At 40.4% G+C, this 124,339-nt stretch overlaps 6 protein-coding genes across 12 annotated transcripts; 3 read left to right on the forward strand and 3 right to left on the reverse strand.

The window, feature by feature from the left end:
- The first annotated feature begins 2,599 nt into the window (after positions 1-2,599).
- On the forward strand, positions 2,600-20,311 carry pip4p2 (phosphatidylinositol-4,5-bisphosphate 4-phosphatase 2). Its single transcript, XM_066673473.1, has 7 exons — positions 2,600-2,849; positions 10,062-10,210; positions 13,716-13,822; positions 14,479-14,602; positions 15,541-15,593; positions 17,301-17,391; positions 18,859-20,311. The coding sequence occupies exons 1-7, from the start codon at positions 2,741-2,743 to the stop codon at positions 19,000-19,002; spliced, it is 777 nt and encodes a 258-aa protein (XP_066529570.1). The 5' UTR covers positions 2,600-2,740; the 3' UTR covers positions 19,003-20,311.
- A 3,388-nt stretch (positions 20,312-23,699) lies between these two features.
- On the reverse strand, positions 23,700-75,942 carry necab1 (N-terminal EF-hand calcium binding protein 1). 2 transcript variants are annotated; one of them, XM_066674918.1, is made up of 13 exons: positions 75,572-75,940; positions 73,050-73,074; positions 70,027-70,135; positions 65,072-65,097; positions 64,635-64,732; positions 53,802-53,938; positions 40,540-40,661; positions 39,015-39,091; positions 37,687-37,740; positions 33,365-33,477; positions 27,884-27,961; positions 25,395-25,486; positions 23,700-24,200 (listed from the first exon to the last, which is right to left on the reverse strand). In XM_066674918.1, exons 1-13 carry the CDS (start codon positions 75,656-75,658, stop codon positions 24,172-24,174), a joined length of 1,047 nt encoding a protein of 348 aa, XP_066531015.1. In that variant the 5' UTR covers positions 75,659-75,940; the 3' UTR covers positions 23,700-24,171. The 2 variants fall into 2 exon arrangements, with proteins under 2 accessions (XP_066531015.1, XP_066531016.1); XM_066674919.1 differs by lacking the exon at positions 37,687-37,740 and having other exon boundaries at positions 75,572-75,942.
- Positions 75,943-81,022: 5,080 nt separating this feature from the next.
- On the forward strand, positions 81,023-92,935 carry tmem64 (transmembrane protein 64). Its single transcript, XM_066675459.1, has 4 exons — positions 81,023-81,515; positions 83,678-84,580; positions 88,710-88,865; positions 89,451-92,935. Exons 2-4 carry the CDS (start codon positions 83,891-83,893, stop codon positions 89,634-89,636), a joined length of 1,032 nt encoding a protein of 343 aa, XP_066531556.1. The 5' UTR covers positions 81,023-81,515; positions 83,678-83,890; the 3' UTR covers positions 89,637-92,935.
- A 2,072-nt stretch (positions 92,936-95,007) lies between these two features.
- Positions 95,008-100,855, reverse strand: tdp2b (tyrosyl-DNA phosphodiesterase 2b). The gene is made up of 7 exons (XM_066675591.1): positions 100,271-100,855; positions 97,521-97,690; positions 97,013-97,186; positions 96,821-96,912; positions 96,627-96,745; positions 96,314-96,484; positions 95,008-95,651 (listed from the first exon to the last, which is right to left on the reverse strand). The coding sequence occupies exons 1-7, from the start codon at positions 100,400-100,402 to the stop codon at positions 95,376-95,378; spliced, it is 1,134 nt and encodes a 377-aa protein (XP_066531688.1). The 5' UTR covers positions 100,403-100,855; the 3' UTR covers positions 95,008-95,375.
- On the forward strand, positions 100,803-114,122 carry bag6l (BCL2 associated athanogene 6, like). 6 transcript variants are annotated; one of them, XM_066675584.1, is made up of 25 exons: positions 100,803-100,941; positions 101,667-101,754; positions 102,528-102,645; positions 103,085-103,320; positions 103,634-103,705; positions 103,847-103,969; positions 104,081-104,247; positions 104,460-104,589; positions 104,718-104,921; positions 105,637-105,862; positions 106,110-106,169; positions 106,431-106,741; positions 106,895-106,973; positions 107,213-107,529; positions 107,646-107,925; positions 108,099-108,268; positions 108,574-108,627; positions 108,716-108,818; positions 108,910-109,034; positions 109,218-109,352; positions 109,465-109,533; positions 110,376-110,588; positions 110,704-110,811; positions 110,920-111,066; positions 111,548-112,443. In XM_066675584.1, the coding sequence occupies exons 2-25, from the start codon at positions 101,677-101,679 to the stop codon at positions 111,680-111,682; spliced, it is 3,660 nt and encodes a 1,219-aa protein (XP_066531681.1). In that variant the 5' UTR covers positions 100,803-100,941; positions 101,667-101,676; the 3' UTR covers positions 111,683-112,443. The 6 variants fall into 6 exon arrangements, with proteins under 6 accessions (XP_066531681.1, XP_066531683.1, XP_066531685.1 ...); XM_066675586.1 differs by lacking the exon at positions 111,548-112,443 and adding an exon at positions 113,218-114,120 and having other exon boundaries at positions 100,902-101,034; XM_066675588.1 differs by having other exon boundaries at positions 100,902-101,034; positions 107,312-107,529; positions 111,548-112,444.
- Positions 114,123-114,188: 66 nt separating this feature from the next.
- c6h6orf136 (chromosome 6 C6orf136 homolog) lies at positions 114,189-121,203 on the reverse strand. Its single transcript, XM_066675590.1, has 7 exons — positions 121,021-121,203; positions 119,287-119,525; positions 118,211-118,894; positions 118,036-118,124; positions 117,206-117,406; positions 116,944-117,013; positions 114,189-116,688 (listed from the first exon to the last, which is right to left on the reverse strand). The coding sequence occupies exons 2-7, from the start codon at positions 119,383-119,385 to the stop codon at positions 116,545-116,547; spliced, it is 1,287 nt and encodes a 428-aa protein (XP_066531687.1). The 5' UTR covers positions 119,386-119,525; positions 121,021-121,203; the 3' UTR covers positions 114,189-116,544.
- Positions 121,204-124,339: the final 3,136 nt, after the last annotated feature.

The following is a 124,339-nucleotide window of genomic DNA, read 5'->3' on the forward strand; positions in this document are numbered from 1 at the left end:
GGTTGGTCCACTGAGGTCAAAGTTGGAAATCCACTGGCGTTTTGGCGTTTTCTGGGAGGACCACCAGTGACTAAACAGAATTCTAGACAAAATGCCATATTTGATCACTTTTCCATGCACAGTCTAATTTACAAATTTTGCATTCATTAATTCTTTTGTTATTCTTTATAAATCATTATTTGTAAGTCATTTTAATCCAGCAAAGTGTCAACATGCTGAGCACATGAATCTTATATCGGAAATACTCCTTATTATATTTCTCATGGTTATTTGTATTAGTTTCTTTTCCAGAACAAAAGTCTCTGTGAATTTAAAATCTGTTTGAGGAGATTAAAATTTAGTTATATCCTGTACACAAGACAGTAATCTGAGTGGTCTGATGATAGACCAGCTGTGGTCTACAATCAGTGGTGTGCCAGCCTTTATACGCCAGTGGACCGATATATGCTCGCTGTCTGAGTTGTGTTTTTACATGGTGAAAGTATAAATCAAGCCCAAAAAAGAATTATTCTCAAATAACCATGTTATCTTTGTCCTGCTTGATCAATAAAGCTAGATTGTGGGGTAACAGCCAATCACAGGTAGAACCCTGCTCGATAGGTGTGGCTTTGCCTTTGAAAAGTGTTGAAACTGCAATATTCTACTCTGAAATACACAAAAATAAAAACACAAAAGTAATTACTTAATTTGGAAAACAGGATTATATTATGATGTAGTATTACGAACTTTCAACCTTACTAAATGTGCTGTTATTTTGCAGTAATATTGCAGTAATAAAAATTTCCTCAGCTTCATGGATTTCCATTCACAAATACTCAACAAAACAGCAACAAACATTATCCTTCATTCATTATCTGTAACCCTTATCCAGTTCAGGGTCGCGGTGGGTCCAGAGCCTACCTGGAATAATTGAGCACAAGGCGGGAGTACACCCTGGAGGGGGCGCCAGTCCTTCACAGGGCAACACAGACACACACACATTCACTCACACACTCACACCTACGGACACTTTTGAGTCACCAATCCACCTGCGTTTTTGGACTGTGGGAGGAAACCCACAGACACAGGGAGAACACACCAAACTCCTCACAGACAGTCACCTGGAGCAGGAATCGAACCCACAACCTCCAGACCCCTAGAGCTGTGTGACTGCGACACTACCTGCTGCGCCACCGTGCCGCCCTATTTTGCAGTAATATTTGTTTTTATAATTATGTCTATTATTTATTTATTACACTTCATGTGTCGTATTCGGCCATAGTTTATATTTTGAGGGATGAAAATTGTGATATTAAAAATATAGATTTTGTCAGCACTCAGGGCTTAACTGATGTGAGCAGCGCATGTGTCTATTTTGCTCTTGCATATGGGTATTGTCCCCTTTTTTGAGGTGAAAGCAGGTCTACTTATTTGAAAAGTGGTTATTACAAATTCTGAGTTCTTTGTAAATTTAATAGCACAAAATCAAACAATTTTTAATAGAACAGTAGGTAATCAGGAAAACATATGTAACATGCTGTTTATAAGCATCCATTCAGTCTGCCACAATCAATATGGAAAAATGACACCACTCAATGGCCAGGACTGTCATTTAAAAACATATACAGTTATGCTATTTAATCATCAAGTAATAGGAACTTTGGGGTTCTGGCCATGCAGAGTACAGTAGTTCCAAACATGTCCTGTGTGTCAAGAACAAAACTGTGTTTTTGTTTGTTTGTTTGCTTGCTTGTTTTTATTTTTTGTATTGTGTTTTAAGTTACATATTTACATATTTAGTTACATTATTTAGTAATACATCTTTGTCTTCAGGGTCAAAGACAAGGGGAACTATACAGACTTTTATCAGTGAAAGGGGCAAAAGCCAAAATTTGGCATGGCATGCGTTACCCTGGCATGTGTGACTTGCATCTGTGTGAAATGCATAAATGTAAATAAATGTAAATGTGTGAAGAAACCATTGACGTGGATATAGTGTGATTTTACATATTTTAAGGGACGGGCTCTGAATGTGCTACATCATTATGACTAAGTTATTGTGTGTGCTAGAAACGTCCCTGCCCTCCAGACCTGTCTTGTATTACAGTGTGTATCACATTTTGAAGCAATGAATATGATAATTTACAGTTTTGCAGCTGACTACTTCTATATTACAAAAACATGGCAAGAGAGAATCAGTTATCTTCAGTTCTCAACCAATTCTTATCAAATTTTGGAATTTGCTGCCAACACGAAATCTGCAATGACTAATAATTCATTCATTCTGGAAGTGCCTTATACTGGACAGTGTTGTGGTGGGCCCAGAACATACCTCGAGTCATTGGGCTTAAGGCAGGAACACACTCTGCAAAGCACCAGTCCATCACAGGGCATCACACAATCACACCAGTGGACAATTTCACACAGATAATCTAACTACCGGCCTGTGTTACTAAACGGTGGGAGGAAACCAGACCACCAGGTGGAAACCCACACAGATACAGGGATACAATATCTTCTTTTTATTTTCATTCGAACCCACATATATAAGTAAACAGTACCGTGTTTGTTGGCGAGGGTCTGTAGGGGGCTTAGGGCTTATCCCTCCCACTGACGTCACTGACCCCGCCCCCTCCCACTGGTGTCGCTGTAGCGGCGCTGCCCGGTTTACTCGGCGGTGAAGCTCAGCGGCTGAGGGCGTGGGGTGAGCGGGTGTGTGTTTGTTGTTTTTTGGTTCTCCTCAGTTGTGACCGTTGCTGTAATGGCCACCGACGGCACCGACGAGCGGTCGCCGCTGCTAGCGGCTCAGAGCCCGGGCAGCGTTACTCCCACCGCGCCACCGTACCTGCAGCAGGGCGGCAGCCCCAGAGGTGAGACCCCTAAACCGCAGCGCTGCACAGGGCGTAGCGAGGGTAACGTTACCGAGCTCCGGTTAGCGTTCCACCTTAAATGGACACATCAATGACATTATATCTTCGTTTATGCCAGTTTATTGTTGCAGTTTTCCTGTCCACCTTAAATAGAACAGCAGTTGCATTCTGGCGTATTCCCGATTGACATTACAGATTTCCTTTCCACTTTCTGAAATACAGCAGTTAAATTCCAACTTCTCATTCGCCGGGTTGTTATCCAATGATTCTTTCCACCTTAAACAGAACAGCAGTTGCCGCATGGTATATTCTCTGGTTACACACCAGCTTCGTTATAACGCCTGAATGTTCTGGTTCGAATGAATCATTTCCACCTTAAATGGTGCAGCGCAACTCATTTTGCAGAAGAAAATGATCGATATTTGATTATGATTCATTAATTGTATACAGCCCGCCGTTATTTCGAGAATGTAAGTAGCTAAATAAATCTATATTTAAAACGAATAAATTGAACTTTAGGACTATTTAAGGTGGAAAGGAAATTGCAGCGATATCCCGGAGAATAAGAAGCTACAGGGTAGGTCTTGCTCTGTTTAAGGTGGAAAGGATCATTGCAGTAAGAAACCAGAATGCAATTGTTCTTTTTTTAATGTGGAAGAGGATATTGCAGAAAGAAGTCCGAATGCGATTGTTTTTCCATTTTACGTGGACAATAAAGCCAATCTCTGCTGTGTGCTCCATCAGCCGAGGCCAGAGAGAGGAGCTTGGGAGGATAAAGTGAGGCAAGGAGAGAGAGAGAAAATCTGAGATGCCAGGCCTCTTCATAAATATCACTGCTGCAGATTTCTGATTGAAGTGGGAAAGAGGCTGTTGCTGGCTCATCGTGGGCTAATAATGCATGTTCTGTACCCAAGACAGGGTATAAACCCTTACTGAGTCGTCATCATGATGCCTGAGTGCTGCTGAGGGCTAACACCATTCCAGAGACATGATGATGAAGGAGGGATGGTCTTTCCTTGGTGGTCATTGTTATTGTGTGGCTAAATAATCTTGGGCAATCCTTGTCTCAGTTCTTCAAACCACTGTTACAGTTGCAATTCTACAGAGCCCTGATGAGTCATGGTAAAAATAAAGATATTCAGAGACTTAAAAAAACAACAGCTATCCATTAAATATATCAGATAATCAATGGATTCCCTCAGATTATGTATTGTTTCCCTACATTTATTAATTTGATCTCTCAATTAGTCAAATGATTTGATAAATAATGTATTTTTAAATTGAATGACCCATTTTTTACACAGAGAGAACAAAAATAAATTGAGGGAATGTTTCTAGAAGAAGCTGTTTCCATTTAAGCCTGACTGAGTATTTCAGTCACCATGGTTTAGCTAAAAAAGCAGGCCAAGCTAGTTTTAATCACACCAGGATAGCTTACGGAACGAGCTTAGTGAGTTTTCACTAATAGTCTGTCGCATTGCACTTCATTCAGTTGTTTAGGACATGTGTGAAATAACACTTAAAAATAAAGGTGAATACTTGAATACCTAAAAAAAAATTTCAACCAGTCTAAAGTAAATAAAAAGAGTGCACAGATACACTTTGTTTCAAGTAATTACTGGGTTTGCTGTCAGGTTAAATGCTTTGTCTTTGTAGTGGTATACTTATTGTAAGTGTTTTTTTACAGAAGAATAGAATGAAATAAGAACAGATGTTCTCACAAGTTAAAGAACCTCTTTAGTGCTGTGCTTTTTTCACTTTCTAGTTAACACTGTAGATGTAGATCTAGTAACGCATAGAAATTCAACTTTATCTTTGACAAAACTGAGGATAGACCAATGTGGCTGATACTCGGTGTTTTTCAAGCACAAGCCAAAGCTAATACTAATGCAACATTCATAAAATGCGGAAATTGTCTCAATATCAGTGATTATTAAAATTTGCAAGTAGTGGTATGACTACAGTATAATCATTTGTCTGATTTGTAATAATAAAATATATTATTAAGATTGTTTCAGTTCTGTTTTGTTATATAAAAATACATATTCAGAAGGACGTTGGATAACCTGGACCAGCCAAGACCTGCATACAGAGGGATGTGCTTGTAGTGAGCATCAGGATTTATCTTTGTGTTTAAAGGTCTATGTAATATTCTGAAATGTACTTGTGAACCCTTCTGAGGGGTGGGGCTCTTCTCTGCCTTTCTCAAAACTCCCCTCATTTTCAAAAGACATATTGAGGGTTTGCAAAAGCAAGGAAATGGAGGTTGAGAAATGCTACCTTTGAACCTTATGCTGGGACTTTATCTCCTGCCCTGGTATTTTCTAACACCAGGATTAGAGCTAATTCTGTTTCTTTCTGACTATAAACGTTCACTCTCGTTGGATGTATGAAAGGGATTAGCTACGGCTGCTGAGGAAATAGCTGCTGAGTTGGACCCTGCTCAGCATTGAACAGTGTAATCCACTGTGTTAAGATGGCTGTGCAGTTAATAAACACATATATTTGGACAGTGCATGCATCCAAGATCAGAACACTTAGTATGATACGTTTAGCCCAAGTCCTTAACACTGAAATAACTAATTCTTATTCTAATGTCGTGCTTTCTCAGAAGTGAATTCTGTTGCTTTGGTGGTTAGCAGATTCGCCTCTCAGCCCTGGGATAGTGGGATCTTTACATATTCTTCCTGTGACAGCATAGTTTTCTGCCCACATTCCAAAACATAAAGATCATATCAATTGGCTACTCTAAACCGTCCTGGTATGAGTGAATGTCTGTATGTGATTGGCGCTCTGTCCTGTGTCCAGTTTTCCAGGTGGATGGTCGTTCCTGGTTGAGAGTACTCTGCAGGCATTTAGCTGCCACTTCTCACCAGTCTGCGTGTTAATTGAGTGTTGAATGGAATGGCGTTCTATGCAGTGCTGATCGTAAGATGTCCTTGAGTGTCTAGAAAGGTGTTTATATATGTAACTATAAATCAATCAAAAAATAGAAGCTAACATAGGAAAGCCTTCCCTGACAGAATTATTCACAGAGGTGGTTATGGGATCCAGACCCTTATAATTCTTTTAAAAGCTTGCTTACAGAAAGTTGTTATATGCTGCCCAATCTCTGGGATATTGAGACACGAGGAAGTGTGGCTCAAAAAATAAATTCAGGGCATAGAGGTACATTGGCATTGACTTCAACATTACATAAATGTCAACTCAAAAGACACTGCAACCTATGGGTTTCTATCACGACTATTACTCTGCATGATTTTTATTTTCAATCTCAAAGACAATTATTTAGCAATTTAGAAAATCTCTGTAAAATTCTTTTTAATATTTCAGCTCGGGCTACATGTGGTAATCTAGTTTTTAGCTACTGCTACTACAACAGTAGTGCAGTATTATTAATGTATGTGTTGTAGTAGAAGCGTACAGCTAGTTCCAAAACTACTTTAGTAAAAGATAAATTCACTTGAAAAGGATTTAACCAGAAATAATTAGGACAACTTAAGATCTGAATGTTCAAACAGTTTGTATACTACTGGAGTCTGATTAAATAACTGATACTGCATGTTTTCTTTTGGTCAGTCCTAAGGAGACTATGGAACATTTTCAGAGTTGCCTGCTTTTAGTTTTTGGTTACAACAGGTTAGGAGACCAATCAGAGACCTCAGTTAATCTAATGTGAAATTTGATCCCCCAAGTAGATAAACAGCACTACAAGAGGTCAAAACGTGGCTTTGCTGATCAAGTAAAAACTTTTGCACATAAAAGGTACTCGTTTGATGAGTTTGTACCTCTGAGTCTCTGACTGTATGTATATATAAAAATATATAATATTGCTATTTTATGATCAGTTAATTACAGAAATAATTCATATAAAAGTAGGTTTTGGAGTATATTCCATAAGTTAGTATAGTGGATAGAGCACCACTAAGAGTAGGTGGTGCATAGGTAGTGTATAGCTGAAATTCATGCACACATTCAAAGGCCCAGTATGTTTATTGTATGAGTTCTGCCATGGCCAGATTTGAGACTGGACAGCAGCTGGGTCCAGTATTCAATGCTCTGTATTGGGAATAGGCCTCTCATTTTACATGCAATGGAAGGTGGTGTTGGAGAAACTAAATCCCGACTTCCCAGATGCTATATTGGTATGTAAGACATAAAAGACATGACTTCAAGTTCTGTTACATCAATGAGGAGCTCTTAGTTGAAATGCACAGCACAATGTTAAAATGACATTTTGAGGGAAACAATTTAAAAACTCCATTGTTTAGCATTGGAGCATTGTGAAACCATCTGCTTTACCAAACTGACCATGCAAAAATCATAGCAAGGGTTAATAGTAGTGCATATGGTACCTCCTCGCTGAGAGTGGGTGTTTCTCGGTAGTGCTCTCTCCTGTGGAAACCTTCAAACTAAATATGTATGATGTATAATTGGAGGAGATATATCAGTGTGGAAGAAAAGAGAGGCTTCTAAGGATTTGTCCAGAGACTTTGCATTAGGTTTGAGTTACTGCAGCATAATCCCGTATGACATTAAGGACAGAAAGACAGAGGAACCATTTAAGCTTTCTGATGGTTAACTGCTTAATTTCTATGGACTTCAGACACTGCCAGAAGCTAACATTACATATTGTAACATTACAAATGTTTCATTAAATTGAGCTCATATTTTGTACTTCTTAGATTTAGTGCAGCTTTGTTTTTTTGCTAAATAACTACTCACCAAAGCATTTTTTATCAACTATGTATATTAGCTGCTGAGGGGAAGAACCCATTTAAAGTTTTTTATGGAGCTGTATGTCCAGGTCAAGAACTATTTGGGAACCTTTGTCTCTTATGTGATTAGAGCCATGTTTTGAACTACAGAGGGGTTCAACCAGATGCTATTGTGAGAACATTTCCTCTAATAAACTAATTTTAGATTATCAAATGTGTTCTATAGAATTAGGCTTTGTTTATTTGGTTATTCCCTGCCTTGGGTGTGGTCGGGGGGACTGTGAAACTTGAAGGAATTAACATTTGGACACCATTTGCAGTAATGGTCTAAGCAGGGTATGATTAACATAGGCCTTTCCCTTTTCACTAGTCTAGTGATTTAGAAATCTGTAGAGAGATTGTTGCTTACTGAGAGTTGCATCGAAGGCAAGGCCTTTGTTCCTGAAAGAGGTCATGAGGCAGGGAGTCAGACAAATCTGCTCAAGAGTCCACTCCTTTATTACCATAGCTGCTTCAGATGGGCAAATGCTGTTTTCCTGTTCCTGAATTGAGTATTGTATTACAGTTAGCATTTAGAACACCTACATGTAGAAAATGTTCTCCTCACAATATGATTAATAGAATGGGTGACTGATACAGGAAAAAAACTATATTGCGTAACCTGAAGAACTTTTCGCAATATGCGTCATGAAACATAGCATTTATTTATGTATTTATTTATTTTTCTAATGGGCTGAATGGATTTGTATTTTCTAACAGGTAGCAGTTGCTGAAACCTGATGTTTCTGTTAAGTATTATATAAAATATAATTAGCTGCCCTTGTTTCTGTCTATTTAACCACAAAGAACTGACGTGGTGCTACATAGAAAAGAGTACACTTTACAGACTTTATGACAACCTGGAACTCTACATTCAGCACTCAGAACTATAGCCAGATCTTTGGCAGATGTTTTCTCCTAATCATTCAGCCCTAGCTGCTCATTCCCACTAAACTCAACTTGCATCTGTGTTAAAGTTTAAATATTCAGTCATTCACATGCTGAGCTGACCTCTATAAGGGAATTAGTAATGCTGTAATGATCCTGTGTCTAGACTTTGAAGAGAGTATGTTCTGCAGTAGTTTTCCAGTCTCAACTTGGTACTATGTTCACTTATTAGCAGATCCACGCCAATAATGTGGGATTACAGTGTTGATTTTTAATATAGCATGTTTACTAAAATAATACTTTGCAAAATATACATCTTTATTTTAAACAGCAACAATGTGGTGCTCCTGGATGATTTGCACTAAAGTTGGGAAAGTGGGTTTAGTTGATTTCCTCTGTTTGTTTCTTTATACCCATGGATCTCATAGACAAAACTCCAGAACATACAGTTAGTAACCTGATAGAATTAATGGTCAATTACCTTATCACGTTGATTTTTTGAATTTGATAATTGTACAGAATTTGAGCAAGATTAATTTTCTTTACATATGCAGTATTCACATTTATACTAAAAAGCTAAGCTTTGAGATCTTACAATTTTTTGAATCAGTTCAAGTGGTGTCAGTTCAGCTGTAACTTATTAACTTGTAATTAACAAATCTTGAGGAGAGTTGTAACAGTCACTAATTATCTTGCAAATTCATTCATTGTCTGTAACCGCTAATTCAGTTCATGTTTAGGGTTGGGTCTGGCGCCAATCCAGAATCACAGGTGGGAACACAGTGTGCTATTTTGCAAATTTTTATAAATAAATGTAATATTCTGAGAGTAAAATAAAGTGTATTAGGAAACAATAAATAAAAAAAAAAAACTATTCTGAATATTGTTGCTATTTGGTTTCTTGTTTTTGTTACAAGGCTTGGTTAAAATATATTTCCTTTCTTCAAGGTCAAGGTTGGGTGGCACGGTGGTGCAGCAGGTAGTGTCTCAGTCACACAGCTCCAGGGACCTGGAGGTTGTGGGTTCAATTCCCGCTCCGGGTGACTGTCTGTGAGGAGTTTGGTGTGTTCTCCCTGTGTCCGCTTGGGTTTCCTCCGGGTGCTCCGGTTTCCTCCCACAGTCCAAAAACACTGGTGGTAGGTGGATTGGAGACTCAAAAGTGTCCGCAGGTGTGAGTGAATGTGAGTGTGTGTGTTGCCCTGTGAAGGACTGGCGCCCCCTCCAGGGTGTGTTCCTGCCTTACGCCCAATGATTCCAGGTAGGCTCTGGACCCACCGCGACCCTGAACTGGATAAGCGCTTACGGATGATGAATGAATGAATATCAAGGTTATTTACGTGATTTGAAGGTGATGATAAATTTTAGGTTGGTTATTAAGAGAGTCTCCAGTTGCTTTGAAATTTCACAGATGTTATTTGCAAACAAAAATGAGTCTATATTACATTTAACCTAACATTAGGTTCTTCCCCAATCTCCTCTGGGTGTATGTGGATGGAGTCTATTGTAGTCATTGTATGTTGCTGCAGATTGACCAGTGTATTCTGTTTGTGTGTTGCTCTCTGTTTAGCTGAGCTTCCTCCTCCATACACAGCAATTGCAAGTCCAGATGCAGGAGGTGTGCCAGTCATTAACTGCCGAGTGTGCCAGTCTCTTATAAACCTGGATGGCAAGCTCCATCAGCACGTGGTGAAGTGCACTGTCTGCAATGAGGCCACGGTAAGGAAGCCTCTTATCATCTACCGCTAATGCTTAGTCATCCGCAACTACAGTGACCCCCCCCCCCCCACCACCACCACTCACTCTCTCGTGGTCTCACTCTCTACTGCGGCCATTTGTTCCTTTTTTTCTGCTTTCTGTGGATCTCCCTCTGGGTTTCAGAAACTACACGGTCCTGAATATTATCTTGAAATATGGCTATCTTGAGCAGGAATATAAAAATGCTTTTGGCCTTTTTTAACACTCGCACTCTGTACACTCTTCCTCGTCCATGCTGTGTCTGTATTTTCATTTCTGAGTACATATTGTAGTTTTATTCCTGCAGCTTATGTTTTGAACAGTATACTTTATTCACATCATGAACCGTACTAGTCCTTTTGAAGTGAAAGCCTAAGACAGAGCAGGCCACTGTTATAATCTGAGATCTGAAAACTGTTGGCAGCCAATGAGAGTTGGGATTGCCATACACATCTGATCTTATCTGAGTGTGCCTGGCATAGAACATAAAGACTCAAGCTCTTGCATTTGAATTTCCCAGTTGCTTTACTTAAAGGCGAAGTTCACTATTGTAATCAAAAACATTAAAAAAGAAAAAAAATCAGATGATGTTTCCTCACCATTTGCTGCTCTCCAGTCTGTTTACACACTTGAAAATGGTCTAATGTCTGTATGAAGCCGCAGTGTCCATAATTGAGTGTAAAAAAAAAAGCTAACTGTCCCAGTATCCTGGGCTTTCTTCTCTCTGTTCATGTCAGAGGCATCTGTAGTTTTTTAGACCACAGGGAAATATCCAAACATTGAAAAGCACAAACCGAAATGTGGTTTCCTCTATTCCTGCTCGATAGCTGGGTTATATTTACTTATTTTAGCTGTTTCAGATCACTTAAGTTGTCTCCAAACTCAGGAGACGGCTGACTGCATTACAGATTAATGAGTTTGGTGGTAGTTAAAGCAGTAAATAAAAACTTAGACAAGTTCAGTTTTAGCCACATAAAAACAACAGTCGTTATTTTCCCTCAAACAAACCGTTCCACCTTAAAAGTTGTGGAGCTTGAAACTGCATTTCCCCGCAATCGTAGACGTTCCCTACTTAGGGATTCCACTAGTTCAGTTTAATGGAGCTCTTAACATACATATAAAGACACTTTTGAATGGCGAATGGTCACATTTATATGAAATGCTGTTTTATTGAAAGACCTGCATTAGTTAAGATTATTATTTCCATACATTTATTTGAAATTATCCTCAAAGTATAGGCCTAGTTTTTCAGATTAATTCCTTTCACTTTCTTTTCAGATTTAATACCTTATTGATATCAGTGTTACACCCACAAACACAAATGTAGACATGTATACGTTTTCTAAATGGTTTTTGATGACTAATTTCATCACTGCTGTAAAGAAATCAGACTTTTCACATTTTACATGGGCTCAGAGACCTTCACTGTGTTTCTACATGTAATTAATTGATTAATTTCTTCTTACATAATGAAGTTTAGTTTGCATTGCATGATGTATTTTGGACTTACAGTTTAGACAACAGTTTTCTGAAGTACTCCTGAGTCTATGAGCCCAGAGTTAGAGATTTCCATGCAGTGCCTTTTGATGTCTCACAGGTTACACATATTTTACAGTGGGTTCCCAGCCATCTTCTACGCAGACTGAGATTTCTCTGGATTGTTTTACAGCTTTATGTACATTAGGTGGGAGATCTTGCTCTGAGAAATGTGGCTATTTCTTTGACGATGTAACCAGGTATAATTTTGTATTGGAGTGCATTGATGCCAATATGAAATTTGTTTGATTTGTTTAACCAGTGTAAAAAGGAAAGTGATATGTATCTGAACTGGGTTAATGACTCCCAATTTATAGCTCACAAAGGAAAACTGGTATTTTTCTTTGTCACTAAGCAATAGAGCAGCCAATCAGTTTGTCTGCTTAGTCATGTAGACTTGGCAGTGCAGTCAAGCAAATTGTGATGCTTAACAGAGCTTCAGGGCTGAGAGTTCAGTAAGATGCAGTGGCAGGTTTCACACGATTTAGAGGAAGGTGTGTCTAATCCTTTATCCTTCAAGCTCTGAGTCTCTATTTGTGTGACATTGAGATTGCCACAGGAGGGAGAATTGGCTAAGGATGAGGTTGCAAAAGAAAACAATAATTCTTAAATCTTATTAATATTAAATGAGATTAATTTTTTACAGAACATTTTCAACATACAGTTTAGAAAGGACTGTGGGGTAAATATTTGTGTTTTCTTAACGTCATAATTGTACAATATTTCCTTGATTCGTAGTCTTAAATGTGTCATGATCTTAATGAGATGTTGTTGGTGTTACATGGAAGTGAACTGAAGTAATATTGTATGAAATATGCTAAGTGAGATTTTCGCACACAAATACACAAAACTCATTTTCCATTTTCCCTTTTTTACTCTAATCTGTGTTAAACCTTATGAGTCAAATGAATTAAGAACTTTTTTCTTAGTCTTTCTCCCTGCTTTTCCAGGTAAATCTCAGCTAAGCTAGATCAAACACTGTCATTTGGGTGCTGAAGTGAACTCATTAGGGGTTATTGGTAACAGAATGGTGCTCTGATTCAGATGTGAGAGTTCTGTGTTTGATTAAGCTCCTGAGGAATGATTCAGCACAATATTCTTTAATTATCCTCGCTGAGGCTTTAGTACAGCGTCTGGATATTTTCTATAATAATGGGAATTATTATATAGTGCAGCTAGGGTGGAGCGTGCTTACAGATCATATTTCTGTAGTTTGGCCGAATGATCTAGACCTCTTGTGATGTAAAACTTGGTTTTAAAGTGTCTAGCAAAGGCTCTTAATGAGATTTTAGGCTCAGACATTGCGGAATGAAATTCCAAAAGATGAGACGAAGCATAATCTTTTGTTTTGCAACACATGCATGTTTTTGTGAACTTTGTCTGTTGGCTACATAATGTATTGTTTGTTAATTGTAATTTCAGTACTGGAAATATAGAATTGTAACTTTCAGTACTTATATTATGGGATATTATCCAGCAACTGTTAATAACAGTGTAGAATCTAACCACGTCACATCAAGTGTTAGGCTCTATTTCAGGAAGTAACAGTGGGGGGGAAGGGGTATGATCATTTATATTTTCTCTTTGATAAATTACATCATATTATTCACATTATTGTGTTTTCCCTGTGTTTGTGTTGGTTTCTTCCAGCAATTGAAAAACACATTGATAAATGGACTGGTGATTCAAAAGTGGCCATTGATATATATATATATATATATATATATATATATATATTATAAGTGTGTGTGTGTGTGTGTGTGAGAGAGAGAATTAATCACAATATGCTTTACCTTAGCATGTTTATTTACAAATAGTTGAACAAATCTCATCAAAAGTGCATTGGTGATATATACTTTTAAAAAGAAATGTTCTGCTAATAACATCATGATGTTTTTTGTCGTTCACCCTCAAAAAATGTCACCATACAACGGTTATTTCTCTTTTTTAGCCCATCAAAAACCCACCAACAGGAAAAAAGTATGTTAGATGTCCCTGCAACTGCCTCCTAATCTGTAAAGACACATCTCGAAGGATAGGATGCCCCCGGCCCAACTGGTAAGTGTTAGAAAGGCCATCCTGATTACAGTACAACAACATGACTGTGAATTGTCAATAAAGAGACAGAGAAAGCAGGCCTTTGGGATCCACTAGTTCCTCTGTCCAGTGATCACAAAGTGCTGACCCGTAAATCAGAGGCACTCAGCTCTGTGAAGCACAACTAAATGGATGGAGAATGGAGGTTGGGATATTTTTATGAAGGCAGAGAGAGAGTACTCTCAGAAAAAATTACAGTAGAGATGCATTATTTTCACTAAAGGTGCAAAAGTGGTTTAAAATCTACAGTTGTGTCCCTAAAAGTTACATTACATCCTGTACTCCCTTGAGGGTACCACCACAGTTACAACAAAGGTACCACCACAGTGACAAATTTACTGACAGTGTGCAGTAAAACTCTCTGGAACCTGGAACCCTGGCGTTCTGAATTGACCTGTTTCACACTGTCTTTGAAACACTGCGGTTTAAAGCAGAAACGCTCAGACATGGAACTGACTGCTTATTTCACTCATACTACATCTTTAGACAAGTAAACAACACATTCACAGGACTTTTTTTGCAACACCACCATCTGAACTGCTGGTCCGTTTTGTGCCTTAGAGGATGGTGTTGCAAAAGTCCTGTGAATTTAACATTACTGTTTTATTGAACCCCAGCAGACGCATCATCAACCTGAGCCCTGTGATGGTGATCCCGGAGGAGCAGCCAGCTCAGCCTGCTCTTCCCGTTCAGCCAGAAGGAATGCGTGTGGTGTGTGGACACTGTGGAAACACATTCCTTGTACGTAGGGCATGTTTCTCCTCATAATCTTCATTGATATTTTAAAAGAGAATTCTTACTATTATAGCCTTCCATGCAAAGATGACTAATAATTCAATCTGTTTTGTAGATTTTGAGGATTTGAACCCTTTATAAAAGTTATCTATTATTCATTTTATGTTTGAACTTTAATGTATTGGTCTCTATATCACAACAACGATTCCTGATGAATGTTCCTTCAAGTAGGAATTAATATAGATTTGCATGGAATGCACTGGTTATGCTGCCATATGTAATAGGAGACCAGAATCCCTCATTGCATTAGACAGTGTTTTCAATGCTCCTGTTATGCCTGTGGCCTCTAGGGCAGTGACGCTGCGTCCCAGCCTTCCTCTGGCGTGCCTATTGATGGTGCCTCTGCTCCCTTCAAGGTCCTAATGCTCAGAATGCTCAGCCCCACTGGCTTCTTATAGAAGGACTTAATAGTGATCCAACTAGTGGTCGTATAAAAACGGCCAACAACTGAAATCACCATACAACTAATCTGCCTCACAAAAGCAAGATGCAGCAGCTGCTTAAATAAGGCATTTTCAATCGTTATAAAGCAAATTTGAATAAAGTATTTTTATATTGTTGTGCTTAAAATACCTTTTCCAGAAGACTTAGGATTTAAGGTGCCTGTTTGCACCATGTCAGCCGTGCATGTGCTGTTACTGCATTTTGCCTTTGACACGCATTAAATCTGTTCATTTTCCCCATTTAAATTACATATCAATGACCCATAGAGGCTACCATCTTAGAAAGTGATTTAGACGAATGAGAGTTAGTCTTTCTAACTCATTTTAGCTCTCTAGACTCGAATCAAGTCCATTTTACCCAATAATAGATTAATAGAATGAGTGGGTTTTGTTATTCTTTTTACATTGATGTTTGGTTTATTTTCTGTGTTCTCCCCACAGTGGATGGAGCTCCGATTTAATACACTGGCCAAGTGTCCACACTGCAAAAAAATGTGAGTTACGTTTATTTTTATCACGTACGTGTGGGCAGTATGACTTTATTTTATCGTTATCGTGGTCAAATACACTTTTTCAATCCACTTTTACAGAATACTGGCACCCTCTCTGTCCTAAATAACTTGTATTTCATGTTATTTTTTTTTATATTTTTATTGTACATTTTGTTCAAACTTTATGGCAAAAGGCATGGCAGATCAGCCCAAAGGAAATAGTTCAGTCTTATCACATAAACGTCCACTGGAGGGTTATCTGTTTTCCTTCTCTGTAAAATTATTTGGAGATTCAATGTTGGCAGTGTATTTAACCAGTGTTATTTTTGCTGCAAGTCAACTGAAAGATAATGTTGATATACACAATTTCCACACAAATCTCTGCTGTATTTGAATCCTATGTATGCCACGCATTAATGTTTACAGGAGTGGCTGTGCCTGTATTCCCCTGAGTTCATGACGGCATATGATTTGCAATTCTCAGGACACAGATCGTAAATCTAAATTTGTGAGGCTCATTACTGGCACAAGGTCAGGCCTTAGTTCCACAGGGTATTGCAGAGGGAGAGAGAGAGAGAGAGAGAAAATAAACTCAGGGTTTATTTTACTGGGTTTGTGGTGCCAGTAATGTGATGCCACGGAGCCAGTGCCCAGCCAGTGCCAGGCTCTCCTGAGTGGAGTTAGAGCAGATTCATGCTGAAGTTTGGTAACTCCAACAACGCTCACAGTGATGACATTGCGCCACACAGCCACCGCTGACGCGCCTCATGTTACCAGTGATTTAAATAGGAAGATACCAGTAAAATTTACTTGTCATGAGAAGATGTGAGAGGAAGGAAAGAGGCAAGAAAAAGGAACTTGAGCACTCTAAGCCTTCGGATTTATTGTGATTTCAAAAGAATGTTTCAGAACCCAGTCACATGAGAGGCATGTGAAGGGTCCTGCTGAGTCTTAACAGGACCCAGAAGGGCCAGGAGGGTGCCATGTGACTGCTGACGAAATACTCAGCTGATTACAAGCATTTGTAAAACAGCCAGTTGGCATCTTCCTTCTCACCAGTTCACTGGATATGGCTCACGGAGTTATAGGTTAAGGCAGTTTATACAGCAGATGTGTAAAGAATTGCTTATCCAGTCACACCTCATGAAGGAGTAAAAGTTTAAATATACCCAATCAAATGTCAAATAGATTGTATACTTTGCTTAGTAAATAACCCATGGCAGTTTTCTGGATTATATCTGAAAGCAGATATTATTGTGTAGTGTTAGATAGAAGTAAATGGGGTCAGTATACTTCTGACAGACACATTATTTTTATTAGTTTACTATATTTGGTTAGTTTGCATGTTTTCAACCATTTAAGCGGTGTAGATCAAACCGTCTTTAAACCTATTAATATATACACAAAGTGAAGCATACATAGGGCACTTCAGCCCTGGAATAACATAAAAAAAACAAAAAGTAAAAATCTAAAATATAGATTTCTTATGGCCTTTCTGTTATTCTGAATTTCATTTAAATGCTTTAATGCCATAACATTCAGTCTAAAACAGCCACGTAGAAATATAGAAATTGGCCCATTGGTAGAGGTGTCTAAACTTTTGAGTGGCTTATAACGGTATAATATTAATACTGGTTTTAGACTTGTTTCTTTGTGATAATTGAGATTGTAGGTCCTCAGTCTAACTCTGTTTACTCTGCTTGCTCTCAGCTCCTCTGTTGGAAGTGCCTTGCCAAGGAGGCGCTGTTGTGCCTACATTACTGTAGGAATGATCTGCATTTTTATTGGAATTGGATTAACAGTGAGTACTGATCCCAACTACAACACAGCCTTTGTTTTCTTTTATTCCACCCCCTACACACACACACACACACACTCATTCCTACACTCGAAATTTCATTGTATTACACAAGATATTTCCATAAACCGTACATGCATTAGCAAACAGCATTGTGTAGTCAAATCATGAAACACATGAGACTGCATCTTCTTTTTCATTGGATAAGCATCATTTAAGAGTTTTTAATCATTCCCACATTTCAGAGCAATTGCTGTGGAAACTATAAATGTAGCACAATGCATCCAGGTCAAGAGTTAATCCTTAAGATTTATGAAACCAGTGTAGAAAAATCTGTTTAGCGTTTCTAAGAAAGGACCATTGCCCGGACACTACACAGCTATAATTCTATACGAAATTAAGCTCAGATAAAGGAATGCTTTAAATGAATGAGCTCTTTTTAAATGACTTTAGATTAACAATGAGAACTATTCATAATCTAAGCATATTTTGCACCCAGTTTAAAATAAGCTACTTTGTAGAGACCTGCTCATAAATGGGTCAAAGCAAACACTGTAAAAGTACACTGCTGTTTGAATGTTTTTAGTGTTATGTTTTCAAAGATGAAGCCAGTTTGGTTAAAGATGACAGAGTGTTACAGAGTGATGAACAGAGATTGGCTATTAATGTAAAATTGAGAACACATTAAAATAAAATTCATAATTCAGATACAATGGAACCTCTACCTATGAAATTGATCCGTTCCGTGACCCGGATCGTAAGTGGAAATGTTTGTTTCTCGAGTCAATTTTCCTCATTTAAAATAATGGAAAAGCAATTAATGCGTTCCAACCCCCACCCCGAAAGTCACCCTTTTTGCACTGATATGTGTTTACAACACTCTCAAATTAGTAAAACAATACATGTAGCGTTACTAAAAATAAAAGAGAAATACAGTGGTAACAGTAATGAAAAAAGAAATAAAGTTTTAAGTGGTTACACATCGCTACCTTGAAGACGTGACGACTGGCTGGAGGAGTAACACAGGCACTGGCTGTATGACGGGAGGTGGGGGGTGGGTGAAGGTGGGGCGACGAAGCGTAGATACGGCTTAACTTAGCACGAATTTTGATGTCTGCTATTTACACTAATGCTAAGTTGCTAAAGCTACAAAGTGCTAATCTTAAAAGCTCACTCAAGTCTGGGCGCTGGGAGACTCGCCTATTGGGGTCAGTGGACATTTCCAGCCGCCGGCTCTGATTCGTTTCTAGAGTCATGGTTCGTTGGTGGAGGCAAACAATATTCAAATTCCCGGTTTGTATCTTGGAAAGTTCGTTAGTAGAGGTTCCACTGTATTTGAAACATGGAATAAAAAAAACTAACTAAACTAACAGTTTGGTTTTACTATAAAATATAAAAATGTACATTATTGTATATAAAACAAGATAAACTCAGTTTGCCATTGTAATTGTGTCTGTCTCCTTTCGTCAGGTGGGCACTCAAGACTTTGCTAGCCGTTACCATGCTACCTACGTGTCCTGGGCCTTTGCGTATCTGCTGGGTCTGATCTGTCTGGTGCGGGCCTGCTACTGGGGAGCGATTAAAGTCAGCTATCCAGAGAACACCTTTGCATAGACCGTGTCTTTCATCCAACCAGTCCTTTTAGTATTTCATTTTATTCCTGATTTTACCAGGTGTACATTTTGAATGGTCGTTCTAAGTAGGAGAACTAAAATCCAGTCTGGGGTTTTGGAGGTGACTGCGAATGTTGAACTATAACTTGTTGAACTTGATTGGCTCTGATGTGTATCTTTGCTGGATTAAGCTTCGTAAATGGTTTTGATGAGTTAGATTTCTGAATAAGCTGAAATCAGTATTGCTGGCGATTAATGAAACACTGATCAGATGGAATCATTGAAGTCTGCTTGGTAGGCCTGGTGGCTTTGGCCGGCTCAGAGTAACTGTGACCCCTACTGGATGGACAGTGTGTACATGTTACTGCATTTTGTTACTGACTTGACCAAAAGAGGTGATCTTTTATGAACAACTTGCCCATTGCACTACACCTTTTATGCAATTCTTCTGTTCTTTTGCTGCTAGCTGTCGCGTCTGTAAAAAGCCGAGAGTTATATATTAAAGAAAAAACTGCCCACACTCAACAAGGTACTGTGTCGCATCAAAATATTCAGATGTGTGTAACTTTCTTTTACAGTCCGTGCCAATGTTCCTGTTTACGTGTCTCTTAGGGGTTGTCCCTCGGAGAAGATCTATCAGTACTCTCAATTCACTTCTGATTCGGCTGCTGTAACCCACTGTGAGCAATAATCTTTTTTTTTTGTGGCTTTCGGACTAAGAAAAACAGCATGCTCACACACACACCGCACCAGTTCATTCGACTTATCAGTCAGCAGCCAAATGTACGTGTATTGAATGGGGAAAAAATCACATGCATGATTTTCATTTGATTCTTTTGTACCGCAGAGCAGTGTTCTACGTCTCTGTCACTGAAAGGGCAGCGTTGAAGTGTTAGGCCCTAAATCTAGTGCTATTCCCTGTAAGTAGAATGGACATGCCTCTGCTATCTGCCTGATTCCGACACTGGTTCAATCCTTGCTAGCATCGCAGTAGTTCCCTAACCTAGTCAGGACAAAATGGGCACAACTGTAGTTACTAATCTTGTTCTGAATGTGACGAGAAATTTATTTTGTACATAGTTTGTTCGGTACACCGAGACTGTAGCTTGAGTTGGAAAATGGCTTGGGTCTTTTTAAAACTGATAATTTATCAATAAAATTGTGGAAAAAAAGCTCTTGCTCACATGCTTTGTTTTTGTAAGACTGCATTGTGTTTTCAGCTGTTTGTTTAAGAGAGATACCAAGCAAGGAATCATGTCAGTGGTTTAGTTTTTGTAGTTTTTTTTTTTTAACTTTTGGGGTTCTAAGTGTCATCCAAGTTGTGAATAATTCATTCAACATCAAATAAGTGAACACAATAAAACAACGACACAAAATAAACATGGAGCAGCTTATATTGTGACTTTTTAATTATTATTTTTTTTATTACACAAACTGCAGCAACAGATGCGCTACTGTCTCAGACTTTATATCTACAAGCTGGACCAACAAGACAGCAGTGTCTACTAAAAACTCCAGTAGCACTGCTGTGTCTAATCCACTCCTATCAGCACAACACACACTAACACACCACCACCACCATCACCACGTCAGTGTCACTGCAGCATGATCCACCGCCTGAATCATTCCTGCACTGTGGCTCCTGACCATTAACGAGCAGGTGAAAGGAGGCAAACAAAGTATGCTGCGCAACAGATGGAATACAGTGTGTAATTGTAGCGCTGCAAAGTGCTCTTTTTCGTCAGTGGACATAAAAATGATTAAGTGGCCCTTGAATGTAAGTCACTTTTGTGGATCACACCGTTAAACCAATGTAATGGAATAACACTGACACACACAGACAGAATAAAGGTCGTGTCACTGCGGCTGAGTTCTTCAGGAGGGGACACTCACTACCCACCCCAGCCCACCCTGTACCCCAGTCAACCAAATACCTAATGCTAATACACTATATAAGGACCAGGGAGGTAATTAAAATGTATTCAACTTTCATTCTGCTTTATTCCACTGCAGTTATCCATCACTGACTACAAAAAACCCTGCTGCTTGTGTATCTATCTATAGACGTATAATAGATATACAAGAATACAAATGTGGACCTATTCCTGTGTCAGTGATTGTAACTAACACAGTTAAATGAAGAATGAGCTGTGCCCCAGTGTTTTTTTTTTTTTGTTTGTTTGTTTTTTGTGCATCCGCTGCTTTAATGCCTAAACCCAAGTTTTCACCCTTCAACCACATCAAGAACTGATGGATTTCAAAGAGAACCTTATGCCTTAGAACAAGTATTGGAATATGGCATCAGTCTTAGTACAATTTCTCTGAACATCCACAGGGTGGCAGTACTGTCCTGTAATATAAACACTACATGGCTCTGGGTTTGGTGGGACATAACAGCCGTACGACACACAGCCGCAGTGAATGTTTTAGACACAGTATATATGTATATATATAAATGGTATATTTTATTGACCAGAAGGGTTATTTTGACATAAGCTTATGCTTGAAGGCTAAGCACCAGCTCTATGAAAGAGTCAAACAAATAAATACAGTGCAATTTGAGTTCCTAACTTGTGTTTATTGATAGTCAGAAAACATGTTATTTCTTACTAATTCAAGGAATAAGGTTTAAAAGACCCCCTAAAAGGTGGTGGCAGCACGGTGGCGCAGCAGGTAGCGTTACACAGCTCCAGGGACATGGAGGTTGTGGAATCGATTCCCGCTCCGGGTGTGAGGAGTTGGTGTGTTCACCCCGTGTCCGCGTGGGTTTCCTCTGGGTGCTCCGGTTTCCTCCCAAAAACACACGTTGGTAGTTGGATTGGATGTTGGATTGGTGACTCAAAAGTGTCCGTAGTATGAGTGTGTGTGTGTGTGTGTGTGTGTGTGTCTGTCTGTGGAGGACTGGCGCCCCCTCCAGGGTGTATTCCCGCCCTGCCTTGCGCCCAATGATTCCAGGAAGGGACCCACCGCGACCCTGAACTGGATAAGGGTTACAGATAATGAATGAACGACGAAAAGGTGTGTTGTTTTTGGCTGCAATAATTCAATGTACAGTGGGACATCTGTGCACAAATGGCCCAAAGATCCCAAAATATCCAGAAAATGGACTAAATTTGTCAACTTTAAACGGGCACTTTGGAAAGGATCATCCGCTCACTCCGTTATCTGTAGCTCATTTCATTGGCGCTTTTCCAACAATATGGGCATGTAAGGACACCAACGAAAGGTGTTCAAGAGCCTCTGTAACATGGAGGTAAACAGGGTAAGGACACTCACTTCGCCTGTTTTAGTTGGTGTTAGTTAACGTTAGCTTGACTCGCTAAACTCGGTGCTCAGATTATACTCGGCTACGTAGCTGCATTACGGAGGTTTATAGTGTCGGAGGAATTCGAGTTCGACTTCGATCACATTTACAAGAATAACGGTACCTCTACATTTGAGTTTAGCTTATTGCTAGGCCATTGTCATGAATAATGTTGGTTATTTAGCTATCGCTAGCTAGATACTGTCATAACAGTCAGTCATAACGGTGTTTTACCGCGGCGTTGTTCAGCTGTTGTCCACCAGTGACGTCACGGTTGCGTTCAAGAATTTCCGTAGCGAGCTCGGGTTTTTCCGTCAATTTAATAAAATTGTCAGTTTTAAAGCAAATTAAGCTGCTATTTTCATTTTAATTCATACTTATATATGTCAGTAACTAAAATAAAGTGAGATATTCATGGAGGTCCATTAAGTGGTGCTTAACCTTTAAATGCCCTACAGTAATGGATTATGTGTCACAACATTTCAAAGTTTAGAATAGATCCTCAGTAAATTGTTTGGTTCTTCGTCCTATTTTAAAGCTCAGTGAACTGGATTCAGTTAGAAGAGAAACACTGCTCCCCACCAGGAACTGAGCTTGATACTTGTATATTGTGTATACTGAGCTTAATACTGGTGCATTCATTTATTAATTAATTCATCTTCTGCCATGCTTGATCCTGTTTTTGTAGTCATGGTGGGTCCATAGCCTATCGTCTTAACAGTAAATGTGCTACAAAAAGATTATTTGAGCAATGCCATAGAAGAACCACACTTTTATGTGAGTAAAGAACCCTAAGATCGATTAATACATGTTTAAACCTTTAAAATGTTTCTCACACGTCTCTTAAACAAAAATTGTTCTTTAAGGAACCAAAAGTGGTTCTTCAATGGCGTCACCCAAAGAACCTTTTGAGTATCTTTATTTTTAAGAGCACACTCAAAATTACTGGCCACAAGGCAAGAACACACCCAAAAACCAACATGTGTTTTTGGACTGTGGGAGGAAATCTGAGCACCCAGACACTCACCCCAGAGGTGGGGAATGAACTAAGGACCCAGAGGCCCTGGAGGTGTGTGACAACAACACATCTTCAGCACCGCCGTGCCTCTCCCTACACACATTTATTTATGAATTAATATGCGTTATTTACTACTAGATTTCTGTGATGAGTTTAGATCGACTAACTCTTTTGGACCGTAAACAAAAAGGCTGTATTTTTGGTTGTAGACATCACAACCCCTGGTTCCTATTACCATCACTGTAAAGAAAACAGATTCTCCATTTAAAACAACTGCACATCTTTAAACAACTTCAAATGAGGTTTAGATAACAGTGGTTGAATTATACACAACCATGAAACAATGCCACACAAGTGATTACAGTCATTTATTTAGAGCTTACAAACTACATAAAATCCTGCAACATAATTGAATACCTTTATACAGAAACAGATTCAATAGCATGTGGTTTATCAGGGTGGATCAGCTGGAAGTACTGCTACATAAGGATGGAGGCCTTGACGGCTGACAATTACACACTAGTTACAACGGCAGGGGACACCGCAGGTCGCACTCGGAGTCACAGATTAACAAAGTGCTAATCCTGGAGAAACACCAACACAGTGATGATGTCACTGAGCGCCATCATCAGAACGATGAGGTCATTGCTTTAAAGATCACATCTAGGAATGTACTCCGCTTTAAGATCTAATGATGAACGTAGATGTCTGACGGTTTTCACCATGACGTCACAGCTGGCGTAAACACAAGGGGGCACTCCCACACGATTAAGAAATAGCAATGGCAATCTGGCTTCCCTTTTGATCCTTTTAACCTCTTGTGTCCAAACATCTGGAATCAAACAGCTTTAATTGTTGTTTAGGACCCACCACGATGCTGTAGGTAGAAACACAATTAAATTTGGACATAAATAATGTTCAAAGTCAGAGGTCACATTTTGTTAAGCTCCAGGCAGAATGATCAATAAAACTTGAGCAGGTGATTTGTATTAAAACTATTTTGTATATAATCATGTGTGACTTATAAAGCTGTATGTGCATTCATGTTTTAAAGGAGTGGCTCTGGAATGAGGGTTGAACGTAGGGGGTAGAATAAAAAAAGGCTTTCACATTCTAAAGCTTCAAGTTTTAGAATTTGAATTATTGAAGTGGAGTTCAATAAATTATTAACAGATGTTAAAAAAAGGGGACTCCTAAAAACCATGCAAGACCACCACAGCTGTCCCCATTAGATATATACAGGGGTTAGACAATGAAGCTGAAACACCTGTCATTGTAGTGTGGGAGGTTTCATGGCTAAATTGGAGCAGCCTGGTGGGCACCAGTAAGACCATGTGCATCCAATGGTTCAAACATTGTGTCCTGAAGGTGGTGCCGTGTATCAGGACGACAATACACCAATGCACCAATACACACCAATACACACAACGCACCAATACACACAGCGAGACTGGTGAAAGATTGGTTTGATGAACATGAAAGTGAAGTTGAACATCTCCCATGGCCTGCACAGTCACCAGATCTAAATATTATTGAGCCACTTTGGGGTGTTTTGGAGGAGCGAGTCAGGAAACGTTTTCCTCCACCAGCATCACGTAGTGACCTCGCCACTATCCTGCAAGAAGAATGGCTTAAAATCCCTCTGACCACTGTGCAGGACGTGTATATGTCATTCCCAAGACGAACTGACGCTGTATTGGCCGCAAAAGGAGGCCCTACACCGTACTAATAAATTATTGTGGTCTAAAACCAGGTGTTTTACTTTCATTGTCCAACCCCTGTATATATAGCTTTCGTTTTTGAAAGACAAAAGAAAATCAGTCTGTTTTCTTAATGGTTTCCTACCCTCTTCCTCATATTAACGTAGTGCAGATGAGTAGAATTGTGATGAGTAGCAATGAAAGAGGATCTATTCACCTTATTACAAGCCAGTGGCGCATCACAATTATGTTTGAAGCTGTTATTTTAATGTAAAAATACTACGTAGTGTTCCCTAAATGGTCATTTTAGTGGAAAGTAAATGAAAGGATTGTCTCAGCTAGAATAATGCAAGGCTCTGCTCTGGCCCTACCTGGTACCAGCATAGTTGTTGTGATCTCTGGTGTCTCTAGGAAGTCCACATTGCCTCTCTGGAACGTTTTACTGTAGTTTGTCTGCAGATGACTACACATAGAAAAGACTTTAAACACATAATACTAGAGATGCATGAATACCAATACTGGTACTCGGATATTTACCCAATACCGTGTTCATTTACTCTGTCTAGTAATCACAGACAAGGCTCCAATACCAAAACTCAATACATTGTGCCTAGGTATGGAGTCAAAAAGATTTTGAGCTTGTAAAACAATACTCACAGGTGTAACTGCGTTTGAGGAACTACAAACACGTCACATTCAAATCCAAACATGTATTGGAATGCTCAAATTTTAAACAACAATAATAATAATTTAAATTCACAAATGTGGAATAAATATTTGTAATGTATAGAAATCATTTTTAAATGTAAAAAAAGACAGCCAATTGATGGACCAATAGGAACGCTTTAGCTGGACCAATCAGATTGTGAGGTGTGTTTAACCAATCAGAACAATGGTTTGTTGCCATCGCTCAACTTTTGCACGCTGTTGGTAAACACCTCCAATTCTCCGTCATGGTGATTCCATCCAGAGATACAATGGAGAGTCGGGTAAGTAACAATGCTAGTTCATGTTTCTTTTTGAACTAGCATTGTTACTTACATGACTCTCCAGTGTATCTCTGTATCTCACTTTCCACCAACAAGGAACCAGAACGGTTCCAGTTCGCAAACTGAATTTGGAACAGTTGGCACGTTTCCACCGACATAAACTGCTTCGCGAAACCACAAAAGTTTGTTCCCAGCTGGAACCAAAGGAGAGCTGGAGGAACGGGCTCAGAGCTTCAAATACTGTTTTATCGCCCAGTGGAGCTTGACGGGGTCATTTACAAAATTTAATATAAGTAAATAATAGAAAATAAAAAAGAAACATGCCCCGTTTTTGTGTTTCTGGTCCTGTTAGCACCAAGAACCAAGGTTCAAAAAATCAGGAACAGAACCTGTTCAAGAACCAGAGTTCTTTTTGAAAAGCCCTATGGTTGACAGCAACAAATTAGGGTTAAACACACCTCGCGATCTGATTGGTCTAGCTAAAGCTTTCCTATTGGTCCATCAATTGGCTGTCAAAACAGGGTCTTAAATCTACAACTGCAAAAAGAGATTCACACAAGCCACAGAGAAGGTGAATGTGTGGATTTTTTTCCACCACATTCAAAAACTCCCACTGTCACATTTGGTAGGGTGACCAGACGTCCTCTTTTACCCGGACATGTCCTCTTTTTTAGACTTAAAAAAATGTCCGGGTGGAATTTCACAAACGTCTGGGATTTTGTTTTTCTAGAGCTTACATAGAACTTCAAGAAGCGGTTCGTTCACAAACTAGTCCCGCCCTCCCCTACTCCGATTGGTTCGCTTGAGTGAGAAGGGGGCGTGGTGAAGTAGCCCAAAATCTTTGGATTGGACGGTCTGACTGAGCTACCGTTATTGGTCGATAACCTTCTCTGTACACATTTAATTGGTCAGTCTGCACGTCAGTAGTCGTCGACCCCTCCCCGGAGACGTGTCCTCTTTCTCACCGTCTCAGATCTGGTCACCCTACAGTGAGTATGCTGCACTGTTTTGACTGTCCTCGAACAAGGTGGGTTTTTCTTCACTCAAAGTTTTTTTCCTCCCGGGAAATGTTTTCCAGATTGAGAGAGACGTGTTTTTTTTCTCAAACAAAATCATTTTCTCTACTTGCGAATTTTGAATAGCTTCCAACACCATAGAGCAGGCTGCTAGTCTTAAATAAACACAGCCAATAAATAAACACTTCCAAGTGGAGAACTTCCCAGCCTTTATTGTATAACGGAAACTGTCTTACCAAAGATGCATAACACTGTGCAAATGCATATCAAGAGCTTGTTGCTCATGTTACTGATTTATAGATAGATAGATACTTTATTGATCCCAGAGGGACAGTCAAATTTTTGCTGGTGGGAAAATACTAAATAAATAATGGACAGTTCCAGAAATGAACAATAAAGTTTTTGTTTAAACAGAAGTGTTTTCATTAATAACACAATACTCCTGATTGTTTAATTCTAAGTAAGTATCGTTATCTGTATCGGCAAATATAAAGAATACTTGGAAAAAAATGGTATTTATGCATCCCTATGTGATACATACTAATACTTTCTAATACTAGAGTATAATTTAACTCTTAACTAGAACCCGAGGATGCTAACAGCTCTCTAGATTGTGTAATAATCGAGTTTATCCCTCTGTACCCTGTCCATGTTCTGTTCACACAAGTGATGAATATTTCAAAATATAGAGCCGTTTTAAATCTGCTTAGACCCAGAGTATCAAATTTTGCCGTACAGCATGATGTCAGAGATCTATAGCTAACATCTTCTGTATCTAATTTCATGAACAAGACACTGAAGAAGACACAAAGGTCATGTGTACACAATAAGGACTAAGATGAAATTATGGCTTACTTCTTCCACACGCTGCTGTGTTCCCAGAACTCATACAGTATGAAGCGAGATTCATCAGCAATCCTCTGAACCGCAACACTGCCAACAGAATACAAAGACAAACTAATAAAACATCATTTGGTTTGTTTTTCAGTTGTTAAAATGACACTGGAATGAATGCATGTTGTTGCAATTAATGAATGCTCACAAGCTAGTGGAAAGTGACCCAGAGAGTGTACTGCTTGTTCTAATGCAGTGGTTCCAGTCAGAAGGTTTTCATTCATATTAGGATTTTGGTGACGTGTGCAGGGGGTCAGAACAAACTACAGCACTCAGTAACTAAGACCTGCAGTATATTAAATGTGTAACTGTAGTTCTTACATTAGATGGATGGGTGGGTGGGTTGGGGGGCACAAACGGGCACTAACTAGGCTGCAGAAAATTTCTGCAACATTTCAGAAAACTTGTTTTTAAGATCTGGATTTGGGAAAACTGATTAACCAGTGACAGGACTTTCCACACAGAACACAAGTCACACTGAACTGTGAGACTACTAGCACCAACTCTCTGGACCGCTGTTGAAATAGGCCAGTCGCTGTGAAGAGGGTAAATATTTATTCCATCCATCCATGATTTAATCCATCCATCCATCCATCCATTATCCACTGCTTATCCAGGTCCGGGTCGTGGGGGAAGCAGTCGGAGCAAAGAAACCCAGACCCAAATCTTGGTCTGCCCTGGGGCCTCCTCCCCGTTGGACATGCCCGGAACACCTCACCAGGAAGGCGTCCAGGAGGCATCAGAACCAGATGCCCGAACCACCTCAACTAATAATAATAATAATAAATGGAATTTTTAAAGCGCTTTTCAGTAACCCAAAGACGCTGTTACAATCAGATGAACACATAAAGACAATCACATCCATAACACTACATAACATACAATGATACAAAACAGGAACAAGGTTTAAAAAAAAAAAAAAAAAAAGAAAAAAAAACAAGGGCTAATCAGAAACAGAGGGATTAAATGCAGCCGCAAACAGGTGTGTTTTAAGTTTGGATTAAAATAGTGATAGAGATGTTGACTGTTATATTTCTGGAGGAAGGGAGTTCCAGAGGCGGGGGGCATGTCTGGAGAAGGCTCGATCTCCAAGACTACGCAGCTTAGAAGGGGGAATGGTGAGTAAACCGGCTGAGGAAGATCTGAGAATGCGATTAGGTGTGTATGGTTGAAGAAGGTCCGATAAGTAAGAGGGAGCTTGGTTATTGAGAGCTTTGTAGGTGAGAAGGAGGATTTTGAACTGAATACGATATTTAACAGGAAGCCAGTGGAGGTTGTGGAGAACTGGGGTGATGTGGTGGTGGGACCGGGTGTGGGTGAGGAGACGGGCAGCAGAGTTCTGGACCATTTGGAGAAAGAAGAGAGTTACAATAGTCAAGACGGCTGGAGATAAATGCATGGATGAGGCGTTCAGAGGCAGACTGGGAAAGAGAAGGACGGATTTTAGCAATGTTGCGAAGGTGGAAGAATGAGGTTTTTATGACGGAACTAACATGGGAATGAAACGTGAGCGTAGAGTCGAGGGTGACGCCAAGATTTCGGACCACAGTGGAGGGGGACAGGGTGACATCATCAATTGAGAGTGTGAGGGAGCCAGTTTTATTTAGAGTAGATTTGGAGCCAATGAGGATTAGGTCAGTTTTATTACTATTAAGCGTTAGGGAATTTTGTGTCATCCAGTGCCTGATTTTTGAGAGACAAAGTTCCAATTTGGAGAGTGGTGGGTTGTTGAAAGAATTGGTCCGGAGGTAAATCTGTGTGTCATCAGCATAACAGTGAAAATCAAGATTGAAATGACGGATAATATGGCCGAGGGGAAGTACATAGACAATAAACAGTAATGGGCCAAGGACAGAGCCTTGTGGGACCCCTTGTGAGATGGATGAGATGGTTGAACTATGTCCAGAAAGTGTGACAAATTGTTTTTGATCTGTTAGGTAAGATCTAAACCAGTCAAGGGCAGAACCAGTGACACCCAGCTCACGCAGTCTTGAGAGGAGGATGGCATGATTTACTGTGTCAAAGGCAGAACTTAAGTCAAGGAGGACCAGAATACTTAGAGCTCCCGTATCTGCAGCCACCAGCAGATCATTGATAACTTTGACCAAGGCAGTTTCGGTACTATGGTGAGGACGAAAACCAGACTGAAATGAGTCGAGGAGGTTATTGGATTCTAGATATGTTGTCAGCTGGGTGGCTACGACACGCTCAAGGATTTTAGAAAAAAATGGAAGATTTGAAATCGGACGGAAATTATTTAGATTTGCTGGGTCAAGCCCAGGTTTTTTAAGGATAGGTGTAACTGCAGCTAATTTGTAAACTGAGGGGACATAGCCAGAAAACAGTGAATGGTTAATAATAGAGGTTAGATGAGGGACCAAAGCAGTCATGCAGGCTTTCGTTAGTGAGGTAGGGAGGGGATCAAGAGAGCAGGTGGTACTTTTAGAATGGGTAATGATATCACTGATAAGAGAAGGAGTAACCGGGCTGAAATCAGAAAAACAGTGCGTGGATATAGAACAGACTGAGGGCTGTGGAGACAGTGAGGAAGGAAAGGTGGATTTAGATGAGATAATCGTAAGAGAGTTATTAATATTGGAAATTTTATCTTCAAAGAAGTGTAAGAAGGAGTTGCAGAGTTCAGAGGAGGGTGTCATGTTGCTGCCAGGGGCTTTGAAAAGTTTAGAGATTGTTGTAAAGAGATTACGGGGGTTAGCATTAGGCCTATTAATAAGACCTGAGAGATACCTAGACTTGGTGGTGTGTAAGGAATCTCTGTATTTGCGCATGTGTTGCAGATAAGCATCAGCATGCACCGTTAATTTGGTTTTTTTGTACAGCCTTTCAAGCTGACGTCCGGCTTGTTTCATAGCGCGCAGCTCAGTGGTGAACCAGGGAGCAGAAGTGGTGAAAGAGACCAATTTGGTTTTCGCAGGAGCAGAAGCGTTGAGGGACGCGGAAAGAGCAGAGTTAAGCATTGTGGCATGTACCTCAGGAGAGGATGGAGCAGTGAGAACAGGAAAGCTCATATTGATGGACTGAGCGAAGGAACAGGGATCAACAGATTTAATATTACGGAAAGAGATAAGTCTTTTAACAGATTGGTGAGCTACATTCATAGGGACAGAGAATAGAAGGAGCTTATGGTCAGAGAGTGGAAACAGGAGAGGATGAAGGTTGTGAACCAGGACAGAAGAAGAACAGACTAGGTCAAGTGTGTGACCTTTGTCATGAGTAGGAAAATCTACATGTTGAGTGAAGGAAAAGCAGTCAAGGAGAGCTAAAAAATCAGTCACTAACTTGTTGTCAGGAGTGTTAACATGTATATTGAAGTCACCAAGTAGCAACAGTCGAGAAGAAGAAGAGTTAGCGAGAGTGAGTAGCTCAGATAGTTCAGAGAAAAAGGATGAAATGGATTTGGGGGGGCGATAGATGAGGAGTACGGTAATAGAGCCAGGTGTTTTGACTGCAAGATACTCAAAAGATGATGGTGATGAGAAAACAAGTTCAGTAATTCTGAGATTGTTTTTAAAGATCACTGCCAGACCACCCCCATGACCTGAGGAACGTGGTTTTTGCACATAATTAAAGTTGGGTGGGGTTGCTTGGTTGAGAGAATAGTAATCACCTGGTTGTTGCCATGTTTCTGTTAGGAAAAGGAGATCAAGTGAATTGTCCAATATTAATTCTTGCAACAGATAAGATTTGTTAGTGAGTGAGCGGACATTAAGGAGGGCAAACGAGGAACTAGGGGCAACAGGGGTAAGAGGGCGTAAATTAGACAGATTAGAAAAACGTTTTGTAGAATGAGAAGGTGAGCGAGACAGTGTCCAGAAAGAGCAAATGTTACTACCATTGGTATAGTGTACAGATTTATTGCGATTTAGCCTTGAGCCACGGTGAAGATAGCGTCGCCGGTTGAGTATACCAGTTCTGCAGGCAGCAACAGCAGAATGTTTGGAAAGGCAGTGAGAATACCTATGTTTACGTAGTTCATCAGCCGTATAACTAACAAACAGTGAGTTGAACAGGGGGTCTGGGTTCATGTGGGGGCAATCAAGGATGGGAAAAAGTGGAATAGCCAGTAATAGAGTCATAGCAGGTGCATTGTCAATGGGTTGGAGCAAAGTAATTGCATAGCCGCAGTGCTAGCAGACACTGTAGGCAGGAACCATAGATTTGGGGCAGGGCAGTAACGAAGCTAAGCGGGACAGTAGCCGGGATCCGAAAAGTTGGAGCAGGACAACAGCGAAGCCAGCCGGAACAGCAGCCGGGATCCGCGAAGTTGGAGCAGGACAGCGGCGAGGCCCGCTGGAACAGCAGCCGAAAACCGCAGATTAGGGCAGGACAGCAGCAAAGCTAACCGGCCGGGAATCCACAGAGCTAGGGCAGGACAGCCTCGGTGCAAGCCGGCCTGAATCCGCAGTGTTGGGGAAGACAGTCGAATAACCGCGAAGATTACAACCGGGAATCCACAAAGTCAGCAGGAACGGGGAACAAACAAAACAAAACATACGGGGAGAAGCGGCAGTCAACAGAGCGACGCCAGCGTACTCTAGCCCGAGAAGGAGACAGGAGACGAGTGACGTGTTACAACTGGCTCCTCTCGACGTGGAGGAGCAGTGGCTCCACTCCGAGTCTCTCCCGGATGTCTGAGTTCCTAACCCTGTATTTATTCAATCACTTAATTTAACTTATATTTTTATTTTACTGGTATTACTTACTTACTTTAATAAAGAGTACATTCTTATAAAAAAAAGCCAAAGTATATTAGCCATCATTCCATTAATAAAAGCAATTACAAGTCAAATATCTAAGGGGTTTAGTACTTTTCACAAGCACCGTAACCACGGTTCATTACTTTAAATTAGATGTATTTATTGTACATGACAAAGAAGAAAAAAGCATAATGCGATAAAATTCTATGAGCTGTGTGCCAGCGTCAGTGTAAGCCGAGTCACCAAAGCCTTGAGCTCTCTTGCACCAGCTCCTTCTGCTAATGGGAAGGAGCCAATTAATGTCAAACTTGGGGGAGCATGAGGAATGCGGATGAGAATGGCTCCTATACCCCTCGTCACTGAGGGATTTTAATGATGAGACTTAACAGGCTGTCTGTCACTTTCGTCACACCCCAGTTTTAAAAGTCAAACCTGTTTCCAGGGCTTGTAAACAAACGTCATCACCGTGCTCTGTAACTGAGATGTGAACCTGGGTAACCTCTCTGGAGAATCGTGAGGCGGCACATGCGTTTTCTATTGCTTCCCAGCAAATGATAAATCTTGAGTATTCCTCAGCCAAAAAAATGAGGGGTTTTTTTTTATCTGACTTTTTGACACTTGTGTGATATTTCTGTGGATGCAGGCTGTATGCCACTAAAATGGCATGGTGGCAGAGCTGAAGGGGAGAGTGTGTGTGTGTGTGTGTGTGTGTACGTGTACTCACTGCAGACAGCCTGTTTGGGCGCTGGCACAGTCAACGTACTGACGGAGAGCCAGGCGGAACTCCTCCAGCTCATCCTCTAGCACCGGCAGCTGCCTCTGCACAATCAGAATGTGCTAAAAAAAAAAAGAGCGAGAGAAACACAGGACCGAGCTGAGTCACAAAGGAGCCTTCACACATTAAACAAGCTTCTCAACGAAGCTCAGCTCAGGAGAACTGACACTGGGGCAGCTCTGCTCTGCTGGACATTTTCTAAGGGCTTATATTCAACACTTGTGTGTGTTTTATTTTTGTCAGTGACTTTCCCATACCTTTGCTGTGGTTGGATGTTTTTAGAATAAGAATTAATTTTATAAGACCATATTCCAGTCCATTTAGCACAAAGAATTATTATTATTATTATTATTGACTGTCCCTTTAAGATTACAATAATTCACATCAATCAACAATAACATTACAAACACCTCCTTGTTTCTACACCCACAGTTCATTCTCTCAGCTCCACTGACCAGATAGGTGTATTTATTTTGTTCCCTTTCACCCTGTTCTTCAATTGTCAGGACCCCCAAATGACCTCCACACATCAGGAATGATTCAGGTGGTGGATCTTTCTCAGTGCCGCAGTGACACTGATGTGGCGGTGGTGTGTTACTGTGTGTTGTGCTGGTACGAGTGGATCAGACACAGCAGTGCTGCTTGAGTTTTTAAACCCCTCTGTGTCACTGCTGGACTGAGAATAGCCGACAGCGCCCCGTCTCACTGATGAAGGACTAGAGGACGACCAACACACACTGTGCAGCAACAGATGAGCTACTGCCTCTGATTTACATCTACAAGGTGGACCAACAAGTTAGGTGTGGACAGTGGGTAGACACAGTATTTAAAAACTGAGCAGCACTGCACAACACACACTAATAGACCACCAGTGCTGGGAATGTTCCACCACCCAAATCATGCTTGTTCTGTGGGGGTCCTTTCTTAATTATTTTATTAATTTATAGTCACAATTATATAGTGCCTTTGTAGGCACACAAGGACACTTTACAGACCCCCATTCCACTCAACGCTCAATCAACACACACTGGTGAGAAGCAGTACAACCTACATTCATTGACATTGGATTCATGATCATTAACACCATGGACAACTATCAATATATAAGCAAACGTGTTCTGAGCTGCTTCTTCCAGATCATTGATGAAAGACTGGGGTCAGAGCACCTACAGAGAGGATGAAGACATGCAGGGTAGTGACAGCAGCTGTGAGACAGAGAGAGAATGAGGTCTAAGGGGTAAGAGCAAAGAACGAGGTTGGGGAGATATGACAAAGCAACTCAAATTAGAATATAGACAGGAGGAGGTTTGGAAGCAAAATGGTGATGGAGGGAACGAGCCAGAAGCCAGGACAGTGCTAAACCAGTCTGGCACAATTACAGAGGCGAAATGTGGCTAATGTGTCCAAAGCGCCCTGTCATTCACTCATTACTGGAGCCATGTCACTCTGACTCAGAACAACTAGTGCAGAAGGAAGCGGAGGGAAAGGCCCTGAGGTCACAGCGGCAGGTAAAGCTATAAATCAGAGAGGAATAATGGCTGGGCTTTGAAGGCAGTGCTGTAGGTGGCCTGCCTATGGCCAGATGGGGGCAGAAACTGAAGGTAAATGGAAGTGATAGATTTCTCCCTGAGGTCAGTGCTGACCTCTCCATAGGCACTGCACTGGTGCCATCTCCCATAAACTCTACCTTTGTGCACCATCTCATTCTCATACACACACAGACATCCTGCTAATACACACACAACTCTATCCAGAATCTTTTTATATTACATGACATATAATCCCCATATATCTAGCTGGTAGTAATTCATTCATTGCCACGTCCTTTACATGGAAATAATATCTTGTCTTTCATATTTTCATCTATATTTTACAGTCAATTATTCATGATTCATTTGATTTTTGCACTTTATAAGTTGTCTGTCATCTCCATTTCACAGTTTACTAAGTTTTATGCCTTTTTTTCTGTGTTTGGTTTAATTTTGAAGCACTTGGGAAATCTGTTATTAAACATAGCTATATATATATATATATATATAATAAATCATAACTGTGGAGGAAATGAGAGCACATAGCAGAAAGGATCCACAAACGAAGAGGGGAAGAACAGGCAGTCATTCGTCTTTTAGCATTGTGACAAATATATTTCAGAAATGTACAGCCTCTAAATATCAACACAAAACTAGAAGTGAAATTCAGACTTATTGGTTAAGCTATTAATGTAATTTTTTTCTTAACTGTTTACTTATCTATGAAATATTTTTCCTGCTTGTATCTGGCACTGAAACATGAGGAACCTCGTATGATTGTCAGAGTGATCTCTGAATATTCGATTATTTCACACATTAAAGTATGCAGTTATGTAGTAGATGATCATCTATAATAAAATTCACACTCTGGCGAGACAGGAATAGTAATGCTTCTCTTTTGGTACCATGCTTGCGCACTTGCGGTTTACTTTAAGGCTACGTTAACACCTCACACCTCCACAAGAGATACATTTATGACAAAGAGCAATTAAGCTTCACCCATAGAGGAGAATTTCATGCGCATTCATCACAAAGTGTGCAACTAAGTCTCACCCAGAGAAAATTTTTTTCATGAAGCATAAGTGATTAATGTTTTTGTGTTCCACTGCCAAGTGTACACATATGCGCACACACTCATGAAACAGATCCATTTTAGAGAACCTTTAAGTCCGAATAGTTCACAGTGGTGGTGTAAGGGACTAGGCGTCTGAAACTTATGACACAATGAAATATACAGGGTGGGCCATTTATATGCACCTGAGACAACGGATACTGGAAGCCTGTGCTAGCATTTCTCCTGTGGTGTTGCTTTCATTGTGTGAAGAGTGGGAGAAGAGAGTTGCATTGATAATCCAACACAATGGGCAGCACTTAGAACACATTTTATAAGTGGTCAGAAACGTGTAAATAACTCATGAAAGAATAAAGTTACATTAAAACCAAGCATACCATTGTTTTTCTTGTGAAATTCCCAATACGTTTGATGTGCCACATGACCCTCTTCCCATAAAAAAAAAAAACTTGGATCTAAAATGGCCGACTTCAAAATGGCCGCCATGGTCACCACCCATCTTGAAATCTTATCCCCCCTCCCATATACTAATGTGCCACAAACAGGAAGTTAATATCACCAACCATTCCCATTTTATTAAGGTGTATCCATAAAAAATGACCCACCCTGTAATGTGATAGCTTTGAAATAAGGCAGCTTGGTCAAGATATATATTCCTGGCTTTTTGAGAAAAGAACATTTACAAACTTAGACTAATCTAGAGCAATTTACAAAAGATCTTCATCATCTTGTTCAGAGAATACATCCTTACCATTAATGCCATTGAAATAAGACACCTCTAGACACAGGAGTCAAACTGAACCCTACAGACAAATACACAATAAATATAAGTGCATTACAAAGCCACTATCAGTTTCGCTGCCTGGGAGAGTGAAATACTGGGGCATTTCACGGGTGGATTTGAAAATACAAATTTGAGTTCTAGACATGGTGACTTCTGGTTCTTATCACAACCATAGTGAAGATATCAGACTTGGTAAGTATCTCTACAATCAAACACTTCACATCAGACCACTCTGAACTGTTTACATCTCCACCACTGAGTCATGCAGATTATTTTTTTAAAATGGTGGAAATGACATTTAATCTTAGCGTCAGACTAGAGCTGCCATTGGGAACCTTCATTGAAAACTGGGTTTTTTTTCTAACTTAATAATAGTGTCTGGAGACTGACCTTTAATATATGTATAGAAGAACAGAGGCTGAGTTGTGTTCCTGAGGTGTAGGTGTGTGTATGATTGCTCCTAAGCATGTGTGTTTGTGTATGTGTGCTTCCTCATACTATCTGATTTTATGTTTTTAGATGAACAACAAGATCTCCTGCTGCTTATCACACATTCCTGTGCTCACTGCCAATCACCACAGGGAACCACAGCTCTGCTCTTGGCTATTTTTTTTTATTCTCTCTCTCTCTCTCACTGCACACAAAGAAAACAGTGTTCAGTCTCTCAATTTCACCGTTTGAGACCAATAAGAAAACAAAAAAGTACTTTGTGAAAAGATGGAAGAGCCAAATGACAGCGAGAGAGGGATAGACCATGATGAAAAAGAGAACAACTCGGGAGCCGCACCGTTTCCTAGACAACAGCATCCAGAGTGAGCCGTAATGAGTTGGAATGCAGAGGGAGCAAACAGAGAGATGGAGAGAGGGGCAGACGTAAATTAGTTACTGATTTGGTGGTGCCTTCGGAGACCTCCTCTTCTAGTGGCTCCAGGCGCAACTCCTAACCAAAAGAAACAAACAGCACGGTCACAAACAGACAAATAACTCTGTTGTAATTAACCTACACCATGACTCAACAGACAAAAACAGAGAGTGAAAGTCAAAAGTGACAAAGCGTTATAGAAGATAGAAGATAGAAAATGAGAGAGAGGGAGAGAGGAACAGAGCAATATACACAGAACTAATGCCAGCATGAATCATAAGCCACTGCGTAATTACACAAACGACAATGCAACAGGAGCTATACACAGGAAACCACATATTCCATAATAAATAACCAAGCCCTTGCATCGAATTACCATATTTGTAACCATCCCTTAAGCCTGAAATGACATTGTTTGTTGCCCACTACTTAAAACACAGCAGTCTTTCTATTGAGAAATGTGCTTGTTTATCTCCACTTGTTAACCATAAAAGAAAGCAGTGCTACTAAAAATGATATGAAAAATTCATTGCAAGGGCTAAATCAATAATCAGGAGTCATAGTTTGAATACAGAAATCACTATTAGGGGATGTGTAACTACAACTGTGTGTAGAAAATAAAGCTGCCCACAACTAACGCTTATATCTGATGCTGCATGTTAACCTTTGATTAAACATTAGATGTACAATATTTCAATGGACTATCTCCCTTTATTTCTGTTGTCAAAAACATGGTGTTGAGAGGTGTTCATTTGTATTCATTTCTGTGTACCCAGATTCACCCTCTTGGTCTCCCATAACATTACTGTACACAGAAAAACATGTATCTCCAAAACAGTAACTTCACAAGAGAATGAAAAATTCTGAAGCATTTCTATTGGTCCATTCATCTTGATATTTTCACACAAGCTGCTGTGTTCAAATGATGAATTGTGTAGATAACAATCCACAAAAATGGAGATAGATCCTTATCTTTGGACAACAATGATATGTAGTCTAGCGTGTTGTTTTCTGAACCAGAAAGCTCCACTTCTTCTTTTCAAATTGCTGTTCAAACAGTTCAGCACTCTTGGAGGAGAACACTAACCCATTCCCTTAAGTCAGGCACTAGATGTCCACAAGCATTTGAATGAAAGATGAAAGGAGAGACTCTCAGCCACAGATGGCTGTAGAATCGCTGGGGACCACCTCGCAATTTCCCACCAACTGAGCCAGCTCTACGATGGCTGTGCAAGGAAGGAGCCCAGGCAACAATAACTGAGTTATTATGGTATTACTGAGTAGGGGTTTAGTTTACTCTAGTGCACACCTCCACTAAATAAATCCAGGCCACTTCATGTGTGAGACATTACCTTCTTTTCAAGGCGATCTATCAGCTTCTGCAGTCTGTTGATCTGGGTCATCCACTGGTTGTCCTCCTCATACAGACCTGCAGAAGAAGACTTTATCAGACTTCTTTCAGCACAGAACCTGACCTTGCCTCTGTACAAACCTATTTCTCTCTGAATGAGCTTAAACCAAAGGGAATGGTGCTGGGGTCTGCTAGTGTATAACAGCTTTTCAGGGTCAACAGACAAAGAATTCAGAGCCAGCTAAGGCTTTCCTTTCTCTCTTAAGATGACTAAACTGTATCTCCAGGCAAAGCACATCCCTTGATGGAAACTGCAGCAAATGGAAAATCACAACAGTGCATTAAAAGAAGGAAACACAACCAGATTCAAAGGCATGAATCATAGAGCTTGTTCTGTTGAGTGCTTGTGTACTGGTGAATCATGCCATACCTTGGGCTACGATGTTGAGATAATGTGCAGTCTCTCACTAAAGATTCTGTCAGCAATTTTGTAATGTATTGATCTAAAGATGGCCATTACATATGCATTGATTTTGGAGTGGAAGGATAGATTTGAATAAATATTTAATAATGTGTGTAATCTTTTTGTCCAAAATTAATTTCTCATATTACTTTTAAAAATAAAATTTTCCTCTTTCTCGTAACTATAGTGTTTGTCTTCCAATTAAAATGATTTCTGATGTAATTTGGGACTGAATTATGCATTAAAATAAATCCCAATTCAATTAAATTGTTAAAAAGTCAGAGATTGATTTCCTAACATAAACATCCATCCATCTATCCATCCATTCTCTCTAAGTGCTTATCCAGTTCAGGGTCACGGTGGGTCCAGAGCCTACCTGGAATCATTGGGCGCAAGGCGGGAATACACCCTGGAGGGGGGCGCTAGTCCTTCACAGGGCAACACACACACACACACACATATTCACTCACACCTACGGACACTTTTGAGTCGCCAATCCACCTACCAACATGTGTTTTTGGACTGTTGGAGGAAACCGGAGCACCCGGAGGAAACCCACGCAGACACAGGGAGAAAACACCAACTCCTCACAGACAGTCACAAGGAGCGGGACTCAAACCCACAACCTCCAGGTCCCTGAAACTGTGTGACTGCGACACTACCTGCTGGACCACCGTGCCCCTAACATAAACATCTCTATGTAAATATTGGTTACTTAAGTGGCATATCTGATTTTTTTACAATGCATTTATTGTATTAATTAAGAGTGCAAAAAGATTTGTAGAAGAATGAAATATCTGCCTATTGTGCTCACTAATTTTCACTTCAGCAATAAATCAACACGCTGTTACATTAGAAAAGGGGCATCCCGAGGTTCCCGCATCACTTTATATAGTAGGCTCTTAAAAAGAAGCAAAAATCCAGCAGACCAATTCTGCAGCTTTGAAAACAAAAGCTCTGTTGCTAGAGTGACAGAGGTGAGTGACACTGCCCCCAGACACTCCCACAGCCCCATGTGGGCGAGCAACATTTCCTTCAGGGCTCCCAAGCTAAGAATAAACACCTGAATTGACAAGGCTGAGAAGTGGGTTGTTTGGAGACAAGCTGTTATTCCTTTGAAGCCTTCGATTGGATCGCCTTCCTGACCACTGAATCGACAGCACCTCGGGCTTCACTGGACCCTGCCTGTGAAAGAGAGCACAGAGACATCAGCATGCACACACACACACACACACACACACATACACAAAGGCAACCCAGGTAGTGCACTGCCCTAAGCACTAGGGGCAAAATCATCAACAGCCTGCTGTTCCAGATACAGCCGGTTCTGAACCTGTTTCTGTCTCCTCTGGAAAATAACCACAAATCAATAACCCATTACATCAATTCTGTGCCTAACAATACAGCCTGAAAAGACTAGCATCATTTAGGTTATACTTACCAGACAAACACAAACAATAGGGGCTACGGTGTGTACACATTCCAAAATGTCTTCTAACGTTAATTTTATTAATTACGAATTGACCACCCTTCTTTGCTTCAGTGTTGCAATTCTGCAGACCAGGGCTTAATTTGTAAATAATGTTGTAAGGGAACACAGAGAGTGGAGTGATTCCCGCAAGAGTGTACGGAGTGTAAAGGATCCAGAAGCGTTGACTGAAAGCGTGCTATAGATGGATGTGGTGAGGGGTGTTTTAGGAGACACATTCTTTTAATATAAAAACACAGAGGTGCCAGATTCACCTAAACAGGTTCCAGAATGTGTGCGCTCCAAATATGAGGCTTGTGATCTTGTTCCAGCAAGATCCTGCTCAAATTAAGCACTGCTCCACACCCCAAAACTGTTTTGTACACCCCTGTTTCTGAATAATTGTTATTTGGATATTGAAAAAGTGCATAAAACCTTCTCCTGTCCTGCTTTAGTGTAAAATGAAGATTTCCTGGTCTCAATGTATTTATAAAACAGTTATATAACCTGATGCTCACTCAGTTCCATGGTGGAGTGAGGAAGCAATTAATACACCAAAAGAATATGGTCACTGACCGGATTAAAACTAGCTTTAAAATTGTAAATATTTATTGTAATATTTTTCTGATTAAATCAAATTTTATGGGCATTTTCTTACCTGTTAAGTCTTTTTATCAGCAATCAAAGCCATGGCTGAACAAAGATGTTAGAGAGGAAAAGAAGGCTCGTAATGCTGCATATAAATTAGAGCTTAACCTTTAAAAGATGGCTAGGTATGATCTATTAGATGAAGCCATTAGAAATGCAAATAGATGCTGTAAGTTAAAGCTAGAGAGAAAGTTTAGTGGTAATGATTCTATGAAGCTCTGGCAGGGTCTTGGGTTCTTAACCTCACATAAGCCGTGTCAGCAGGGTCAGTCAGGTAGTGCTGGTGTGGATAAATCAATAGCAGAGGATTTAAATAACTGTTTTGTATACTTTAATGATGTTGTGGATTACACTCTACTCAAGGTATCAGAGGCAGAGGTTTGCTATAAAGTATACAGATATTGTAAGGCTCCCACCAAATGTCAGTGTGGTAGACAGGTTGCAGGTGCTTTTACAGATATTAGTAATATTATTAGTCATTCCTTCCCTGAATATTTTGACCCATAGCAGTTATTCTACTGGAGGTGCAGTTTCTTTGTCCCTGCATCAGGTTGAAAGCATAAACTCTTACGTTAGAATGCTTTTTTTTAGCTCTGCATTTACTACAACTCTGCTCTCATTTGTAAAGTAAACAGTTAGAAGTGGGAGATTCTCTTTGTGTGGACTCTGTACATTTTCTGTGGCAGACCTCAGTGGGTGAGTCTTAAAAAGCTGATGTACAGTACAGGAGTAGGGTCAGCACAAGTCTGTGCTCTTCTAATGCTGCTGCTCTGTTTTCTTTGTACACATGATACACTGTGAATGTCTGGGGGTGTGAATTACTACAGGCAAGAGACAGAGAGGTTGGTTCAAAAGAGTAAAAGCACAAACATCTTAGTTTTTAATACCAATAAAGGAATGTAGGACGGCACGGTGGCGCAGTAGGTAGTGTCGCAGTCACACAGCTCCAGGGGCCTGGAGGTTGTGGGTTCGTTTCCCGCTCCGGGTGACTGTCTGTGAGGAGATGGTGTGTTCTCCCCGTGTCCGCGTGGGTTTCCTCCGGGTGCTCCACTTTCCTCCCACAGTCCAAAAACACACGTTGGTAGGTGGATTGGTGACTCAAAAGTGTCCGTAGGTGTGAGTGAATATGTGTGTGTTGCCCTGTGAAGGACTGGCGCCCCCTCCAGGGTGTATTCCCGCCTTGCGCCCAATGATTCCAGGTAGACTCTGGACCCACTGCGACCCTGAACTGGATAAGGGTTACAGACAATGAATGAATGAATAAAGGGAATGTATGTGGAAACATTTGATTGTTTTAGGCTTTGGGGTGTTGGGATATAACCTGACCTGTCATAACTGGAGAATATTCATTCACTGATAATTCCAGAGAGCACTGTTCCACTGCTCTACAGCCCAGTGGTGGGGAGCCTTTTAACCCTCCATTTTGGATTATATCTTAAGGTCCACTTAATCATGAAAGGAATCATTCATTCATTGTCTGTAACGTTTATCCAGTTCAGGGTCGCGGTGGGTCTGGAGGCAGCCCGGAATCACTTGAGACAACGCGGGAACAAACAATAATAACATAAGTCAACAAAGAAATATAAATGCAAAAAAAATGTACTGTATCATTGCGGTTTATATCTAAAGTTCTAATACAATCAAAACCTTATGTTCAGTATACACAGTATATTAAGTCCTTCTCACTGCTGGTTCTAGAGGAAACCAAGCCCCTGATAGCCTTCCTTTTCCCCAATCACAGCCCATTGTAGAAGAGGACTATCAGCTGAAATACACCACATGATAGAGTTGGGGGGCAGAGTCATTCTCGCAAAGTGCTCACACTGGCAGTGAGAGCTCACTATTAAATCTGAACGGCTCAGCCGTATTGCAGCTGGAATTGTTCTAGCAGTCATACTGAGGAAGTCATACTCAGATAGTGGAGCACGAAGTTCATCCTAGATGACAGTAAGGAATCACACGATCATTAAATTATCAAACATTCACACAGGAGTTTAGTGTGTGTAGAGTGTGTGAATCATTTCTGGGATCTAAAAAATACATGTTGAATTTCTGAGGTTATTTTTTTCAAATATAATCATCATGGAGGTTGTATTTTACCTGGACAGGAATAAAAGAGTCAAGGTTTAGGAACAGTGCTCCAGTGCATAGTGGGGCGTCACACACTCAACCCATCACGCTCACACACACAGTCAATCCACGTACCAACACATGCTTATGAACTGTGGGAGTAAAACGAATCACCTGGAGGAAACCTACAGAGACACGGGGAGAACACATAAACCTCTCCACAGACTGTGAAGTATCTTATCCTTATCCAGGACCTAGAGACCGGGAAGTAGTGTGTAATCCCAACCCAATACACTGTGTATTACATGGAAAAATGTAAAATATTTTGGAATTAACAACAAAATAATGGTTTTATTTCCAATAGATGGGAAAAATTGGCAAGAACATATTTCCCATTAGAAACAGAGGTCAGCTATTTCAGGGGATGTCTGGACTCATTTGGAAATGCAGTGAATTAATGTGAGTTTATTCCTTACAAAATGCCCCAGCTGGCAATTTTAGAGTGTGTCTTAAAAAAGAAAGAAAAAAAGTGCATGTGATTCCTCAGCTATAATCTGACTTGGTCTATTTTGGGACTTTTCTTATTAGTACACGGGCCTACTGCAGCACCCACTGCTTTATGGAAACAAATGGAGAAGCGCAGGTGTCAGGATTATGCCTCAGCTGCGCCCTCATTATCCTCTAAGACACTGTTACACAACGTTGGTCCTGAGGGGAGCTGCTCCTCCACTGTTAAAGATGCCTGATTTCTGCAGCAGCTACAGAATAATCAGCAGCAGATGAGTCAGGCCCCTCGCTGGTCCACACTAGTGATTAAGAGTCAGATACGCGCACCTGCACAAACCCCCGAAACCTCACACAGCTGAGACATGTTTAGATTTTCCTGCAGACTATCTGCCAATGCATTAATATTCAAACATCGCAACAGCCTGTAATATCAAGTCATGACCCAAACGTGATGGATGTTTTAATGCACTCGCAATGAAAACAGAGAGAGGCTCTCTTCTCGGTTCCTGAGGAATGACACACTGACGAGAAAAAGGCCACATTCAAAAAGAAATGAGGGGAGATAAATAATTCACATATTGCACACCCATTTGATATGATGTTCAACAACTTGTAGGCAGTTTGTATGCTAATGTGTATCCAATTAATACACTGTATTGTATCAAATTTCCAATATGATACAATATATACTGTGAATACTGAATCACCGTTTAATACACTGCATGCATGAACATGCCATTTTCTTAGAAGAAACATAAAGGTCAAATTGTTTCCTATTTTATGTTATTCTCTTTCATATGGCAGCCTTTAGGTGCAAAAAATAAAAATAAAAATGTCAACACATTTGGAGGTTAAAACTAACAACCAATTCTGTTAGCACATCTGATAACACATGCTTATTTTATTCTGATGAATGGGGAAAGTGTGGGGTGCTTCTACCCCCTGAGATAGGAAGGTCAATTAGATTTATGCCCTGGTCACACGGATCCTTTTATTTTAAAAAATGTTTTTGTCTGTGGGTGGCACGGTGGCAGGGACCTGTAGGTTGTGGGTTCGATTCCCGCTCCGGGTGTCTGTGAGGAGTTTGGTGTGTTCTCCCTGTGTCTACATAGGTTTCCTCCGGGTGACTGTATGTGAGGAGTGTGGTGTGTTCTCCCTGTGTCTACGTGGGTTTTCTCCGGGTGACTGTCTGTGAGGAGTGTGGTGTGTTCTCCCTGTGTCTACGTGGGTTTCCTCCGGGTGACTGTCTGTGAGGAGTGTGGTGTGTTCTCCCTGTGTCTACGTGGGTTTTCTCCGGATGTCTGTCTATGAGGAGTTGGTGTGTTCTCCCCGTTTCCTCCCACAGTCCAAAATCACACGTTGGTAGGTGGATTGGATCAAAAGTGTCCGTAGGTGTGATTGAATGTGTGAGTGTGTGTGTTGCCCTGTGAAGGACTGGTGCCCCCTCCAGGGTGTATACCCGCCTTGCGCCCAGTGATTCCAGGTAGGATCTGGACCCACCGTAACCCTCAATTGGATAAGTGGTTACAGATAATGGATGAATAAATGGCTGTTTTTGTCTGTGTTAAATAAATATAAACTACGCTATATTAGAAATATATACTACACTATTAAAACCTAGATTCAGTAAATTCCTGGCTTGCGTAGTGCATTACATAAGGAGTATGGAGTGATTTAAGATGAAACCTGTATCTCTCATGCTTCGTGGTGTTTTGATGTCTCTCTTAAAAAGGTACTATGGTCCCCTACTGGACTGCTGTAATAATGCAGCTGTTTTCAAACAGAGTGCCAGTCCATCAAACCGCATCACATTCCACTCACACCTGTGAACATTTCGTGCGTAGCCAATCAACCTACCAACATGTGTTTGTGGGTTGTGAGAGGAAACTGATGCACCTGGAGTAAACCCATGTAAACTCAGGGAGAACACACCAGACATTTCACAGACTGAAGAGGGGATTAAACCCATAACCCCATGACCCTGCATCTGTGTGAGGGAAACTACCTGTTGTGCCACTGTGCCGCCACATTGGAACTATCTGTACTATAATATGTAATGATATTTCATGAATATCTCCTAAGAGCAGTGCATTTTAAATAACTGGAATAATTAGGAACCAAAGCCATGTCAGAGTACATGCGCTAATTAACATTACAATGTGACTGCAGCGTTGTTGGTCTTAATATTAAACAAGCCTCTGAAAGCCTTCCCTCTCCTAAACACAGTACTTTGACAGTAGCACACTATGAGCAGCATTACTGACTCCTAATGGCCCTAATGGAGGCAGTGTGTGTGTGGCCCAGATGAAAGCTCTAAAGTGAATGGGCTGGAGCTCAGAAGAGGGGCTGCAGTAAAGCTGGAGCTCTGGCTGCAGCTCTCCTCCTGCGTTTCATCCTGCTGCGCAGACTCTGCCTAAACACTTCACACAGAATAGAGAAGTGCCTGTGTCATTCAATTTGCTTTGGCTACTGGCCACTTTAAACACAGCATAGACACAGGTGGAGTCAAAAACATACTGTCAACCAGCAACCAGGACACAGTGCCTATACCCACTGACCATTTTATTTTTATTTTTTCTGTAACATCGTAAAACTGGCAAAAAAACTTAAACTGCATATTTTAAATGTAAAGAAAGTCAATCAGACTGGTTTCACGTATAAATAAAAAAAAAATCTCTTTTCTTTACAGTGGTGGTGATAAGAACCAGATGTTTGCAATATCTACAAATATCTACATAGCAAATCTATTTACCAATATCTATCAAACCAATCATGGAACGTTATGAGTTTTATTTGCCCTGTTTGATATGACTCAAAAATTCTGACTCAGTGCAGTGCATTCCACATCATTTCACAAATTCCCCCAGGGTCCACACAAATCTATGGTGACAATCTAGGTCCTGGTTCAAAAAGCAGGCTGAGGACCGACCCCGGGACCTGCAGGAATGAAAGGGAGTGGAGAGAGTGAAGAAACAGTGATTTCTCTTCCCTCAACATCCATAAGTGCCATGATCTGAACAAGGCACCTTATCCTCATCATCACTAGTGTGTGTGTGTGTGTGTTCACTGCCATGAATGGGTTAATTCCATTTTGTTGTATTGCTGTCCAATGATGATATAAGCACATTTCAGATTGTTGGAATTTTTTTTTTTTTTTTGAAAATGAATGCAATTCCCCTTTCAGCAGGTAACTGAATCAAAGAGGGTATTAAGCACCAATACTACTTTGTTTGCTTTACAGAAAGTAACCAGAGAAAACCCTGTACTGTTCGTGTTATTGGACTGAAAAAATGAATAAACGCAGAGTAAAGCTGAGTGAGGCAGACAGGAGCAGAGTGAATTTAAGAGTGTCTGAAAAACACCCAGAGGAGATTTCCAAAAGCGGTTTCTTGGTGTGATATTTAGGAATCTCTCCCTCTCTCTCTCCCTCTCTCCCAGCCTGAGAAATAGATGAAAACATCTTTGCAGCAGCGACCCTATCATTGCCCTCTTAACATGCCTGTTAACATGAGAGGCACGGCTGTGTGTGAAAAGGACATTCAGTCTCAAACTGCAGCTACGTTTAATTCCCCCTTGTGCCACAGAGTGTAATGGAAAGTGCAGAGGATACTCGGCACGACTGCTTTAGAAATGTCTGGAGGGAGTTTGGTTACCCAAGCAGTATGTGCACATAACAAAGCAAACTCAAAAAATATACATCTCTTTAATATCTCTGTAGATTCTCCTTAACAATAATGAGACCAGAAGGAAGGTCAAAGGAGACCAGCTGAGTTGTCCTGAGAAAAATCTAAATATAAATAAAACTATTAACTCATTCAAGACCAAGAACTTCCTCAGTTTTGATACTGCAAACATTAGCATTTTTATTTGGATCAGATCTCTCCTTTTTATCTAATGCTACACACCAAACTCCTCACAGACAGTCACCCGGAGGAAACCCACGCAGACACAGGGAAAACACACCACACTCCTCACAGACAGTCACCCGGAGGAAACCCACGCAGACACAGGGAGAACACACCACACTCCTCACAGACAGTCACCCGGAGGAAACCCACGCAGACACAGGGAGAACACACCACACTCCTCACAGACAGTCACCCGGAGGAAACCCACCCAGACACAGGGAGAACACACCAAACTCCTCACAGACAGTCACCCAGAGGAAACCCACGCAGACACGGGGAGAATACACCACACTCCTCACAGACAGTCACCCGGAGGAAACCCACGCAGACACAGGGAGAACACACCACAGTCCTCACAGACAGTCACCCGGAGGAAACCCAAGCAGACACAGGGAGAACACACCACACTCCTCACAGACAGTCACCTGGAGGAAACCCACGCAGACACAGGGAGAACACACCACACTCCTCACAGACAGTCACCCGGAGGAAACCCACGCAGACACAGGGAGAACACACCACACTCCTCACAGACAGTCACCTGGAGGAAACCCACCCAGACACAGGGAGAACACACCAAACTCCTCACAGACAGTCACCCAGAGGAAACCCACGCAGACACAGGGAGAATACACCACACTCCTCACAGACAGTCACCCGGAGGAAACCCACGCAGACACAGGGAGAACACACCACACTCCTCACAGTCATCCAGAGGAAACCCACGCAGACACAGGGAGAACACACCACAGTCCTCACAGACAGTCACCCGGAGGAAACCCACGCAGACACAGGGAGAACACACCACACTCCTCACAGACAGTCACCCAGAGGAAACCCACGCAGACACAGGGAGAACACACCACACTCCTCACAGACAGTCACCCGGAGGAAACCCACGCAGACACAGGGAGAACACACCACACTCCTCACAGACAGTCACCTGGAGGAAACCCACCCAGACACAGGGAGAACACACCAGACTCCTCACAGACAGTCACCCAGAGGAAACCCACGCAGACACAGGGAGAATACACCACACTCCTCACAGACAGTCACCCGGAGGAAACCCACGCAGACACAGGGAGAACACACCACACTCCTCACAGTCATCCGGAGGAAACCCACGCAGACACAGGGAGAACACACCACAGTCCTCACAGACAGTCACCCGGAGGAAACCCACGCAGACACAGGGAGAACACACCACACTCCTCACAGACAGTCACCCAGAGGAAACCCACGCAGACACAGGGAGAACACACCACACTCCTCACAGACAGTCACCCGGAGGAAACCCATGCAGACACAGGGAGAACACACCACACTCCTCACAGACAGTCACCCGGAGGAAACCCACGCAGTCACAGGGAGAACACACCACACTCCTCACAGACAGTCACCCGGAGCAGGACTTGAACTCACAACCTCCAGGTCCCTGGAGCTATGTGAATGCGACACTACCTGCTGCACCACCGCGCCGACCCCAAACTTACAGTAGAAGTATTAAAATTTTTAATATTAACAATCTACGGAGCAGGAATAGAGCGATAACCTCATCTCAGTTTGTACTTTTTAATGTCTGGAGTTCTCTCCGTTGCTGTTTTTTTTTACTGCTGCCAGCAGAGAGAGAAAGTCTACCATACCAGACCCAGACACTTTGTTTTCTAAGCCATTTACTGATACCAGGGCTCTGTAAATACATTTGCCTTTAAGCCTTTGAGTCGTCTATGAGCAACTTCTGTGTAATGAAATGCTTGTGATACAAGGAAAGAAACTGCATTAAGACAACAGCTGATTTCACTAATCATGATTCTGCTGAAACCGAAACTGAAACACTCCCTTTGAGAAACTGAAAGAGACCGCATTCACCTCACAATCAAGCAATAGCTTTCATCAGCAATATCCATCACTTCTGCAGACCAGCTGCTTAGCACTGGTGCTCTGGTAGGGCACAGCACCACAGCTGGAGCAGGTGGGAGGATAAAGAGGAAGTGGGAGGTAGCTTTTCTTTCAGACACATACACACACACACACAAACAAACGCACCATTCTGAGCTTCGCAATCACCCAGGTGCTGGCCTGAAACTGCTCGTTTTGCATTCTAAACTGGGCTCTAAAGGTAGCCACTCCCCACGGCGTCTGCAGCCCTCCCTCTCCCCCCGGCTGTGAGTCAGTGACATGAGCTCTGCCTTAGGCTCCTGTGGAACATAACAGTGCGCCATTAAACCCCTACACAGCCTTCACATTAACAGGTGATATCAGTGGAGGCCACAGCACCAGATGAACATATCTAAAAATAGGCAAGTTCCTACATAATTACAATTAATATACGCAGAGTGAATGAACGTGGGTCTGAATCATACAGGAACTGGAGAACCTTAACCTAACACTAATAAAGAAAAGGTTCCAAAAGTATTTTACTTAAGCAACTCACCAAAGCCCCATCTGCTTCCCATTTATTGGAATGGATTACTCTTGTGTGTGTGTGTGTGTGTGTGTGTGTGTGTGTGTAGTCCAGATTATTTTGTACTGTTGTGCAATGATTATTAAAGCACATTTTACCCTTCACTATGTATACGATGCTGGTAAATGGTAACAGTGTAAAGTAAATATTAGCTATAAAATATTAACATCATTGTATCAAATCTGTACCAATTTTACACATTTAAGAGAAATGACATACTTCCTGTTGGCCCATCAAAGTTCTGTGTAATTGGTCTGAGACCAACTGTTAATTAACCTTCGTAATCTTTAAGTCTATTCTCATGTGTCCAGTTGTTTTGTGGCTTGGCTTTTCCTGGACCACTGAAGAACTTTTAAAGAATTATCCTTTAGTGCTTGTCCTTGAAATGTCCCCACCACCATGTCTCAATACAGGGACTACCATTCAGGTCAAAGTGTTCAATTTTGTCTCATCAGAGCAGAGAATGTTTTCCTCTTGCTCTCAGAGTGCTTTAAGTGCAGTCTGACAAACCCCAGGTGGGATGTCATGTGTCCTTTTCTCTGAAGTGTCTTCTGTCTACCCACTCTGCCACACAATATGATTGATGGAGCACTGCAGAGCTGCAATGCGCTGTCCTTCTGAAAGGATCTTTCACTTCTGCGTGAGATCACTCAAACAGTGTTACAGAGGGTTTGGTTGAGCAGTCAGACCTACAAATGTTCCGGTGCTTCTAAACTTTTCTTGTTTCATAATGAAGTTCTTAGAAGCTTCCAGTGCTTCCAAAGTATTCACGTTACAAAAAAAGTGTTCACATTACATAAAAAAAAAAAAAGGATTCTTCTCCAGCAGTGGCGGATGCTGGTCTTTCAAGGAGGGGAAGCTCAATTTCGGCCTACATCATAAAATGTGTCGGTTTATTTATACGTAAATTCTACCCTCCATTCCTTTTTAAGAAAGTGATCTGTGACCCTGTCGTACCAACAAGGCGTCTTTTCCAGGGACTTGACTAGTGTCCTCTCAATGGTCAGCAGAGCTAGGCTGCTTAAACGACCTTGGCCCATGTGAAGTGTGTCCGCCTGTGAGTGCTTTGTGACGGTGGAGGGGCTCAGCAGCACCCGCTGGACAGAAACTGAGATAGAAGTCAGAAAGAGTGATAGAAGTCAGTCTCCAAACACAAGCAGCTACAAAAACCCCACCAGAAATAGAAGCTCGATTTGTCGCTAGTCGTTTTTAACAAAGAAAATGCCGCTAAGAGGTTTCGGAAAGTCTCCGGTTCAACTCAGAATGAAAATTTAATGCTCCCACGGATCTCTACACCAAAGGATCGCTGATTCGCTCATTTTGCTGTCAATCAAAAAGGGATTCAGCCTCAGACAGATCAGAGGCTGATCGCTGCACTTCGCTGCTTCGCTATTGAACTCTGTGGACGCTCAGCGTCTAAACTGTTTAAAGCACTGTGAGGCTGCGGGAATGATTGAGAGGAAAGCCAGTGATAAGTGTGCTGATTCTGAACAAATGTTGAGCGCGTTGTAGTGCATATTTATTCAATGACATGTACACACAACAGTATATATTTGATCACTTATTTTTTGACAGTTTAGAGGAAGCTGAGCTTCCCTTGCAGTCTTAGAGCAATCGCCTCCGTTCTCTAGATATGACCGCGTAAAGAATTTTGTGACCTGTCATTCACCTTTCTAAGGAAGTGTCATTAAGTGCATTTGTCACACATCTACTAATCAAATGCAAATGAGCTCAATCTCAAAGCAAAAGGACCTAATTCATATGCAAATAAGATGTTTTAAAGTATATTTCAAAGAAATTCCAAAAAACTAACCTGATATTATGGGGATTACTGAGTAGATTGAGTAATCTTAATCTTAATTACTTAATGAATGTATTACATGTGTGTTTGTATAAAGTTGGTTGTTGAGTGTGCAATGCCCTCTGATGGACTGATACCTTGTCCAGAGTGTGTTAATGAATAAATGAATGAATGAATGAACCAAGTAATTTATTTTTTAATTAAGTGTTAGGTGCAGGCACCTTTCTGTTGTCAGACACCCATGGCAACGTCTCTGCTTATCAGCAACGATGTATCTGTTTGACCGCAAGCTGCTCGCCCGAGGTCAGCTGCTCCCTCTTCTTACCCCTCCCTTTTTCTCTCTCTTCTGATCTCTCTCTGCGCAAGGGAGCAGCCCATGGCCTGGTCATGCGAGAACATCCCATCTTTACTAACCTTGCTGCTCTAATACCCTTAGATTAATTCATAGAACATACCTCACCTTTATCAATCCATACCCCTACTCTTTCCCTCCCCATCCTGTAGATTTAGATAGTAGATATAGAACGCATATATACTCTGTGCTTTCTGCAATAAAGTGGAACTCTCTTGATTCACCACCCTGGTGTCAGTGTCAGTTGACTCCCCCGGACTGGTGCGGCTACAGAGGACAGAGGGCTGAGGGTAACTTAGAGGAGATCGAACCTAAAAGCCTTGGTCAGCGTGGACCACTTTTTAACAGCCTGGTGTCTAGAGGGGTATACTGCGCTGGTAAGTGACACCCGAATTAATGTGTCTTCTCTGCTCAGTATCTCCGTGCTTAAAGATTGAAATTAGTCAGGTTACAAGTTTAGGAGCATTTTTTGTCTCTGAAAAGGTGGAAGAAGCCTCATCTATTGCCATGAGCGGAATTTTTGTGTACACAGTGAGTTTTAGAGTGCTTAGCGCTATGTTGATATAGTTTTAGTGCTAAATGTACTTGATACCCTGCCTGAGACTTAACACTGGTTTTTGTTTAGTGGTCAACCCTCCCTGCTCTGTGCTTATTTGAGTGCTCTCTGTAAAATTGTACACTTGTTGGGGTCTGGTGTTATTTATACAAAACCAAAAAAGGGGCAAACCCCAACGAGTTGGAAGTTCCAGTGTGGTTTAAAGGAGAGTTTATGAAAGTGAATTCCTAAGCAATTATAGATTGACTGCTGTGATCAACAATTTACTAAAGGGCAAAGTTCATAAGACTTCAAGACTCCTTAAGCATTTCACAATAACTGACCTATGTAGACATTTATAGAGGCCTATTCCAACAAGCATCAGTTCTGTCAAGACTGACAGAAGTAAAATGATATAACCATGCTTAAATAGTCATTATGACAATTAAGAATTGAAGAAAGTCATAAGGTTACGTGCGTCTTAATTAAAGGCTTATGTCATGGGGTCAGGTAGCTGTAAAATGCTGTCCTGTGTGAGTGTCACCCTGTGTGTGTATGCAGGAGCTTGCCTCTCTTGGCGTGTTTGCTCAGCCGTGGTTTCCATGGCACATTCCAGCGAGCTCTGGAGAGACTGCAGCTGACTGGTTGTCTCCTTCAGCAGAAAACGAGTCACAAACTGCTCGAGGTGTGTGGCCTCTTGGTACTCCTGCACATCAGAGAAGAGGAGTTTATAAAGCATTAGATAGCACAATCTCTCTCTCCCTCTCTCTTTATGTTCCCTCCCTGTATCTCTTCCTCTTTGGGCAGTCTTTCTGTTACTGACGATAACAAGCATCAAGCGGCTTGAGAACAGCTTTGATCACAAATCTTATTAAAGCAGTTATGGCTTATGTCAGAATCATTTGAGGGCAGTGGTTCATCATTATTCCCTGAGAACCAGGTGATGATGAAAAGAAATTAGCCACTTCTTGTGCAAAATCAAGACTTTCCAGATCGCAACAGACCATAAAAATCAGCCTCAATATCTTGCCATAGTCACATGTATTTTGATCCTCTGGTGAAGCTCAGACTGCAAAAACTATGATATTTTAATACATTTCCAAAAAGATACTGATTCTGAATTTAACACGACTACAAGGCCCATGAGCCTACTCATTAAATAAAGGAAGAAACCAACCGTAATGTATCAAGGATCAAATTAGTGAAAGCACCTGGTGCCACATAACTGAGCCCCTTGTGGATGTTTTTTAATCAGCCGTGTGAGTAGAGAAGGATGGTATCTGCTCACTGAGGTCATGCATCAGGACTTTCAATTAAAAAGATGTGCCGGACCAAAACCATGTCAAGTGAAAGTGAACACTTGAACAATAGTGAGCTGACTCTTAATCACGTTTGAATGGAATTCGCCTCACACTCTAAAGCAGTGCTCAAGGCTAAGTGTTATTTGCAGCCTGTGTGATGGTTATTAGAGGCTGGCATGTGTCAGTTCATATAATCACTGTCCTGTTTTGAGCAGCAGCTCAACAAACCAGACAGGACACCTGCAAGAGCTAGAAAAAAATGAAGCATAAGGCCATATACCCAAAGACATTTTTGATTTGATGAAGAAATGCACTTCTGGGGGCTGCGGAGGGGTGTGACTGTCCATGTATTAGCCTTATCATTAGGAAATCACAGATTTGATGACTCCAAGACCTGATGATGACTCCAAGGATCCAAGAGGGAGACTTACTGGTCCCATGTTTCCTAATGGCTAGGTTGAGCCTCTGTCTCTCCCATTAGGTCACATGATGCTGATGAATGCATGTAATAACATTAGCCGATAGCATTCTCCTCCAAGCAAGCTGAGCTGTCCAATTAAATTAAATTAACTGCAGTTTTAATAAAAAGCTGCTTTCTTCACCTCTCTCCATTCAGAGGTGGTAGCATCAGTCCTAGATTGTGGGTAGAACTGTTAGGGGCTACAAAATTGTGTGTGGGGGGGGGGATTACCAGAATTTTAAACATGAAATACCCATTGATGGAATACCAATGGCAAGCGCAGGAGAGTGACTGACAGAGTGATGCTCTGTTATTGATTTAAAAAGTTTGCCAGAGCTTAACTTTTGACAGAATGTTCTCCTGTGTTTGTCTCAGGACACAGTGTGGGGTGCAGCTTCAGTATTTTGATTTTAAAGTAGAGGAAAACTTTAGTCACTGGAGTCAACTCAGATTTAGAGCTTATCTCCAGTTAATTATAGTAGATTAGTGACTTGATTAGTGGCATGATTTTTTATGCACTATCTTTGGCAGTTTGGGCATTTTAATAATTTCCTCAGCTTCATGGATTTCCATTCACAAATACTCAACAAAACAGCAACAAACATTATCCTTCATTCATTCATTATCTGTAAGCGCTTATCCAGTTCAGGGTCGCAGTGGGTCCAGAGCCTACTTGGAATCATTGGGCGCAAGGCAGGAATACACCCTGGAGGGGGCGTCAGTCCTTCACAGGGAAACACACACACACACACACACACACACATTCACTCACACCTATGGACACTTTTGAGTCGCCAATCCACCTACCAACACGTGTTTTTGGACTGCAGGAGGAAACCGGAACACCCGGAGGAAACCCACGCAGACACAGGGAGAACACACCACACTCCTCACAGACAGTCACCCGGAGGAAACCCACGCAGACACAGGGAGAACACACCAAACTCCTCACAGTCACCCGGAGGAAACCCACAGAGACACAGGGAGAACACACCACACTCCTCACAGACAGTCACCCGGAGGAAACCCACGCAGACACAGGGAGAACACACCACACTCCTCACAGACAGTCACCCGGAAGAAACACACGCAGACACAGGGAGAACACACCATACTCCTCACAGTCACCCGGAGGAAACCCACAGAGACACAGGGAGAACACACCAAAATCCTCACAGTCACCCAGAGGAAACCCACAGAGACACAGGGAGAACACACCAGACTCCTCACAGACAGTCACCCGGAGGAAACCCACGCAGACACAGGGAGAACACACCACACTCCTCACAGACAGTCACCCGGAAGAAACACATGCAGACACAGGGAGAACACACCATACTCCTCACAGTCACCCGGAGGAAACCCACACAGACACAGGGAGAACACACCACACTCCTCACAGACAGTCACCCAGAGGAAACCCACGCAAACACAGGGAGAACACACCAAAATCCTCACAGACAGTCACGGAACAGGACTCGAACCCACAACCTCCAGATCCCTGGAGCTGTGTGACTGCAACACTACCTGCTGCACCACCGTGCTGCCCGCAACAAACATTAGTGTATTTTTAATGTCGTTTGAATACATCCTAAGCCTGAATTTTTTGCTCAAACTTTTATGGAGTCATATGTGTCAGCACCCACATAAGTAAATGTATTAATTAGTGCTGTTTAGAAATTTTCTTCAGTGCAAATCTAAAGAAACACTAAGTGTGTATTTGGGTATAGAGAAGATTGCCTTAGTTTGATTTCTTTGGGAAATCCCCTATAAATGGTGTGTCCCCTCCAAGGTGTGTTCCTGCCTTGTGCCCAGTGATTCAGAGTAGGCTCTGGACCCACCATGGCCCTGAACTGGATAAGCGGTTATAGACAATGAATGAATATTCTACTCATTTTCCACAAGTGAGCATACTTCTGGCGTCTTAATGAATCTGTCTGTGACAAGGTTTGATCAAAACAACACAAGGATCAAACACCACAGCAGCGTTCTTCCCCTGTCTAAACAGCCTTGTTCAGAACAAAGGATTTCAGTGCTTATTCCTTTAAGTGAGCATGAGAGCCCAGGAGTGAGGGGTGAGAAGCAGCAGCTCTGGTTTCTAGCTATTTTCACTTCTCTGTCTTCTTTCTTTGTTTGTGTTTACACCATGGTTAATCAGCACTCTTATTTCTCCATGCTCGTCGTGTCTGTTAAATACTGATTACCCTGTGTTTATGTCAGAGTGCAAAGACACTGTGATTGGAGAGATTCAGATGAGGGAGAGGTCCAATTTTAAAGCCTCAACACTCTGCTCTTGCTTCACAGTTTGTGGCTTGGTAAATGAATCTGCAAATGCACTGAAAAAGTGATCTTTGCCTTATATGGCCCTTTCTGCCCTCACATTTCAGCAGGATTGTATCTAGTATTGTGGCCCTCTCACACATCTGGAGTGCAGAAATCAAAGCAGATTGAGCAGCGCTGGTAGAAAGAGAGATGACCTTTAAAAACTCAGTGAGTCACAACAGCTCAGACCTCCATCACCTGCAGCCATTTTAACCAACACAAAACATGCCATCTCTGCCACGGTCCTGTTTTAAACATTTAAACAAAGCAGTTCCACAGAAAAAGCACAACATGGAACATGCATAGCACTGAACTGTGAAATGTAGAATATGTTGGTGTCAAGTAAAAAGGAACTCAGAAGTACAAGTACAGCCAGTAATTACAACAGTAATCCAGTGGTCCTTATTTATCTAGCAGCGAATCTAATGCATATGTTTTAACTACAAAGAACTACACCTTTATGCCAAAAAGAGTCCTTGGGCAACCCTCCTAATGTAATGTGCTTAGTTTTGTGTTCTGTTTTTGTTCCTTGTTTGTGCTCCCCTAGTCATGTGACTGTTTCCCCCTGTCTTGTGTCTGCTTCCTGCTTGTTCCCTGGTCATGTGATACCCTTACCTCGTGTTTCTAGTGTCATGTGTGTTAATTAGTAACCAGGTGTTTCTGGTTGGTGTTGTCTTTATATAGTCCTTGTCAGAGTTTCTTGTTTGTGGGTCATTGTATGTATGTTTAGTTGAAGTCTCTGGGCCTTAGCAGTGCTCTGTGTTGATCCCCTTAGTTCTGTTTAGTCCTTGTTTAATGTTTCGATTCCTTATTTAGTGTTAAGCCTTGTTTAATGCTTAGCCGTGTTTAGTGTTTAGCTTTTAGTGTTTAGCTTTGTTCAATGGTTAGTGTTTAGCTTTGTTTAATGCTTAGCGGTGTTTAGCTTTGTTTAATGCTTAGCAGTGTTTAGCTTTGTTTAGTGTTTAGTAATGTATAGTGTTTAGCCCTTGTGTTTAGTGTCCCTCTGTCTAGTTTCCTTTTAAGTTAATGTAATAAAACCTCCTGCAGATACCTCCATCCCTTGAACACTCCTATATGCACCCCCCACCATTACATGTGAACAAGAGCATTACACATAAACATGTAAATGTTTTAAATATTTGATTTGTTCTCCACAGTTTTGTGGTTCATAAACTTGTTCAACACCACATCTATACATGAAGCTTTCTAACACAAGAACTCAACACACTGGGAGGAGAATGAGTGATGTGGTGATGGAGGAAGAGGGAAGAGAATCCTACCCACCCAGAGAGAACAGGACCATTATAATCTATTGGACTCCAATCCAAAATGACTGTGGGATCTCCAGGGATCAAACTCACAAGCATATGGCCAATGACTTGATGGTGGTTCCAAATGAGAAACAAATAAAGTAGCTTAATGATGTGTGCATATATAAAAGGCTATTTCCTATTAATATTAAAACGTATTAATTAATGGCTACTGATATCAGAAATACCCTATCAGTATTTTCCTATTCAATGAATGTGGACCATAACCACCTTTGGGAATGACATTGTAAAGCAGACACAGTATTTACTGCTCAGATCACTGTGACAAGGTGATGACACCACAGGTTTTACTGCATGGTCATTCACTAGTAAAGGTGTCAAATAAACTAGTTCCCATCAGATGCCCTATTAAATTTTAGATGGATAATGTCCTTACATGTATGCTTAAAAAGCACTTTTGTAAGGCTATTATTGTCACTCCAAACTAAAATCTCTTCATCACCACTGCTCTCTGATACATTTCTTGAAAAACGCATTATAAAATACACATTCTCAGCAGCTGGCTCTCCTACACAGGCACAACAACGTCAACAACATATTTCAATGATTTCCCAAACATCTTATGACTAACGGCAGGTAAGCGTAACCCTGACACTCTCAAAAAAAAAAGATAAAAATAACTACCACACATTATTTCTTTATATTTTTCTCCCCGCAATCAGCTCAATATTAGATTTGACAAATTTGATAGCCACTAAAAATGTAATAACTCATCACAAAGCCCGTATGACAGGGGAAAATGGCTTTGCTGCTTAGAGGTTCATCTTTGAAAGAACCACCGTCAATATTGCTAGTCCCCATGCCTCTCTACATCTCGTCTGTGATTGAATAGTAGATATTACGATCGTCTTTTGTCACTCTGCTCACTGCCCTTTTTAGTGTTCAGCAGATGTTTCTCTGCTTTAGCGTCTGAGCTGGATTTTTCACAACATGCCCTCAAAATGTCACACTTCTGCCGAAAATATGTAAGACAACGTGCAAACACAGTCTTAAAATACTATTCTAATCTCCCATTTCCGTCCCTTTAACACTGAAGCAGAGAAACAGTTATTTCTGCCCTTTAATCTTCATATCTGCTTTAATAATGTGAATTCTCATTCACTGTGATATTTAAAAAACTAAACCTAACATAGAAGAACGTATCTAGACTTCTTCTGTCATTATAAGAATACACATACAAATAGGATTACTTTACTTCTCTCTTCAGTCTGTTTTACTGCTTCTCTCATAGAACCAATCGTTAATAAGACCACGTTATATTCGTTCTAAATTTGGACAGTTACACAACATTTTTAACAGTGTAACAATAATAAAAACATCCTTTTCGTGTGTGACAGATAAAATGATCCAATTCCATGCTCCAGTCCATTTTACTAGTACTGATATTGCCAAAGTCATTAAATCAATAACACAGAGTTTCCACTACTTTTGGTTTCACTAAAACATTTAGCATCATTCTGTTCATTTCACACAACAGTTTGTCCAAGTGGTACAATCTCATTGGGTGAAAGAGATTCTGTTCAAGCTATTTCTGACAACAGTTATACACTGTGTTAAAACTACTCAGATTGCGTTCTGGTCCATGCATGTGTTACTGAAAGAGATCCGCGTGCGTAAATAGAGCTTTAGCTGTATTCATTCATTATCTGTAACCGCTTATCCAGTTCAGGGTCGCTGTGGGTCCAGAGCCTACCTGGAATCATTGGGCGCAAGGCGGGAACACACCCTGGAGGGGGCGCCAGTCCTTCACAGGGCAACACACACACTCACACACTTTTTGAGTCACCAATCCACCTACCAACATGTGTTTTTGGACTGTGGGAGGAAACCGGAGCACCTGGAGGAAACCCACACGGACACAGGGAGAACACACCAATTCCTCACAGACAGTCACCCGGAGCGGGAATCGAACCCACAACCTCCAGGTCCCTGGAGGTGTGTGACTGCGACACTACCTGCTGCACCACCGTGCCGCCAGCTTTATATTCAGATGAAGTTAATATTTAATAGAGGAGTGCACACATACATTCTGCTGTGGAAACGTTAATGATTGGTTTTGTTAATCAATATGGTTTGCTTGTTTAAAAGGGATTAGTTGTTAAGGCTGTTAGAACATGTTCTTTCATCTCACAATAATGTGACAGCAACAGTAAGGCATCATCTTCTTAGAGCAGCCAGGACTGCTTTCTTGTGTAGGTATTAAAGACTTAAGAGTTACGTTTTTCAAGAGAAAGTCAAACACTGTTAAGCACACTGTGGTTCTAATTTAAAAGCCACTGCCCTTTCACACTTCAAAATGTCTACATGACATGCATTAAGTGGCATCTCAGCAGAGCCAACAGTCAGTGCCTCAGCATTTTGTTATCAGAGGAAAGCAGTAACCTGCCTGAGCTAAGTGTCTCTGTGGGGTCTGAAGCATATATTTGGTACCTGGGCGCTCCAGTAACAATCAGTCTGGCCTTTCATTTTCAGCCGTGGGAGATAAGAGCTTTTTCTCAGATCTGACACTGAGTAATGAGCATGCATATATCAGCATGACTGAGAATAATAAGCATAATAACAGCAAGGCAAGATCAAAGCTAAAAGATCACTTCATAGATAGCAGAAGTAGTCTTCTTTTAGGAGTGACAGAAGGTTGGCTGATCTTTTGAACTGTCGTGTTAACACAGACATGTCATTAGGTGTACTATGATGCTGTCTTTTCTGCTGCTATAAAACTGTGTTACAGTTTCCATTCTTCAAATTATGGCAGATCCATATTTAGCTGAATCTGAATCATTGGACTACACACTGCGTCCAGTTACTGCCACAATTTTCTGGTAAGCTGCACTGTATAATAACGGTAATGAAAACCCTCATCAAAACAGATCCTCAGTCTCAGACATGGAATGAATATCAGAAATTATTTCCAGCATAATTTAGTTTGTGAAATAAATTCTAAATCAGTAGGAAATACATTGCCTGCAGGTATAATTTCAAATTAACTGCTAATTGATCTGAAAACAGCTGTACAAATGCAAAATATTAATTTGAAGGAGCAGTGTGACATTTGTACCACCAAAACAGCCACAAATTATGTTTATGAATGTAAGGATTTATTATTTTTATGTGTTTCTATAACCCCTGAGATGAAGCATCAGATAGCTTCATTGTCTCTGAATGAACAAGTTTTTGCTGTTTCTCTCAAGTCGTGTCAGAAATATCATATTTAGGAGATGATGCACATGAAGTCCACCACAATATCATATTTAATGGGAAGGAGATTTTCAATGAGCCCTGATTTTTGAGTTGGTGACATGTCAATAACAAAATTCCATAGCAGCTGGCGGTATGGATGCTGCTCCTATAGTAAAGAAGAGGGTTGCATTGACAATCCAACACAATGGGCAGCACTTTGAACACATTTTATAAGTGGTCAGAAACTTGTAAATAAAAAAAGCACCATTGCTTTTCTTGTGAAATTCCCAGTAAGTTTGATGTGTCACATGACCCTCTTCCCATTGAAAAAGGGAAGTTAGATCTAAAATAGCCCACTTCAAAAAGGCCGCCATGGTCACCACCCATCTTGAAAAGTTTCCCCCCTCCCATATACTAATGTGCCACAAACAGAAAGTTAATATCACCAACTATTCCCATTTTATTAAGGTGTATCATATAAATGGCCCACCCTGTATATATTTTGTGCATAACTTGCATTTACAATAATTAGAAACAGTAACAAATCTACTAAAACAATCTGATTTACAGCTATTGATTATTAGAGACACGTTTGTGTTGTTCATGTTTATTTATCCATCAGTTTTAATACATTCAGTTTATTAAGAAGCTGCATCACATACATTTCTGGCTCTTACCATATGCTTTGTTTGCTTCTCTGTATGTTTTTTGCTCATATTTTAGTGTTTAGGTGTTATATCAGCCTTATGGATACTCTGCCCTGTATCTGGATTAGGCTTTGAAAGTCCATCTCAACCCCAACAAAACCAACTTGAGTTTTCTCATGGTGTCCATTTTCCACTGACCAAAACCACTTGAAGGTATACCGTGTCATATTTATGATCTCCAAACTCATATGCGGGAATAATAAAATAATACTGTTTTATTCTAGAAAACAAGACACAAATTGAACACATGGACACAAATTGCACGGAAAATTAATGACATGTTCCCTTTAAAAAATACCAGAAATTCAGTTATGAATATCAGCATCGCAGTCTGTGGCTGTGAAAAGCAGGTGTGGGGTTTTATAGGCTGGAGCTGGGGTGATTCATAGAGAAAGGCAGTAATATCAAATGTTAAATTACACATCTACCACTGTGTGCAAGATTCAGAGGGCATGCTGGCTGAGGCCGTAAATTGCAGGTAGTCCTAACAAAAACAGGCAAAGAATATCTATGATTTCCTACAGCTAACAAAATCAATACCTGTCATTTCTGTTTCTTGAAAGGTGAAACAAGATGTAAAAAAAAAAAAAACAAGCAAGTATCCATGTACTTTATTATTATACTTATTATACATTTTACTTACATAACCAGCCATATGAAAACTGTTCATTTCAAATTCATCAATATTTGGACTGTCAAACAGAACAAAATATTTACATACACTGTATGTCCACAAGTTTGCATACACAGTGAGTTAAGCTCATTTTGGTTGGTGAGATTAACTTCCTGTTTGTGGCTCATTAGTACACGGGAGGGGGGGGGAACTTTTCAAGATGGGTGGTGACCATGGCGGCCATTTTGGATCCAACTTTTGGTTTTTCAATGGAAAGAGGGTCATGTGACACATCAAACTTATTGGGAATTTCACAAGAAAAAACAATGGTTTTAAAGTAACTTTATGATGACTTTACATGATGATGTGTTTTCCTCTTTAAGCACTGAAGCTGGCACGTCCCCTGAGTTTTTCCAGCAAGATGGTGCACCACCACATTATGGGTGTCAAGTCCAAGCATTCCTAGATGAACAGTTTCAGAACTTATTCCCAATAAGTTTGATGTGTCACATGACCCTCTTCCCATTGAAAAAACAAAAGTTGGATCCAAAATGGCCAACTTCAAAATGGCCACCATGGTCACCACCCATCTTGAAAAGTTTTCCCCCTCCCATATACTAATGTGCCACAAACAGGTTAATATCACCAACCATTCTCATTTTATTAAGGTGTATCCATATAAATGGCCCACCCTGTATGTATATATATACATATATATACATTCCCATTTTATTAAAGTGTATCCATATAAATGGCCCACACTGTATATATATATATAGCCCCCTCCAGTACTGGCCTTATATAACCCCCTCCAGTACTGGCCTTATATAGCCCCCTCCAGTACATTTGGCCATATAGTGTTTTTTTGAGTGTTGAGCCTATGGCACTTTAGTTGTATTCACAATTACAAGAAGATCCTTACGTTTATTTGGGCACAGAACAATCAGGAATTTAGGATATGTTGAAGTCTTAGAAGTCTTAGAGAAGCTATATGGCTGTGAAATCATAGACAATTTCTAAAGCACTGGGACAATACGTTCACAAGAGATTTGACAGTAAAATTATAAAGGCTCTGTCAGAAAACACAAACCTCTCATCAGTATTAAGCGTCTAAAAGCACAAACAAGAGCATGGAACAAAGCCAAGTTATATGGACAGGCATGATGAAGTTACGCCTCCATCAGCATGAAGGAAACACTGAAGTTTGGGGAAACACCAAACTTCAGACAATGCAAAGTACAACAACCCATTTGAGAACTACGGTGGAATTTGTCCTACTGAGTGCACAACAAATGAAAGTGCTATTTTCAGGAAGTGGCTTTATGTATGCATTTAATCCTCAGAACAAACAAGAGGCAACAAAAAAGGTGTGTTTCAGGTATAACCCTGCTGGTAACCACTGTATGTGGCTAAATACACACCTAACAACCAACATAAAAGTTCCTGTGAAAGTGTGCTACAACTCAGAAAACCAACAGGAAATGCACTCACCTTTTTGGTTTTGTCCATAGCTTTTAATATAGAGACATTTAAGTCTTCCAAAGCAGCAAGAACATTTTCATATTCTCCAAGATGTTGTGAGAAGTATTCTAAGAAGGATAAAGAACAGCCACAAAAACAACATAAGGACGGGATTAAATTTTTAGCAACTTGCAATTTCAGTCATGTCAAATTGAAAGACTAATGCAATGTTTGGTGTCTTGCCCAAGGACTCTTATTAGTATAGCGTGGTGGTCCTGTCTAAGCACAGAACTAAATCCCAGGGTGCTGTGTTTATGGCAGTAATCCAGTAGACTATAACACTAACACGTGTGAAATACAAACTAAGTGTTCAAAGGGTTTACAATCATGATTTAATTAAGTTCAGCGTCCATGCGGTCAAATAATACATGTTTTTTTTAGTACCGAGGCAATAAAAATGTCCTTACCACACAGCTCATCTGTGTCCACATTGCTGGAAAAGAGAACCACATATAGTTATTTCAGTAAATATAATAAATGATTTTAGGACCTAATGAAACATTTCATTTCATTCAACATTTCTATACTGTAAATGGTTAAATAATTAAAGGGGAATAAATGTAAATCTAGGGTACAAGCTCCTGTCTGTAGCAAAGCATGTAGCACTTCAAAAGTCTTAGAAACAATACAGCGTGGGATGTCTTCTGTCAAATAATGACATGATGTAAAGGGAATTTGTTGCTCCATTACAGTTGCTTCCTGTCCATTATAGCTTCATACTAAAGCTCTTGACAGTCTTCCTCTACTTTTATTAATCTACTCAATGCATATGCAGCCCCTACATATTTGAGATTGCATGATCTGCATGATGGGTTTTGTTCCTCCAACTCCCCTACCGAGATAAGGCATGCATTCATTATGTCATAGTATATAACCCTTATACATATATATATATATATACCCGTTTAACCTTTTCAACTGAAAACATGGTGCATAGCTGGAGTTGAATTATTATATTATTGTGTTATGTTAATTTTCCCCTCCCAGTGGTGTATAGTGACATACCCCAAAGCCAGAAGATGCTTTAGTAGTTAAGAAATTTCACTGAGGAAACAAGAGTTTTGTCTTTAACTGATATTATATAAAGATTTATAAAGTAACAGGTGAACAATTCTAATTTAATTTCTGGGTAATTTTAATAGCGCTATGATAATAACGCACATGCTACCTTATTCTTCGGCAAGTTTAGCTTTGATTTCAACCTAGCAGCTTGTTTTACACCTGTTTTTGGAGGTACATTTAACTTGTCACCTATCCAGCTTTGAGAGTTTTGTTTCTTATGGTTCACTGATCCATCCCTGTATCTGTCTTATCATCTGCTGTTTTGTCCCGGATATGGATGGGTTACAGTCGTTGTAATCCTCCTCTCAACACTGAGAACTGTCAGATCTGTGATGTCTGACAGAGATCTAGTGGCAATGTCTATGTTCACTGCCACCCTGAAGGCAGCTCATGCTCAAGTCATAGAGAAACAGGGATGTGATGAGAAACAGACAGCTGGCTGATGGTTGACTCGACCTAACAACAGGAGGCACAGCCTTCAATTAACATACTGATCGAACCAAAAAACCTCAGATGCCACCTGGGGTCATTCACCGGAAAGCTAGATATCACCTAATTTTCCAGTAAATCAAAGAAGAAAAGCCTCACAACGACACAGTGAACAGTGACAATATCAGCAGAGTCAAGATTTGGAAACGGAGACCAAGGAAATGGAGGTTCAAACACAGGGAAGACACTAAACACGAGAGAAGAGACATTCACAATGAGGGATAAGACAGAGCTAAACACACTGAAAATTTTACTTGCAACACAAGGATCTGCACCTGTGAGTTATCACTGTCATGTGACCGGCTCACAGGTGCAGATCCTTGTGTTGCAGGTTATATTTTCAGTGTGCAGGGCAAGGCCAATGTAACGCAAGCACACAGGACTGGGGTAAAAACTAAGCAAAACACAGAACAAATCCTAAACAAATACAGATCTGATAAGCAGGATGACATATTACAGCTGTTTATAGAGCTAAATGAAATGTTCTGAATAGTAATTCATGATAACACAGTCTGGAGAGGGTCTGATTTAGATTTCATTGACATATACGACATTAGACATAGACATAAGATTTTCTTCATTACTTCAATAACAGAAAAAAATTACACAATTTTATATTGATACAGGACCATGTTTTCTCACTACACAAGATTTCTCTTGATGATCCATGATGGACAGATGGATATAACAACAATTATCAACAACCAAAGACAATGTTGCCGACTTTTTTTAGCATTATTACAGCTTGACTACTGTGTGATCAAACCGTACAAAAACAATCCTAATGTCTAAGTGTCAAGAGTTATTTACACACACCGAACCTCAGGCTTTCAGGCCTAGACACTGGATGCTTTTTTGCATTCTCACAATCTGTGTGATCCCTAACACATTCTTTGATGTTGACAGGTATCTAATAAGCACCCACGTAGCAATGAATGTTTGGTCCAAATACAACCCACATCTGTAGGTCTATCATGGGTCACATTTGACTTTAAAAGACAGTGCTGACTCAGGATGAGTCCGGCTGCTTCCGTTCAGCCACATGTCCACTTTAAAGGGCCAGATGTCAGGTGTGTTGTGGACCAAATTTGGCCAATACAACATATGCCATAACTAGGGTGACTAGACGTCCTCTTTTACCCGGACATGTCCTCTTTTTTAGACTTAAAAAAATGTCCGGGATGGAATTTCACAAACGTCCGGGATTTTGTTTTTCTAGCGCTTACATAGAACTTCGAGAAGCGTTTCGCGAGTCCCGCCCTCCTCTACTCTGTTTGGTTCGCTTGAGTGAGAAGAGGGCATGGTGAAGTAGCCTAAAATCTTCTGATTGGACGGTCTGACTGTAGAGCTACCGTTATTGGTCGATAACCTTCTCTGTAAACATTTAATTGGTCAGTCTGCACGTCAGTAGTTGGTACTGATAGTTGGTCCACATCCGGCCCATGCAACACTTACTAGTGTTGTAACTGAGTTGTAAGCACTAAAAGAAGCATAGATTAAGCTCAAATATGTCTGCTATCTGGGCAGCCTCTTTGTTTCTTTTAAATTCCTGTCACAGCCCCATAGACCTACGTAGCTGAGTTGTATTCTCACAGTGAATAAATGAACAGTAACATTTCGGGTTTATGAGGTCTGTCTCTGGACTAGATCTAGTAGGCTCAGGACACACCGTGACCCTGAACTGGATAAGCGGTTACAGGCAATGAATGAATGAATGAATGAGTCCCTATGTAGTGCATTTTTAACTTCTCATGGTTTAAAATACCTAAAACAAATATTCTTTGGCCTGTCTTTGTTTCAGTCCGCTGCAGCCAAATACTGGACCACACTGCAAAAACTATTAAGATTAATATTAAAGGTTAATTTATTTATTTTTTCTTTACGGCATCATTTCTCAGCTTCTCCAGCTAAAAACATGCTTTGTATAAACTTGTAGGCCTGTATGAGTCGACAAAAGAGCAGTCACCTCCGTTAAACTGCACTTATTATTATTATCATTATTATTATTTCTCGCAGACCCTCCTCTTTAATTTCAGGCTGTTATCACACCATAAAAGATTTTCCCCACCATTCAATGTATTAAAAAAGTAAACAGATGTCTCATTCCCATCAATCACTCCCACAGAGGGCCTGCAAATCAGCCGGTGGACCTGCTGCTATGGAAACCAAGATTTCTTAAGTGATGAAGAATTCAGACATGTAAGGATCACAAATTTTCACCTTATCACACTGTGAGCGCTCTCTGTGACTCAGACGAGAGGAGAATAAGCTGACCCCAAACATGAGAAGAATTGAATGAGTACAATACGGGTCAACGTTTTTTTAAATAAAAATGCGTGAATCTGTCTTTATATTAATTCTGTGGTGCACCTTGAATAGCCGTCTGTGAGCGATAAATAACCTTAACACCTTCGCATTTCTATTTTGCATCAATGTTAAATTTTTTTTGGTAAAGATGGCACAAAAGAAAAGAAATTATATATTTATCTTTCTCTCTTTGTTAACCCTAACAACCCAAGAGTCTTGAGTCTGAGAATTTGGACAGATATTTTAATTTAATTTTGTTTAAAGGACTTAAACCACGTGTGTTCATGTTATGTGTTCTACTCTGTTTTCTATCACTGTTTAAAAGATGCACAAAGCTTACTTTGTTTGCTGCACTGTGACTGTTTTTCCAGAGTGAGGGTCCAACCTCATTCATTGTGCAGTTCAGTTTGATAACAGCCTTCCATCCATTATTCAGCAATTATTTTGGAACAAATTTCATCTTACTATTTCTCAGGGTCCTTGTCTATTAAGCAGTTAACTAAGATTAAGATGAATGTAGCTCACCAGAAATGGAGGTACATACATCCTGTCTATTATAATTAGAAGACACACTTATGTCAGGATAAGTTTAGGGTATCTCATAAAATAATCCTCTTCACCTGGCACACAACACACCCAGTGTTCTATTGCTCCCGGTTACAGGACTGTTGTAGAAGCAGGAGCTAGGAACATACAAGATTCAGTAGCCTTCATCAGCCAGCACAAAACGGGCCCATGCCACTGAGGTTCATTTTCTGCCTCCTGCTCTGTCAACAAAGATCAAAGCATTTGGGCAAGCAGAGCCATTCCTCCCCACGCTATGTCATGCAGGTTCTCTTATAGATTGTGCAGTATTTGCTATGAACATATAACAATACCAACATAGATTTGATACTAAACCCACTGAATGAAATCTGGTTAGAGGACACAGGGTGTATGTGCTCGGTTCAGGATAGTTTATTAGATACAACTTGTAAATAAACATTGTCCATTGTTATTTTTGTTTCTTTTGGTCTGGTTATAATTAAGATTATCCTTGTAGTTTTACAATTACATCATATAGACCGGATGTTTCTCTTCACAATTTGGCAGACATCAATTTAATAGTGGACCCCACCAGACCAACAGAGCAGGTATTATTTGGAAGTGATGCATGCCTGTGAGTGAGTAATTGAGTGTGTGTGTGTGTGTGTGTGTGTGCCTGCCTGTGCTGCACAAAGTGAATCACATCACAGAGCTGCTTGAATTTTCATGGAACTCAGTGTTACTGTTGGACAGAGAACTGTCACCTACCAAAAAATTAGACAATAATTAGAAGTCACCCTCCCACCCTTTAATGCAGCAGCCTTTAATCTTCTGTGTGTGAACACTGCTGTGAGACGTACTGCATTCAACCACATTAGTGTACATCGGTAAAAATAACTTGTGTAAGTGCTGAAGTTACACAGAGGTATGGTACGTTCAAACAGTGGATATGTGGGACACTCATTGCTTAAATACTTACTCTGTATTATGAGTATCAATCGTGTGGAAGAGCTTTTTCAGTTCATCTCCTGACAGGACTCCATCGGAGAAATAAGCCTTAAACTCCTCAAAGGATAACTTTCCGTCATCTAAATAATAATAATAATTAAAAATAAAAATAAAAAAACAATTAAGCATTCAAAGTTAGGGCACTGAGCAAAGGTTTTCAGTTCCAGGTCTGGAGTCCAGCACAGGGTTTAGAGGTGGACAATTTGGCAGTATGTTATTATCATGATGAAATGTATTACTGGGATAAACAACCACATCAGTAACATTGACCAACTAGCTACATGTCTCATCATGAAAAAGCATAAGTAGTTCTGTAAGGTTAGACTTATGCCATATAAGACTTTGAACCAGACTGTGTATCTCTATGTCTTTAAATTTTGTGATTGTTACTGAACTATTTGTGAGAAACAGCTATATGTGATTTTTATGATCAAAAGTTAAAGTGATTAAAAACTGATTAAAAGTGGTGGGTGCAGCAGGTTAGTGTGGCGGTCACACAGCTCCAGGAACCTGGAGGTTGTGGGTTCGATTCCCGCTCCGGATGACTGTCTTTGAGGAGTGTGGTGTGTTCTCCCTGTGTCTGCGTGGGTTTCCTCCGGGTGACTGTCTGTGAGGAGTGTGGTGTGTTCTCCCTGTGTCTGCGCGGGTTTCCTCCGGGTGACTGTCTGTGAGGAGTGTGGTGTGTTCTGCCTGTGTCTGCGTGGGTTTCCTCCGGGTGACTGTCTGTGAGGAGTGTGGTGTGTTCTCCCTGTGTCTGCGTGGGTTTCCTCCGGGTGACTGTCTGTGAGGAGTGTGGTGTGTTCTCCCTGTGTCTGCGCGGGTTTCCTCCGGGTGACTGTCTGTGAGGAGTGTGGTGTGTTCTGCCTGTGTCTGCGTGGGTTTCCTCCGGGTGACTGTCTGTGAGGAGTGTGGTGTGTTCTCCCTGTGTCTGCGTGGGTTTCCTCCGGGTGACTGTCTGTGAGGAGTGTGGTGTGTTTTCCCTGTGTCTGCGTGGGTTTCCTCCGGGTGACTGTCTGTGAGGAGTGTGGTGTGTTCTCCCTGTGTCTGCGTGGGTTTCCTCCGGGTGACTGTCTGTGAGGAGTGTGGTGTGTTCTCCCTGTGTCTGCGTGGGTTTCCTCCGGGTGACTGTCTGTGAGGAGTGTGGTGTGTTCTCCCTGTGTCTGCGTGGGTTTCCTCCAGGTGACTGTCTGTGAGGAGTGTGGTGTGTTCTCCCTGTGTCTGCGTGGGTTTTCTCCGGGGGCTCCGGTTTCCTTCCACGGTCCAAAAACACACGTTGGTAGGTGGATTGGCGACTCAAAAGGGTCCACAGGTGTCACCCTGAGAACGACTGGCACCCCCTCCAGGGTGTGTTTCTGTATTGCGCCCAATGAGTCCCGGTAGGCTCTGGACCCACTACGACTCTGAACTGGATAAGCGCTTACAGATAATGAATGAATGAAAGAATGAATATTAAAAGTGGTGTTTAAATTGCTATTATTTTATGTATATCCATGCACACATATCCAGGTCTGTTTGTTTAGTCAAGCAGACCACAAAATTACTTTTTTGTGGCTTTCCACACTTGCATCAGTAATGTTCAATTCAAAACTGTGGCTCTTGCCATTTAAAATTTATGACTTTTTAAATTGAAATTTCAGTATAACATCTTTTAGTCTAGTCATAATACAATATATCTGACATATCACTAAGTCTAAACTTCAACACACCACATAAACCTCATAATTTATTGATAATTTGAATCAGGGTGAATCTGTGGAAGGAAATCACTAAAACGTGCCAGACACCAGGTCTGGGATCAGACTGTCCTAGGGTCAGTTGTAGAAAATATATATATATGGAGCTTTATGAGTTGTTATTGAGGGTGAGCACAGTACAACAGAGATGCATCTCTATAATGTAAGCGTGAGGGCAGTACGCTTGCGTTAGACTCTGAGCCTGTGCCCTCAGGTTGGTCTGTAAATGGTGACAAACGCAAGACCTGAGGTGACTCATGGCAGCAAGCACTCAAAATAGCACAAAGCACGACACCAGGCTATACACAATACAGCACTAATTCTCTTTTCAAAGAACCTAGATGCGTGGTGGGAGCATTAAAGGAAAATGAATAAGGGAGCAATGTGTGAACAATGTGAGAGTGTGAATTTTAGTTTCCTTAATGTTGTGTAATTGAAGACACTCTGTCAGAGTGACAGAAGACTATGTTTGAACTGGACAGAATATGTTTTTGAATAATGCATTGAAACGAAAAACAGAAGATGACTGAGGTAAATACAAATACCCCTCTTAGTGTTCAGCTTGGAAAGCCTCCGATGTCTACAAAGCAATATCTCTCTAAACTAACACATAATCGCTGATGTATAAATCATTTGTATTATGCCGCTGTTCAATTCTATTTAATGTGATACTCCCTGTCTTAGCTTTGATTTTCATTATCTAATTAAAAAGTCATCCTTTTTTCAAGCAGTAATTACTTTTTGATTACAATAATACAAATGTTCTTTTGCGTGGTCTAACTACACATATATTAGAGGCAAAAAAATGACGACTGCTTTAACTTTAAACTAATAGAAGTAATAAATAAATAAATAAATAAAGACAATATAGACAACAGTGTAATAACCAGCCATGACTAACTCAGTAAAGTGATTGGCTGTAGTTTCCCTCTGCCTTTAATATTTATCAGGAGTTTAATCAACAAGATAAAATCTGAATCCTCTCCTACAAGAACAGCATCAGTCAAAGGTGACCCCATGAATGCACTCACAATGACATTTGTTTAGTGCCCGGTTCCCAGTGTAAAAGTGCTAAAATATTGACTGACATTAAAAGAGGTACGGACGGTCAAGTGTTTCCATGACAACAGAGCAACAGCATTGGAGTGAGAGGGACAGTCGCATGGAGAAACTAAACCTGCTCTGGCACGGACATCATGCATGCAACGTATATATTATGCATGCATAAACTCTGTGAACATTGAAAAACAAAGGTTCTTACCATTTTTATCAGCTCTTCTCAAGATCTGAAAAAGAAGAGAAGGTGTACACATTATTATTGGACTTAGCAGAGCTGTGGCATGTTAATTACACGGTGACCTGTTCTTGCAATATATCACAGTGTTAACTTCATCTCGTCCATTCAAGAGAGTTATTGCAGTGGTGTTAAGTGCTGGGTGATATTGTCTACACTGGAATTCTGTTAGCATCACACAGGAATTCTGACTTTTAGTTGTAGTGATACTGATGAAATGTCTTTAGACCCTTCAGATTATGTTCAAAGACAAGCTCAAAATATATACAAACTATAAGCAGTATATTACTGTCCTTTCCTTTCCTGGAATCAAATCTAAACAGACTAGATATAAGATCTTAAACACAATGGGAAAACGTCAGCAGCCAAAACTGGAGATCACAAAATGGCTGAAAGCTACAGAGAACGTAAGGAACTAAAATGTAGCTTCAGATGTGAAAAGATGGCACTGGTGGTTGTGTCCACTGTGAGAAAACAACACAGATCTGTGGGTCTGAAAGACTGTCAATAAGCCTTTCACGAAGACCTTAGTTAGTTAAACCTTACTAAATGTAGAAGTCCATAATGTTCTAAAGAAAACAGAGCGACTGTTTCAGACCCCAGTGTTTGGATTTGGACTCTGATCATAGGAAGAGAAAATGTAACTAACTGCTACAACTGAACTTCAGAAATGTGGAATAACATCACTGTATATTCCTCTGCAATACTTTAAGTCTCTGACCTTTATACAGTAATATAAATACGATAAGTGGGAAACATTTATTTGGAAATTACTGGGATGGCTCCCCCAGCACTAGTGGTGTTCAGGTTAAAACTATTTTTATGACTTGACACTCTTGGGAACAAGGAGAGTAAAGTCAGTGAAGAATGGAAGAGAAAATTCAATCCCCAAGCTCAGTAGGATTCTATTAATTAAGATCTTATTTCACAGCGAGTATATTTACACTCTCTGATTTATAGCGTGGTGGGCAGTCCAAGAACGTGCTGCATTTACCATCCTCCTGAGAGTAATACTGCATACGTACGCCCCCACTTTATTATTGAATGATGCTTTTATTAGCTTAGATTTTCTATAGCAATTCTTTAATATTCAGATTTTATTACTGAATATTACTTCACATCAAACGTTCACGTTAATCTAGTTAATTAATCAAGATCTAGTTCTCTAGATCATAAACTCTTCATCTTTGTGCTGGTGAACTCAATAATTCCTCCTTTAAGTCACATCATGTACTGTGTTCTGCAACAAGATAAAGCCCACTGGACCATGAACAACTGCAATAACCCTCAGACACACTACACAGAACTGCAGTGCTCTATCTTCTCAACTCACATCACCTAATCTTCCCTAGATCCTCAAAATCTTGCTTTAGAAATGTGTTTCAAATTCAGTTTCATTAAAGTCCAGCCCCGTAGCGTAGAATCAAAATTAAAGCAGTGTTTTAAAAATGTCTTCTGGTTCTTTAGAGATCCTGAGTTTTGATTTTCAAAATCTTTCAAACTTCTGTCAATAAGAAGTGGACAAACCGAGCCAGAATGTTTTGATGTGAAATACTCAGGGTTCAAAGGTTGTATTTGTTCAGTGACGGTGATAGGAACCAGACACCTTAAGATTTTAATGGCTCTAATCTACCTTACAGAAAATAACTATATTAAATGGTTCCAGATTTATCGCCTGACCACTGAGACATTGATTTGCCCATGCTTTTCCATAAGGTTTGCTCTAAAACATTTTTTTAAATCAATTTGTGGCTGAGATATACATTCAGGGTGTAATTTGACAAAGTAGGAGTCAAACAATCTGCTGAAAATAAAAGTAAAAATACTCTCACTGGACATTTTAGATTTGATTGTGTGTGCATTGTACTCCAGAGAGTATGTTTTGTTATGCATAAGATTTTGCCAAATGATCTTATATAACTGCAGTTGTAACACAGAGAAATAGTCAATATTGCAATATTTAAGTAGAGAGTTTGTCGACAGAAATTTACAATGAAAAATATTGTATTTTGTATATCTGCTCACATTTCCCTAATAAATTCATCCCTAAATATTTTATCTCAAATACAAACCCCGTGTCCCGAGAATATGTCTGTAAACGTCTGTACGATTACCACTTCACATCAAACTGAATAAAAGAAATACTTTTTTCTGGTGGAATTCTTACACAGGTGATGAACACAGTTGCATGTGCCTTTCAAATCCTCATTCTAATAATTGCTCCATAAACAATAACAGTAGATATATAATCAATTTATTATTAAAATAATAGTTTCCTTAAACATAAAGGAGAGTGTCATGTCATTTGACATAAAATCCTAAAATCTGTATTCATACAACTCACAAATAAATTAAATGACTCTGTCAAAGTGGAATAAACACTAAAAAACAACATTTATTATTAGCCTACCAATAAGTCATTCTTATAAATGACTGTTGGAGTAACTCAGCTCTGTTATCACAGGAAACCGTTAAGTGAATCTACTCACGTCCAGAAATATTGACATCCCCTTCTTTAACTCCACGGGAGTGCTGGCCTCGTCCGAAGGAGACTGCACCTCTTCAGAACAATCCATCTTTCATTCACTGCTGAACAGAGTGGAGCACGTTTTCCACACTCGGAGTCTTTTCAGAGAGAAACCCACTCTTCACACACAGCCAGAGACACAACTCGTGCGCGTTCCCGCCTCGATGCGCGTGACACGGTATCTACAGGTTTCGTGCGCGCTCCCGCCTCACAGGACTCGAGCTACGGTTGTGTGCGCGTCCTCGGGTCAAAGCGCCAAATTGTAACCCTTCCGTGCGCGTTCACGCTCCAAAGCACCAGTTTTGTGTGCGCGTTCACGCTACCTGTAAAGACAACACACACTATTCCGATTCTTCCGCACGTGTCACAAAAGCGATGTGATCGATAATGGAAACCCACTTCAGGATCGATGTTTAAGTCAATACTCTCTGGCCACTTTGACCACTTTTATCTCTACTTCGGTGAGGCTGTTGCTAGCATATGTTAGCCTTGGCCACGCCCCCTGAGAAGAGATTCAACGGTCCAGCCGAGTACCTGTGGCTATCTGCCAGTCTCTAAATGGACAATATGGCACTGGCCTTTAGCTGATATTGTAAATGTAGGGACTGCTTTGGGTTCCCTAGGGTTTAGCCTGTCGCTGTATTCTGGGAAACAGGTTTATAGTTCACTCAAAACTACTGGAAATGAAATAAATGAATGACATAAACACTTACATCACATTTAACTATGCTGCGTTCACACAAAAGCTGCTACCTAGCCAGCTAATAATAAACATGCCCAGTAGCCATTTTGGACATGTAATATTATTGTACTTGCCCATTACTATCACATAATGCTACCAAGCAGTGAGGGTAAAATAAACTTTCTCCGTGACACATGAGCCTCCATCACATATTTCCAAACCTGGCAGAATACGAAGAGAAAAGCTAACTGTAACATTGTGTCAATCAGCTACAGAGTTGTAGGGACAGTGGAGGTATCAACTTTTATTAATTATGGTCTCTTGAACTGCATCAGGCATGGTCTACAGCCGAGGCAAGGGGTGTAATGGTTTATGCAGTCCTCTCAGGAGAGTCCTTTGTAGGCAACAGGTCCTAGAAGTGTGTGGTGACAGCACCTGAAAAGTGTAGTTGTGACAGCAGCTTAAAATAAAAAAGACTTAGAGTACAAAAGTCCCATTCCATCACAGAAATGAAGGAGCTGTTACATAGGAAACACATTCATGAAAATCTTGAAATGTAATTATTAAATGACCTTTGTTTCACCGCTGAGTTTAAGGTGTTGTTTTTTTTCCCTTTACATGCTTAGAGAGGTTGGGTATAAGTATGCTGTGGAGGATGTAGGTTGTATTTGAAGGCCACTTCTGAATGAAAAAGCCCTCTCTGACGTAGAGACTAGGATTTACAATGCAGTTTTGAACTTGTGGGTAGTAGCTTCAATGTTTTACAACACAGGTGCACCGACTGATATATAGTACATGTTCTAGGCTTTCCCTGATCACTACAAGTCACAAATTCAGTCATTTGTCATTTCTGTAAAGATTTTGTTTGAATATTGCTTTTAAAAAATGCACTTCATTTTTAGGACCAAACAAACAGATTTAAATTGGTTGTGTTTATTTTCATGCTTTATCGAGGTCAGATATTTATGTAGGGGGATTAGTTCTGGGTCACAAAAGCCATCCTACCTCATCCATAAAGTTGTGAATAGAGCTCCATTACAGCACATGGTGACCTCAGGCTCATGCTACTGCACAAGTGTTAGTAAATGTTTAAGTAGCGGAAGGAACAGCTACAAACTCTTGGAACTCTACCACACCTCTTCCACAAGGCTGCATGTGTCTGTATTAATTATATGAAGTGTATACAAAGCCATTTTATTGAAGGTTACACAATATTTAATAATATGATATTAAAAATGGGTTGCATTGAAACAAACCCCTCCTCACGTATTCAGACCTGAAACATGACCAACATTATCTAACCATTGAAAAATATATATAACCGCAGCGACACCTTGTGGCAAAGCAAAGAAATGTAAATCATCCAACGCCAAATGTCCCATTATTTACGTCACTGCTGATATTACTTTTCAATGAAGCAAAATGACTTACAAAATCATAAAAATTTATGAAAATATATCAGAGAAATCAAAACAATACAAAATTAACACTAACATTAGCAGGCTTTCTCAGAGGATCTATTTTTAATAAGTTGTAGTCAGATTTGCCGTAGTCATTAGCCACACTCTGCTTTACAAACACCAAACAGTTCAAAACTAATTCCATCCCTTTACCTTTTTCCGAGTAAACACCCGCCCACCTGTCCGTCTGGACACTGATGGATGACTGTTGAGCTCCTGCTCCACGCTTCAGACCAGCTGCCCACGCTCCAGCAACCACCAATTGCCTTGGAGCTGCCCCCACACTGAAGTTTTCACTGACTCCTAACTATTATCACCAGTAGACTGACCAGAGGAGGATAGGTCACCCCGTGTGAGCCTTGGTTCCTCCCTAGGTTTCTTCCTCAGCTCAGTTTTTCCTTGCCACTGTTGCTCTTGGCCTCACTCACCTTGGGGGTTTTACATCTTTACATTCTTTACATTTTTACATTTCATGTCAAAACTTTGTTTTACTGGAATTCTGTGAAGCTGCTTTGTGACATCATCAATTGTAAAAAGCACTATACAAATAAATTTGATCTGATTCATTCATTATCCGTGAGCGCTAATCAGGTTCAGGGTCGCGGTGAGTCCAGAGCCTACCTGGAGTCACTGGGCACAAGGCAATTGGGATTTCATCCACATGTGAAAACAATCTCTTCATCTGTGCATTAATAAAGGTGTAGGGCTAAGTGATCCACCCACAGAAGGCTAACCTAGCCATGGTTGAGTGGGACCAGACTGAACAATCTGCTCCTCCTTTTGTCTACTTTTTGAGTTTCCACTTGTGTTTACTGTGTGACACACCCTTGTGTGTTTAAATAACTACTGACTGTTAACTGAACACTAAAATTGAAGGTGACCCAGGACAATGAGGAAACCCACTTCCTTTGGGTGTCAGTGGATTCTAATCAGTCAAGTATAAGTGAGATTAACAGAAGGACTGAGCTCAAACAGAGTAAAGATCTCTTGAGATGAGGTGGTAGTAAGCATTAAAGTCTGACTTATCGTTCTAATAATTGTTAATCGTCACACTCAGAAAAAAACATGTACCTCCATTATTTAAGTTGTTATTTATTTATTTATTATTTTTATTTTTAATATATCATATGAACATTGCAGTTGTCCATCACTTTTTGGAATAATTTTATAATAAATGGACCAATAGAAATGCTCCAACATCTGTTTGCAATGACGCACATTAAAAGTTAAGATTTTTTTCATGTCCTATAAATGTTACTGTTTTGAAGAAACGTTTTTTTCTTCTTTATTTTGAACAGGAAGGACATACAAAATGATTAATAAAAATGAAGTATGGAAGGCCAAAGAATGCTGTAAAATAGGTCGCAATTCAATGCTTGGACACTTAAACCTGTCCAGTTCAGGGTCGCAGTGAGTCTGGAGCCTTCCCGGAATCACTGAGCGAAAGGCAAGGAACACACCTTGTCCTTCAAATGGCAACACACACTCACACACGTTCACACCTATGGACACTTGCCAATGTGTGTTTTGGGGCCATGGGAGGAATCCAGAGCACCCACGCAGACATGGGAAGAACACACCAAACTTCTCACAGTCACCAGGAGCAGGGCTCGACCCCACAACCTCCAGGACCCTGGAGCTGTGTGGCAGCGACACTGTGTGTAGATAAAAATGGCATCAGGAGCTTCAAACAGAGGTTTTAATGGTTTATGCAGCTGCCACCCTTGAAGTCTTCCCAAGCCAACCACCACAACAACCGTGACCTCAGAATGACTATGTTTTAGCTTTTTCAAAACTCCTACCGTGCCATGCACTCTTTGTATTGCAGAGACGTTATGTACATATTTCTGCTTTGCACACGGTAAACTGCGGTTCAGCTTGAACACAACCTGCTGTTCCACAGACTGTCATTAAAAAATGCATTCCTGACTGTTGTCGTATGCTAAATTTAGAGTGTTTTGGTTTTTTTTAGTAGTAAAACTACAATGCTGTCAAAAAACAGCACTAAAATATGAATCAGATTTTCTGCAAATGCAAATGTGTTCTAAAAACAACTAACAGGATCTTCCCTTTGTGCTCTTGCCTGTTTGGCCACCCACATCTAAAATCCTCTTCATGTCACGGCCATGTTACAGACAGACATATTTGTTTGAAGGGTGGAGTACATATTCCTCACTCAAAAAAGAGGTCCAGCAGGTCTGATGAGCACAATCAAAGGCTGCAGGGGAAAAAACAAGCTGCAGAAGGTAATGTAATTTTCAAAGTATTTATAAGATATCTGCAGGAATGTATACTATGTGTGTGCACCTGGTTTCATCGTTGTTTCGTAGTAAAGAACTGTGAACAGTGTTGTGAGTCACCCTGACAAATCCCTTGCTTAAAGCGCTACATTTACAAAATGTTATTACTGGATAATTCTTAATGTTAAGGAGGGGGGGTGATGAGCTCCGGCCCCTCGCTGCCGTTGTATGCTTAGCTAGGTACATGAGCTGTGCCTGACGTAAACAAGGACTACTGACGTGCAGACTGACCAATTACATGTTTACAGAGAAGGTTATCAACCAATAACGGTAGCTCTACAGTCAGACCGTCCAATCAGAAGATTTTGGGCTACTTCACCACGCCCCCTTCTCACTCAAGCGAACCAATCGGAGTAGGGGAGGGCGGGACTAGTTTGTGAACGAAACGCTTCTCGAAGTTCTATGTTAAACTCTAGAAAAACAAAATCCCGGACGTTTGTGAAATTCCGGCCGGACATTTTTTAAGTCTAAAAAAGAGGACATGTCCGGGTAAAAGAGGATGTCTGGTCACCCTACTATTACTATTTATTGTTGAGATTAAATAAGGCCACGAAATGAGTTTCTCGGTAAAGTCTCCACAATGCTGTTGTGTGTGTGTGCGAGAGAGAGAGAGAGAGAGAGAGAGAGAGAGGAGCGTTTAAGATTAAGTTGAATTCTCCAAAAACAAACGAAAGGCTGTGTAATGTCCCCACAATTCACAGATACAGGATTGTGTGGGTGCTTGCGTGTTTATATATTTGGTTATTCTCACAACTTCATATAGTTTTAATTTGAAAACTAAAATGATTAAATGGTTTACTCCTAGTTAATGAGGTCATGGTTAGGTGTAGGTGCAGTGTTAAGCTACAGTAATTATTATTTCTATTGAATGTCCTCACAAGTTAAGAAAAACCAACATGTGTGTTTCCATGACGCCCCACCTCCTCTCGCGATACAGTGAAGAAGGTCACGTGTGCCCCGCGGAGAGACGCGGACGCGTGGCATTGTGGGAAACAAACAGTAGCGCTTTTGGAGTCGGGTGCGCGTTAGGAGCGCGCGTTGCGTCCCCTGCGTTGACGGCGCGTGGAGGCTGCGGGGTCGGAGCCCGGGGGTCGTGTCTGTCTGCAGTGTTAGAGAGCAGAGAGAGTGGGACAAGACGCGGGTCTAAGACGGATCTTCCCGGGGCTCTGTCCCGGAGACTGTACCTGAAGTTGTGGAGTGCTTTGGGCTCTAAGCTGATTTGGGACCGAGCCCGATTTGATTTATTCTCTGAGTCCGGGGAGAGGTGGCGAGCCCGGACCGCTGGGGTCTTGTTTTGGTGTGACTGGTGTTTGTTTTTCTGTGAAAATGGTGGACGTTGGGAGCCCTGAGGAGGGAGGAGGGTTTGTTCTGGCATTTATTTACGGTTCTGGGGCAGAGTTCGAGTCCCTGGAGCGGCAGGACTCTGGTCTGGAGCTGAAGCGCTGCTGGAGGGGCGAAATAGAGGTAAACAACAGCCTTTCTCAATATTAAATCAACAAGCATTCTGCGTTTTCTGGGCAGCTGGGAGGGTGGGTGAGCTCGGCCCATTATTTACAGCACATTAATGCAGCAGAAGAGGAAAAACATAGGGCCATTAAAAGTTTCTGAAGGATCCTGAATGTGTCCAGGAGTCAGTACGAGGGTCGTGTGCTTAACAGTAAGAGATTAACCGACGACCCATCACTGATCCTGGAATTTACTAGAATTAAAGGGACCCCCTCTGGATAGGTTTAGGTTTTAAATCTTGTTATCATGTCTGTGAGGTGTTGTTTATACGCTAGATGTTTTGCGAGGGGGAAAAAATCAATAAAACCACGCATAAGCTTTGTGTCTTTGAAGCAAAGACAGCTCAAATGAGCAAGTTCAGACAGCCAGTTATGTTTTTAATGTCATTAATCTAAAGCACCAATCACATCCACTTTGGGGACAGGGCTTTCAAACGATAGTGGGAGTGGTGCAGAGAAATTGCAGTTAGTTCCTACATCGTTCAGAGACCTGCGTGTGTACTGAATGAAGACAAATGTGTGGTGTGAAATCCAAACCACTTTAAAGGTATTTGGAATTTTTTATTTTCTTGAAAGTAGCTTGTTAAGAAGCGAAAAACATAAATCTATTCTCCTTAGTCATCAGCAGATTATTTTAAAAATATTTTTAATATGCTAATATCACATTGGGAGTAATAAAGTGTTATCTCATTTTATAATGATACAGCACTATACAAAACTTATAGTTCAGTTAGTCTTGGCTAAATGAAGCAAAGTTATTTTGTTATTATATTCTCATAGTCCCGTTTCAACAGGGAATACTCTGATCGGGGGCTGACATCCTGCAGAAGTTAAAACGGAGTGTTTCTCAGCACTAAACCCAAAAATCTGCTTTTTTTAACTGGATGTGTTGGCACAGTTCAGTGTGGATCCAACCAAATCGTTTCTGTTGGCTCCTGATGTAGTTCAGTAATCATTAATAGGATACTGTATTTTCCGGTTGGGTTTATTACACTGTGTTGACTGTTATTGGTTCAACAGGTGACATCTCACTGATTCCAGAAGTATTTATGCTTGTCTAATAAAGACGGACCTAGGTGTGTTCAGTGGTTGAGGGCTGTCGCAATAACTGTAATACGGTAATACCACACTATCCACGTTATAGACCAGGCAATCGCAAGGAATGGCAAGAATGTATTCCCTGGTATTTTTTTTTTGGCCTGGTCTTTCTTGCTTAACAATTTGTGTGTGTGTGTAATGAATGTTAAATACATTTGTTTAAAAAATCATATAAAAGGTTAAGAGTGTAATTTTTCTCAACTGTTGACATCTGAACTGCAGCTGAACAGCTGAGTGTCAGTCTTCATTTTACACACATAGGACACAATGGGTATAACCTTGTCGCAAAAACCATATGAAGTTGCACCAGTCTGGGAGCATTTTAGCTTTCAACCTTATAACAAAGGAGAGTCAGGTAATTCTAAGCAAGCAATATGCAAAATGTACCAGAAATCTTGCTGTGAAATGGAGAAATGCAAATTTGATTTCATCTAGTTACCTATAGGGCGGCACAGTGGCACAGCAGGTAGTGTCGCAGTCACACAGCTCCAGGGGCCTGAAGGTTGTGGGTTCGATTCCCGCTCCGGGTGACTCTCTGTGAGGAGTGTAGTGTGTTCTCCCTGTGTCTGTGTGGGTTTCCTCCATGTGCTCCGGTTTCCTCACATAGTCCAAAAACACACGTTGGTAGGTGGATTGGCGACTCAAAAGTGTCTGTAGGTGTGAATGTGTGTGTTGCCCTGTGAAGGACTGGCGTCCCCTCCAGTGTGTATTCCAGGTAGACTCTGGACCCACCGTGACCCTGAACTGGATAAGCGCTTACATATAATGAATGAATTAATAAATAGTTACCTATAATCTAACTATCGAAAGACTGTGGAGGACTGTGAAAATTGGCTGAAGGTAAAATAGAACATAGCTTTTTTTATACAGTTTGGACCTTCGGGAAAGTTTCAAATTTATATCACTTTCTGATGCTGTTCAGTATTTAGCAGATGTTTTACTGATAGGATTATCCTACAAAAAAGAGCAAAACAATGAAGTTTGAATCTTAATGGTTCTAACGGTCTTTTTGTTTTTCAACAGGGAGGTCTCTGATCTAGGAGAAGAAGTCAGCTAGAGAAAGTCCCTGCATCAAGACTTTTCCATCAAGCGACATATTTTTAGGGTCGGTGTGTTAAAAAGACCCAGTGTGGAATGAGTTTTATTAACGGGATTTGTTGAGTCTGGAGCGAGGAAAACAAGAATAACCCTGGCATCTGTTTATTCTGTTTTTGTCTTGTCTGAACTGAACTCAACATGTGGAGTCTGGCGGCAACGACAGTGCAGCTTCTGGCCAAATCTGTGCGCCATGCCGCAGGAAGGGGCCACATGCAGCTGAACCGCTGGCTGCAGAGAAGCCCTGAGTCTCTGGACTGTGAAAAAATAGACTTGTTGATCTGCAGCGGTGGCGGGAAAGCGGATGCTATGGACCTGCAGGGAGTAGAGGCAGGTGTCTCAACATTCTCTGGCGTGGAGTTGAGAAATCCGTGCTGTGTGGTGACCTGCTGCTTTAAAAGTGCGGTTCTGGCATGTCTGTTGACGGCGGCCTGCTTCTCATCGCTGGCGCTGGTCCGTCAGCACCTGAAGGACCTGCTGCTGTGGGTGGAGAGTCTGGATGGGCTGGTGGGGGCACTGCTCTTCGTGATCGGCCTCATCACGGTCTCGTTCCCTTGCGGCTGGGGCTATATTGTGTTGAATGTGGCTGCTGGTTATTTGTATGGCTTCGTGCTTGGCCTGGGACTGGTCATGGTGGGTGTCCTCATTGGCACCTTTGTGGCCCACGTGGCATGTAAACGGCTACTTTCTCACTGGGTGCTGCAACGGGTCGGGAGCAGCGAGCAGCTCAGCGCTGTCATCCGTGTGGTGGAGGGAGGGAGCGGCCTTAAAGTTGTGGCTCTGGCCCGGCTCACCCCCATCCCCTTTGGCCTCCAGAACGCAGTGTTCTCAGTAAGTAAATTTACTTGATGCATTACATTATTGTTTGGGTTAGGGTTAAATTTGAGCTACATTAGGGTGGTGCTGGATCAGTTTAGCAATGCTAGATTGGGAGTTTAACTGGGGTTTACTTTAAGACTTAATTAAGCTCATTAATCTGGTTTACACACACACACAGAGCCATATGAAAAAAGTCATTTGCACCTAAATATTTCTCAATATGCGCAGTGCTTGTATAAAAAAATATATATTGTATAAAATAATGTATAATTTTAATAAATAAATATACATGCAAAAACACTTATACATTAATATAGTAGATGTTTTCCAGATATAAATACTTACTGTAATAAAGTTATTTGCGTTTATTTTAATATTAGTTTTCTTGAGCAAAAAACACCTATTGCTTTTATGAATAACTCTTTAAATCTTTTGCAAAATGCTATATAACTTTTTTCATATTGTGTTTTCTACTTATTCAGCCATACTTGTAATCGTGCATATGAAAAACACAAACACAAAAAAGCAATGTAAGATTTCAGTTAATTAATTTAATCCCTTCTAGCCTTTAAAGGTTTTCCAGGTGGCTTGATCCAGCTTCGGAATGAAATAATGAAGGCATCGTCTTTCCCCTTGATTTAAGTCAAACCTGAGCGCTCTGCATATATAGCACAGAGGGCAGTGGCTGTCTAACATAGTAATTTTACTCCCAGGAGTGTTCTGTAGCCTACATTATTAATATTTGATTAAGTGACATATGAGAGAGAACTGACGCCATTTAGGCTTAACAAGGTCTTAAAAGTGCAGCACAGCAAGTGCTTGACTTTTGAAAAGGACATAAAGAATGACCCTTACAGTGGTGTCTATAGACTGATGAGCTACAACATTTAAATCACTGAGAGCTATACATGAATATCATTCAATATCTCGGTACAGTGGAACTGGTCAAGGGGTGGCCTGTGTTGGGCATCAAGAGTAAAAGTCATTTGATGTGCTGGGAACTGGAAAAACAGGCAAAACTTTGACAAGGGCAGAGTATTAATGGTTATATCTCCAGAGCAGCAGGATATGGAGGAGGAAGGACCATCATGGAAGGACTACCAGTGAACTGGCAAGAGGGTCATGGGCGCCCAAGGCTCAGTGTTGTATTTGGGGGGGGGAAAGGCGAGCTCGTCTGGTCTCATCACACACAACAGCTCATGCAGGCTGAAAAGGTTAATGCTGATTATGATAGAAAAGTGTCAGAATACACACAGTTTTCTGTTTATAGACTTAATTTACAGTATTTTCTCTTTATTTACTTGTTTGTTGGTCCTGAAAAATGAGTAACATATTTGTATAATTTGGCAAAGTATTTTATTACATGTTAATTTATCTGGTGTTCAATAGAATTAATTATGTTGGAAAACTCTGTTGAAGAGTCACTATATCATTGTTGGAAAACATATAAAGCAATCTTTTGAAGTTACATTGTGGTAGGCTCAGGTAAGTTGCTTCTAAAAGGAGGCTAGTATTCATTGTCTCTTTACTGTAGTCTGATTTCAAGTTCTTTTGTTATAGCACTGTTCAAAATCTTATATTGTCTTAATGTGTTTCAAATTTCTTCTATGTTTTATATAAAAATGCCCCCTATACGATCTATAACGGTGCTTGTTAAGTCAAACTGGAGTTGCGTTACATCCGCTCCCAGTCTACAGTTTCTGTAGATGTCTGTTTCATCATGCTTTGTGTTTTCCGCTGAAGTAGAATGCACTGCATTATATAGGTAACCCAACTCCATGTGGTCTGCATACTTTGCAGATATCTTAGTTTACGTCTGTATTTTTGATGGGAACGAGGAAAATCCTAACCATCAGGACTTTATGTGAATAATAGATTCTGAGTTTAGGGGAAATACTCTCTAACATTTCCATAAATAACAACCTCTTCAGCAGAAAGAGGTTCCTTAACCTTACAGTTCCTTAAAATAGGAACATGTAGAAGCAGTTGTTAGTGTTACAGAGTATCTTTCTTTATCTTTTCCTTACAAAACTGTTGTTCCATCATCTTTATGTAGAAAAATAACCCCACTGTTCTCACATTTCAAACTTGACATTAGTTGCTAATTCATTATGCATTAGTCAGTGATTGTGTATCCTTACAGTGTGTCAGTTTTATATTTCTTGCATGAAAGCAGGTGTAAATTTACGTCCATGTGACAGTGTCAAGAACAAATTATTGAGCATGCTGCTTGGGGAGCTTACAGATACTATAGGGTTAATATAAAAGACTAGCGCTGATATATGGCTCTGTAATGGGAGGTTTTACTGTGTACCGTACTAGGTACAATAATATTAGGACACTCCTGAATAAAATTTGTAGGGCTTTGGGGCCAACATATTCAGCGAATATCCAAACCTCAAAAGTAAAAACTGAATACCTACCCAATGAATGAACATTCAGGGCCAGCCCTATATAATGTGGTGCATCATAGCCTAAGATTACACCCAGGACTGTAGAGATGTGTGGCAGCAACACTATCTGTACCTCCAGCGAGCCCCATTATAACAACTAGTGCTGGGCGATATAAGCACAAATCAATATCACGATTCATTTAACATTTTACCACGATTACGATTAATTGAACTATTATTTTGTATTTGTGACCCTCATAGTTCAGTGACGAGCCTTGTACTGTAAATATGCCCCCGTATTAAATATAAAATATTTTTTCTAATGTTGCTGGGAGCTTGTTCCTCTTTTCTTTTTCTTTTTTTTTTTTAGCATTTACATTTGACTTCTTGTTTTTCAGTGTCGTCTTAATTATAGTCAAACACAGCACGTCTAAACCACACTCGAGTCGCTTGGTCTGCCTTGGGGTTTAGGTTGCTTCCATGTGGCAGACGGGGAGAATCACGTAACTACAGCTTGGTAGCGTGGTTTTAAAGGGACAGTACATGAACACACAGTGGGGGCGTTACAGAATAAAAATAATCAATATAATTGTTATAGACAAGATTATGTCGATTAAAAGTTCTGAATGTTGATTTCAATTAATTTTTTGGATTAATTGCCCAGCTCTAATAACAACTGTAGTCAAATTATATTTTTGGATTTTATATATTTTAAAACTCATTGAGCTTCAATTTGCAGCTTCTAACTTGACCTAGAACACCAGAGCTTTGGCTGTGTTGACCTGTAAAAGTATGTCTCTTCACGTAATTAGTACTGAAAATTCAAACCAGAGGGAGTGCTGATTTAACAGGAATTTACCAAGCAAGACCCTTATTAAGTTTTTCTTTCCCATTGGCTTTAAATGAACACAGAGCAGGACTGTATGACCCACAGTTAATCAAGAGGCATTTTCTATGTGTAATTACAACATTTTAAGTTGTCCAAGTTCACAGTGGTCAAATCAAACGTATTTGTATAACTGATAACTGAAATTTCAGTAAAGACAAATGTGTTAATATGAAACATACAGGTGAGCAAGTAAGGGGCGACAGTGGCAAAGAAACAGTCCTTTAAAAAAAACCTTGAGAGGAACCAAGGCCCAAAAGGGGGCACCCATCCTCCTCTGGTCAAGCTACATACACATTATCGACGAAAGATCTCTGTACCATTGCACAAGCTTTTATGATGATGGTGGTAATGTCAATTCTGCTCATTCTGATCAGGCCGCTTATGGTTATATAATTAACTTATGCCTTGTACTGAAGAATATAAAATGCTTGGGATAGCCAAAACACGGTGTAAGTGTAACTGTCATTCATTAGTTTATTAGTTGATTATTTGTACTTGATTGTATTTATTTATTTGTTTTCAAGCCATCTGATATGTTTGTGTTCCTATTAGTGCTATGACAGTTTAGGTGTAGCAGTTTAGTTAATGCTTCAAATGTAACAAAATAGGATTTTCAGCCTTCAAGATTCTCCACTAGACAACTGCAGAAAGTAGTTATCTGTTGTGACACTGGATCGAGGCAATCGCCACGTCACACAATACCACTGTTTGACAGCTTGTTTTGTTTGTTCCAAAGAATGCCGCCACACTACTTTACATTAATCAGACTTGAATATTCAGGTAGGATATTTGCATGGTGTTAAAAATAGCAGTTGTCAGTTTTTTTCCAAGCATGTTATGTTTCTTGTCCCTTTTTTAGATCACAGACGTGTCCTTGCCAAATTACTTGGTGGCTTCCTCAGTGGGTCTTCTGCCCACTCAGCTCCTGAACTCTTATCTGGGGACAACACTACGCACCATGGAGGATGTAATAGCAGAGCAAAGTATCAGTGGCTACTTTGTGTTCAGTCTACAAGTAAGGCATTCCCAGCAATATTCAGTGCTGTTTTGTAAATGTCAGCTCTCCACTGAGCTCCAAAACTGACCCGTGGCAAAATAATAACTGACATTCAGAATCTGCAAATGCTGCTACTACTGTGAAGAGAAGTAAAATCTCAACCAAAACAGTTGAGAACAAACCCGCCATGACAACAAACGGGCAGTAAATTAGTCTGCATTATTTTGCTAAGAAATCATAAAAATATGTATCTGAAGATAAATACATGTTTAATAGTTATGTTGTCTGTCTGATCATGATGCATGATGTTTTATTACCAAAAAATAACCATTTAAACTATGAGAGTGACTGCACTTACAGTGTTAGTGTGAACATTTTTCAAATGGCCAGTTGTTAGTTGTAACACAGCTACTTTTACCTAAGGGTTTAAATGTTTATCCTTTGATCTAATCTAGTCAGGAGCATGTGTGCTTAGAAATGTACACAACTGAGAACCAGGAACACTACATGGTTTGCAAGATGCAAATATTGTGTAATGAGCTCACAAACAAAACAATAAATGAGTGCATACAGACTTTTCTTACTCTTCTTCTTTTTCCTCAGATCTTCATCAGTATAGGCCTGATGTTTTATGTCGTGCACAGAGCACAAATGGAACTGAACGCTGCCATCGCTGCCTGTCAGATGGAAATGAAAAGCTCTCACATGAACGGCAACATGGCGAACCACAGCAGCTCCACCTATTGCAGTAAAAGAGCTCTGGCAGGTGGAGGGATTAATGTGGTCTGATGCCTGGTGTCAACATTTCTCCTGTTGTGAGCATATTTCACCTGCCTCATACCCAGAGGCGCAGTCCTGACAGGAAAGCAGAGGTAAAGCTGGATATCGGAGATGTTTCGGCCGTGGCAAGAAGACTATAGCGCAGCCAGTGGAAGAATCCGTTGCCCTGGTCGGTCCTGTGTGTCCAGCAGCAGATTCACATAGCTGAGAACTTCTTAGTGGGAATCAGCACACGGTTGGAAATCATCCCCAAAGGTTGGGACATTGAGCCAGTATTTTGTAACGAAAGATGAAGTTAAAATAGAGCCTCATAGTTTCTTTGGTACGTTTGTTTTGAAATGATTTTTTTTATATCGTACAAATTTAAAATAGAAATTTTTTTATATATTAGAGCAGGTGTACAGCATGTTGTTTAGGGAGAACACTACAGTGCTGTAGAATATATTGCTGTAGAGGGCCAAGCTGCTACTGTATATCTGACGGTGCTCACTGAGCAACATAATTCTTTAAAACATTCTGGTTTTAGGTTCATTGCATTGGCTGTAAATGCTAAATAGTGTTGCTTTTTATTGCTTCATTTTGCTACTTTTCAAAACTCATAAAGGGAATTATTATTATCATTATTATTAGCCTATTTTTGGATTGGGAGAAGCTCTACCACCTGGCTTGGGAAATGTTTATACATTTCTTTCCAAACTGTGTTTACTTTTTCATTTCTACCGTTCTGCTAGGAACAGATGGATAGGAAGTAAAATTTTCCCAGCAGGATATTTAAGAAGGTCCTGCCAAGAACCACAAGTGCAGCCTGATTAACTGAACAGTGTGATCCTATTCGTGTTCAGTCTCTCATACTGAATGAAGCATGTAGAAGACTCTGGCCTTCTCCCATTATCTAACCAAATGCTTTGTTATAGCGCTGCTATAAATGTTTCTCAATTCACTAATTTTGCCTTTTAAGTTTATGAGCAAATTTGCATTGCATTTTATCTTGTGCAATACATGTTAGGCTATCACTGTTGATATTTCAGGTAGTCTAAAAAGAATTATTAAAAACTGGAGAGGGAAATAATTTCAATGAGATTATATTATGAATATTACTACAATTGAACGGCGTGAACTATTATACATTCAACACACACACACAGAGTTTGAATTAGTCACTGGAAAATAGTCACAAATGGCAATTTAAATCAAACCCTGTCAGTTTCCCAGAAAAGGATTTAATCAGAAAGATGGATACATTGGTGCAGTGTCGACACACATCTTCGTCTTTGTCTCAAATGCTCACTGTGACAGGTTCACCATGATTGAGCAAATTAATTTGGAAATTTATTACATCATAGCGGTGGTCCTATACCATGACACAGTTTTCTTTTCGCTCTCCTCAGAGATTCATTTAATTAGACTCAAGCACTTCCTGAGCTTTGCCTGACGTGGTCGTTTTGGATTCTTGCTGTTTAAATTAGCCCAGGGTTGTCTCTTAACAAGCTTGGTGCCACAGGCACAGTGTGTCTCCTACCCTAGAGACCTCTGGGTAGATTGGTTTTTCAGTTTCTAAATGGTGCAGTTCTCAGAATCTTAAACTAAGGTTCATAAAACATTACATTGGTTCTTTACTTTTGAACACGGATTGTTAATCGAGGATTAATTGTGGGTTAAAGAAGTTTTCCAATGAAGACAGAAGATTATATATCATTTTTTGCCCTTCCTGTTTGTTTTGTATTTTAAAAATGAATTCTCACTACATACAGTGTTGCATCATTTAGTCCATTTAGAAACTGATATCTACCGGCTTTAATCCCTAGCAAAAGAGCACTCAGATCTTGTAGGTGAGAGGCACTTGGGTAAAACTGTAAATACTATGCAGTTGGTTTTTTGTTTTTCCCTTAATTATTATTATTTATTTATTTATTTTTTAATTCCTCACCCACCCTCTCCACACGTAAGAAGGCTAAAGTGATCCTAATAGTTAGTGTTACTGCTAGGAAGCCGAATATGAGTCTCACTGGGCTGGATTCCCAAGGGTTGTAAGCTGAATGGGGAGGTAACTTTTTGCAGTGGTCAGGGCAAGAGTGAAAGTTGTTGCATTTCATTATAAATCAGCTGTAAGACCTGCTATGAGCTGGTAATATGCAACTTGTGATCATAACGCAGAGCTATGACTTTAAAATGAATGACCTGAGACGAAGTTGGTTTTAAATGTAACTTAAAATGATCTGTTCCATTTTCCCCCAGACGTTCTAATGTTTAACTTAAGTTAACAAGTCACGTTTTGCACATTGGCTGCGTCATACACATCACAAGCTGACAATCAGCAGGTCTGTGAGTGGTGTCACATTAATCGTTTACAATATCATGATTCATAGTGTGTTTTTAATGTTCATTTTACATGGTTTTGCTGCTACTTAGACTCCAAGGTCTGAGTTAAAGGGCTCAAATTAATGCTACAACTTCATTCATATTGCAACATTTATCTTCACAAGCTGGAATAAATAGTTACGGTAGATAGGCTTAAGACCTTTCGTTATCATTTTCAAATTTGCATGTTGTTTAATATTGCGTACGAAAGAAGACATTCCTTGCTGATACTCCTGAACAAATCAGTTGGATGAATTTTCAGTTTTTTAACATCACAAATTACTTTGTATATGGGAAATGGAGTAGGCCCTCTATTTTCTGAATTTAGCAATAATTGAAAGCTGAATTTGCAGAAACATCCTTGAGATCCATGGACAACAACATTCCTGGTCTTGTGTTACGATGTCAACCTGCCTTGTACCTCTTGCTGCCTACGACATGACAGGTCTCCAACCTGTGGCATGTTCAGACACTTCATTCTGTTAAGTATAAACTAAAACCGAGGACATGTTTAAGGTAGTTGTCAGATGCAAAAAAAAAAACAAGCTGATGGTTTCATAAACACAATATATGTGTGGGTGTGTGTGTGTGTGTGTGTGTAATTTTGGGGAAATATGATATGGTTGGGATATGCATTAGTGTCCTGTGCTTAATCTGTCCATTTAACAGACAGGATTATGCAACAAAGGAACTCATATCTGATGTGGGGGCAAATCTATATGGCTTTTGACAAGCCTTTATCTGAGGTCACACACATGAATACAGCACATTCACAGCAAGGTACGGGTGTAATTTCAGATAAAGGCCAATCAGGCGCCATTATGAAACCTCGACCCCCATCAAACAAGTGCATTACAATTACACTGTATTTTGTAATACAGATTCTTACAGTGTGTAAATTAATATTTATCGCTGTACCATGCTTGTTCTGTGTTATTTATGAAATAAAAATAATGTCTATAATATAAAGTGGTTGTTTAAATTTAAGGTTTTCTAATTTTATTTATTTATTTAACAAGGCACGTCATTAAAAACAGCTTCTTGTTTACAATGGCAGCCTGGCAAAAGGCTCACTCACATTGCAGATTTTTTTTAAATATAGTGAAGTTACTGATTGACAGTGCAATACTGCCTGTTTGTTTAAAGGGGGCTTCAACGTTTTCTTTCCCTGTGCTGCACTGCTGCTGTCTATCTCCTGCTGAAACAGGGAGATGTGATATTTGCAGATACGCAAGCACCGCCCTATTGGATTCATGCAGACAAGTACACAGCGTGACCTTTACTTCAATTTCGTGTTAGTATTAAATCACGGCGAAATCCTTATCAGACTCTTGTTTGACCTTTGGTTGCAACTGGAGTATTATTCTGCGGTTTGGATTTTGTTGTTCCACAATTTGAGTGGTTTTAGTTTAGTTGATCTGTTTAGGATATATTAACTCTAACTTCATGTATGGCGAAGATCATCACAAATACTAACTTACTTAGTAAAAGGGCAATAAAATAGTGCATTTACGCCCATGGCAGCATTGCAGAATATATTTATCAGTCTATCCCAGGGCCTGAGGCTGAATGTAGATGTAATATTTACTAGTCTGACCTCAAATGTTCATTAGCCTTGTCGGATCTCAAGGTTATGTTCAATGACATGTCTGCCACAGCTACTTTAAAAAATGTAGTTAGGGATAAATCAGTTTAAGCAAAAGTAAATAAGCACAATGAACACACAGGCAGCCTATCTGAGTGACAAAACCATGCAAGCAGGTCCTGCTAGTTTGTCTCTTGCTTTACTGCCAGTGAAATAACATCACCGAACTCGCTGCTTATTCCAAAGTACATTCAGATAACAACCTGTGGTTCCAGGTTGTCCATTTACGTCTGAAGACCATATCTTATCGGTTGGTGCTCTTCAAAATGGACACATCATCACATTTTAACAGACTCTCCTCCTGAATTAATGCCAGCTGTGGTGTGTGGGGAAAGATTTTCTACTTCAGTTTCTGTCCACAGATTGCTACACAGTCACAAAGGTGATTCTAAATAAATGTTAGCAATAATACGGTTCTTTAAGTAGCTAATCATTTTATTAGTGATGCACCGGTGTACGAATTCTTAAATTTAGAGACAGTCATTCAGCACGATTTATGATTTTTGTCAGTGACAGCAAAAGGGAAAAACACATTTCATGGGAAATTACACAAATATATCAAATCCAATATATGAAATGCTTCTTTAGGGGACCCGATTTAATTTTGCTCGGTTTTGTAACTGAGCTGAGATATGAGCACTTAGCAAATGTAGAAGTTGGCACAGCATCTAGCTGGATTTATAGAAAAATGAATTTACTTTGTAAAAGCCACAAAAGAACAAAAATTTGATGTAGCAGCCCAGCAATGGCTAAATTTTCTGCACCCCCTAGAGTCAATGTAATGTATAGTCAACAAACACCAGTTTGAAATATCATCTGTTCATTACCACTACATAATATTTAACAATTCCCTGTTCATTTCAGTTCCAACATACTCATTTATTCCTATTTTACACAGTCTAGATATTAACCAAATGTTCTTTAATCTTTAACATTGCCTTTTCCAAAGCTCCACTGCTTGGTTTGAACGGACGGTTAACTGTGTAGCCCTAGGGTGCTTGTGTATTTCACAAAAGTCGTCTGTGTTTCATATTCAGACTGCAGTTTCTGCTCAATACTTTGGATTTTCAGTATTTATACACTTGCCATTTATATATATATATATATATATATATATATATATATATATATATATATATATATATATATATATATATATATATATATATAAATAAAATATATAGTGATGACATTACACTACATTATTAATTTAATGATATCACATGAAAACTTTATACTACACCAGCAGATTACATACGCTACCTACATTATCACATCACACGATGTAAATTAATTTCAAGAGATATTTCAGGGCTGGAGCTAAGATTTTTACACCTCAATACTGACTCCAGTATCAAAATCCATATATGCAAATAAAGTTTAAAATTCCTCATTTATTAAGATTTTATCTATGAATACAAATATACATGTATATAAATCACAGTAACACAACCAATAGGCACATTCTTAAACATTAGAATACATGGATCAAGACGTCTGTGGGCTCATGTTCCCAGAACAAGTACAGTCCAAAAACGATGGTGGATGCTTACTGTACAATTAATCCTAAGCAGAGGCTCACAGAGGAACATGTCCTAAGAGAGACATCATGCACAGTAAAGGCCAGTCTTCTCTGGAATCTGTGTGACACCTCTGGCAACCAAACTCTGAATAAAACCTGTTATTGACATCGTCCTTGTTTTTAATCAAGTCACTCAAAGTTTTAGGAGAAGATGATAAAATAATCAAGATTTAAAAGTGCAGTATATTCCCCAGTGGTCACTTGTGTATCGGCCACAGTCCAGTTTCTCCATTCCAACCAAGGCCATATATTCAGGAGCCAATCTAGGCCCTGCTTCAGTGGGCCTGAGGTAAATACGGTCAAAGCGACACCTACTGACATAAGATACAGTCTTATTGCTGTTTGTTTTGGTGTCCCACGTGTATCTGCAGTGCTCCTGTTTGCCAAGTTCCTCCCACACATCAGTCACACCAGCCGGCAAACCACCCACCTTAGACACCTACTCAGACATGGAACAAAATAACAAAAAAGACAGACACCTGTTGGTTTATAGAGCAGATTCCCATGCACAGATCTAAATCTACACATGGATTAGTATTCCAGTTGTTACTGTCTACCAGGGCTGTGCAAAATTCAGAGTTTAATTAAATTCAATGAAATAATCTGAATTTGATTGACATGCACCCTACAGGATGTTGAATTGGAATTACAGGAAGTGGAATTGAATTCATTGCAATTCAGAGAAATTAATTTAATGGAATTCCAGGTCTACTTTGTGCAATTCCAATTTGAATTGCAATTCTGCTTCCTGTTTGCAATCTCAATTCAAATTCAGATTCAAATTAACTGGAATTTAGGGGTCATTCTCAATTCAATTCAACCCTGCCGTCTACCGTTAACAACCATGAAAAACTATAAACTGAAATCATCTTTAAGTCTACAGGAGTTTAATTTAATACAATTAAAAATATATAAATACACATTTTTTAAAATTATATAAATTGAATGTTTTCATGCAAGTGTCATTCTGTTGGTGGAAGCTAAAACACTTAGCAGTACATTTGAGAAAGTGACAAATATTTTTTCATGTCAATACTCTTAAATATAGAAGCTCGTCAGTCTCAGGAAATGTAGAAAGTTGTCAGAAGTATTCAAAATTACCTCAGAGTCTCTAAGATTGGTGTCACCTCCAAAAATAACAGTCACGTTATCAGGCACCTCTTTTATCTTCTGGAACACTATCTTCAGCTGTTTCATCCTCTCTGCAGCCTGGTCTTTACAGCTCTCCAAGTGTGAGGTCATTAAAAACAATTCTTTACCTAAAAAAGTCACCTGTGTAGTACAGAACTTTGGTCAGACACTATTTGAACTGGACAGATTCAAACGCTGATGACACTTCATCCTAGTTGCTGAAACAGCTTTAGAAAACTGTCTGCAAAATATAACACAGAAAAAAATTAAGATGAAACCCTACCTGGGCGCACAAAAGATTTCTCATCATTTGTGTCGTGGAGAAAGGAAAGATTTCACTCTTTTGTAGTTTCACCCTTGATTTTTTCAGCATCAGAGCAGTGAAATATCCATCTTCGTTTCCTTCACACACAAGAAACATTTAATTTTCATCAGATAAGTGCTTCTACACTTTGTAAGCAAAGATCTGTCACTTACCTTCAATAAAGATGTAGCTGACGGCACGTTTTTTGACATACTGAGCATATGAAGGGATGAGTTCTTGCAAGAAAACAACATCTGGTGTGTATCTGCACAAAAGACCAGAACTAATCTAAACAACCTGGGCAACACATTTTATTAGACATAACAACGTGCTGTTAAATTTGAGATTTACTCCAGCAGACTCACAGGGCCAAATATGAACAGAGTCCTCTAGCACGTTCTGCGAGACTTAATGAGTCCAAGCCATCCACGTTCCAGGAGATCAGAGAGAGCTTGCTGTCATCTTCACCATCATTACTAGCTTTAGAACTACTACTGATGCTGCTGGAGCAGGCAGGCTCATCCTCAGTTAAATCTACACTGAAATTGTAAAATGAAGTGCAGCAGTGGAATGCAATGCAATATTACAAAATATAAGACTTATTAAAGAGTGTGGGCAAGTAAAGTGAAAGACTTACATCAGGGACACAACTACACCTAATTATAATTGTTTTTCTGCCACAAGATTAAAACCAGAGGATAAATATAACTCTGTTCTATCTTAATAAAGAACAGAGCCCTTTATGTTGCGATCAAATGTATCACAGTTATTATAATATAATGTTATATTACCCACATTTCTAAAAATGTGTACTCACACCCTTACTTAGATACACGTAGATATATTGTACATTCAACAGCAGTTATATTTTACCATGGAATGTTGTCAGAATTCATCCTCCTCTTTGTCTCTGAAGCATCATCAGTCTTCTCTGGATCACCTGCTTCTTTTCTCTTAGTCAATGTTTTCTTTCTCTCCCCTTCCGTTTCCTCAACATCAAACACAGACTCCATATCTGCCTCGAAGAAAGAGTTCAGGGCTCTCTGAAATAAAGGGAAATAAACTAGGTTTCAGGATGAACTGTACACAGGGACTTGAGTGTAATGGGGCATCATCTTTTCCAACATTTCTTCATAATAAAAATGTATTGTCATTCTCTACACTGTCAGGCTGCAGAACTCATGGGCCAGGTCTATGCAAAGTGGTCCCCAGTGTGCACTGCAGACCAGCTAAGAGGCTGTTCCTTCTCGCTCTGTGTGGAACTTACTCATGTTAAACCCCACCCCACCCCCCCATTTCTGTGATGTCTGGTGATGTGCTAGGGCTTCTCTATACCTTAGGTAATTCTGTTGTATATCAGATTGTTTGCGCCTGTCAGTAGCCTTTTGGAACAATGGCAAAGCACAATTTGTCCATGTATTTTGCAAGTAATGCATTACCAGTTTAAAATAAATATTATTTTAAATTGTTCATTAATTACACTAAAATCTGAAATGAAAGGATCTTATTGGTCTAAGAATCTAAAAGATAATCTCGTCCTTGTTACATTATCATAGGTACAGTCAAAATGTCATAGAATTCATTGCTTATTTAGGACTCATTTGTCTTACACACGAATAATAGGTTATTAATGTTGTTGTTAATCTATATGAATATTTCTAATGTAATTTTTATGTATAAAGGTTTACTTTGATTCAAAAATTCACCGGTGATGTGTTTAAAAAATGTGGTTAGCTCCAGGACATTGTGCTAACATTAGTTCTATCTGAAAGCAGAGCTGTAGTTCCCAGTGTTTCAGCACAGACTTGAGCACCGCTGCAAAACAACCCCCTGTAGGACGGACTATGACTTCTTTGGCTGCAGCACTGAATGATGGACAGATAACTCTGGCTGCTGATTGGATAAATAAAGGTAACGACCAATGAAAAGCACGTTCTCTGTGAAGCCCTCGCTCCGGCTAAGTGTACATTCACATTAGCCGGCAACAAGTCACTTACGTCGCCCCAAGTTTGTCTCTTGTGGGTGTGTCGAGGCTGCTCGCTTTGTTGAGGGGGAGTGTGTGAATTTTGTGACCCTGTGTCTACGATTTGTTAAAAAAAGCTTCTTGCAGCCAACCAATCTATCTCCAAGACCATGCAAGTCGATCTCAATAAATCATGGCTGCTTCAGTATTGGCGTTTAAGTTACTACAGCTACGTCATTCTAGTTCAACCGCCTAAATAAAAGGTAGGATATTTGGGAAGGCTAAAAGAAGTATATTAGTAAATGCTCCCAATAGAAGTATAAGCAAGAGATATGGACTGCCTAAATCCCCTTATGAGGGCAAAGAGAAGGTAATTAAAGGTAATTTCAGTGAATACATTGAGCGCTGAAGCACATAACAGTAAGCTAAGATTGAATAATGCACCGGAGGGAAAAAAATGGGAGATATCCCATGAAAAGCACAAGAAAACATATGGGTCCGAGCACGCGCAGAGCTGCTGTAGGATAGTTATCAATAGGTAGCACAGGCCTCAGGCCCCAAGTACCACTCTTCCTCTCCTTTCCTGCCTTTCATACTGTTAACTCTTCTAACACTGCTGATATCATTACACCCTCTAAGACTACATCCTGCTCTCTTGATCAACTTTTGCTTCTTGGTCAGGTTCCCTCACCCTTCAAGATTGCTGCAGTTACCCCCATACTAAAAGAAAAAAAAACCTTGTCTGGACCCATCAGATTTAAATAATTACCGTCCAATCCTTCTAACCTTCCCTTCCTAGCTAAAGCTCTTGGACAAACTGTTGCCAATCAGCTACAGAAGTACAGAAGTCTGGTTTCCATCCATTCCACAGCACCGAAACAGCTTTAGTCAAAGTTGCAAATGATCTGCTTTTATCCACAGATGCAGGTGCTCTTAGCATAATTTTACTGTTCTTTGACACAGTGTTTCACTCTACACTTCTGTCAAAGCTGCATGATCTGGGCATCAAGGGCACTGCCCTGGATTTGTTTATATCATACCTAACGAACAGAAAGCGATTTGTCACCCTTTCTGGTCACTCAGGGAGTTCCACAGGGATCAGTCCTTGGACCTCTCTTGTTTATCATATATATTCTTCCACCTGGACATATACGGTGCCACTTCAAACTTGACTTTCACTGTTATGCAGATGACACCCATATCTACCTCAAGGACTTAAAAATGCCATGTTGTCCTTGCCTTCTTTGCCGTAGACGCCACAACATTTATATTGAGTTTGTCTCCCTCTGCTGACTTTTGGACAGGCTTTGCCCTTAACGGTTGGAGTTTTTGTGGGGATTTAGAGGCATTCAACATTGCAAACAATACTGAGGTCAGGTACAGATCTTAGAAGATTAGTTGAGGATCAAAGACTACACTCAAACTCATCCGAAATGTAGAGAAAACTGCTCCAAAGGAGTTACACTTCTCTAGCCAACGCTTAGCAGTGAGCATGGTGAACTTGTGAACAGTCTGCATAAGCTGCCCAAGAGAGTCCAATTTTATTCAGTGTATTTCAATGGAGTTCACACAAGCTTTATTTACACTAAATTAATTAATTATATGGACTGTTTACAAACATTTGCACGTACACATTTCAGGCGAATGTAACGTTACTAACCTCCATGTCCCAATCGTTTTCAGAGAGATAACACTGCGCCACAGCGCTGTCTGACTCAGTGATAGCAGTAAATTCATCACACAGTCGCAGCCTTTCCTGCTCTAAATTCTCCAGCTCTGTTTTATCGGACATTGTTAATCTCTGAATTTATTAATCACAGTTCACCATCTGCATCAAAACGGCGGGATTGTGTTCAACCTGGTGCCTGAGCGAAAACTCTCCGGGTGGAACTCCAGTCTCTATTGCGGGAGTTCAATCAATTGACTCGGCTCAGTTGAAGAGCCGACTCGTTCGGTTCCTCATTCTCTAACGTTTCGCAAACAGATATAATTTTAGGCGTAATATAGAGTCGAATCAGAACGTTGGAGTCACGTGTCGGTATCGATTCCCAAAAAACCCGGAGTGGTTCTTCTTAAATAAAACTGAGGCTGCGTTGGAAATGGCATACTGAAAGAGTACCATCTAGGTTCGCTGAGAATAAATGTAATAAAAGAAATACCTGAGTCGAAACCATAAATGACGTCACTACTATCTTTTAATCGTGAGCATTTGGGCGGCACAGATTGTGCGCAAGTTTCCCTGGACAGTTGCTGTGAACTGGTTTTGCGCAAATTGTGCGCAGTTGGTCCTCACTGAGTGGTGGATGTTGCTCGGAGACGATGCGGATTAAGGTTAGCTGGATCGCTAATGTAGCCGCCTACCGTTGGATAAACTGGGGAGAGAAGCTAGCGTCTCTTATTTACCATAAAACAGAGTGAAATAAGGTATTTTGTCTATACATTAGAACTGAAATAGGCACCGCCGCGTTGGTTAAAAATAACGAGATATTGTGAAGGACTGTGAAAAACCGAAAACCGACACGGAGCTGAAGTTGGCTTCTGGCTTTGCCCGGTTCTTAATGGAATTCACTGTTCTACCTTAAACGGCAGTGGAAATAACGCGCCATTTAAGGTGGAACGGATAATCCGAATAACAATATAAATCTTATTGAAACGTCTCTAATGTAAATTGTCTTAGACTCATTTTACAGTGACTGTATCAACGCTGTGTAGCTTTTAAAACCCGAAGTGTTTTCTATAGATTGGAGGTCAGTAACGATAGCTTCTTTTCACTCCTTTTGCAGTTAATCCAGTGTGATTCTTACTAAGCTATCGTTATTTCTGAAGGCAGTGCTCTACGTGTATCGTGTGTGTTTACTCAGCACAAAATTGCTAGCGTACTTCTCTTCCTCTCAGATTTAATCACTCCCTCCATCTCCGTCCCTCATTTAAACCCGGGATTATATATATTTTATATCGTGAGTGTGTTTAGTTCTGTGTTAATGTAAGAGTCACTTTATACTTCTTAGGCCTCTTTTTCTCAAGGTGATTTAAACTAATTTCATTCCTCTTTACAGTAAGGAGTCCATGGAGGAGACGGGGACTATTGAGGTTACTGTTAAAACTCTGGACTCTCAGAGCAGAACCTACACCGTCAGAGGCGAGGTGAGATTAATAATATATTCATCTTCTGTAACCACTTGATCTTGATTAGGGAGACGGTGGGTCTGACAGTGGCTGCACAGAAAAATTGATAACAACGCAGGAACACACCCTGGACCCCAGTCCATCACAGGGCATCAGACACCCATCAGGTTTCTCACATCTGTGGGCAATTTCATACAATCAGTCCACCTACCAATATGTGTTTTTGGATTGTGGAAGGACACTGAGCACCTGGAGGCAATCCACAAAGACATGGGTAGAACACCCCAGATTTCTCACAGACAGTGATTTGAGACAAGGGTCAAACCCAGTACCCAGAGGTTCTGAAGCTGCTTGACAGAGACACTAGCTGTTGCTACACTGTAACACCTGGTTTATAATGTGGTCTTTTATTGACATACCTTTTAATATGGATGGTCAATACACACACACAGTGCACTAGTATTGCAGATCACAATTCTGGGTGCAGTTAATTTTATTCAGTCTTTCACATATAGGTATACTAATCTAAATAGATTAGTATACCTATATGATCAATGGTAGATCAATGGTATAATGATGCATAGGATATCGTTTATCACAATTGCTCATTTTATCATTATATAGTTCACTGCTTTGTGCACTTTTTTTTTTAATAATCTATTTGCATGTAGTAATGCTTTCAAATATTGCGTAACTTAATACAGAAAAGCTTAAACTCAACAAATTTCTGATGTCTTCACAAAGGAGGATGACAGTGGCGACAATGTTTAATATTCTTTACCCATCTTTAGTGGACAGTGAAGGAGTTTAAGGAGCACATTGCCTCCTCAGTTGAGATCCCAGTGGATAAGCAGAGGCTGATTTACCAGGGCAGAGTGCTGCAGGATGAGAGGACACTGACAGAATATAGTAAGTACTGCGCATGGCAAACTCTTCACTAAACTGCAGTATCATCTGATGGTATCAGGTCTTATGAGAAATTCTGTAGAATCAAAACCACCTCAAGGGAAATCTGAATACGTAAATATTTGCATTGTGTGAAGAGGGATATAATTACTGTCATTTTCAGTATACTAGGCTGTAGTTCAAAATGAACCTTTGTAAATAATCTGGGTGATTCAAATGAACACTATGACACAGATGGTTATACAGTGAGAAGTATTTGTTAGGTTCCACTTCTGTCAATATATATATATATATATATATATGTGGTAAAAGGTTGCTAATGTACAATCCATGGTATTCTAGTCCAGAGAATCTCTGATACCACACAACATTTAGTAGATTAAGTCCTACACAACACCGTTCTCCAATTTTATTAATGTTCTCCTCTCTTGGTCTTGCTAAGATGTTGATGGTAAGGTTATTCATCTGGTGGAGCGGGCCCCACCTCAGACTACTCAGTCTGGCACTGGTGGAGGTGCAGTTCCTGGCTCTTCAGGTGGAGCAGAGGGAGGCTCTAGCTCTTCTCACTCCTCTACATCCACTTCTCAAGGAGCTCCACACGACCGCAATGGAAACAGCTATGTCATGTTGGGCACCTTTAACCTCCCTGTTAACATCATGGATCCCCAACAGATACAGGTTATCACCTTTTATAGTCTGAGTTTTTTCACGAGTTTGTAAATGAAAGTTGCTAGTGGGTTATTCTCAGAGTTGTCCAAGGTTGGAAAGCATTTGTATAAAATATTAATATTGATAAAGCTGATAGGTGTTTGTTTGATGGTAATTTGTTCTTGAAAAAGTTTCAGTGGATTTTATACTGTTCATATTGATCATCAGAACTATATTGTATTATATTAAAAATTAAGAAAAACATTGTCAAGCCTTATTGTGTATGTAAATGCTACTACCTGTATTATTATAATATATAAATAATGCTTCTGTGATCTACTAGATGTCTGTGCAGCAGATGATGGCTGGTGTTGGGGAGGCTGGTAGAAATGCCAGAGTCAGCACCAGCACTGGGGTGAGCATTATATCAACTATGAAACTGTAGCTTGTAGTACTGTGGTAACCTACAATCACACACACAATGATTTAAAGTTGTTTTTGTGCATGTTCATTTGTTAGTAAACTTGTTGTAATGTGTAATATTTCTCTTTTACAGAGCAATGGATCAGTGGATGTTCACATCAACTTGGACCAGTCAGTGCAGAGTGAACCAAGGATAAGGCTCCAGTTGGCTGAAAGCCTGTTGCGAGAGACCCAGACTTTAATACACAGACTCGAGGTATGATAAACACTTGACCACCTGTATTACCCATAAATCCATTTTAAATAATTATTTGAATTTGTTTCTGTTAATTCTTGATAAGTTTGCAGTACATATATATTGTTTCAGGGTCAGCCAAGTGAAGCATCTACTCAGCAAGGTGCTGCACAATCATCATCGACACCCTCCTCTTCTTCAGCACAGCCAATGGACACTTCCCCACCTCCAGGCCCTGCATCTTCTTCTTCCACAACTGCTTCCACACAAACAGAAGGACCTCCTCACTCTGGACCCAAGTAGAAAAAACCTTTTTATGAACTTCACTTTTAAATCTGATAGATGGTACTTTTGTTTATATTTTGCAATGTAATGTGTTTTACAATGAAATTGTTAAATAATTGTACAGTAATTATTTTACATATAATAGAGCAATACATGCATGCTGTTGTTATCCTGTGATTAAAAAAAATAAACACACATGTATTAGCATATCTGTCTCTGCCCTCAGTCACCCAAGCCCTTTGGAGTTGGTGGAAGTTCTCTCAGAGGTGCGGAGAGTGGAAGAGAGACTTAGACCATTCATGGAGAGAACTCACTCCATCCTGGGAGCAGCTAGTTTAGCTGATTACAACAACAATGTATGTGTTACACGTCCTTCTTTACATTAATGTTGTTTGGGTCAATGGAATGCCAATATGCAAAATGACTAATGACTATATTAAAATAGACTGTTTAATGCAGGCATATCTATTTTGTTCTGTAATAGACACAGGAGCGTGAAGAAGACCAACGCACTCTTAATATGGTTGGAGAATCCCTTCGTCTCCTTGGCAACACCTTGGTTGCTTTGAGTGATCTCCGTTGCAATTTGGCTGCTCAACCTCCACGCCATCTACATGTGGTTCGACCTATGTCCCACTACACCTCTCCTCTTCTGCTTCCGAGTGGACTTCCTCATATGCCAATACCTGTGAGCTATTACTTAGTTGCCAAAATTCACACCAAATGAGTGAATCATCATTTTTAAACGGACACCATTTGGCTTGTATAAAGCATGGCTGAATTCTCATAGTCCATCTATTTATAATTCTTGAATGCCCATGTAGGCCAGGTCGGTATTGACCAGGTTATTCAAGATTAATTAGGTATTCCTTAAACCGTTCTTTTGGACCCTTCTTTCAATTCCATATTTTTGCTCTAAGACCCTAACATAATAGACTACTGCAAACATATAGAAATGTTGATTGTGCCCCAAAGAATGTGCCTAGAAACACTGGATTTGTATGTTAATGCTTCACTCCACTGTTTCTTACAAAGAGAATTTGAAGCTTTTGTGCTGTGTTGCATGGGTGATAACAGCTTCTTGACAACAAAACAAATATGTGCCAAAAAAGGGGAAGTAGCTGCACTTTGTAGAGCAGAAGATTTATTTCTCAAGTTCATCATTTTGCCAGAATTAGACATTAAAATATATTCAGACGTAACCAGAAAAAAAACCAAATGCCCACTGTGTGTATACAACAAGGTTATACTTTTCTTGGTTTAGGCCAGTGTTTTAAACGAATCAAGAACTTAATCAGGCAGCTTTGTTCCTGTTAAAACAAGTTATGGTCATTTTAATGTTTTTTTGTGATGCTATTATATAAATGTGACTGAACTATAATTAAATAACTTGTCCTCAACAGATGAACATTGGCACTACTGTTACCATGACATCTAATGGCAGACAGGGAGGTGAAGGTCAGCCTCCAACCTCTCATTCATCTGGCCAAGAGGATCAGGGTCATACACAAGCACCGCCCTCTCCACCCATTGGAGCTAATCAGCAGCCTGGTCAGGGAACTCCTCGGGTGATCAGAATCACTCACCAGACCATGGAGCCTGTGGTCATGATGCAGATGAACTTGGACGGTATGTCAGTTGCAGCTTTGTTGTGGCACCTTTAGTTTGCACCCCAGTGTTTTTAGGAATGTGTCTGAGTCCAGCTGTCCATTCCTGGTCTGTGAGAACCTCTATTCAATATACACAAAAGATATATAGCATGTGTTACACATTTGGCCTCCTTGAGCAGACTCTCTAGAGAGAGGAATGCTCTCAGACCTGGACTGGGGGCAGTAGTGAAATGCTAGCCACTGATCTGTGCATTTTTGTGCAACAGATTCAGGCAGTGGAGTTCAGGCCCCAGGCCAACAGAATCCCAACGCTACTGGACAGACTGGTTAGTGTCCACTGTTCCTCAAAGTGAATATATCAAGTGCAAATGTGCTGACATGAACAGACTTTAATGCAGCATTCTTTGGGGAATGTGATCACAATTATGGCTTTCTTCCAAGAATCCCTTTATGCCTGTGGTTATATTAGTAATAACATGTAGAAATATCATAGTAATATCATGTAGAAATGTATCATAGCAAGTAGCATTTCTGAGCTATTTATTGTTAGTACTTTTCTTTTAATGCTTCTCCTCCTTTGCCAAAAGGAACCACTCCACCCATCCACATCCCAGGCCTGCCTCCTGAGTTTATGCAGGCCATTGTGCATCAGATCTCTCAGCAGGCTGCTGCCATGGCTACTGCAGCATCAGCCGGACACCATGGGCAACAGACAAGTTCTCCAGGCACAACTGATCCGAGTGGAGAAGCCCCAGCCGCTCCGCCCCCACCACAAGCCAGGGTCGTTATTACTCGGCCATCCTTCTCCCCTCGCATTCCCCAGCCTGCTGGCACTAGAGGAACTACCATCAACCTGCGGGCAACAGTTCCCCCAACAGCCGGTCAGCAGCCTGGGCAGGTGAGACCCGATGTATACTGTTTATATACATTTTGTTTTGTCACTGTGTGTGTAGATGTTCATTTGCAGTGTAGCACTAAAGTAGGCGGATTCTTTTTATCTCTATTTTTCATATATCTTTCTTCACACACAATTTTCTCATTCTGTCACTAGGGCCACCCCGGGGCTCCCTCTCCTCTCACTCAGATGGTGAGTGGTTTGGTTGGGCAGCTGCTAATGCCGATGCACACAGGTGAGAGGTGCTCTATAAACTCCTATATAGGATTCTTTAATGTACTTCTTACTGATTATTAAAGCCACCAGTATCATCACTTATGGAAATCCATAAGTCAGTCAGTTGTAAAGATTATTCCATGTATGGATTTAGCACTTTACACCAAACTAATTTACCATTCTTCTTCTTACACATTTACCGACTTGGGCAGGATTTGCATGTGGTGCATTAAACTAACTGAAACATTTTCTTCCTAGGGGATCAAATATCCACCACTTCTTCATCCCACTCTTTCTCTTTCTCTACCTCGTCATCCACCTCTGCATTTCCCTCCTCAAATGCTCCTCCTTCTACAGCCAACACATCTGGTCAGACATCCACTCACACCACCAGCACAGCCTCCGTGGGTCAGGCACAGGAAGGAGGCACGGAGGGGAACCTAAGTCATATCCTAGGATCCCTCCTGGGAGGTGCAGCTGGCGTAGGTGGAAATGTCTCTGGAAGTCCACCCTCCATCACAGTGACTGTGCCTGGAGTGCCTGCCTTCATACAGGGCTTGTCTGATTTTATTCAGGTCTGTGATGTTGTCCCCTAAATGCTTGAATTTTTATGTAAGCGTGAGTTGCAACATATATATATATCAAAGTTGTTGGGTTTTTTTTCATTACATTTATCTATTTTTCTTCCCAGACCAATCAGCCTGTGTTCCCTCCTCCAAACCAGCAGCCTCAGCCTCCTTCTTCTACTCCACCTGGCCCCACACCATCTCCCCCAAACCCTCCCCAGGCCCCTAGTACAGGAGGGGAGACACTGAGCCCTGAACTGTTCACGGGTATTGTGCAAGGTGTCCTTTCCACCATGATGGGCTCTTTGGGGGCTGGACAGGGCAACAGTGAGAGCATTGCCCAGTTCATCCAGAGGCTATCCCAGACCAGCAACCTCTTCACCCCTGGTGCTGGGGATGCAGTTGGTAAGTTCTTATGAATTCTGGCTTTGAGAGTCTTGTGGTTCAAGTTTATTCAAGTATAACTTTTTTTTTTTTTTTTTTTCATGAAATGCACATTATGAACAAAAATAATTTGGGACCAATTTTTTATTTTGGCGCTAAGGAACTCTTTTATGTTTTTCGTTTCTCCGTGGCAGGTTTCTTTGGAGACCTGTTGTCTCTGGTCTGTCAGAGTTTCTCCATGGTGGACATGGTGTTGCTGCTGCATGGTAATCCTCAACCTTTGAGTCGTATCCAGCCCGAACTTACCACCTTCTTCAGAGAACACTATCTCCAGGGCCAAGAGCCCACTGATGCCAACATTTCTGTAAGTCTGTTCAGTCAACACACACACGTCCTTTTAATTGTGACCTTTCAGTATGTTCCATCCTTTTGGTTAAGTAGCTTGTTTATTAATCAAAACCAAATGCCCAAAGGCTAGGACACAACAGTCAACATAACAAAAGAATACTCAGAAATCAGCCCTACGTATGAACATCCTTGAATGCTTTTACAGATGACAGATTCAGAATCACTTCATACTCCAGAATATATACAATTCAGAATCTTACTTATAGTAAGTGATAACACATACCAAAACTACTGGACCTTTTATCTTTTGCACCCCTCTAGACTGCTGCGGAAGATCTCATCAATGGCCTGGAGGAGTATATTGCTGAGAGCTTTGTAAGTCTGTGTACAACACCCATCTGTATAGTCAAGTCAAACCATGTTCACAGTAACCCTGATGTTTTCTGTCACCTATTTCTTTCAGGCTACAGTTACAGTACGAGAGGGAGTGGATATCATCCAGACTAACATGTCCTTTCTTAGACAACAGTTCACACAGATGGCCACACACATACTTCGTTGTACAGGTACACACTATTAACAGATATTTATATGTACCAAACACTTGTTTTGGATTCCTGTATTTTGAGTTTGAATGCCTAATATTTCTTTTTCCAGATCATACCTTTGGCCCTCGATTGCTGTTTCTGTGCACTCAGGGTCTATTTGAATGCCTCGCTCTCAATCTGTACTGTTTAAGAGGCGAGCAGAGGGCTCTAACTGCAGTCATCAACCACCGCATTGTTAGTTCACACTTTTTACACACTCTTTAGAAAAGTTTGAATGTAGACAAGAGACATAAGTTTGAACAGATTATTAAGGAAAGCATTTGCTGACAATTAGCTAAGTTAATTTTTGTGGAGTGCAGTTTTGCTTTAAACTGAAAATGTTGATTAATGTCCTCTTTTGGATGTTTGCTTGTACAGAGGAGAATGTCAGCAGAGGTGAATCCTAGTCTAGTGAACTGGCTGACAAGCATGATGTCTATGAGACTGCATGTGATCTTGGACCATAATCCTGTCACAGAGAACCAGATCCAGCATTACGTTATCTACACACAGGTAGTTTAACATGAATGCTTCCATCTAAAATCAAACAAATTCTGTAGGGTTTTTTTTTTTTTTTTACACATTATTTTCTTAATATATTTTTGTTGTCATTGCTGATTTCTAGCCTGACTCTGCTGTGAGGGTTGAGTCAGATACTCAAGCGGTCCAGCAAACAGAGAGCCAGAGTGTGGAGGTGAGGACATAAATGTTAAGAGCTCTCATTTGACTAGTAGAACTTTTTAAGTGGAATATGTGTTTATAAATTGCCTGCTGTACAGCTAAATGAATTTGTCATAACGACACAATGTTTCTACGTGGTGCACAGTTTTAATTAAGGACATTTGCTTGGGCATCTTTACTTTATCTACTGAATACATATTGTTGAAGGAAACTGTGACATGAAAATGTTAGGTTACCTATTACCTAAATGTTACCTAAATGACTGCATTGTTAATTGCCAAAAAATATTATTATTATTATTTCTTCTTCTGCTACATTTAATGTACTAATATTTTATTTTAATATGTTGTCGCTATTTAGATAAATTATATATAATTATTTAAATTATCATATCAGAATACATTTTATAATTTAGTAGATATATATTTGTTCTGAATGTACATGCACTTTTTAGTTAATTTATTGTAAAAAGTATGAGACTGCCTAGTGTTATTTCCTCTTTGCAAGATTATGAGCTTAAATGAATTCTGTACAATGCTACTATAGAGCCTGGTATCTGTTATGGCATTTGCTGGATAAGCTCAGTTCTGGATGTCATACACTCTTGCTCTGTGAAACCATTTTATGTTACGAGCTCACATCTGGATGTCAGATGCTGTTGTGCCTTTAAAAACACTGATCTCGGATCATGTGTCGTCAATCTATGCACATTTGTAAATGCATGAATGTAAATCCAGTTCAGAGTTGCCATCTTACTTTACCATCTGGAGTTGAAGCCATGCTCACTATGAAAAGTTGGATCAATATGGGAGAATATGTTGTATTTAAAAAGTGATGTGTAATTGTAACCTGTAGATGGAAGAAGGTCTGTCTCCTGCTCCTGCCACCACTGCAGAGGAAGCCATGGCATCTTCAGCTGAGAGTGCTGAGAGCGGAGAAGCAGCTGCAGATGTCTCCTCCCCTCACGGGCCATCATCAGTTGAGACGCGAGGACAGGCTGGGGTAGCTGCTGCTGGGAGAGAGGAGTCTGGTGCGGAGGCTGAGCCATGGGCAGCGTCAGTGCCACCTGTATGTTTGTCACTGATTTATTTCTCCTTAAATACCTGAGTGGAATTGTCCTATCAAATGTTTTATAATTGTGGCTCTTGGTTTGTTTAGGACAGAATTAATTTCTGTTTTGCAGGAGTGGGTGCCCATCATTAGGCATGACATGCTGTCTCAGAGGAAAATGAAGGCTCAGCCTCCACTGTCTGATGCTTATCTTCAAGGAATGCCAGCCAAAAGGAGGAAGGTTGGTGCTTGTTTATCTGTAATATGTAATCTTTATAGAAGGGTGAGATAATCATATAAAGGAATGCATAATCTGATACTGAAATATTATGTTTCCTCTTTTTGTAAGACCGCTCAAGGTGAGGGACCACACCTCTCTCTCTCTGAAGCAGTGAATCGTGCTGCCAGAACAGTCGGGGTTCATCCTGTCACTAACCCAGACATCCTGCAGGGAGAGCTGGAAACACCAGAGTTACAGGAGGCCTACACACAACAGGTGACCGCATGTTCGATTTAGTTTTACCTCTACTTTGCTTTCTGAATTCCTTTTGTGGCACTTTTATACATGCTCACACCATGATTTTGTCTTAAGATTTTATCAGTTTTTAAATGCATGTTGATTTTATCATTTAGGTGTGGCCTATGTCATTTTACCACAGGATATCAGTAATGTTTATGATGGATTTCCAATGGATACAAAATCTTATTGTAAATAACAGAGATAGGAGTGGCTGCACAATTTATGCTTTGCAGTCACACCAACGAATACACTCAATATATAGTTTTTAGACTGTCCAAACCAAAAATATCCAGTCCTCCATGACTTTACCTTCTAGTTCTTTATAACAGACAATGGGTGAGATTATGGCAAAAAAAACCTTTACTCACATTCTTAACACAACTGTTATAAATAATTTAAAAGGGAAGTCTGTGATTGCAGGGAAACTGAGCACATTCTGGTTTGTTCTTAAATTCAGAAGGTGGTTAGAAAAGAGGCCTTAGGTCTGAAAATCGTTGGTTCAATTTCCACGACCAGCAGGAAAATTGGGGGAGGTGGGAGTGAAAGAGCAGCACAGTCCTCCTCCTGCAATCCACAGCTGAGGTGCCCTTGAGCAAGGCACCAAACCCACAACTGCTCCCCGGGGGTGGCTGCCTGCCGCTCTGGGTGTGTGGTTATAGCCACTATTGTGTGTGTGTTCACTGCCACACTTGAGTTAAATGCGGAAGACACATTTTGTTGTATGTTGTGTAATGACAAATAATTGCATATAAAAAGTAGCCCTGGATCTTTTAATTTGGAACGGTATGTTTAAAGAAATAAACAACAGTTGTTTGTACATGGCTGAAGTATATAGAGGACAATGTATAAATAAATTTTTCATTTAAAATCTTGAACATCGCCCTTAATGTTAGTAAATTATGAATCAGATACACATTCCATGGAGGCTGCTACTGTGAACAAAAATGTCCCTATAGCTGCCAGAATGTTCCCTCCTCTAAGTGATCCTTTATATTGTTTTGTGGATTTGTGTGTGGTGTGTTGTTCCAGGCCTGAGGTTTGCCACTTGTTTAAACAGCTTTTCTGATTTGTGCCGTATATTCCACAACTAAATGCCTCCTGCACCTCCATTTTTGAGAAACCCAGTAAAAAAAATATACAGGGGTTAGACAATGAAACTGAAACACCTGTCACTTTAGTGTGGGAGGTTTCATGGCTAAATTGGAGCACCCTGGTGGCCAATCTTCATTAACTGCACATTGCACCAGTAAGACTGGTGATCTGCATCCAATGGTTCAAACATTGTGTCCTGCAGGCGGTGCCGTGTATCAGGACAACAATGCACCAATACACACAGCAAGACTGGTGAAAGACTGGTTTGATGAACATGAAAGTGAAGTTGAACATCTCCCATGGCCTGCACAGTCACCAGATCTAAATATTATTGAGACACTTTGGGGTGTTTTGGAGGAGCGAGTCAGGAAACGTTTTCCTCCACCAGCATCACGTAGAGACCTGGCCACTATCCTGCAAGAAGAATGGCTTAAAATCCCTCTGACCACTGTGCAGGACTTGTATATGTCATTCCCAAGACGAACTGACGCTGTATTGGCCGCAAAAGGAGGCCCTACACCGTACTAATAAATTACTGTGGTCTAAAACCAGGTGTTTCAGTTTCATTGTCCAACCCCTGAGTGTGTGTGTAAATATGTGTATATATATGTCAATATGCACTGGATTAATATAACCTGGGTTTATTTTTACTGCTTATTATACAGTAGGTAAATGGCTCTGGAACCTTTCCTGAAATGGGAGCCTACACACTCTTGATTACTGAAATGGTCTATTCAGACAGGACTAGTAATTGGGTAATGTAATTTCCACAAGTAAAACTAATAGGGTCTGTACAAGGCTTTAGTCATTGGGGGAATAATCTACATCTCTGTACCTTATTCAGGATACATTCAGGATAAACCCTTTTCATTTTTTTACAGCTTCCTAAAGATTTGTTAGAACCTTCTGAAGTAGAGTACCATCATCCTATTGGAATCCGTTTATGCATGAAAACAGTATTTCCATTCCTTTGAACATCCTTGTTTCTGTTGGAGTTACTAAAAACATTTGTTTCTTCTCTAATATCCCTTGAAGGTAAAGAATGACCTGAAAAAACGGGTTAATGAAGATCCAGACTACAACTCTCAACGTTTTCCAAATGCACACAAGGCTTTCACTGATAACTCCTAACCTCTGGCCTCCAATTTGCACATCAATACAAATTCAAGTTGTCCAAGAATTTCTTAGTGACTCTTCATATAGTGAGAGAGCAAAGCAGACATGCAACAGTGGAACTGATTTCTGCTGCGGTGGGGATTTCTCCACATACTCTTCATTTAGTGTTCAATAGCCTCTTGCCCGTTTGTCATGAACAGTACATAATCATTTCTGTAGACCATGTCTTTGGGACCAGATGTCTCACCTCCCATTTGGATTCATGTAAATCTCGAAGGCTTCCTTTGTAATGTCTGTTGTAAATTAGTTGTATATTGTTGTAATTATTTGATTTTAATAGTGGCAATAATAGCAGCTACAATAAAATATTACTATCATGCATACTTGAAGTACAAATGCCCTTTGTCTAATCCAGGATAAACAGTATTGATCTGAGGAGGTCCAAGTGTTCAAAACTAGGTTAGGTTTTAAGACACTGTAAATAATAGTTCTACCTAGAGCTGTGATTTAACTATGGCTCCCAAGTGTAACTCTCTCTATTACTCTGTCACTCCATGCTTCACACTCTATATTCGGCAAATACTGCTTAACTTTTTTATAATTTAAAAATATTTAAGTATTTGTTGCTTGTGAATGCGGCTGCTCTGCAATAAAATCAGTCCTGAACTTCACCTGTGCCTGAAGGTCCATTCATAAGTATAATTATAAATTTGCCTGAAAAATATTTAGCTTTAACCCCTGCATGTATTTCTCTGCACTCTATATAACTCAGAAATAAAATTCTAGCTAAACACACACTTGAAGTTGCTTACAGCCATTTGTTTTCTATCACCATGGCTCTGAAAATTGTTTGCAGAAACAAATCACACAATATATACAAATACCCACATTATCTGCTTAGTCCAATAATGTAGATGTGTTTATAAATCTGTGAAATATGTTCTGAGCAGGAAAACCACCAAATAAAAAATCTGAACAGCAGTGGGCATACTTCCTGCTGTGTTACTCATGACAGAAAATGTGGTAAACAGTGTTTGAGTATGCTTTATTACCCATAGATAGATATAATAGATTTGGTTTACAGACAGCAAATAAATAAGCAACACAGCACCAGACCAAGCATACAGCTGAATTTGTCCGTTTTAAATGGATGCCACTTTTACTGAATGATTTTAACAGAAGTCAGCAACTGTTCTTTCCTTGTTACTGGTTTAAAAGTGCAAGAAGCAGGAAAACAATTGACTAGACACATAGCACAGGATGTTATTCTCTGCCTACTTACTGTATTATGTGCACATGTAATTTGTACGTGTTTACACTGTTCATCACAAAACTAGCCTTTAACTAAATACCAAACAATAAAAACATATGCTGATAAATACCTGTATTGCAATTACTGGGGGAAAACTACAATGAACTGTTATATTTGTGCCACCTTCACAGTGTTGAATGATTATAGGCAAGGTATATCTTAGGTGAATCATGTGTCTGAACAGAAACTTTATAAATGAACAAATTTAGTTAAAAGCAAACGCTTAAAGGAAAAACAAGAACCAATCTTTGTCCAGACGAGGTCTTAAACCCTGTCAAACTCAGGCTACTTTGGTATCAATTCAGTGCATAAACCACCCCCAAATGTGTTATTCCTCTATTAACATTCTTGCCATGGCATCTGGTGAAAACTGTAAATAAACAAAGATCACAGAAGGTGGTCACTATGGTACAGTGCTAAACAGCTCTAAAAAACACTGTAATAAGACCAATAAAATGTCAACATATCTTTAAATGATTAAGCAGGTGACTGTAACCCTTAAATCTGAACTAAATTCAATCCAAATTAGCATTGTTTGGCTCTCAAACAGTGATGAACAGAAACAGATTCAGACAGAAAATGCATCTCCATTTGCTATGTACAGCAGGACATTACACAGGGCAAAATGAGCTTAAAGCACTACATAAGTATTAACTCGTATAGTACTTTTGTACTTCAATTATAGCTGCACTCTTGGCTGTTTTGTGCGTAAAAATGGTTTACACTTCACTGTACAGCAAGATTATAAGGCATACATAAGCACTTCATGAACAAACATCCAAATGTTAATATAGTTTTGTCAGTTGTCATAAAAGACTTATATAGGTGCCATGTCGCCTTAAAATGCTGCTTCTCAAAGTGTAACTGGAAAAAAAAATGACTTCCATTCAGTAATAAAATAAGTAACAAGGTGATTTTAAACCATTCGAGCCAATTTGAAAAAAAACATTTAGCATCCTCAGCTTAAGCAAGTAAAAAAACAAACCTTTTTAAGGCTATAGTTTGCTATATGTCTGCATCTCTTTACCAGTGATACTGAACTACCTTTCATCCCAAAGCATATTATCCACAGCGGAATTGGAGTGAACGTTTCCTCATTACCACAAATCACATACACACTTCAGAGGCATCCTTGATGCTGGTAGCAGGGATTTCCAGAGCAGCATCCACAGACATTGCGTGGCATGTACCATACAAAAAAGAGGAATACAGTTAATCATATTTTATGGATCTAGTATTTTTAATTTGCTCAAACTAGCTCGTTTCCAAACTTGTTGCAGGAAGTCAAGGCGGGACACAGGTCTGTGATGGCTGAAGTTTGATGTATACATGCCAGATGATATTAATGTATGTTCATTGCAGCGTATTAGATGTTTTATTGGAAAGGGTTTTGTTTAGGCATTTGTTACAGACCTGTTTCTCGCTTTAACGTTTCACTGGATGTGGTCTGGTCGGCTAATTCACTTAATGGACGCAAGATATCTGAGATCTTCCTGATCTTAGACACACATTCAAAGCTCTGAAGACCATGGTAGTGTTTAAATATTACAGTAAATTATGGAAGCAAATGGGGAAAAAGGGAAAAGGCCAATCGTTAAGTAATAATTTCCAATACTCACTGCAGGGTAATGAAAGTTGTTCTGTTGGAATCGGCTGACATTTTGCTACTATAGAGCTTTGGGCTGAGACTTAGCACAGTATCTCTTAACAGATTAGACACGTAAGAGACTGGACAATGATATGGTTCAACTCCTAGATTGTTACCCCTGTAAACAGTACTGCTCATATCCTTGGTTATGGACTTCTTGTATTTCCTTCTTTTTCATTTTTTTCTGTAAAACCTTAACATTTCAATCTCTTTTTCACAACAGAATCACGTGCTCCTTTACCCCCCCACACACACACACCCACATAGTGCCTTTTCTGTGCTATGTTTAGTCTCGACCATGTCTGAAGGAAGAGAGGAAGAGTGGCAGTAGATTAAGTGCAGGTCGATGTTCCTGAATTCCCAGAGCCACTAGGGCCCCTGCCAGCAGTGAAGTCACTTTGGGCAGCACAGGTGGCTGAACTTGCATTAGCTGAATGATTTAAAAAAGAGCCAGCATCCCATGAGTCAGCATCCCAGCCCAGATTTGCCATGACATTACAAGTTAAGAAAAATCCAATACAGTTTAGATTAACAGAACAGCCGTTCACAAAACACAGACTTCAAATTACTTTAAAATCAACCAACAATTAATTATTCTTATGTAAAAATTAATAAACATTATATACACACCAACATCTATCATTTAAACATGAATACATTTCAAGCAGAAGCAGGAAGCTCTCACCTTTTCAACTTTATGACAATGTATACGCCCATCTGAGCCCAGGTAGAAAGTAGAGAGTGCATCATAAGTCCTGAAAAAGAAAAATAATAAAAAGGTTTGTTGACAAATTCTGGGGTTCTAACAAACTTCTTCAGTGATTTTTATTTTGATTAAACTTTATATACTTTCTAAGAAAATTCACAGGCAGCAACAGATTTAAAAACAAGAACCCAACACAAGAAAGTACATTAGAAAACTGGGAACATCATGGGCCAAACATTACCTGTAAAGCTGGGTCTTGTCTTTTTTGTAGAATCGAAACAGAAGATTGTGGAAAGGCAGTCCTCTGACCCTCCAGCGTGCTTTGATAGAGCAATCCTCTGGGTGCTTTGTTAGCTTCAGCACTTCCAGCCGTGCCTCTGCATAATAGCACAGACACAGCAATCGCCAGAGCATCAGGGTCATCTGGTACGCCACTCTGCCTCTGAAGAGGGAGAGAGAGGATACAGTTATTCCTGTACTCACTGCAAATATTACAACAGAATAAGTTTCATCTTTTAAAGCATGTTATGCATGTGCCACTTCACAGATTCTAAATAATTTGCTAGTATGGGCCACGCACATAAAGTCTGAAATGGGAAGGGGAGCGCATCAAATTTGGGCTGGAGTTCAGGGCCATTTGAGAATGTGGAGCCAAGCGAGTTGTCTGTCATGGAGATGACATAAATTTGCAGGGTATATATAGGCCTGAGGAGAGGAGTTCGGGCATGGTTCAGCTCCCAAAATTCAGCTATTACATAACGCCAATTAGAGAGACACTAGAAAACTGTAGATATGTTAAGAAATATTAGAGATATCCAACGCAATAGACAGAGCCATACAAGATTCTAAAATGGCTTTAATGACCTGTCATGTTAAGCAGGAGCACACCTGATTCTACTTGTCTCATCATCTAATCTCAGTCTCTAAACAGTTTTACAGAGCGTGCTCCTCTTGAGTATATTTTTATAATGTGTTATTGATCATTATAACTCAGTACATTAACAATCCTCATTTATATCTGATAAAACATAACATTAACAACAACAATAATAATAATAAAAATAACCACACCTAGTCTTGGTGTTGAGAAGACCATTGATGAACACAACATCATTGGAATAAATGCTGTAGTCATGATTCTTCACAAAAAAGCTAGGAAGCTGAAACACATTTAAAGCAGTACATTAGAGACAAGACCAAAATAAAGCTAAAACCTGAAGATGAGAGGCCTTTTCTAAAATATTACCTCAATCCTAAGCTTCTCATACATCAGGGCTAGTTTTTCTTCATTCTCCATGTCCCTCTCACTGGGACCTCTCTCCATATTCTCTGTCTCAGCGTAACAGCAGAGAGAGATGGAGGCAGGTGTAGAGGCACATGCTTCATGTCCAATTCTCATCCGAACTCCAACCTCAGACACAGGCTCCATCCCAGGGCAGTGAAAGCAAAAGAACTGAGAGCCCAAAATAAACGGAGCTGGGCATCCTTCATTCTCAAACAAACTCCGGAATGAGCCTCTCTCCCTCAGCTCCCACTCGGGCATTCTCTCAGTTCCTGACATTCCAATAATGCTAATGTCATCGTCTCTCCTCCCGTCAACGGTGGTCAAAGGAAACACAAACTCAGCGGGCCTGTTGGCTACCAAAGTCAGAATGTCGCCCAACTTGACTTGTCCAAACAGTGGAACTTCCACCAGGGTACGCTGCCCGTTTGTCTCACTGGGTTTCAGCAGCACGCACAGGCAAAGGGTCTCCTCGAGTTCCTCCTCTAGATTGTTTGCTCTGTCTCTCTGAGGCTGGCAGGCATGGTGGAAAGGATGAGATAGGGACGGCTTTTTAACAGTCTGATAACGTAGGCTGTTCGGGGGAGCCAAAGCCCACGAAGCACTGCTAAGGACTCTGCAGGTGCCATTCAACTGAGAGTCCAGTGTCTGCAAAGGAGAAAGAAAATGTGGCTAGATTACAGACTTACGTACCTGAACAGAACCAAACACGTAAACAAAGTGATTCAGAGTTATTTGATGTTAAGTGCTGCACTGCAAAGAACCTTATCAAACTTGAATTTATTTACAGTAGTAAAGATAAGAAGCCAGTGACTAAAATGCAAAGCAAATATGACCAATTTGTTTGCTGTCCAGTGCAGTGAGCCTACACACAGTATTACTCAATTTAACAGAACATTCTGAGTAAGATTTTGCCGTACAGTGCCCTACTTGTTTAGTAAAAAGTATGTTTTGCCTTAAAAGTTCATAAAAGAGATATTACTTTCCTGTAATATCTCCTTGATGAACCTCTGAGAAGCATTAAAACATCTTTTTCATACCTGCCATACACTCCAATTCTGTTTCCTTAATGGCTGCAACCTGCCATGGCTTCTGATGCAGCCCACCCAGAAAGAGGCACCCCCTCTGCAAACAGCCATTCAGCTCAAGGTGCTGTGGAACCTTCTGAATTTACAATATCAGCAAACTCGCATAATTAAGTCAATCAGAGGTGAGGTTTATTTTTCCATCCAGCGGCACATCCTAATCTCAGTCCAGTTCTCCTCAGTGCATTGAAAGGCTTTGGAAAGAAAACAAAGAGAAATTGATCTCAATCCTTCTTCTATTATGTACCACAAAGAAAAACATGAGGGATGCACCGATATGAAATGATGAGGCCAACGCAAATGTATGCAAACATTTTATATAATTGAACAAGCATAACTACTGATGCTGATATAATAAATAAACATTCCTTATGGTGGGAGATGGTGGAAGATGGGCCTGTGTTGACCTGAATATAACCTGAAAAATATATAAATTCTGGAGGCCTACACAAAACATACATTGCCACAGTATCCCTATGTCAATTAAATACTCTCCTCCGGGTGACTGTCTGTGAGGAGTGTGGTGTGTTCTCCCTGTGTCTGCATGGGTTTCCTCCGGGTGACTGTCTGTGAGGAGTGTGGTGTGTTCTCCCTGTGTCTGCATGGGTTTCCTCCGGGTGACTGTCTGTGAGGAGTGTTCTCCCTGTGTCTGCGTGGGTTTCCTCCGGGTGACTGTCTGTGGGGAGTTTGGTGTGTTCTCCTTGTGTCTGCATGGGTTTCCTCCCACGGTCCAAAACCACACATTTGTAGGTGGATTGGTGACTCAAAAGTGTCTGTAGGTGTAAGTGAATGTGTGTTGCCCTAAGACAGACTGGCACCCCCTCCAGGATGTGTTCCCACCTAGCCCCCAGTGATTTCAGGTAGGCTCCAGACCCACCACGACACTGAACTGGATAAATTGTTACAGATAATGAATGAATGAATGAACGTGCATCTTCCAGGCCTGAGGTCTTCAGATTTTTCTTTGAACTAACCACACCACCATTTGAATGTTATGACCTAATCAGAGCATTAACAAAAATGTTCAAAAGCACCAAATCTTCCCAAATGTCTGGAGCTCTCCTAAAGCTGGTCCCTTTCCACTTTCTGCTTTCCTGTGAAGACTGTAATATTACAAACTGTGTGTGTGAGTGAACATTTGTTCTCACAGTGAAAGCACTTTAAAGCACCTGAATTCACTCATTATAAAGGGCGAATAAAAATCATTGAAGGAATGTTTAAGTTGAGGGAAAAGCTTAACGTCTGTTTGTGAAAGTATTTGACCTGTGGGGCTGTTAAAAGCCTTAAAAGTTGTGTTTCGAGCTGTGGCTGGGTGGGTGGCGATAGAGATGAGGACAAATTTTATATTGATAGACATGTGCGTACTGAATGAATGCCAAAGTGCAAAGTTAGATTTAAGCCACTTTTAATGCGTACGTTTTTTTAACTGGAATAAACGTTTAAATATTCCAGACAGTGATCTACATTAGGCAGAAAGGGGGCTGTAATATCACGCGATTTCTGACCAATCTTTATCCTTTAGGGAACATATTTCAGATAAAAACATAAAACAGTCGCCTGCTTGTTGTAACTGACTGAAACTGAGCCTTTAATAAACTAACTCTGCGGTCTGCACCCAAGTCCACCAGCTCTACAGTTACCGGCTAACAGCTAACGCTCTCACTCTCCCAGTAAACAGCAAACACAGACCTGCTCTCGGGGGTCGGGGAGGGGACTCCGGCTCCGTGTGGGTCTGCTCGTGTACGCCTGGTCACAGTAAAAGTGCTCCGCGCTGCGAATGTTACAATATTTTAATGTTGAAGACGCAAAGCTCCGCTAATGTCTCACTCCTTTAATGCCCTTCACTGCGCCGCCACTGCGCATGCGCACTGAGAATATCGCCCACTCCAAACACTTCAGAATAAAAGCAGCTTTTTGACAACGCATTTCAACAGGATTCTTTTTGTTTTTGTTGTTGTTGTTGTTGTTGTTGTTGTTGTTGTTGTTGTTGTTGTTTTTTATGCATTTAAGATTTGGGGGATATTCCACAAAACAATAGTTATTATCTAAACCAGAAAATCAAAAGTGTCCATTAGGAGTCATTAGATTGACAACAGATATCAAAAGTAATATTTAAAACTTATTAAACTATTATGTTTTATTAAACCAAATACTGATTTTCAAGAAAATATAGTTTTAAAAAAGCCTTTGCTCTAGAAAAGAGAGTCTACATCACAAAAGTACGGGTTAAAATATGACATCAGCTCTAATCAGCTAATTAACTCAAAACACCTGCAAAGGCTTTTAAATGGTCTCTCAGTCTAGTTCTGTAGGCTTCACAATCATGGGGAAGACTGTGGACCTGACAGTTGTCCAAAAGAAGACCACTGACACCTTACACAAGCAGAGCAAGACACAAAAGTTCATTGCCAAAAAGGCTGACTGTTCACAGAGCTGTGTCCAAGCACATTAATAGAGAGGCAAAGGGAAGGGAAAGATGTGGCAGAAAAAAAGTGTACAATAAATAACCACACCCTGGAGAGGATTGTGAAACAAAAACCATTAAAAAAATTATAAAAAGTTATATTCTTTGATGAAAGTAAATGTTGCATTTCCTTTGGAAATCAAGGTCCCAGAGTCTGGAGGAAGAGAGGAGAGGCACAGAATCCACGTTTCTTGAGGTCCAGTGTAAATGTTCCACAGTCAGTGAGGGTTTGGGGTGCCATGTCATCTGCTGGTGTTGGTTCACATTGTTTTCTAAGGTCTAAGGTCAATGCAGCTGTCTACCAGAAAGTTTTAGAGCACTTCATGCTTCCTGCTGCTGACCAACTTTATGGAGATATAGATTTGATTTTCCAACAGGACTTGGCACCTGCACACAGTGTCAAAGCTACCAGTACCTGGTTTAAGGACCATGGCGTCCCTGTTCTTAATTGGCCAGCAAACTCACCTGACCTTAACCCCATAGAAAATCTATGGGGTATTGTGAAGAAGAAGATGCAATACGGGCTCTCATAACACCTGAGCAGTGCCACAGACTGATTCACTCCATGCCACGCCGCATTGCTGCAGTAATTCAGGCAAAAGGAGCCTCAACTAAGTATTGAGTGCTGTACATGTTTATATTTTTCAGTTGGCCAGCATTTCTAAAAATCCTTTTTTGTATTGGAAGTAATTTTCTAATTTTCTGAGATACTGAATTTGGGGTTTTCATTAGTTGTCAGTTATAATCATCAAATTAAAAGAAATAAACACTTGAAATATACCAGTCTGTGTGTAATGAGTGAGTATAATATACAAGTTTCACTTTTTGAATGGAATTACTGAAATAAATCAACTTTTTCATGATATTCTAATTTTATGACCAGCACCTGTATGAAATAATTGTGAACCATTGTTGTTTTTTGCAAAATTATGGTCTCTGTTCTATTTGACGTGGGACTGAGTGTATCGAGAACCATTAGCTAATTATCTAAAATAAGTTTCAGCCTGTCTAAAATGTGGGTAGTCCGGTAACCCTGGTAACATAGGGCCCACATGAACCTGTAACGATTTTTCATAATTCAGTGTACTACCCAGAGGAGCCCTACATTTAAAACATTCTGGACCCACTGTCCTCCAGAGGGCATCCATATGTGGAGCCAATATTAAATCCATGAACACAACTTATTCCTGTAGACCATATCCAAGCCAAGCTTGGCTGAGTATTTCCCACAGTTCCAACTTCTGCTGATGTTTCTTCTGATGAAAACAATGGAGTAAGATGTCTGTAATTACATGTTCCACAGAACGTGATGCATGCTTATTCACACTGAGAAATGTTATGTACACCTTACATGGTACCATGCAGGTTCATTATTGTCACTAAAGATACAAAGTGTAAATGTGCCTTTAGAGGAACAACAGTGATCTAATTGTGTCCCTTAAAGGTGCAAATCAGTGGTGAAAGCTTTCATATTAGAAATGTGTGATATAAAACAGCAAAATACAAGCCATTTCCAAAAAGTCGGGATGCAGTGTAAAATGTAAATAAATGTAGGTAAATATTTTATTCACAATAGAATGTAGAAGCCATTTTACAGTTTCATGACAAATATTAGGGTGGCACAGTGGCACAGCTCCGTCTCAAAAAAGTGCCCATAGGTGTGAGTGTGTGTTGCTCTTTGAAGTTCCCGCCTTGTGCCCAGGCTCTGGACCCACCGTGACCTTGCAGATAATAAATGAATGAAAGATAAATATGAACTAATTTATAAACTTGATGGCAGCAACAATGTTGTGACAGGGCCATGTTTAACATTGTGTAGCATCCCCTCTTCATTTAACAACAGTCTGTAAACATCTGGGAAGTGAGAGGAACAATTGCTGGTGTTTTGGGACAGGAATGTTTTCCCTTTCTTTTCTGATGTAGGATTCTAACTGCTCAACAGTCCCAGGTGTTTGTCTGATGTTGTGCCAAATGTTTTTTTTATTGGTGACATGTGTGGACTGCAGTCAAAGTTCAGGAACTGAACTCTTCTTCTGCAAAGCCATGTTGTTGTGATGGATGCAGTATGTGGTGTAACACGATCTTACTGAAATACACAAGGCGATATGAAAGAGACGTGGTCAAAAAACACAGCTCCAGTGATCTGGAGGTTGTGGGTTCGATTCCCGCTCCAGGTGACTGTCTGTGAGGAGTTGGTGTGTTCTCCCTGTGTCTGTGTGGGTTTCCTCCGGGTGCTCCTGTCAAAAGTGTCCGTAGGTGTGTGTGTGTGTTGCCCTGTGAAGGACTGGCGCCCCCTCCAGGGTGTATTCCCACCTGGCACCCAATGATTCCAGGTAGGCTCCGGACCCACCATGACCCTGAACTGGATAAGGGTTACAGATAATGAATGAATGAATGAACAACGTCCCAAATCGGCATTGAGACGCAGCAGGTAGTGTAGCTCTCACACAGCTCCAGGGTCCTGGGGTAGGCTCTGGACCCATCGCGACCCTTTAATAAGCAGTTACAGACAATGAATGAATGAACAGTTGGGGAAACCCGAAT

This window comes from Hoplias malabaricus, chromosome 6, assembly GCF_029633855.1.
Source record: "Hoplias malabaricus isolate fHopMal1 chromosome 6, fHopMal1.hap1, whole genome shotgun sequence".
Classification (NCBI taxonomy): Eukaryota; Metazoa; Chordata; class Actinopteri; order Characiformes; family Erythrinidae; genus Hoplias; species Hoplias malabaricus.

What these genes read in the sequence shown, in the direction of transcription:
- bag6l (XM_066675584.1), top strand. Translation starts at nt 101,677, where the DNA reads ATGGAGGAGACGGGGACTATTGAGGTTACTGTTAAAACTCTGGACTCT. An exon ending in TAGCTGATTACAACAACAAT is followed by an intron (nt 104,590 to 104,717) that starts GTATGTGTTACA and finishes GTTCTGTAATAG; the next exon opens with ACACAGGAGCGTGAAGAAGA. An exon ending in GCTTGTCTGATTTTATTCAG is followed by an intron (nt 107,530 to 107,645) that starts GTCTGTGATGTT and finishes TTTTCTTCCCAG; the next exon opens with ACCAATCAGCCTGTGTTCCC.
- pip4p2 (XM_066673473.1), top strand. Translation starts at nt 2,741, where the DNA reads ATGGCCACCGACGGCACCGACGAGCGGTCGCCGCTGCTAGCGGCTCAG. An exon ending in CTGTCTGCAATGAGGCCACG is followed by an intron (nt 10,211 to 13,715) that starts GTAAGGAAGCCT and finishes TCTCTTTTTTAG; the next exon opens with CCCATCAAAAACCCACCAAC. An exon ending in ACTGTGGAAACACATTCCTT is followed by an intron (nt 14,603 to 15,540) that starts GTACGTAGGGCA and finishes TTCTCCCCACAG; the next exon opens with TGGATGGAGCTCCGATTTAA.
- necab1 (XM_066674918.1), bottom strand. Translation starts at nt 75,658, where the DNA reads ATGGATTGTTCTGAAGAGGTGCAGTCTCCTTCGGACGAGGCCAGCACT. An exon ending in CCGAAGGCACCACCAAATCA is followed by an intron (nt 33,478 to 37,686) that starts GTAACTAATTTA and finishes TTTTTTTTTTAG; the next exon opens with CACATTCTGATTGTGCAGAG. An exon ending in AACAACTATGCTGGTACCAG is followed by an intron (nt 24,201 to 25,394) that starts GTAGGGCCAGAG and finishes TTCTACCTACAG; the next exon opens with CATCGTGGTGGGTCCTAAAC.
- tdp2b (XM_066675591.1), bottom strand. Translation starts at nt 100,402, where the DNA reads ATGTCCGATAAAACAGAGCTGGAGAATTTAGAGCAGGAAAGGCTGCGA. An exon ending in AATTCTGACAACATTCCATG is followed by an intron (nt 97,187 to 97,520) that starts GTAAAATATAAC and finishes TTACAATTTCAG; the next exon opens with TGTAGATTTAACTGAGGATG. An exon ending in CAGCTACATCTTTATTGAAG is followed by an intron (nt 96,746 to 96,820) that starts GTAAGTGACAGA and finishes TTGTGTGTGAAG; the next exon opens with GAAACGAAGATGGATATTTC.
- c6h6orf136 (XM_066675590.1), bottom strand. Translation starts at nt 119,385, where the DNA reads ATGGCTGTTTGCAGAGGGGGTGCCTCTTTCTGGGTGGGCTGCATCAGA. An exon ending in AGAATTGGAGTGTATGGCAG is followed by an intron (nt 118,895 to 119,286) that starts GTATGAAAAAGA and finishes TCTCCTTTGCAG; the next exon opens with ACACTGGACTCTCAGTTGAA. An exon ending in CTTCTCAACACCAAGACTAG is followed by an intron (nt 117,407 to 118,035) that starts GTGTGGTTATTT and finishes CTCCCTCTTCAG; the next exon opens with AGGCAGAGTGGCGTACCAGA.
- tmem64 (XM_066675459.1), top strand. Translation starts at nt 83,891, where the DNA reads ATGTGGAGTCTGGCGGCAACGACAGTGCAGCTTCTGGCCAAATCTGTG. An exon ending in TCCAGAACGCAGTGTTCTCA is followed by an intron (nt 84,581 to 88,709) that starts GTAAGTAAATTT and finishes TCCCTTTTTTAG; the next exon opens with ATCACAGACGTGTCCTTGCC. An exon ending in ACTTTGTGTTCAGTCTACAA is followed by an intron (nt 88,866 to 89,450) that starts GTAAGGCATTCC and finishes CTTTTTCCTCAG; the next exon opens with ATCTTCATCAGTATAGGCCT.